The following is a 136,630-nucleotide window of genomic DNA, read 5'->3' on the forward strand; positions in this document are numbered from 1 at the left end:
GAAACACAGCCATTTCTAAAATAAACCCCAAGTCATCAGCTCCACCAACAAAAAAAAAAAATGGGTTACTGCTGAGCCAATAAAAGCAAGGCAGGGGGATTATCCTCACACACACGCACATGCACACACGCTGCGCTGCATCTGGTTGGGGCTGATAAGAGGAATTTTCCTCCCTTCAGGGAATCAAGCAAGAGGAAAACACAACGGAAGGAGATGTGGAGTGAGGGGTCGGCACGTGGAGGAGGAGGAGGAGGAGGATGAGGAGGAGGAGGGGAGCAGTGGGTGGGTGACAATTGAAAGTTGAAGCGTGCACGTGAGTGGTGTCCCCGTCACTGCCTACACTAGGTCAAACATGTTTAGTTTAAAACACCCATGAGTGTGTCAGTGTGTGCATGTGTGTGTGTGTGTGTGTGTGTGTGAGCCCCGCTGCTTCAGGGTGTCTCCATGCTTTACAGGCTGGTTTAGGGAAATGGCAGCTAATCAATAAACAGGATGTATACACACACGTGTACTCACACGCATTACTGCAACCTACAGCTGGTCAGTTTGTTGAGGAGCTGCAACACTACAGTTATCTGCAATGAAAACACTTCTTTTCAGAGCAGTGAGTCTTACTTTGAAAGGGTTGTGTAAGGATCAAATAGACAAAAATGTACAGAAACTTGCACTTAAGTTAACAATTTAATTTTGGGGGAGCATTTCAGACAGTTTTTATTGCCCATGGGAATGAAACAAACAATATTCAGGAAGCTTGTCCTTGATTTGCCCTTCAGAAGCCATGACGCGACTCAAAGCTCGTGCTGCCCATTCGTGTTTTTATCTGAATCATTCGTGGGTTTCTTACGTACGTCTGACGACCGCCAGCCCGGCAACGTCATCTGACAAAACGCCATTCCTCTCAGCCTCCCCTCCACGCTTCCTGTCCATCGATGCAAATTTGGATTTAAGCCCCGAGTCTGCCTCTCTGTCAGGGGCGTAGAGCTCGCGCCAATCAGAGGCAAACCTCTGTGGCAGGAATTTACATAAATCTGCATGGCTAATGTACTGTGCAAATTGAAGGAGTGACACTGTGACTTCACCTTTTCTCAGAGATAATATAATACAACAACTGACCTTAAACCAAAAAAGTAATTGCCTGCTAAATCCATTCATTTGCCTTCCGGTCGGACCGAGTGGAAAACAAACTGCATTTGTTTGTGTAATTGCCCATGAGCAGAGAGAGAGGGAAGGAGAAGGAGGACGAGAGAAAGTGTGTGTGAAGGGAAAACTAGTGAATAAACAGACGAGATGGATGAGTCTATTAAAGCAGAGGCTAATCCAGGCTATTAGGAAGCAGAGTGGAGGAGTGTGGGAGAAGAGGATACATACGTTGGGTTAATGGCTCTAAATACAGACCTTAACGCAGAAGAGGACTCTGAGATTATTGTAAATGGGCCCAGGGGCGTCGCTAGGAATTATGGGCCTTCTGCACTCAAGATTGAATCCAACATGTTCCTCTCTGTTACGAGCTACCGTATGTATGGCAAAGTCTTACACATGACAACCCAAAAACAGCTTCACACACAAACATTTTTTTTCTGAGTTTGTATTATATATATTCTAAATATATTTAAATTCTGGGGTTGAATTTCTTCTCCAAAAACACATAGTGCCCCTTTAACATCTAAAATGAAATGTATTTTATGAGTGTTAAAACCACAGATTTTCTCACCTTTGCCTTACCATCACTGCATTTTATTGCCTCTATGAAAATGTCCACATTTTATTGAGAACAGCTTACAGATAAATCAGTGTCTATCAAAAATGTGTTTATTAGATATACTAAATGGACTATAGAGACATTTTTGAGTTGCAGCCTGTGGCCTTCTCTTGAGGTTTATTGGGAGTTGTGTGGTTTATCTGCGCAGCCTTGTCAATCCATAGACCATCTAGAAACATCTCTTGTATTTCCGGGCTTTTGCCTTCATGATGCTCCTAGTAAATAGCCTGGAGATCCTCCTGATGAATAAAATGTTTTCTTTGTGCTCAATTACAATTGTCAGCTATTCTAAAGGAGACCTGCTTTTTCTTTTTGTTCCTTATTTCAGTGTTTTCTGCACTGTATGTTCTTGTGTATGTAAAAGATTTTGAAAGTTAAAATGGTCAAAGTCCACACCAACACAAGCTCCTCTCTCCCACAGCAAACACTGCTCCTGAAACGCCTCGTCAGTTGTCCCGCCTTTAATTCCGTGACTTTGTGACATCACACTACATCACCGAGTCACACATTTGCATAATTAATGTCTAGTGGCTAATTTGGCACGTAGGAATTGATTTTGATTTCTCCGTTGTTGTTAGTGGTGCTGGATCAGGCATGTCTGAGCTGACCAATCAGAGCAGACTGGGTATTCAGGAGAGGGGGGCCTTAAAGAGACAGGAGCTAAAACCGAGTGTTTCAGACAGAGCGGCAATACAGTGCTGCAGCTCTGGACAGTATGAGAAAACTGATGTGTTTTTGAGCATTTAAGCATGTAAACCTATTCTAGTAGTAACCCAGAATAAAATTATGAACCTGAAAATGCACATTGTATGTATCTTCTTTTGATGCGTTTGTTTCAAAGACCTGAGTGCATGTATATCTGAGGACCGCACAGGGCCTTATAATCAAGACCATATACTTTAGAAAAACCTGAACATATGTGTACATGATATCACCTAGAGGTTTTTGAAATGTCTTTTTCAGGGTTTTTGGAGGTGAACCACCTACATAGAGAACTAAAACACTGTGAGCGGTCTATAGAAACAAGATGTCTCCTACACTGAGTGCACTGGAGGCTTCAAGTTTCCTCATCACTTGTGTAGGTTGCACTTTGGACCGTGATTGGCTCATAACTAGTTGTGATGTCACAAAATCACCATCAATGGGAAAAACTCAGGACATAAATATACATAGATACTGTATAATTTATATTTAACTATGACTTACTAAGATGAATGTAAAAACAGCCCTGACATTAGTAAAGAATAATCTTAGTGGAGGGCTGCATTAAATTTATTTAATTGTATCTTTGTCTCGACTTTTAGGGGTCATCCTCCTTAGGTTAGACCTTGTTGTTCTTCTGTTTTTTTCCCAATGATATTTATGCACACTTTCAGCTAATTGTGCATTAAAACCGCCTGTACGTTTTTTAACTGTCAAAAGCCTTCCAGGTGCCTTCTGCCTATGTGTATCTTATCAGAGTTTTTGGTCTCCTTCCACATTTCAAATCCAGTCCACAGACTCATAACGCCGACCTCACTGTCACATGTCCACTCCCTTTTTTTACTTGGCCACAAGAAAAACTCTTTGTTAAGAGTAGTCCAAGGTGCAGTAAGTCAGCTATTAGTTGAGGGTCAAGGTCAATGTCAAAGGCCTTGGAAAAGTTAAGCTTTCATCCATTTTTAACAATTTCTCCAATTTGACCACTTTAAGAGAATTTTCTATCACTGAACAACCTTCAGCTCTTTGGAGGCCTTGATAAGAGAATCCTGCTGACAGGGCAGTAACCCTCAGGAGGTTGCTTCGTGGACAACCAGGAAGCTCAAACCAAGGTAATCACACACACACAAATAAAGTTGCATATTTCTGCAGGTGTATAGCCGTATAATGCTATGTAACACTCTTATCTCACAGCAGGGAGCTTAACAAGTGGAGTGTGTGTGGATCATGAGGATTTGTGATGACGTCCTCTGAAAATTCCTTATATGGTGTCAGAACCAAAATTCAAAGCTTGGATTTATGGGGATGAACGTGAGTGTAAAAATTTAGGTCTGGAAAAACACTGTTAATTTTGCGTCACTGTGATGTGAGGGTTCTCTATAACTGAGGCTCACCTCTTCATCCAGCCTGGATGCAGATTGGAGGAGCACAGCTGGCGTCGCGCCAATCAGAACGCAGCATGTCGCATTCATTGTCGTAGGGATGAGTCCGCGCTCTTGGAGCTGGAGGGTGTGAGGAGGAGTGAGAGGGGGCATGGTAAACAACTAGGACAGACACACACGCACACACACACACACACACACACACACACACACACACACACACACACACACTAACCATAGTGGACAAGCCTTCGCTTCCCATTAAGTTCAGTGCTGCCCTGAGGATGGGGTAAAAATACTTCACCACAAAGAGAGGGACCAAAACAACAACAGTGTGTGTCTGTGTGTGTGTGTGTGTGTGTGTGGCAGTGTTCATCAGTGTACTCTCTCACCTTGCACTGATTATCCTCTTCAAATAATTATTTTAATTGCAAAACATAATCACTGTGATGCTGATAGTTCCAATAAAAAGCTGTATAAAAAAAGACTAATTTAACCAAGAAATTAAAAATAAATCCACAAAAACTGCAATTAAAACTGTTACCAGTGTGATTGGTGGGAAACCTATGAAAGCACACCGCTTTAGTCATGTAATCTCCTTACAGTACATCAACAGTTACTGCATGTAATTAGGTTTCCCCCCTAAAATGGAGTTAAGTGTATATATTTCTGGGAGGAAAATGGGAGAAAGAAGAAAAGAAGAGACGGTGGTTTCCTCTATCTAGGACATGTGTGGGTGTTTAAACCCCTCAGCATGAAAAGGCAGCTCGTGACTTAAAACACCCCCGTTGACTTCCACAAACGTCATACTGTCAGTGTATTCCTGCTCGTGAGCTTAAAGGACTAGATTTACATTTTGAGATATTTCAGCTTTTTAACTTTCAATCAGATTATGTTTGTATGTTAAATACTAAGTATAAGCCAGCAGCCAATTAGCTTAGCTTAGCTTAGCTAAGCATAAGGACTGGGAGCAGGAGAAAACAGCTAGCCTGCCTCGGTCCGAAGGTAACAAAATCTACCGACCATGCAACTTATTAACATGTTATACAGGGTATAGATATATATATATATAACAGATGTTTTCATGTTTTTTCTATGACGTAAAATGTCAGTTAATACTCAACATTTGAATTATAAAGGGTCCACGTGTCTTAAATAAGTGGCTAAATGAGACAACACAAGTTGTTGGGGACATTTAACATCATCACTCCGAACACGGAAACTCATCTACTCACCAGTCCGTCTTTCAGGGTGCAAACTATTCTGACTCGAACCTTTCAACTCATAGATTGATCCATATATAGTAAAGTTTGTACAGTACAGCGGAGTAAGAAGCGTAGTGTTGGTGATGTGGAAGTCACGCGACCGCGATGTAGGTGGTTTATAGCCTTACATTAGCTTTTTACTTCTGGTGATCACATTTATGCTTCAGAAATCATTAAAGTGCCGTTTGTTTGTAAAGATTATCTTTCTGAGCAAAACGTGTGAGTATCATAAACTTGTTTTTGCCACAGAGACTGTGTTCTGCAATAATTAATTGGCTAAATCCCATTGGCTTTTTGATGAGGGCACCAGGGTGATGCTAACTTCTGGGTTAGCTCACAAACATACGTCGTCCCTGCAGCACTTTATATCTTTATTCAATCTTTACAAAACATTGGCTGTTTGCTTAATATCTGCTGGTACGCAGATTGCTGATAGCTGTTTCCTTGTTTCCAGTCTTTGTGCTAAACCGAATTAGCCAGCTGCTGCCTGAACACTGTAGCTTCATATTCAGCATAAGAAAACAAATGTCCTCCTGCTACTCTCAGCAAGAAAGTGAATATTTCTCAAAATGTCAAACTTGTCCTTCAGGATTCATACAGTTCCAGTTTTGCATATGTATGTGTTGGCTATAGGGGTGTTTCCTACATTAAGTTCAGGGTTATATAACTGCAGACATCCTCCGTTACACATTGTACTGTGTTGTCTTTCCTATTTTCACAGGCTAATGGTTAATTGGTGTGTGTAAGTGGTGTGTGTGTGTGTGTGTGTGTGTGTGTGTGTGTGTGTGTGTGTGTGTGTGTGTGTGTGTGGCACTTGTTACTTGTACAGTTGGCTACATATATAATGTGATAGGGCGGGGGATGCTATTTGATTGTGTAGATGTTTCTGTTTTTTTTACTGTGTTTAATGTATGTTGTATGCTTCATTGATTCAGTTTCTTCTCTGGTACGTACTGTATGTTCTCATGTTTATGCCTATATTTCATCATGCGTCGTTTAATGTAAAGCACATTGAGTTTAGGTGTAACGAAATGTTCGCTATGATTAAAACTGCCAGTGTGACCGTCAGTCACCTTTACTTACTGTCATGTCTGACAGTATCACATACACCCACACACATTTTTTTTCTGCAGAGAGATTTGCTGGTGTAAAGCACCAGTCAAGTGATGCTCAGTGACATTTGTACTTTGTTCCCGCAGTCACTCATGGCGCCCGCAAAACAAGCGCTCCCTATTTAGGTGACACAATAGCAGCACAACGCACTTTGTACCAGTGAGGATGAAGCAATCAGTGCTGAAAATCAGAGTGTGTGGGTGTGTTTTTACATGCTGTGAACACACAAGATGCTGATTTTTGCAGCAGTGATGCAAATGTTCCCATGAAGGCCTCCCTTTAGTAGGCATCACAGCTTTTTCCCACAACAATAAAACAAACATTGCTGTGGACTGTGTGTCTCCAGGCCTGTACATCTCAAGAGTGACTGTGCATACAAGACAAACAAATGACAAATAATGCCATGCACTCTCACTCTTTCCACACAACTGTATTCTCCTTCCTTCTTTTGTACACCACCAAACACAGATATATCCCCTCCTCTTCTACCCCAGGTCTGTTCTCCGGCTCCTTGTGACAAATCACCACATTAAATGGGGCCATTTTTAGGCGCTCCACACTTCCCTCTGCTTATTGGTTTCAGATAAAACTGCAATATTTCCATTCATTTATTTCCGTTTGTCGATTCACGCACACTCACACGTGCGCACAGGAACGTGCACGGTCGCACACACACCTCCTCTCTCTCCTGGGTCGTTAATAATGTACTGATGGCAATACTGAGGTTACTGACCCATAGCCAAGCCATTAATCAAACAATACAACTAGCATCTGATCATAATAAATATGCTGCAGATGAATGTCTTGCAGTCAGAAGAATAGACCCAATGTTTCCCAGAAGGACGAATGTGATAGAAAACAGATAGGATGAAGGTGCGGTATTTACAACAGCATTATATATTCTTCCTTTGAAAATCTGTTTTGATAAGCAGAGAACGCTCAGACAAGCGTGTCGTCCATATTAAATTACAGTCCTCACTATCTGTTGTGTATGCATATTATCATTCAAACATATCTGTGTCTTCTAATTAGCCGTATAGATAGTGTCCTCTCATCAACGAGAGATTGATTGGCCTATTTGTAATATGTAAGTGGTTGGGTCACCATCACAGGAGACTGAGCTGCTAGTTAGTGCTGTCAGTAATAAGTAGGTCTCAGTTGAATGAATATTACAGTGGTGTTGTTCTGACCTCTAGTGGCAGCAGGTTAGAATAACAGTGTCTGTGGATCATCCATATATTCAGAATTTCAAGATTTTTTTTTCATTTATTTGGTCAAATTACACTTTAACACCTCACCGTCTTCAATCATGCTTTTTAGTTCTGTGCCTGAAGCTTAAGAACTGCCTCCCAGAAGACCAAAAAACATCCCATGTCTTCAACAAAACAGTTTAGATTCTATCCCATTAGTGTCCACACTGGGATGCTATAATTTCGTGTAAAGAGCTTAAAGTACTAGCTGAGCAAAGCACAAATCCGTTTGGTTTTATTTTTTAGAATTGGTCAGAATATGAGGCTAAAGTGCAAGTTTTTCTCACCATCCGTCTTTCATTAGTCACAAGGGATCATAAGAACCTGTGTTTCCGTTATGTGTTTATTTTGAAAAATGACAAAATGAGTAACCCCATGTGACTAACGATTAAATATTATGATGTAGAAATGGCTGTATCACTGAAACTACAAGGAGTCGTATCAAATTCTTTGTACCATTAACAAATACCATTAAAAGAAAATCAACTTTGTCTACCAGTTAAGGCATGATGAATACACAGAACATTTTTTTAAAAAGTTGACTTTACTTCAAAAAAATGTCAGGAAACAGATGACCTCAGAATTACCAGGTAACATAGACTATTACATTTAAGTTGTACGAGCTAAAAGGTTTTAACAACTTAATATTATCAGTCTACTTTACTTGGTAATTGTGAAGTAATCAGTTTCCTCATTTTTCAAGTAAGATCACATTGTCAGAGGTTTCCCATAACATGCTTAATATAGTAATTTGTCACTAATGTGATAAAGGTGAGTTTATCACATATTTGACACATCTATTTTGCACTTTGGATTATGTCTCTTCTATTTGGTTTATTTATCTGTTACCTTGGTATTTGCTTTATGTTTGATAATCAGTTTAGGGCCAATGGTCAAAGAGTGTAAGGACCAAAAGATAAGATGTTCGAGGGAGCATTTTAGAAAGATGTTCTCTGCAAAATATAGAGAACACTCAGATTCATTCTGTTTTTCACCGAAATGTTCCAAGATGACAGTTGCTTTGCCATCTTTTACGTCCTGCACGTGATGAATACTGTTCTGTGTTTGCTGTATTTATGGTGGTGGCATGGACTGCGCAGGAAATGAAAAGTTTAGTCATCTTAGGACATACTTTGTGGAGGTGTTTTTCTTGTAAATCTGAATCTTATGTATACTGTATACTGGTAACTGTCTTCCTAGGCACTGATGAATGACCTCAATGTTTCTTTAAGGTACCGATACTTGTTTCTCTACAAGGTATTGCAAAGTACAAGTGATATTACTGTTTCAGTGTTCTGTAAAGCTACATATTCTTAATATTATGTATATTTTTGTTTGAATGCATTATAGTGTTTATAGTATTTATCTGTGTAGTTTATCAGTTTGATTCGATTCAGAAAGACAGGTACTCTATATGGAGATGCACAGCAACCTTGAGATGCATTTAAATAAATAAAGACTTTATGACACAAAAAAAAGTTCTATGTACAATCACACAATTGTGACATTACAGTCCCCATCACACCTTGATCAAAGGTATGGCGACATGGAAATGTGTTGCATGTACTGATATAAATTTGCACACAGTGACATATCATCATCATGTATCATGTTACAGTTGCATGAGGACAAACTGCCAATATAACACACTGACATGATGGCTGTCATGACTTCAACATAATGAACTATTGGCACATGATGTTGCCATTACCACATAATGACATATTGATTCAGTGATAGAGTAAAGATTTGTATTGGCTGACTGAAGAAACAAGTGGTTTGTTGCTAACTGAGTGTAGTTACCATAAGGGGGATGTATAGTTTTCTTTTTAAGGTGTCATTTTACACATTAAAGTGTGTTTACAGGTCTTGAGGAGAACTCCTGCGTATGTGAAACAAGTAGTATAAAGCCTATTGTGGCTCCAGAGGAAGCTGCATGTAATCTGATAAATTGTTTCCAGTTATATCAGTCAGTGGCTAAGTTGCATTGTGGGTAATGTAGGTCACCAGATTTTGGAAAGGAAGAAAAATGTTTGGAATAAAAAGGTGATATCTTCGGTTCTACTGTATTGATTTTGATCATTTGTTTTTAAACTGTCCATAATGAGTCTAACAGTGTTATAGGAGTGCAATGCTGAGCTAGTGGACCGCTATTCAAAACCTGGCAACTACAGTACCCAAAATGCAACTTAGCCACTGAGTGACATCACTTTTGGCATGTATCGAATTACATGCAGCTGCTCTGGAGCCACAAAAGACTTGTTACTACTTTTTTTCACAGCAATACTCCCCAAGACCTGCAAACACACTTTAAAAATTGGTGGAGTTACCCTTTAGGAAGACCTATAACAGAGTTTGGGATCTTTGTAATCATTATGTGGTGGCGACTGAAGACAATCTAGGCTGCTCCTCCAACACATGGTGGTATGAGGGCAATATTTTAAGTGCTTGTCAACAGTTGTTCATTAGACAGTGACCTTAAATGAAATGGGTCAAACATGAAAACGGTCACTTGTACTTGTTAAAGAGTTTCTGGGTTCCTCAGTCCTTTAAGGGCTGGTTGGTAGTCGTCGTCCATGATAAAACAGTAATTTGTTTTACCCATTCCTTTAACCTATGCTGCCTCCATAGAGCCCAGGTTTATCCTAAACACAGAGCCTCTCTGCCTGACCTGATTTCCTCTGCCTCTTCAGCACACAGCAGCATGAAACATGACAACATGACACTGATCATGCACGCACACACAGACATGTGCATGCCTCTCAGTTGTTAGGACAATTCAGCTTGTTGTTCACGTGGACCCCTGGCGGTCATAAATAAAATGCTGACCTCCTTCTGGCATGAATGGCGTTAAGGGTCAATGGCCTCTACATCCTCCCTCACGCTCCTCCTGCCTATTGTGGAGACGGCTGCCGATGACTGAAGCGGAATATGCTCTGAACATGGTACATGCCTGATGCACTCACAATCACATGTGTGCTCCAGATGTTATGTGACTCTGACCTGTCTGCAGAGTGGGATCACTGGGATCACATGTCAAATTATGGAAGCACAGAGTCCTTAAAAGGTAAAAGCTCACTTGCAAAGATGCTATACTATACTATACTAATATACTGTACAAGATACAGTATAATCTATGACCTACAGATATTTTTATAGACTGATCTTTATGTGTTTCTCTAAACGTCTAGTTGAATTTAAGAGACCTAGTAAAAACACAAGCCTACACCAAAGCTTAAAGGTGCAGTTTATAAGAATTGGTAGGTGTTTACACCACACACAGGATGTTTGGACTGGGACAGGCTGTGCTAGCTGGTTAGCCTGCTAACATGATTTGAGACTTAATACATAGACAACGTAACGTTAAAACTGTTATTTCTTCACATTCCTTCGATACTATATTTCTGATGAATAAAAAAGAAAGAGGGAAAAACAGGAGCACTCACTCTGGCCATACATCAGTAAATCACCTTTATATAACATGGGGTAAACTGATTCAACAAAGCTTGACGTGTCTTGTTGTTTGGCTGTGTGTGCCACGTTCATGCTGTGTTGTGATGCGCCATAGTCAGACAGGTAAACTGATTTAAAATCTTTAACACATCATGTCAATTTAAACCAAGACAGTTCAAATTTACAGTTGTGTAGACTTTGTGTCAGGCATCAGATGGATTACTTTAATTAAGCATGCAGCAAACATTTCAAAATAAGACAGTAGTATGACAAAGCCAATAGTTTTGCCTGCCTTTGTTAAACTGGCATGTTGATATGTTGTGTATGTGCAGTGGGACAATAGCGTTTGCACAGGTTCATAGTTTTAGATGATAACAATGACAAATCCAAATGTTTGCAGTTTTTTCTCCAGGATTTTACATGGGTGCAGTCTATACTATAGGCCACACTTGACGTCATATCGTATTTACTGTAAATATGAGTTCACATTAGCCCTCTGTAGCCTTTCTGTTAGCAACATTGGAGGGAGTTGATACCAACACAGAAACACATAACAACAGGGAAATTTCCTATATGGGACATGCATGAAGAAGGCACACATGGGCACATCATGTGGGGCTTTAAAATAGATGCTAGCCTATATTTAATTTTTTCTTTATGAAAATAAATCATAGGTTTTGCATCTGTATTACCAAAACCAATGGAATTACAGAAAAATGTTCAAACTAGATACAACTGAAGGTGACAGTTTGTAATCAAATTATATAAAATGTGCTATAATGGAACAGCAATTAAATAGAAGACAGTAAAGAACAATGATCTTTGTAGTAAAAATGCAAATACAACAGGATCTATCATTAGGATATAGAATCTCCATTTTGTTTCAGGTTATTCATTATTCAGGTTTTATATATTTGTTTGTTTATGTGGTGAGTTCATTTCCATGACTTACAACACTTTAGACCGTTTAGCTAGTGGTTACTGCTTGCATGTAATCCTTGTAATGCGATGCTACTATCCCCCCCAAAAAAAGCTCTAAAATGTGACTTTTTGTTTGAAGTTTGTGGAATTTGACAAACATTGTAATTAAACTGTTTGTGTGAGGGAGACTGCAATCAAAGCAAGCAGCCATGTTGCCTGTCTCATCGTCTCCTGCCTCCTCTCCTGTCCGCTGTCTGGCACGGTCGCCTAGCAACAGGCAGGTGGGCGGGGACAGTGGGGACAGTTGGCCGGTGGAGGGAGCGGTGGGCGGGGCCTCGTCTAAAGCCGGCAGAAGGAGGAGGGGCACGCGGGGCTGCGCTGCTCAAACGCCGGCAGGGATTGAAACGCAGCTGCTGCTTGAGGTATTAGCTGCACACTGTAATATCGTCCCCCCCTGCCGCTTCGCCGGGAGGTTTTTCACTGTGACTCGGTACACGGCTGGAGAAAATGTCCAACGCCAACTGGAAGCCCTTTGTTTTCGGCGGGCTCGCTTCCGTGACGGCGGAGTGCGGTGAGTGATGAGGGGAGAGGCGGGGAGGCCCCGCTGCGTGGATTACAGTTCATTATTTAATTATCCGTGGTGATTTTCAGTCTTACAAAGGTTGTAATCGCACGAATTTGTGTTGCAGGGACCTTCCCCATCGACCTAGCCAAGACTCGTCTTCAAGTTCAAGGCCAAGTGGGCGACAGCAAATACCGAGAGATCCGCTACAGAGGCATGCTCCATGCTATAGTGAGGATAGTAAGAGAGGAGGGGCTCCGGGCACTGTATTCAGGGTCAGTATGTGTGGAGCATCAATATGCATGTTTGTGTGAAATTGTCTCTAAATCTTTGTCTTCCAGACCTTGTATTGACTACATAAATGTAGCCTTTGCTTGTAAAACCAGGGTTACTTCTAAACGTTTACTTCCTCATGGTACACTTCCTGTTTTTGTAGCAGCCGTTGTCCCACATACCTTTACCTCGACCTTGTTGTTACCCCATCTCTCCAAAGAGGGGGCTGTCTTAGATTTGCCTGTCTCAACGTTTTGTGCTGAGATTGTTAGGAGGGGATTTATTTTCCTTGTTTTCTTAAAGAGCTTTGGCAAGAACCAAAGCTGTGGGTCTGTAAAGCCCTCTGAGATGTTTTAATGTGTGATGAAAATAAACCTGACTTTTACAGAATAGCTCCTGCCATGCTGCGCCAGGCCTCCTATGGGACCATAAAAATTGGCACATACCAGACCTTTAAGCGACTGCTGGTTGACAGACCAGAGGGTGAGTCCCAGTTTCTAACTCTCTCTCCAACACACACACTTTTACACACACATTTCGGCAGGCTGTGACCCGCCCCCATCGACACATGCACATTCCTCTTTAAGGGGAGGTGCAGATGTGCCTGTTGACCTACTTAAACATGTCCCATCAATGTGTTATACTAAGAGCTCATTGTGACTGTCTGTTTCTTTCAAACACTGTAATGATAAAATGCAACTGACTGCCTACTGCGTGGTATCAAATGCTGCTTGTTCACAGTTACAGTCTGCCTCCCACTCTTCTCTTCTTACAGATGAGACACTGCTGACTAATGTGATGTGTGGTGTTCTCTCTGGAGTCATCTCCTCCTCCATCGCCAACCCTACTGATGTGCTGAAGGTAGCTTTTTGAAGATTGTGTTGGATCTCCTTGTTGTTGTCTAAATGAAATGGCCGACAGTTATTATCTAAAGCAGCAGAGCAGGTTTGACAGTTTCTTGGAACCACAGCAAGGTGTTGAGTAACCTGAAAAACAAAAGCACTCTCCTTTAATTTTTTTTTTATACATACATACAGCTGTACTTATAATGCAGCCGTGAGTGGGACTGTACTTAGTCTGCTCTTTCTAAGAAAAGTCACAACTCCAGGCTGTAGGTGTGGTCTCTTGATAGCATGCCGAGTGGAGTGAAGGGCATCTCGGTGCCATCAAGACCCCACTTGTTGATTATTTATAGATGGAAGCCTCTAAAGCTTAACATAGTGTTCTGTAAACGATATGAGTGCGTGAATATGATGTGTGTGTGTGTGTGTGTGTGCATATGCTTATCTGCACTCATAATGTTTTGCCCGGCTTCTTCTCGCCACGCACTGTTGGCTGTAATGACCTCCTGTCCACAGTGTGTGTTTTAAGAGTTAACAGTAATAGATGTGGCTGCAGGTTTGGAACATTGCATTTTCATCACGGTATGTTCTCGCTGAGCCCGCCAACTCATCACAGAGCCAGACAGGCCGATCTGTAAACAACAGCCATTATAAATGAAAACAAGTCAAGCAGGGGGCTGGAGAATTCCTGGAAATGAGGAAAGAGAAAATACTTTAGGACATTGCGTTTGCCAAAAATTCCCTACCAACTTTTTGCCTTTGCATTCCGATGGGAGCCCGATTAATACACCCTCGGACTTGGCTTGGTTACCCAGCAGCATTCCACACTGGTTGTGTATGCTTTCATTGTCTCAAGTTCAAGTTTATGGACATTACCTCTATCTGTCCTTCCAGATCCGAATGCAGGCTCAGGGAAATGTGATCCAGGGTAGTATGATGGGCAACTTCATCAACATCTACCAGCAGGAGGGAACAAGAGGACTGTGGAAGGTACAGAAAGCCTGACGCAACTTTGCAGGGGTTTCAGGTAGCACGGACATAGCTGTTTTGACGTTCCCCTCTCTTTCTGCTTCAGGGCGTCTCTCTAACAGCACAACGGGCAGCCATCGTGGTCGGGGTCGAGCTGCCGGTCTATGACATCACCAAGAAACATCTGATCCTGTCAGGTCACATGGGGGACAACGTGTACACACACTTCTTGTAAGTTTGCCATCTCACATGGACATCCTCTCATCTCTCCTGTAATGGTTATCACTGGGAGGAGATTATGTAACAGGGCAAGACAGATTTAAATATCTTAAGGTGGAACTAAGAAATTATACACAGCAGCACAAACACCCCAGCAATAACTGTTTAGTGACAAAGATTCAATCAGGGGTAGTGATTTTAAAGAATCTATTATTGATTATCATTTGAACGTATGTCTCATTGCACCCCAGGTCCAGTTTTGCGTGTGGTCTGGCGGGGGCTTTGGCCTCCAACCCCGTGGACGTAGTCCGGACACGCATGATGAACCAGAGAGGAGGAGCTCTTTACCAGGGAACACTGGACTGTATACTGCAGGTCAGTAATAGTCCACGAATGGAGAAAATCAACATCTCACACCTGCTCAGATTGGGTTTCTAGTAGGGATTTACAGACTGTTTTCCCTTTTTTAAAATGGAAGTTTAAACTTCAGACTAGTCAAATTTAGACTAGTGAACTGCGAGTTGACTAGAAAACAGTGAAAATCAAGCACAATTTAATTTACAAGGTTTAACATTGTCTGAAAAATAGTGCATATATCACATCTTAAACGTGACAGGTGTTAACATTAGTAACAGATGATTGTTTTTTACAAAGAAACATTTGACATTTCAGTGCAAATTATGTCAATATGTAATTGAAATGTGTACATAAGTAAAATATTAATAAGTTTAACCGATGAAGTATTTCTGGTGCCGACTATGCAATATCCAAATTGCAGAAGTTCCAATGTTTTGTTCTGCAGATTTAAGATTTGGCACAGACCCCAACAAATGTCAAATCATCACGATTTTAAAGTTTTTTTGGATGCAAAAATGAACATTCTTGGTAATCATGAATCATTTCTCAATCGTACTATCTGTCAAAATTATCACAATTTGATTGTGTGCAGCTATATCCACAACTTTAAATGTACTACAAGAAACCTTTAGCTGATTATGAAACGGCCTAAATTTAATACAGATGTCTCGTTATGACCTACGTGAGCATGTGAGAGTCAGTGAGAGGTCTGGCCATTTCTATGTACTTAATGCCTGTCTCTGTGTTGGATAAGCCATAAAAGTCATTTTTATTGTGGAGTGCTTGGTGTGAAGTGAGAAGACTCACAGCCTGAGGTAAAAGCTGCTCTGTTGTCTGGTGGTACAGCACTAAAATAAAATGTACTCATCGTGTATCACCATCGTCATCTTTTGTCCAAAGAGGCTGCCAGAATCAACAAGAAATGACAGTTCCTTGTAGTATCTTCAAGTAAAGGCATCTTCATGACTTAAATCTTTAAATGACATACAAGTTTAAAAGTCAAAGTACAAGTGCTTGTTGCCTCCTGTGATGATGAATATTTCAAATAATGGAGTAATGTTAAGTATCTAGATCAAACCTTAATGCCACCAATTTCCGAATCCCAGTTAAAAATCGCCCAGAGAAGACTTGAGATCGCTCATCAGAGGATAAAAAGATAAAATGGGTTTTTACCATGTTTGTTTTCTTTTTCAGACGTGGCGCTCCGAGGGCTTCATGGCCCTCTACAAAGGTTTCTTTCCCAACTGGCTCCGCCTGGGACCGTGGAACATCATTGTATCCTTTAATCATCTCATTAGTGCACCGCTCTGTTTACATATATCGTCTGTGATGCAATAGCTTTTGAGCTGGAGAAATCAGCGGGGAAAAGTTGTAAATTCTGTTATGTATTCAGTTACGTACGGGATTCCAAGCTACACCTCAGTGGAGGAAAGCTTAGTGTAATGCAATCTAACTCCCTTATGTAAGTTTGTGAAACTACTGCCTCAGTAGCCCACTGCCCCTGGTTAGCGAAGGCATTGGGAGGGCCCTCAATTGGGGGTAAGACTAAGAGGGGAAGGGTGGGGAGTGAACTTTATGAAAGGCCAAAGAGTGACATGGAGAAGAGAGAGGGGCTGGCAGGTCCTCATCGGGCTCCAACCAGCCCTGAAAAATGTAATGAGATTATTGAGTTGTTACAGCACAGCCGACTGCGGTAACAAGGAAACGGTAACAAGGGAGGCTTTGAGCTGAAGTACAGAAAGAACCAAAACTCCCACACAACAGAAATATCCACTCCTCTCGCCTGTGTTCCTTTACTCTGTCTCCAGTTCTTCCTCACATACGAGCAGCTGAAGAAGATCAATGTGTGACTGACGTAATGAGATGGAGAAGAAGTATGAGCGCGCTCCAACGAGCTGAGAGGACCAAAAATCAGGAATGGCTGGCTGGGGGTGGATCCTTGATGGAACCACCGAACGGGGGAACACTGTTGATGTAGACCCGCGTATTGGGGGCGGCATGAGAGTTGGCCTGATTCCTGTTTGGGCTACATGTCGCCTAAAGCCTGTGGCAAGTGTGGAAGACATTCGTGCCTGATGTTTTTCGCTCATCCAAATGCTATGTTAAGCTTAACCGCTTGTTTAGATGTGATAATGGCCCCTTATATTCACTGACTGGTAAATTGGGGGAAAAATGTAAGATGCAAAACCAGTGTCAGACTCTTGTGTATGAAGCAATTTGCTGCTTTAAAAATGTCTCTAATGTCAGAAAGAAAACACAGGGTTTTCACCTCTCCACTCATATAGTGGTCTACAAATTGAGTGCCTTCAGTTTGAGATACAGGCCTTCTGCGCCTGAGTTTGTGAGGACTGAGAATGTCAGATAGCTGCTGACAATCGCAGTGATCATTCCCTTTTGAAAACGTTTGTGCGCATGCGTCAACAGACCTGGACTCGGATCAGGTGTTTTTTCTGTTTCTATATTTCTAAATTGGGAGTTGGAGTATTTACAGAGTCATGAGCCAAGAATACATCACTGTGTACTGTAATAAATAACTCATTGTTTATATGACTGGAGACCAGTGTGGATCTCAGACAGGACACACACACATCGCATGCCCATATGTGGCGAGACTAGTGGTCCCTCATGCCAGCGAGTGCAAACAGTAAATATAACCTGGGGCAGCTGGGAGTTGACTCTCCTTGGGTTCTTGCGTTATATATACGTTGCTGTAAAGACTCATTATAGACACAGACGTTGTATAAGCCTGCGTATTGTATTCCACACTGCTTTACATTTAGACCACTGGGTCAGATTAGTTCATCCAAGGTGCGTCATTCGATGACATGTATTGCTTGAAGACACTTAAACCACTGCACATTAAACCCCAGGTATATTTTCATATACTGTATTTGCACGCTGTATGCTTCTGTGATCTTTCATTGTAAAGAATGAATATGTTGCTGGCTGTTGTGTGTGAGCTGCCAAAGTGTAAGCCAGTGGAAATTTGTCATACTTTTGATGTTGATGTAAATGCTGCTTGTATATTTCAAATAAAAAAGAAAAATCCACCGTGTGAGCGTTGTGCTTTGTTGTCGCCACTGAGTGGCGCTGTGGAGCCACACACCGCACCGCACCGCACCGCAGTTCGACCCAGTTGAAGCCAATAGCTGTTTACGAGTCTTCTTAAATCCCCAACCTTCAACTTTGAGGCCACAAATGTAGCACAGTTGTGGTGTTTCTGAGGGATTGCCCGGTTCCCTTCAAACACACGTGTTCACGCAGCATCCCTCAAACAATGACTTATGAATTATTCACAGGAACCTAATATGTGATTGCTCCTTTATTTCTGCGGGTAAATTCCCAGTTTTCCCTCATCAGAGTTGTGTTGAGGAGATGATGGGAGCTCGAGGGAGAGCAGAGGGAAACTTTGCAGTGAACTCACAGTTTCTGTGTATGTGTGTGCCTTGTTCTTTTATTTAGGGAGCGTCACCGTGGGAATTATTACTTTGCGTGAGAACTGTTATTGTTGTATCTGCTTCATCTCAGCCACCAGGAGTTGCACCACCACGTTATTGCAGCTGTGACAAGCATGGCTGCACTGAATAACTCAATTCTGCCACAGAGCGTGAAGGAAGGGGACGAGGGTCTGTCTGTCTTGTGTGCAGTGTACACGTCACAGACCTGAAGGGCACTTTGCTGCACAACAACAGCTGACATCTCTGTCAAATCTAGGCACAAAACATCCCACACTCTCCATAAGGCGAGTTGAATCAGAATAAGAACAATGTGTGTGCCAGGATTTGGCATCTATAAGTTGGCATTATAGGCTGCTGCCTGGCATCACGTCTCTGGCAGAGGCCTCTACAAGCTGGACAACTGCGGCCACGGGGGATTCCCACAGTCACAGACATGCTGCATTATGGGTATTATTTGCTGCCTGGCCCAAGGGTGCAGGGGGCTGGCTCTATTGTGTTCCAGGGATCAGAGTGAGCTTTTGTGTCAGAGGGATAAGGCTCTGCTCTGCTTCAAACACCCCTGCCCCTTTTCACTCCATCTTTTTTTTGTTCTTTCAGTCGTTCCTCAGATGAAAACGCTGCTCGCTGCAACACACGGGTGAATAAATGGATTGATAAATGGACGAGCGGATGGAAATGTAGACAAGGAGACAAATGTATCGTCGTCTGTTGATCCATTTGGAAGGACGAGCGTGCTGCTTCTGGGCTGCACAGTGCTGACAAAGAAAAAAAATCACAGGCCTATTGCCATTTCTTTTCGCTCTATATTGCAGTTGAGATATGGGCTGAAATACAACAGAACAGTTTTTTCTTTCTCAGCTTTTGAAAGATGCTCAGAAAATGCCTGGGTGCTTAGTTTGAGTAAAATGAATGATTTCTCCCTCCTGAACATACATTGTTTACAGGCCATGGATTCTGCATAACATCAAAATACCGTGCTTAGGAAGCCGTCCGAAACGTCTTTCCCACAGAAAAAAAGTGCAGCCTTCTGCAATTTGAAATTGTGCCTGTAGTAAATATTGTGATAAATTGTACAGAAATGTCTGGTCTGTGAACAACAAGCTGACAAAGTGAGGATTTCAAGCAAGGGGAGGCGATAGATCCTCCACAAATGTCAAATGATGCTTTAGGAACCCTGAGAAACATCAGAGGTACTTCTGTAGTAAGTCTGAGAAAGAGAAAAATATCATAGATCATCCCCTCAGAAATATAAAGGAAGTAGAGATGACTGTAAGATAATAAAGAAACATTAAGTACCATGAGATTAATATTAAAGAAATAGTTTGAAATTAAGAGAAATGCTCTTTTGGATGAGAAGATTGATACAACTTCATGTCTGTATGATAAATAAGCAGCCAGTCAGCTTCAATCAGTTGTTTTCCAAAACTGAAACTTAATGGTGGACCACAGGCCAAGAGCAAGCCCCCATTGTACTGCATTGTGTTGTTAAGATGCTAAAGTGTACTGTACGGAAGCCCTGACAGGCAAAATGAGAAAAAATCATGGTGATCCATTTTTTTAAGTCTGATCTAAATCTTTTTTTCTTTCCTGTGTTTATGACTTGGTGAACAGGTTAGCAAATATTTTCCTGGATAATGTTTAAGTTTCTGCCACTCAGGGCTTCTGTATTAATAGGATTAAAAACTGACTGACTTCTGCAAGTGTCACACTGTCTGCTCTGCTCAGATTATGAAAAATAATTAATAATTAGGAATCCTCTATATTTAGTTCCCATGAAGTCAAACTTGCTGTTGAAGTATATGTCTTGCTCCATATCTCACCTATACACCAGTAACAGGCCCAACTTAATTTCCTGGAAAATCATTCAAATGTTGATGACTCATCCTGCACTCGGCGGTGTTATGTTAATTTTTCATCCAATAATGATTTCTTTATTTTATGATGCTGCCATGGATGTTTGAAAACAATGTTGTCAGAGGAGTGTGTTGCTCGGGACCACACCTCACCGATAACTGTAAAAAAACACAACTTTATTCAGTGATTTGGATGAAAGTGGGTCATGTTTTATGGAGTAAATATTGTCTGGTTTTCCCTCAGCTGCTCTGCTTTGAGAAACTCTGGACTCATAGCTTTACTTGTTGCTCAAGCAGGCCGCCTCCGAGAACGACGACGGAGGCCAGTTGGAGTACTAAGGAAGAAGAAGGTGATTTATGGAGTTCCCTGGCAGATACCAGTAGCTTTGCTGCTAAAGCAAATGCTATACTGCAGTTATATGTTTTTAGCTGCCAGTCCATGGACAGTCAGCATCAGTGAGTCAGCGGTGAGGTGGTGGGGTGTAGCGTACAAATGGCTGCTGCCTGTTTTTAAAGGAAACACGTAACTTTGCCGGAGCAACTAGCATTCAATTAGCCGTACAAAAAGTAAAACAGCATAAACAGCGATTCTTATTGTAATGTTTTTAAAAAAATGAATTTAAACTTTTTTTGCTGGAAACATCTGGCAAGCCAAATCAAACCTTATGATGAGCCGACTTTGGCCCAGGGGCAAAACTTTGAGCAGCCCTGATTGGAAACATTTTAATATGCACAAAACCCGGAGTGGAAAAACAACACTTTAATGTTTTATGGGGAATTATGTGGCAGACTATTTTTGGCCAGGAAATATTCCAGTCCATAACTCACTGCAAAAAACAGCAGATTTTCATTTATACAAGTTTTAATGATCAAACAAACAACTTGTGACCTTTAGATATGGATTTTGTTAACTTTGGACCAAACCAGGTCGGCTGTTTATTCCTGTTTCCAGCCGGCATAGCTAAGCTAACTAGCTGCTGGTCATTACTTCATATGTAGACTACAGTCAGGTGAGTAGTGTCAATTTATTAACTACTCCTGTCACTGCAGGGAAACCACAGACACATTTCCATCCAAGCGTATGTTAGAAGAAAAATGTGAATATGAGGATTTAGCTGCATCAAGATAAACACTTGGGGCTGATTCTCCAGTTGGGTGCAAACAGGTCATTGTAGAAGGAGGTGACATAACAAATTGATGAAATTAAGAGTGCCAGGTAGAAAACAACATAAAAAACATGATGGAAAAATTACATTTATGTTTACTGTGTTAATTTGAGGAAGGTCGGCTTCCTCATGTGCACAGATCTCATGTTTTTGTCTCTCTAGTGGCCTTTAAATCACGTGCTTGTCAAAAATGTGCATAAAAACAGGTGGATGAAAACACTTAATAACTACACTGCTCCGTTTTAGCATCTTTACACTGAATTTTGTCAGCTGGCTGTCTAGCATCATTAATAAGAGACATCTCGAGAAAGGTGCCTCTGTTACACCCGTGAACACGCTCAAGTGCCTGAGTCGATAATTCATCTCGACTGAAACTCCTCATCCAAACAAACAACAGGCCCGCTAAATCACAGCGCAGTCGACCTACATTTACACACCACTGGAAGGGGACCGGGACCCCAGGGAGACAGGATCACAAGGATGAGCCGCTGGTAATGCTGCTCCATTGTTCCATTAAGACGGGAACAGGCCAACAGAGTGAATGTTAAAGGAGATAAAGCGAGGGGAGATTTGTTCCACATGTTGGCTTCTTTGACTCCGTGACTCCAAGAGTCGGGGAAAGTTAAGTTGTGTCACTTACGAAGGCGCTTTAATGTTCCTGTGACACCTGAGTTTAAAGGGATAGTTCGGATTTTTTGACATGAAGTTGTATGACATCCTCACCATCAGTGTCGTGCATCAGCAGTGACTTTTCCCCCACTGCATCCTGTGAGCCGAGGTCTGTCCCGCTGTTGTTGCTGAAGAAAGTAGTTACGGCTAGTTTGCGGGGTTACGAAGATAAAGCGTTTTGCTTCAAAAAACAATATCCGTTCAAAAGAGTAAAACATTTGCTTCACAAAATGGTTTACGACAAAAAAGTCAGACCTCAAGATCACCTGGCACTACTTCCCCTCCCTTCGTATCACTGCGCGCTTCCGCCTGTTGACACACGGCACCGCTCCGTCAGCTGTTTCACGGTGTTTACATGCTCGGATTTAAGTGACCTTTTAGTGCCCTTTTGGATCTTTTAAAGAAATAGTTTGAATTGTTCTTCCCTTATTTAAATAAAATATGCTTGTTTCTTACCTGGAGTTAGATGATAAAATTAAAACCACTGTACACTAAGGTTGCATTTGCAGTCACTCCAAGTGACCAGCTGGCACAAACTGTTGGGTCATTTGGAGCAGCGCACTCTCCGATCGTCAGAGCACAATCTAGGCACTGTGTCTGAGGAGACGGAGCAGCAGAGCATCAAGACAAGTCAGTGTTTAGCAAGTCAGTCCTAGCTAAATGTAGCAACTGTGGACTGATGGGGAACCAACCAAAATAATTCAACACCGAAGAGCAGAGAAGAGTGAGGTGTCTGTGTGTGTAATGTTTGCTTGAGACAGCAGCTAGTTAGCTTAGCATAGCAGACAGACTGGAAACAAGGGGAAACAGCCTGAAGTAAATACTGATTGCAGTGTTTATGGCTGTAGAAAAATGAAATTTTCCGCATATAGATTGCCTCCCTACAAGCCATGCTTTCACTATGCTATTCGACCTGTTTTTTTTTGCTTTGGACAGTTGCCAGGCTGCTAGTGGTAGCCATGTTGCTAACGCTGTGTTTGTGACAGCAGCGTCAACAGTAATACTACAGGAAAATCCTAAATTATGACTAATTTGTTTAATTTGTATAAAAACTGTAAAAACGACAACTTGCAGTTTTTACTAAGCTAAGCTAAGTTAAGCTAATTGTCTCCTGGCTGTCGCTTCATATTTAATAGGCATAAATGAACGTTGTGTCAATCTTCCGACCTAAGCATGTTTCCCAAAACTTGGTTATATGCTACAGGGATTCATACTTGTCTCTGGTGTTCAGCATTGACTTTTTAGTAAGCTAACTTAATTGTATTTTATGGTGTTTTTATCTCCGTAACACAGCAACAATTTCTAAAAACTGTCGTAGGACTCCATAGCAGGTTTTCCCTTCTTGTTCTCATGTTTGCCTCTTTACTGTATCTCTAGCTCAGAGGTCTTCAACAGGGGGTTATACAATATATATAGTAGGGGGTCCCTGCTCCATCTCTCCATCAGTTTGGGGGTCCTTGGCTTGAAAAACGTTGAAGACCCCTGCTCTAGAGACTACATTCAAAAACTGGGTCAGAAAATAAAATTACTTGAAGTTGGATCCAGCAGGTAGTTAGGCTAGCTTAGCTTAGCAAAAAGACTGGGAAGACGGGGGAAGAGCTAACGTGGCTCTGTCCAAAGGTGACGCAAATAAGAACGAGCATATAACTAGCTAATTAGTAGTTAAGATCTATTTCATTTCATTTCATTATTTAAAGTACAAAAACTCAAGTGTAAAAACGACAACTTGTGGTTCTGCTAAGCTAAGCTAACTTAAGCTACTTGTCTCCTGGCCGTAGCTTCATATTTAACATCACCTCGTGCTTATCATTGACTTTAACTTAACCGTATCTTATGGTGTTTTTATCTTGGTAACAAAGCAATATTTTCATAGCTCTTTCTAAAAATTGTCACAGGACTCCATGGCAGATTTGCTCTTCTTGTTTTCATGTTTGCCTCCTTATTTCTAGAGACAACATCCACAAACTGGGTCAAGAGAAAAAAAAGAGTTGACTGCAGATGAGCAGGGAATACAGCCATCACAACATCACCGTATCCTTGTTAAACGTGTTCAGTCTTATGTAATTCCAGAGGATAAACACTAGGCAGAGCTCATGTGCTTTCCTCCAGCTAAGACATAAAAACAGAGGCATAAACACACCATCTGCCTGTCCCCCATCAGACTCTGTCTCACTCTCCATAACCCGCTCAGTCACGGCTCCCTCATTAATATCCCGGCTTCTGATAAGGAATAAATATTCAAATATTCAGCTGTATCAGTTTCCTTGGACGCCTGATTTAAAATTCCCTGCCCTCAGGCGCAGCATGCACAATCCATACAAACACGCGCACACACACACACTGGGCCCTGTGATGTGTGTTGGTGGCGTTAGCGGGATTGCTCACTGACACCGGAGCCCTCCCACATACACACTACAGTGTGTAGCTGCTGTACTCCACTTCTGTTTATCTCTAGCTCTCACCCGTTCTTTTAAAAAGAGGGAGAGTGATGGGGGATAAAGTAGGAGGAGGTGGCAAAGAGAGGTGAAAGACTGAGGGATGGAGCGGGGATAAAAATGAGCCGATGGAATGAGATGTTAGGTGGAGTCAAGGCGGAAATATGGAGGAAACTTTATTGGAGCTCGGCTGATGTGGAAGTCGAGGATGAGTGCCCGAAGAAAGAGAATAGAAGATGACAAGACGAGAAGGGATCGGTAGGAGAGAGGAGCGCATGCAACACATGTCCTGACTCTCTGCTGCGCTCCAATTAGCATCCATATGAAGCCTCTAAGACAGTCGTTGTCAACCGCTCTGCCAAGGACTCAAGACACAAATGGGCTGCGAGACAAAGGGTTACTGGTCCTGACATTATCTGACTTGAGGACTGTCTAAGATCTTGGTAAAACTGGAAAGAATTTTATTTTTGTGATGCCAGATGCCAGCAAATTCTAGCCAGTGCAATATTTTCTCTCAGACCAAATCTGAAAATAAAACCATGAGTATGAAATACTTCTATAATTATCTCTGTCAGTTTCGCTTATATGCTGACTTATTCAACTCCAAACCAATTCATTAAAACAAAGTAAAGTAAATTGAAAACAGATAAACTGCCCCTTATTTTACTCGTTGTGAGTGGTCCTACTCAGCCTATGAAAACATTTGAAAACTGCCCGGGTCGAGTTTTGTCAAGTATGAGACAATAACCCCAATTATGTTCTAGTGATGTCATCAGGATAATCTCGGTCAGTCTCATGAACCTGCATACATATAAGGTGACTTTACACTAAATTGCGTACAGTGCAGGTCCAAAACTTGTGGAACAGACGCGGATCCCTCACTGGCCCAATCACCCAGATATAATTTTAGATACATCCAAGTTTGACATTACAAAACATTGCATGTCACATTCACATTATATGCTTATTAGCTGTCCTTCACATGCAGAGGTGGAGGACAGCTAATTCATACTACGTCACCTGACATTTTTTATTCATGGTATTTAGACGTATCTGATCTCCAGTTTAAAAGGAAGGATTGGTATTATTTGTGTGCAGGTTTAAGCAATTTTGCCAAAGATCACAGACTCTGATATAAACTGGGGCTTTAGAGTTTATAAGACACGGGGGTTTCCACATCTAACAAAGAACAGTTGTTATTGCATGATGGGAAGCGTAGGATCAACCACTGACTCTAAAAGTCTGGATATCTCCACCGAGTTAATTCTTGACTGTGGACATAGTAGTTTGCCGAAATAATCCCAACTCAAGGGCCACTTGTAAGCTTCATCCAGAACTTTCAACTGTCACACGGTCCTCATCAATGAACAGCAATGGCGCAGGCATCATGCAGATGGAACTGTTGACATGAAGGCTCAGTAGGCGTTATTATTTAATCCAGAGCGTTTTTAGGACAGAACCAGAACCACACAGTTGAAAAGTCTTGGAAAAGCTAGGAAGTGAGCCTTGTGTTGGGATTGTGTTGCCAAAGCGGGACTGTCACTGTTACCTGAATGTCATAAAACAAGAAAAAAAATGAATAAGATTATAAAAATAATGTGAACCACATGCTTCGGCCTTTGCAGTTGCCAGATCCTAACCCAATTGAACAACCCTGAGTGATTTGGGACAAGCGCTCACCACCACCTTCATCGGAAACACCAAATTAGGAATGTCCTTTGCAAGAATGATGTTCATTCCTCTTGTAGACACTCGTAAGTCTTTATCTGTAGTTTCCCTTTAACTGTCTCAGATAAACTGATGACTGGAAGGAAAATTAACCAAACGTTTACTGATCTAAGTCTGCTGCTGATTGCAAAGACTCGAGCAGCCGTAATATCTGCAGTGAGTCAGATTCGGCACAGTGCTCGCTGCGTTTAAGAACGTCTCGGTGAATCTCTGAGCTCCATGTCACAAATTCTGAGGACTCACCGCCTCTGTGTGCCTAAGCAGCCACCTGCCTGCTGCCAGTCGAGTTAGCGTGCCTCTGGAAAACACTCTTAAATAATGTAGAAGTGGAGAGCATATTCTCAAGGAACATTTTATGCAGAAGTCTCAGTCTTACTGCTAAACTCAGGAGTGCATTTGTGCCACTTTCTCAATTTTCCTGCAGCCGAGGAGAAATTTTCACACTGAGTGGCTTCATAGGTTCGACCATGAGTTCAGCTCACCGTGATAAATTAGCCAAGTAGGCCAGGCACGGTAGGGGTTCACAAATCGATAATAGGACACACACACACTGTGTACACACACTAATGGAGAAAGAGAGATAGACACAGTGTAACTCTTCTCCTATCTCAACCAAATTAGAGTCACATGTCTTCTGAAGGCATGAGGCTTCATATCACACAGTAATCTGCTGAGGGAACAATCGTACCACTGTTGCTGCAGACTGTCAGAGGTGAGAAGCCTATCACATCTCTCTTCCTCTCTCCTCTAAGTCTTAAAAGACACACTCTGCTCCACAGGTGCAGTCTGACACAATCATTGGCAGTGTGGCAGGAAACTCACATTTCAAAGAACACGCCGAAGGGTGATCACCGGCAAACCGTCTTCTGATCCCGTCCCAGATAACCTACTTATTCCACCCGGACGTTGTGCAAAATGGAGACATCTCCGAGAAACTGAAAAAACATTACGAGTGTAAAATTGCGACAATAGAAGAAAAGATCAAATTTGTGTTGATTGAAAGGAAGCATCAAGACCTGATCCTTTCCTGCCTTTTTAAAATGGTGATCTATAAGGGTTGGTAAGACAAAAGACTGTAAGCTTCTTCCCTCAGGACTGTGCAGCTCTGAAAGACTTTATTCATTCAGGCACACACAAACTCTGACAACAATCTCATTTTGTTGACACTCCTTTCCATTAAGGTCGCAACACCAGTTAAAGTCACACAATTATGTCCTTACCGGGCTTAGCCGTTTGACCTCTGCACACACAGAGGGGCCAGTGTGTCAAGACATTGGGTGCTTTCTCCTTTACGGTCTTTACACAAAGATCAATCTGTCATGCACGCTATGTGTGATATGTTAATATTTAAGTGGGCTACTGAAGCCAAATGAAATCTATTTCTGTTATAAGGTAAACAGTTAATCCCCTACGTGTGTGTTTGTGATTGTGAGTGTGAGTGTGTGTGTTTGACAGATTCTCCATTTCAAATCTTAAATTGCTCGATTTGGTCAATTTTTGATTCGCTGGCACTTTCTGTACAAAATAATTATTATTATCAGTCTGAATTGAATTATCTGACTTAGCATGAACTTTTTTTGGATGCAGGGTGTCACAGAAACAATCATCTTGCCCCTCTGAACAGAGTTACAAGGGGTAGTGGTTCAAATCCCTCCTATGAAGTGGGGACAACCCTTCAAGACCCTTGGACGATAGCGTTTATGTAAACAGACCCACCAGAAATTTCCAATATGGCGTCTTCAGCTTTGGTTATTTCTCTTCTGTTACTGTGTCAATCCTGGTATCATCACAATGCTATTACCCATTTATCTGATGATTTAAAAAAAAGCATGGACGCTCACAATTCGTTAACAACTTCACGCGACCAATCAAGATACCAAATGAAAAAGAACACGGCTTCATTACCGGGTCACTGACATTAGGCGTTACAGGCTAACGTTAGCAAACTGTGCTACTACCCTGTCAGGCTGCACTGATATCAGAGGACCGATACAAAGTGCAGCAACTTTGCTGTTGAACTTCAGTTAAAAGGGGGGATGAAACATTGAAATGCGTCAAAATGTGGGACTGTCATGCACAAATCAGTATCAACAATGTAATGTTAATTAGCCACCAAGACATCAGCAAACTAGTAGCTATTGTTTATGCTTGTTATAAAGAAAATTGTGTAATACACTGAAACTAGTTCTCATGACCCTCAGTTTGAAGTGTGCCTTTGGAGGGCCATGCAGCCCCAACACTTTGTCTTACCCCTTTATCCCAACAAGAATCAGGACACCCTACCACTAGATGTGAATGAGCAGAACAAATGGGTAGCACTAAGCAGGAGGGGCAAGGGGTGTACTGGAATTGGGCCCAATATTCACAATTTTTTTTGCTCTGTTTAGGTCTGAGTGTCTGGGACATCCGCTGCTCAGTGCTACACTATGTTCACCAAAAGAGCACATTTTTAGCTACTGCTAAAAATAACACTAATGAGAGCCACGAGACTGAATCAAAACAATTTGCCCACAAGTGACCTTTTTCACATTACGCGTTAAACACATTATATGAAAATATTTAGTACAGCAGCTACAGAATTTTAGCAATATACTTAGCGGGTTTACAATCATAAATCAACTTCATGATATTATGAATACAGAAAGAGACAATAATATGGAATGATACAACAACTTGGATATTGTCCTATGTTCTTTGGCATATGTGTATGAATCCTTGATAATATGTAATGTGTGTGCATGTTCACATGTGTTTGTTTTAAAAATAACGGTCCCCTAAAATCCGTGCAAATAGCCGTAATGTACAGGAAGGAATGCAAACATTAACATGAAGGGAACAGAGGTTAGGGGACTTTTTTGAGTTCAGACAAAAAGTCCTTTAGGGCACGGTCAGCCTTTATTTTGTTTGTTTTCTCCTCCTGCTCCTGGTTTGCCTTCAGCACGCACAGATACAAACAAACGTAGATCTGTAACTAATACTGATGAATACTTCCTCCCTTGCAGTGCACACATGAATATATACTCACCATTTTTTTATATCCTGGAATCAACACACACACACACACACACTCTCGTCGTCGTAGAGAGAGGCTGTAACGGGAGGCATGCATCACCATTCCTGGTATTAAGATCTCATTCCAGCGTTAACCTACTTACAGTGTGTCTGGCTGTCTCTCTCTTGTCCATCACTCTCTCTTTCCAGCCTGACCAGATCAGAGTGACGCTGAACTTGAAGAGTTTTGTCTGGTATGTAGAAAAGCACGGACAGTCAGGAACCGACAGAAAATGATAAGCCTGAGCAGCACCGAGGGCCTGTAATATTCACTAAGAGTAGGCCCAAATGCTTTAGATGTGCTCAGTGTATTGAAACAATTGGTAATTAGCACAGAACACAAAGAATAGCTGAGGTTAACGGGAATGTCATTGTTTTTTGCAGACAATTAGTCATAAAGTGTTGAACAAAGAGAAGTTTTAACCTGATGATGGCACCACATGGAAAGTTGCGGGCTCTTCAAAGTTATTACAGTTCATCCTGAGGGGGACATAAATGTCTATGCAGAATTCCCTGGCAATCCCTCTGATTGTTGTTGAGACATTTTAACCACAAATGTCATCCTCATGTTGAGGATAAGTCATTAGGCTTCATTTTCTTGGAGCCACAACTGTCTGTACATAATACTGCCATTACATCTACGGGATGTTAAGATATTTCGCTGGATGACCACTGGATTAGTGAAAACTTTGTTTTCGACCTGGTTGTAATTAATGAAAAATGAACTCATCCAATAGTTGTTGCGATATGTGACCAAAATGGTGGATTTACCGTAAATACAATATAAAATATATATTGTAGCCTCTTCTGCATGCTTGAACTGAAAAACAAAATAATCTATTTTCCTAAAGCAACCATCTACTCCTGTCTATCTTAATAAAGTGTAAGAGATTACAATGTTACAGGGTTTACATTGAGTATCAGTTCTTTTAACCATTTTAATCGCAGAATGGTGGGCGTGATGCTGACTGAATGTAGCCATCCTGCTACAACCTGTTTGACTTGGATTGACATGTAAACCGCATCATGGTGGCAAAACAACTCCAGTCATTTCAGTGTCATCTGAAACATATTACACTTGTAGTCATTTCCATGAATTGTCAGCCAGTTGAGTACATTCACCACATAACCAAATGTTTCCAGCTGTAACGCTCACTCTGTTATTGACTTACACTGAGCCGACGAAATAATGAAATCACAAATCGGTTTAGATCAACAAAGATAAAAGCAATTTTCCTGTGCTAATTCCACCGCTTAAAATTAAGTCAGTCCCGTGGGAGGAGAGGCAGAAAAAGAAGGATTTGCAAAACAACTGAAATGCATCTGCTCTCGCACGAGCAAATCAATATCAGAAGGATGTTCCTGATACTTTATGCGTTTGTCTTATTAAACTCCCCAAAAGGAATGCAGAAAGTGTACCAACATTTGGTTTGTATTTCTTTAGTCCCACAAGATTACCGTCTGTGGGTTTATCTGTCTCAGTATCTCTTCTCTTCATTCATAGCTTGAAGTTGAAACCAGGACAATAACGGCAGATATGTGTGTGTGTACATATAAACATACATGCACACAATACAATATAAGTACTTTCTAGCGGCAAGAATCTAGGGATGTCATCGTCGCTGTCAGACACTCACTCCGTCCCCTACTACAGCCAGGGGATCAAATGCCTTAAAATGTTGTGCAGACATTCATGATCCTCAGAGGATGAATCCTAGACGATCCACTTACTCACATTCACACACTGAAACAAAATGTAAATCTGTCTAATATTTTGGTTTATGACCAAACACATACAAAACTAATGGCATTCCCATCAGCCTCAGCTGTGCGTCTTTGGAAGTGAATAAGCGTATGTTATCAGGCTTATATGCTGGACTCACATTGTACAAGGTAACAATTCAACCTGCCTAATATCATCAAGCAGCATTGTGCCAAAGTGCAGCCACTAGCATGTGTGTAGAGTCTTAGTCTTGTTTATTGGCTTAAGTTATTCGTTAAAATACAAATACAATCTGGCAATCTGCTGTATTTCTGGCACATCTCTGAGCATAAGCACATATTTAATAATGTGCTTGTTACAGCTTAAGGTGGGTTTCATTTGGGATTAAGAGCAAAGGATGCCAACAAATGCAAACACATTTTTACCGGTTGGTCCACCACTTTGTACAGAGATTCATGGTCACCAGAGGATGAAACCTAATGACTTTTGTGATGCCCTGACTTACCCCCTAGCACCACTGTGAGGTTGACATTTGTGGTTTTGAGGGAATTATCCAGACAACTATGGCTGGATTGCAATGAAATTGAGTAGACATTCGTGTTCCCCTGAGGATGAACTGTAATAACTTTGATCATACCCTTCACTTATAGAGAAGCAGTGGCGTGGTGGGGTCATTTTCTTTATTTGTTCACCACTATGGCCAAAACCAAACATTGAACAGATTTTAAAAATACGGAAAACTAAATAACTTTCATTCTCATTAGCCTCAGGTGAACTTTGTGTTTATTGCTAGTCAGCCAATGTAAGCATGCTAACATGCTAAAATATAGTGAACATTGCTTGCTTATTTGTTTGCGGTGATTCACAGTTTTTGATAAACCTATTCAGTTGTCTGTTCTGTTTTATACCACCATTGACTGCTGACTCCTCACTCCTCTTAACCAATAGGGGCCATGATGGGGCGAGTGATCAGCAACAGCTTCAGTGGAAATCTTTTCTCCACAATGTACGTGGCAGTCACATGACTGTTGGTTGATTCTTTTGTTGGCATTCTCACGTTGAAATTGACATTTTACATTGCCAATGTTTTGGAACTTGCATACTGTCTCCTATTTAAAAGGCCATCGTCTCTACCCTCTGCTCTCTTCCACTACTCTCACGCACTCCCGCTGGACACAGCCTGCTCGTGTACTCGCTGTTCCCCACCAACATGGCCAACACACCTGGCAGACATCTGCACTCTACTGCGTGCGCTTTTCCAGGTAACTGAGGTAACTGGCTTAAAATATACCAGATTCTGACTACCCATTTCTAGCACCGCCAGGCTTGAGTCAATTTTTTTATTATTGAATAAATTTGCTTGTTTTCTCTTTGGGTGACTGAAAACACTAGAAACGTTTGAAAGATCAGGAGAATGGGTCAGTCATGAGATAGAGGGAAAGTTATGAAAAGGAAGGCGATAGGCTGATGACGGACTGCAGAATGTATGAAAGAGAAAGTGACAAAGAGACAGAGAGAGAGAGAGAGAGAGAGAGAGAGAGAGCCTCCTTTGTGGCATATTACATGAGCTAAGCTGCTCGATCACTGCTTACACCATGTGAAGACTATCATGCGTTAAGTGACACTGCTAGGGGGATGAATAGTGTAATAATTATTTTAGACCCGGTTTAATTACTAAAGAAGAAGAGACAGAGAGGGAGAAATTGAATTAGTCTCATTCCCTCACAGTGAATCCTTTGTAAGTCTCTTCCTTACACAAGCTCAAGTCCAGAGGACATGTTGACGCTGAACAAAACTGCTTTTCCACTGTTTTCTCCCAACGGATGAGACTACATTATTGTCTTTCCCAAAGATAAGCACGGCTTTGGTGACCCCGGCCAAGGTGAAAGTGTGTCTTAAATCGATTCACACGCTGGTGGTGCTGTTGTTGTTGCTGTGTGTGTGTGTGTGTGTGTGTGTGTGTGTGTGTGTGTGAGGCCACATGTCAAATAACCGCGGCAGTGTTCTGGGGAGGAGGAAGGAGAGCACAGAGACAGTAAAGATTAATCTTTCCTTTCACAAGGGAGGGAGTGAAGAAGAAATAATGTACGCATAAGGGAGGCAGGCGGTGTGATATGTTTACGGCGAGAGAATCCAAAGGACGGTGGAAGAAATGCGGAAGAGTGCAGGAGTTCATGTGCGGAGGAGACGTCAAACAGCGACAGAAGGAGGATCACTGTGGAGAAAAGTTTTAATGACTGCAGTCAGGTTCTGTTCATACGGTCACATGGACATCTGTTAGAGCACATACAGCATACGCAAGCATACACAACACACATCATGTGAGAGCGAGATAACGTGTTATCATAGCTCTCTGTCTTTTCTGAAGTGAGTCTGAACATGTTCGATTTGTGTGTTTTGCTGCTTCTGTGCAGCCTTTGCAGCAGCTGTGGATGCCAACCAGCTGCCTCCTTTGTGCCATATGTGGAACTTTTTCAGCTTGGCGCCCGAATATCTGCTGGAAAAAATGATATGTATCCAAGCAACAGCACAATCTTTCAGATACAGTACCAGAGAAACTTATGTCAAGTCTTTTCTTCTCTATGTGTGGTACTTGTAAAAAAAAAAAAAAACAGCAGGTTTTCTCCCTGTGTGTTCTGTTACTCATGCATATTTGCTCTTTAGAAAAATTGTGAAGGACCTTCAGAAAGTACACACACACACACACACACACACACACAGAGAGAGAGAGAGAGAGACATAAGAGTGTATTGTGTTGATGTCAAGAAGGGCTCAGTGTTAATGGACCATTATCACAGGAGGACAACCAGCCAGAGATGGAAAGAGAGAGAAGAAACTGGCCTGAGGGGGAGTGAACACACACACGCAGATACAATAACATACGAGCGCATACAGCACTGCATCCTGGGTGCAGGGGTAGCCTGAGGGCTGCAGTTTAGTCATTTCATCGGTGCCTAATGTTGAGGGGTACAAACTCTCCTTTTAGTCTCTGAACAGAGGGGAAAGTCAAACCTCGGAGATGGTTAGAGGGGCTAAACGACACAGATGAGGCCAGTAGAGGAGACGCAGGAGGGAAGAACAGGGAGAGAAAGAGTGCAAAGATTAAAGGGGAGTGAGAGAAGAGGACCAGACGGAGAAAACAGAGGTTTAACAACAGGCTTCTACCTGTGAAACAAGGCTTTTCTGTAACGACACTGTAGCAACAATTAGTCCTATCATTGTGGAAGAACCATGCAATTACATTATGTCTGCTACCCTTTCAAATTAAATCATTTGTCAGTTAGAGGAGAGGACGAGCTCCCACTGTGACTGTGATGCATATGTCAATACACATGGTAAAATGTGCAAAAACTCAGTCGAGCATTAGCATTGAAGTAGTGGGGAAGTTTGTCTTTTCTGGAATTACTGCAACTTTTTCCAAAAGTAAGAGAGAAATCTCACTATTCACACCCACTTCACGGTGGTGAGAAACTAGGCAGGATCTGAAGTTTGCTCTCAAGCTCTCATTTTTCCTTCGTTATACAACAATTTCTCACTTACTTACTTACTTATATCCGAGTGCGACATGAACGCTGGTTAGCAAGCTTGTTAGGTTAGCTAGGTTGACAACAAAACAATAATTTCACAGGGTTTATTCAAAATATGTACAACCTGATTCCGACAAGTTGTGATGCTGTGTAAAATGTAAGTAAAAACAGAATGCAGCTGTTGAAGTTAATTAGGTATGAATTGAATTAAATATATTGTCTTTGTACTGTTTTCACTTGAGTATATGTCATGAAGGATTAGCAAACGATCACATTCAGTTTTATTTATGTTTTACACGGCATCCCAACTTGTTTGGAATCACGGTTTTATTTTATTTGTACCATCGACTCCTGTCTCATAACTGTCTAAGAAACGACTGCTCTTTTGTGGAGCAGTTTTTAGTCGAACATTAAAAATAGTATATTTCCTTGAGATTTTGTTGATGGTGATATTTTAGCTATGAGCATGATTTGTGACATCACAAAAAGTTTGGAAGCCAAGCCCATTATAAGTCCATTATTCAGCAAGTGAGGTGTGGGAACCTGAAGCCTCCAGTGCACAAGGACTGAATGGACTTTACATTGAAGAAGAAAACATCTTGGGTCCAGCAGTTAAACTTGTGAAACGAAAAGTATTTGCATATTCATGTATTATGGAATTGGTAATTAGGAAGAAGGAACAGGTGTCATATTAAGGATTTGAATGTGGTTATTTCCTGCAAAAACCGTGTGAGACACGCATTAGATAACTTTCTTGTATGCCTCAGTAATAAGTAGTAAGTTCTCTCCTTGCCAGCCAATAAAGCGATATGGCCAACGCTACCAAACACCGTTATTTAGTGACTTAAAGCTCTACACAGCCATGAACATGTCAAAGACATGACTGACTAGCATAGCATAGCTAAATCATGTTTATCACAGTGTTACACTTTATCACTCGTGACAAATTTCATCATTGCTGTCCGTCTGTAAGTTGTCTGGACTTCGTTACTGACATGAGGAAATAATCATGTCCTGATGTTTATCTATAAAGCTCTACACAACCACACCATCAATATAGGCTGAGATATCCCATATGTACAGACAGATCTTATCTGAATCAGCTTCAGGTCCTTTGCACCTTTTAACTGAACTGCAAACTGCCCATAAATTGGATTTTCTTAATTCCTCAAGCTTTATTATGGGATGGTTTTATGACTCGTATAATTGTTGTAATTCGCTCATAGTCGATTAATGTTGTCGGGCCCTATTGGTGGTTTTGCATGCTGGTTGTGTGATAATGTATGTTTCTTGTCTTCTTACTTAGACCCTATTCACACGGGACGAATATTACCAGTAGTTCTCATGTGATTTAGAAATTATCACGCCACGTTTGTGTTTCATGTGATGCATTCTCGAGGGATAGGCAAAGTCTGTATTTTACTCGTATTTACTGATATTATCTCCTGGATATGAGGTCAAGGCATCAGTGGAACATCAACTTTCAGAAGTCAAGTGTTTGATCTCATGTAGCCACATTAATGTAGTTCAGAGTTGATTTGCCCACTTTATGCATGAGCATAAATACACATGTGCGGTTCATTTAGATCAGGTAGAACTTATTTTATGGCTGTACACGAATGTACAAAATGACTTTTCCACTTCCATATCCATTTAGCGTTCCATATAGACTGCTGACACAAAAGTAGTTGCAAATAATGGGTTAGTACTGACTATTTAACTACTCATTTTAAATGATAAATCAGCAGTTAATCACACAGAGAAAACTGCTGGTGTACTACTCTCTGTCTCTGATTCAACATCCCAGTTGGAAACACCTTGAGGACATTGAATGAAAAAATTGTCCTTGATATTTTTCAAAGAAAGAATTCTTCTTTTTTTTTGTCAGAATGACTTAACAGCCTTTTGGATTTTACAGATGAAGATAATAGCAAATGAAGTCACTTAGTGATTCAATGAGAGAGTGAAACAAGCTGTAAAACACCCTGTGATGTTTTGATTCTCCCCAAAGTCCATCAGAGGAAAACTGTTTTTTTGTTTTTTTTAAAGTTAAAAAATATGTTTTTTTTCAGAAACAGAAGCTTCTGTCTTAGTGGAAAAACAATATGCAGATATAATTGAATTTGTTGGATGGCATCCAGTGGGAATGAAAGGACAAAGGCACTTGAAGATCGTACAGAGAGTACAAAGCATTGATTGACTAACTCCAGGAGATGCTTCTTTTATAGATCTAATAAAAGTGGCAGCTAATTACTCTCCATTCACCCACCACCCAGTTCACAACAATGCAGGGCAAAGGCCAGTCACCCTGTCCTGACTCTTGGGGACAAGGACACACACTAGATGTATGTATTAACAACACACCGGTGGGCATAATCCAGCTGTAAAGTCAGTATGTCCTTCTTCTAACAGAGTGAACTCTGAGGGGGTATTGTGTGTTGGGTAAGATGCCCTCCTGTTGACACTAAGGGCAATGAATCCCAGCTTGTTCAAAACAAGTCAGCCCTTTGTCCTTGTCAGATCTGGTATATCTGAAGATGATTTTCTGCTTATAAAGAAACAAGCTTTGGGAGATGGGGGGGCTCTCTACACATTAACCATTTAAACCTGTTTATTGGCACATTAGTCACTGTCAGACAAAAGCAGTAAGATCTGTTACTAATATGGGAGATAGTAAAACATGAGTCTGAGTGACGGCTACATTTTAGTGGTATTTAAGCACTCAATAGATTCCTGAGCAGTTCCTTGAATAATAGAATCAATAAAATGACATTACTCCTTTAAAAAGGGATTTCATTTCTTTACCAGTTACTCTACAGCAAAAGTATTTAGTTACATCACTACGTTATTCATTTTCTTTTAACAGCCATTTCCCACCAGTGCGATGCGAAAATGTGGTGCAGCAATAGGGAAAATCCACGTACCATTTTTCCGCACAGAAACTATGCACACCGGTTCCCATGTGAATGATCCGTGGTGTCGTGTTCCATTTTTGCCCCCGTCCCCGTTTGCAGAAACGTTAATGTGACATTTATGTTTCGTGAAAGACGCCCTGTAAGTTCCCTCTGGTCTCCAAAAGCCCCTTTCCGTGACCAACATGTAACGTAATCAAGTCAACATCAGCTACATTACCTTCATTGTATCCCAGCTGCTGGGCGATCTCAGGCCATATTTGTTGCGGTAGTCATTGATGATAAGGTTTTCTCCCATTTTGACCTGAACATCAGCTGAAACAAATGATTTGGTCAAACATATTCTTCTGCAGGTGGAAATCTGATGACATCGAGGTATGTCTGAATAATTTTCTCCCTGCATGGATGTTCCGGAGCCGTGTACACATGTTAGTAAGAATCCATAAAATTAGATTTTATAAATTTCCATATGAATCTTTTGGCCAAAAATCCATGCCTGGTGTGAAAAGGCTTTAAGTCAGTGTTTTGGAACTGAGGACGGTGATTGCTGAAATTCTTTCTCATTCTTGAGTCTCGTGGTGTAAATCACTCATGTTGTGTCCTGTGATGTTGTTATTTTGGAAACGATCCAGTTGTCTTCATAACAGCCACACCACCAATAATACCACCCCTCGGAAACGCTGAGGGCGGGAACGCTGTCTGCTGCCACTTTTAAAAAAAAAAGCTCTTGAGGAGATTTTTATTGCTAGCTATCTTACAGTATTATAAATGCATCAACAGTGGTCACTACTAGGTCTTTGTTCCCATTTTACTCTTAAGTTTGCCCAAACTCCATTAAATCCCTCTCACTTGCAGTATTGAAAATCTTACTTTTGTAATGAGGGATCGGTTGTGTTTATTTTCATCCAAGCTAATGAGTCCCAAGAGAGAACATTTCTTTCTTCATTGCAGTTACTGGGTCATGTAGGGTTTCATTGTTTGATGCTCGTTGCCTCGGGGGCTTGAACCTGCGCCAAAGGACTGTCTCCCCTCTCACAAGGCTCGCCTACTGCTTCTAACATTTGAGGCGTGATATTGTGATAGCGTCGCCGTCACATGGCATGTAGAGCGTTTCAAACATGAACATGGCTGCAAGCAGCGCCAAATGGCAAAAGGGGGGATACATGTCAAAATGGTGATAATGTTGCTGATGGATGAACGAGCGTGAGGGGGAAGTTTGTGATAAGCTGAGTCTGTGGTGAACTTGAAGGATAAATTGTCTGACAATATAATGAATAAGTGCTGGAGTGTGAGTGATAAATCCACATCCAAGAGGCCAAGTTTAGAAAAACAACATCATTCACGTATGACGCTTACATGGCACAAAAAACTAACAAGTGAATCTCCGATGACTCCAGTAACAGCTTATCACTCAGCTCTTTGAAACGTCAGAATATTTTGGCATCCAACATAATCCCTTATCTAAACAAAAATCCAAAATTTACCTTGGAAACAGTAGTTAACAGAGAGAAAAAAAATTGTTAGCACAAGCTTTCAATCACTTCTCTTGGCCTTCATCGGTGTGTGGAGTTTCCAATAACAACAACAAAAACAATACATCAAAATGACATACAGCCTTGCCCCTGCAAGTGTTATAGCTATATACTGTATATCTTATAGTATATTTTAATACATATTAATCACATTCCTCTCGATCTCAGGTCGTCAAATACCTTCATTGTAACTTAATTTGGATGCAGCCAAACTGATAAAGACAGAGGGGAAGACAAAGACTTAAATTCACAAGGGGATGTTTAAATAATAGAACACAGATGAGGAGTGAAAACGGCGGGAAAACAGCCAAATGGAGGAAATGAAAAGCAAAACATGATTCGTGAGGACAGAACTTCAAAATAAAAAAGGAAATAACAAAACCAAACAACTACTAAATATAGGCCTAGCTCTCAAATACATGTAGTGAAAGTAAAAAGTACAAAATGTATCTCTGAATTGTAGTGGAGTAGAGGTGTAAGGTATTATAAAGTGGTATCATAAACTTGAAAAATACGAGTACCTCACATTCGTACAGCACTTCAGTAAATGTACTTAGTTCCATTCCACAGGGGTGTGACAGTGAGGATAAGTAGAGATGAAAATGAGATTTCTTGTAACTAGATTCGTCATCCTTGCCTGTGATTGCACTTTGATGATTTGATATGATATTATAATACCCTTCCTGTTTTCTGTCGCCCTCCGGCCCCCAAACAATTTCCATACACTCCCTAAGTTTATCACATTAGCTGAAGTAGTAACAAGGACAAGAAACAAACTCGAACATGTAACGCGTAAATAGTTAAACGTAAAAGAACAACACACATTCCACTTTTCTGACCACACACACATGATGCTTAATGATGTAATAGTAAAGTACACGGGGTTGTTTTAGTGAGCAGGGCACTACCTCAGCAAAGATAAGCATCTCTTTCTCCTAACTCTTGCTGAAGTACACAGGCAGCAGACAAACAGTAGAAAACCACACAGAGTCGACATAATAGAAGTTCCTACGGCTCCACTGAGATGTTAATCTCAACAGAGACACACATCTGGTGCTGACGGCTGTCTGGCCCGAGTCTAACTCTTCTCAGAAAATCTCACAGGGAGGATCAGGACTGGGCCAGTACAGGTGCGGTCTAGACCATGGCTTAAGGCCAACTTCTATTTTTTTTAAAAAAGCATACTGATGATCATCATGCAACGTTACAGAAAAGGAGAAAAAATAATGTCATGTGACAGGACTTCACCATATACAACACACTGTGCCTTCAGCTCAGCATCACTGCCTACCATTATGAATTGAAATTGAATATATACAGGGTCACATTTGCAACATATCTTCATACCTAAACAACTAAATAGGTCAAAGGTCAGTGACTCCCAAAACAACATGACCAACATATTAGCAATAGGTCAGACGGACCTTCAATGCTCTGTCACATTTTGGTTAGGTTTAGACATTAAAACTACTTAGTTAGGTTTAAAAGAACATTGTGGTTTTGGTTAAAATAACTGTTAGTTATGTAATTTTAGTTACAAATGTACCTACATTACATATATATCTTCAAGGCCATTATTTTACTACTTTAGTAAGTTAAACTAGCTCCCCTGGTTGAAAGTTCCCTGCTTGTTCGACCCCACTGTCCATCCCGACCTCCTCCCAACACATACTTTGCCTGACTTCCTCCTTTGCTGATGCAATAATAACAACCACTAGAGGTCTCCGGCTAACAAGAAAAGTAAATATGGGTCGTAATAAGCTGCTTTCCGTGACCAACATGTAACGTAATCAAGTCAACATCAGCTACATTACCTTCATTGTATCCCAGCTGCTGGGCGATCTCAGGCCATATTTGTTGCGGTAGTCATTGATGATAAGGTTTTCTCCCATTTTGACCTGAACATCAGCTGAAACAAATGATTTGGTCAAACATATTCTTCTGCAGGTGGAAATCTGATGACATCGAGGTATGTCTGAATAATTTTCTCCCTGCACGGATGTTCCGGAGCCGTGTACACATGTTAGTAAGAATCCATAAAATTAGATTTTATAAATTTCCATATGAATCTTTTGGCCAAAAATCCATGCCTGGTGTGAAAAGGCTTTAAGTCAGTGTTTTGGAACTGAGGACGGTGATTGCTGAAATTCTTTCTCATTCTTGAGTCTCGTGGTGTAAATCACTCATGTTGTGTCCTGTGATGTTGTTATTTTGGAAACGATCCAGTTGTCTTCATAACAGCCACACCACCAATAATACCACCCCTCGGAAACGCTGGGGGCGGGAACGCTGTCTTCTGCCACTTTTAAAAAAAAAAAGCTCTTGAGGAGATTTTTATTGCTAGCTGTCTATGGGTCGTAATAAGCTGCTTTCACAGTCAACCAGTATGGTTGTTTGTCTGATGAGGATGGCCTGCACATTTCCTCACCAAACACTTTGAATCTTTCACTGGTGCAGGCTTGTCTCCCAAGTCCCGATCCATTTTGTGTCGTAAGCTAGCCAACAATGCAAAACACTTGTCACTGGTCTCTACCTGATGATGTGTCATAATTGCGGTGGTTTTTCATGCATGTGAAATGTTAAACATATTTAGATATAAAAATAACTAGATGTGTAAATTGGCTAAAAAGCCAAAGAGACATATCGTACCAAGACTCACCAAAAGATTGTCAGCACTTACTGTCATGTAAACTGCATTTTACAGTGTGTCGTCATGTATGACCAGAAAATTCATTCAAGGATGTTTATCCTTGTCAGTAAAGCATGTAGGGTGACACCGGGCTGAAGAGGAGGACAGAAGAACAAGAAACACCCCATGTGTTACAGGAATTAGAAGTTCTTGTGGTTTTATTTTAAGAAGTACTAACAACACCACTGGTTTGAAATAGGTTAGAAGTCTGGTGTCACCTTGACGACTGTCCAGGTTGAGAATTGTACCAGTCTAGTAATTAAATGTGACATGTTCTGAGTACTGAATGTTTCAAATGTGTTCAATTTTTCATTAATGACTTGTGATTCACAGAATAAATACTGGCAGATATAGCAGCTTGGTTCCAGAGATGGCAATGTTGGTCGGTACAAAAATATTTTGGATTGCCAGGAAAGTTTGTACAGACATTCATGGTCTTCAGAGGACATATTTTACTCACTTTGGTCATCCAACAATATGCACCAACGATAACATCTTGCATCTGAGGCTTCGTTACTTCTGCCAATGTACTTGTGCTTTAACCTGTGTCCGTTTGTTTGTCGGCTGGTTGGTTTGTGATCAAGATTACACAAAAACTACCAAACAGATTTCCAGGAAACTTGGATAGAGGATGGGACTCAACCAAGAATAGACCCCATCAACTTTTGGTGCAGATCCTGTTAGCACATTGTACTGCAGGTTAAGTAAATGCTGATAACAAGAACAAGTAAATACTTTAACCAAATCTGTAGCAGGGACTCATGTCTCTTCTGCATCTTTCTACATGTGATTTCTCATTACAATGAGTTACAGCATAGCGAACAGGGTGCACTTATCTACAATTTGACTGCACATTGGCAGCCTGATAAGGTCCAAGTGATAGGACTGCTGTGCATGCAGATTGAATGAGACGGCTCAATATCAAATACTGTTCTTTTTTCCACTGTTTGTCTTGCGAAAGAGAACAATGGGATAAAACTGGAACATTTTAACAGGACAAATAAAAGAGCAACGACCCACTATAGACACTATAGACTCACCACTGAGTACCACACACTATAACTCCTTATGAACTGATTTTACCCAGCTTCCTCTATTAAAATGAGGGCACTTTGATGAACACTACATAACCCCTCCTCTGCATAAGAAGAGGAGGGGTTGGAGGGCAGGGATCAACTCAGCAGACTCTTGAGACTGTGTACACTGAGACTCAGCAGCCAGTACTGGAGAGGGGGGAACCACCAGAGGAGCTGACTGGAGCCTCTAGATCACAGATCTGGAGCTTTTTTAACTTTGACACCAGAGTGGACAGCTGCTGTTGGAGATGACTGGACTGTCATTGCAGGAACAAAAACCTCCACTTTGGGAACTTTCCTCTGTCTTAACCTGAGAGCTTGAGGGTGACTAGGGGAGTTTGATCTTGGACGCGTAAATATTGGAGGATTTGTAGCTCCCTTAGGAGTTAGGTAAGTAATAACTACAATAGCAGTGGCTGGAAAAGAAGAACTGAGTGGCTAAAGGACTGAAAACCCTTAGGGAAGACATTTCAATCAATTCTCTTCATTTTCATGACTAAATAAACAAACTGGCCTTAAAGGACAACTTACTTTGTTCATATGTGGCGGACCCTGCCACCTTTTCTAGCTTCAAACAGTGTTCTGGAGATCTCATTTTCCTCTGAGAACAGCTTTTTTTTTTAGCTCCGGAAAAGATGAATATTTCTAAGTTTGTATTATTACCTCATTAGTATTGTAAATACTAAAATTCTGAGTTTGAATTTATTTTCAGAAACTACATAGCACCCCTTTAAATATCTATATAACTTAAACTGTGTGTCACCATTTAACACATTGATAAAACCTGAAAGTAAGAGCTGTCTTTCTGATGTAACTATTTATGTAACTATTTCATTGCCAACAACAGCTGATCTGATAGAAATAAAAGATCCTTCCCTGCTCACCCCAACAAATCCCACTCACCTTCCAGCCAAAATAAAGATTACAATACTTTACCTCTTTTCTGACCCTCTATCTCGACCTTACAAGTTTATTACGGTCCCTTAATTAAAAACGGATTTATTAAAATATATGAAAATAATGTTTTTGCGGGTTGTGTCTTCCAATCTTAATCCCGAGTTTATTACTGAGTTTATATGGATATGATGGTCGAGTGAGTCAAAGTAAGAAATGTTACCAGAGCCTACTAGACAGTGAGGTTGTTGTCCTATGGCATAATAATACTCCTGTACTCAGATAACAGGCGTGAATACAGTACTTTCTTTTGTTCCAGGCTCTCAAAGAGGATCAATTGGATAAAAGCTATATTCACAACCAAACTGCAGGATGAAGACTCATCTCCTCTGCTTGGAGTTATTCCTCTTGGCCGGTCACACCCTTGTGGCCAGTGGGCAGCAGGACAAGGATGACATGTCCAGGGACTCTCTTACTGTTACCCAGAGACTTGGGCTCGTAGAGAGAGACGTGCAGGGTCCGGTGAGGCCCAACATGTCCTTTCCCCGCCACCGGCTACCTCCCATGTGCACCGGGCCCACGGAAATCCGAGACACCTTCAAGTACATTAATACAGTGGTGTCCTGCCTGGTGTTTGTTGTGGGCATTATTGGTAATTCCACTCTGCTGAGAATCATCTATAAGAATAAGTGCATGCGGAACGGGCCCAACATCCTGATCGCCAGCCTGGCACTCGGAGACCTGCTACACATCATCATCGGCATTCCAATTAATGTTTACAAGGTGAGTCTAGGTGCAAAACATGGCTGACAAAAACGTATATACCATGTACTGTAGGCCTGGCAACAGATGTTTGAGAGATGATTTTCTGCTTAAAAGTATTTTTTGTTTCCAGTCCATTCAAAACTCCCTTAGCTTTTCAACGAATTCTACTTGCGCTCTTGTTATGTCCCCTTAGAGTTTATTCCAATAGCTTTTTAAGGTCATATGCAAATATTTTGTTGCATATTGGACTTTAAACCCCTCACACACCCTTTCATAGCACACACGCACATGTGAGAGCACACATACGCACTCTTGAGAAGGGGCTTCCAAGTATTTTTTGTACGTGTTATTACTTTACTGGATTCTGAGCCCCTCCATATCCCCTTGTGTCTCTGGCATGTTATTATCTGTTCAGCTCATTGTGTGTATGTGTGAGAGAGAGAAAGAGAGAGAGAGAGAGTGTGTGTGTGTGTGTGTGTGTGTGTGTGTGTGCGAAAGACAGAGAAGGCCAAAGTATCTGTATATTTGGGTAAGGGGGCAAGCATGTTAAAACAACTGGACGCAGTTGCATACCAGAGCAGAGACAGGAGAGACAGGGTGGTATGGGGAGAAACGAGGACCACATATGACTCCAATTGATGTACGCTCACATTCCAGTCGCTCATCTAAAGCAGACATACTGTACAGGTTTAGCAGAGTGTTGTTGTTCTCCAAGAGCTACCGTACCTCTCTGGATTACGGTGTCTTGAGGTCAAAGAGAGGCCTTCTTGTTTTCAAAGACAGACCAAAAACAATAAACCTGACTATGAGAAAAAAATGTTGACTGCTCAGGTTCATGCATATCTGATTGACCCTGGATGCCAGAGGCTGGGGAAAACAACGCGGGGCCAAACAATTTGCTTCACTAACTTTCATGGTTTAACTCTCTCAACAACTCTTTCTGTCCGTCTCTCTCTCCAGCTCCTGGCGGAGGACTGGCCTTTTGGGGTGACTCTGTGCAAGCTGGTGCCGTTTGTCCAGAAAGCCTCAGTGGGGATCACAGTGCTGAGTCTGTGTGCTTTAAGTATTGACAGGTAAACCCAGCCACAAGCAATGCACAGCCCAAAACTCACGCTTCCTCTCATGTTAGCTTGTTATCGTCATTTCCCAATGCTACATAACCGGTCAGGGATTACAGAAACATTTCAATGACTTTTGACCTCAACTGTAGTGTGAGCTTGAGATAAGGAGTCTTAACAAGAATTCGTTTTTTTCATAGTCAGAATCTTCAGATGTTACGCCTGCATGCCCCAATTGCACAGGGGCATTAAAATGCCACATCAGGCTACAAAATCTTGCAACTCACTGGTAAAAAGAATTTAAGGTGCCTTGAATTCATACTTTCAACAAATGGGGCAGCATATCACCAGAATAACTGCTAACTTCTGCCAACAGTATTCTGTTTTATACATTTATGACTGTAGCTACTCTTAGCTTGTTAGCTCAGTCAGCCGTCCAGCTAGTCAGACTACCAGGAGAGCGCTGGTGCTAGCACAGGAGCTTTGGACTGCTGGGGGAAAGACGTTTTCAGGCCCGCGGCTAGCTGGTTAGCATGCTAACTTCAATAGATATGTCTTAAACATCGAAACTTTTTATATTTTTAGTTATCGTTTGAATGTTTCAAACAAAAATTCTTACACATTTCACCTTTTAGTATATATTTTTCTTCCGGAGCTGTTGATGGAAGCAGCTAAGGAGTGAGCCATCTTGCTTTCTTCTCCACTCTGCGAGAGTTGCTCATGTGCAGTACCGATCTAGCACTTGGCAGGAGGTAAAAACATTAATGAGCTGAACATTAACCAGCTAGTCCCGGTCTGGCCAGGTCCGAAGCTCCTCTGCCAGAAGGGTAAACACCAAGACTTCCCCGGTGCTCCGAGCTCCCAGTCTGGACTGCTAGCTTTGAGGCAAAAAAGAACTAACGGCAGCTACAGTTTGCAGCAGTTAGCAGTTAACCTGGTAATATGCTGTAATGTATTTCTTTTGAGTGTGAAGTCAACAGTTGCCAAATTCTTACATATTGCACCTTTATTGAGGATTACCTATGACAATTAACATGATTTTTTGTTGTTATTTTATAACCGCTAAGAAATCAAACAACTTGTATAGAGGCAAGTACAATTCTGACCCACAGGTGAAAAAAACCCCATTAATGCTGAATCCTGTAATGTATGTTTAAGTTTTGTCAGTTGGGATGGCACCAGTATACTTAGACCCTGTTAAGGTTTTTGATAGTAACCTTACACTAAAAGATTAAATTATTTAAAAAATAGTGTACACTTTTGGAAAATAAACACATTCAAAACAATGAATCCAAAGCTAGGCTAAGAATGGCAGTGGGATCCATAATAACACCCATGAGATGGTTAGCTTAGCTTAGCTTATCACAAAGACAGGAAGCAGGGTGAAAACAGCTAGCCAGGCACTGTCTCAAGTACAAAATCTGCCTAAAAGCTCTTCTAAAGCTTATTAAATCATACATTATATCTTGTTTGGTTAATCAGTACAAAACCAAAGAATAAAAACAGCACCTTGTAGTTGGGCTGGTTCGCTAGGTTAAGCATTAAATACAAACATTTGAGAGGTATTGATTTTGTCAGCTTGTTTTCAGCAACAAAGTGAATAACTGCATTTTTCCATAAATGTCAAACTCTTATTCATTTATTGGTTAACTGACTGCACATGCTGGATCTTTCAGGTATCGTGCCGTGGCCTCGTGGAGCCGTATCAAAGGGATCGGAGTGCCAAAATGGATGGCTATCGAGATAGCGCTGATCTGGATATTATCCATCATCTTGGCTGTGCCAGAGGCAATAGCCTTCGACATGATCACCATGGACTACAAAGGTGAACACTTGAGGATCTGTTTGCTGCACCCCATGCAGAAAACGAGCTTTATGAGGGTGAGTTGTGACACACAGACCTTTGTAGGTATATAACTGAGTGTGGAGAAAAACAGTGTGTGTGTTGACACAGCTGTGAACACTACAAACCTGCAAATGCACATAAAATACACACTGACACATACAGGCCCATGGAGATGCAGATGTTGGCAGGCATGCTGACTCGTGCATGAATATATGTGCATGCTTATCATAAAGGCATACCCTCTCTGTCATACTGCAGAAGCTTCCTGGGTGGATCAGGGTTAAACGGAGTTTACAGATAATGGAGTGTTGTTTAAAAGAGAAACAGGGTATATTGCAGGAGTTATTAAGCTCTTGGCTAACAGAAAATACCACAGCGTCTGTGTATGTGTGTGTTCACGTGTCTTCGATCAACGTTAAATTGACAACTATGAACAGATTTAATTCCACTGAGGTAGTTTGATAAATTGATTTACAAATGGAAGTCTACAAGTCCCTCACCCCGGTCCTGGCCAGACTGGGGATACGCACCATTAACTTTAAGTCCGACATGTTTCACCTTTCACTTTAAGGTCTATCGTACAGATGTTGTGCATAATCCAGTGCTGTTCCCTCATTCTTCTCTGTGTAGTTTTATAAATCAGCGAAGGACTGGTGGCTGTTCGGTGTATATTTCTGCCTGCCGTTGATCTGCACCGCTATTTTCTACACCCTGATGACCTGTGAGATGCTGAGGAAGAAGAACGGTGTCCAGATCGCTCTCAGTGACCACCTCAAACAGGTCTGATGATGGTGTTAATCTTCATGGGTCATATGTTCACAAGTGTGCTCTATTAAAGCTATAAATAACAAAGTCATGACTTTTTACCACCAAACTTAATCCAGCTGAATTTGAAAGTTCATTGTGATTTGTTTTGATTTATGAAAACAAATCCTTTCAAAAAAAGTTTCGAGCGATATAAATTTCACAAATGTCCTTTCTGGGCCAAAACTGTCAGTGCAATCTGTTACTGCTACGCTGTGATTTATGTGTGTTTGTGTGTATGTGTTCAGCGAAGGGAGGTGGCGAAGACCGTGTTCTGCTTGGTTCTGGTGTTCGCTCTGTGCTGGCTGCCTCTCCACCTCAGCCGTATCCTGAAGCTCACCATCTACGATGAGAAAGATCCAAACCGCTGCGAACTGCTCAGGTATGGGAGAAAATACATGTCAAAACAGAGAGTAGACTAGATAATCTAGTAGAAAAATGAATCACCCTCCAGAAAGGGAACGGTAGAAGACTAATGTGTCTCTGTGACCCCTTTAGTTTCTTTCTGGTGTTGGACTACATCGGCATCAACATGGCATCCGTCAACTCCTGCATCAACCCAATTGCCCTCTACATGGTCAGCAAGCGCTTCAAGAGCTGCTTCAGGGTAAGGTGCAACTTAGTCATGAACATATGCACATGGAGAATGAAAATGTGAAAGAAACATTTTGGAAAATGCGGTTAGATGAGCGGTTTGATACCACTCTAGCAGCTGGTAAGCTTAGCTTAGCATGAACACCAGAGACAAGTAATAAAATCTAAATCTTGCTAATTAATATTTTATATCTCAACCCTGATTCCAAAAGATTTGGGACGCTGTGTAAAACGTAAATAAAAACAGAATGCAATCTGGTAACAATGATAAACATGTGGTTAACTACTTGGTTTGGTTCAGGAAAATATCATGGTTTGGGCTAAAATAAGTATTTTAGTTTTGTCAGTTACATCACCTTTATAAAATTGGTAATACAAGAGTGAGAATTTTATGAACAGCCCTTCTGAGGGTTGGAATAACAGGTTTCGGACAAATTAACTTTCGTTCAATGGGATAAGAAAAAAAGAAAGAAAGAAAAAGAGGGAACCTGCCTCACAATCTCTCTTGTTACATCTCTTGTAGTCCTGCCTGTGCTGCTGGTGCCTACCGGCGGAGATGCTGATGGATGAGAAACAGTCTTGCATGAAGCTGAAGGTCACTGAACGAGCCTCCGACCAGAGCAACTCCCGCATGACCAACAAGTCCACTACAGCCTGAAGAGGGGCCTAACTGTGAGAAAGGTGGAGATATGAGGACAAAAAAAAATTTAAATACTGAAGTATGGGTGCCTGAATGAGGAAAAAGTGTTCAGTCTTGCCACATCAACAACATTATATGAAGGATCCATCAACTTTTAACAGATGTGCCTTTGGAAACCAGCCCCAACTGAGGCGGAATTCCTTTTATCCTAAAACTCTGAACACATGCTATTATGGACCGCTAAACACTCTCCGTGTCCAAGAAGAAATGAGCATCCGTGCTGTCCATAAGCTGTATTCTTGGAAAACAAGCGTGAGATGTGTGAAGCAGGCAAACTAATATCAAATATGGAGAACTGAGCAGGGGCGGAGTTCAGCAAGTGTTACGTAAAAAATTGGGTGTCGTGGGTTGATAAGCAAAGACAGCTCATCAGGCTCGCAGCCTGGATAGTGAATGTGTTTTTTGACGGTATGATTCTTGCAATATGTTCTGCATTGTATGGACTACATTAGAGTGTGACACAGTGTTTGGTGGGGCTAGCAGACACTGCAGAAGCTTGGAAGATATTCATTCATTTTGTCATGTATTTTCATAATGTGTATATATGTGTTGAGCATTTTTGCATACTTTATCACTTGTTACATTAGTGCCTTTAAATGTATTGTCCGTGTGTTATGTTTCCCCAATAGATATTGAACTACTGACATATGATTTCAGCTGGTGGCCTTTGAGCTATTGTATTATACTGTTCAATTTTGGGCCTGTTCTTGAGGCTTTACTCGCTCTACATTATCTCAATCTAACTCCTTTCCTTAGCTGGTTTGAAAAGCGGAATGGGTTTCTTTTTTTTCAATAAATAAAATGATAAATATGAGAATAAAAAGTCAGTTGTGTACTTGTTTTTAAGAAAAGCATCAATTTTCTAGCCGTTATCTGTACAGACACGCGGTCAAAATCATTTAAGGCTGTAAATGTTTAAGCTTTGCCCGTTACTGTGGCCCGACTGTGTGTTGTTGTGTGTGTGAGAGTGTTTGTGTACGTGTGTGTGGGTTTGATTTAAGTGTGACAGCAGGCGGCGTCATGTGATGGTGGATGCTAACACAGAACATTACTGTGATCTTTTTATTTTTCTCCACACTTCTTCACTCCAAAAACACACACACACACACACACACACAAACAGCTCTGACCTGGCAATGTTCCTTCAGGCTAAACCAGTGTCACGCATGTCACATTAGCTGTCAAAGAAGCTCTCTGTCCTCTGATCCCTCACCATCCCTCTCCGGCTCATCTCTTCATCCCCTCTCCATGGCTTCACTCTCTTTTTCCGCCTGTTTTTCCTTGCTTATCACCTCTTTCGTGTCCTTTACCCTTGTTTCCCTTCCCTTTCTCCTTGCATTCCTGTCTCCACCCTTCTCCATAAGGCCTCTGCCTCTGTGCCTCCAATATGGTTTCAAACAATTCAGTGTGGTTTGACATTAAATCAAACCCACCAGTGCTGAAAGCAGCCTTAAGTGAAAGAAATCACATTCAGTGCATTCCTCCCGTGACTCTCCTCTCCCAACACACTGATGTATCTGCTTTTGGATACTGACTCTCTCCTGATGTGATGGATTGTCCTCTATGATCCCTGCTACAAGAAAAAAAAGTTGCAAAGAAAGTTAATGTATTTCAGAGAGCTAATTACTGAACAGTCTATAAATCAAAGTGTAATTAGCTCAGAGTCAATTTAAAATCTCATATTTTGCTCAACAAAACTTGTGTATGAAATTAAAATAGTTTATTGACCCAGGCAGCTTTGATTTATGGTGATTAAGAAGCAGTAAGAACTGTTGTAATCTACAGCGTTTATGCTAACGCATAACAGATTCACATTAAAAGCATGGGTTGACACTGTGAGAAATACAGTCATTGTCTAGCCAAGATTTACATGAGAAGATTGATACCATTCTCATGTATGTACAACAAATACACTGTTGCCAGAAGATGGCTAGCCTAGCTTAGCATTAAGACTGGATAAAGGAGGTTACAGCCACCCTAGCTTTGTCGAAAGCAGATGTGCTGGAGCATTGACATTGTGCTGTTGTGGGAGGCGTGTTCAGTTTTACAAAAGACTCTTCCTAAAGACTTTTTCATTTTGCTTCAGCTTAAAGAGATCACAAACTTTGTACAGTTTCTGTCATTATTTCTGGCCTGCGTCTCCTCTTTGCCACTCGCGACTTTCTCTCTCTCCTTCCATTTTACAATCTGCACCATCCAATCACTTCTTCTTTATGTCGTGTTCACAGCATAAGCACATTTTGCATCAGCTAAAATCATCCATGCGAAACACTGTGTGCTGTATATAGTATATATAACGGATTGAACGAAGGGATGATTTTTAGCAATCAAGTTATGTGTTACTCAAGGAATTGTCTTAAAGCTAATAAATTCTTACCAACATAGCAAATTACCATGTTATGTTTCACATGAAAAAAACTGAAGACAACAAATCACAGTTTTTGAGGGAAGTTACGTTTCGGCCAAGTGCAGTAACTTCTTGTACTTGGCTAAGCTAACAGACTGCTGTCTCCAGCTCCAAGCGCTTAGCAAGAAAGCAAAAAAAGAGCATTTTTCAATTTCAAACTATTTCAAACAATATTTAGGGCAACAAAATAAATGTACCAAGCTGTGAATAATGTTCGTAACTGTGCTCACGTGAGACTGGAAAAGCCAACAGGTTGTGGGTTATATGACCATTTCTTGGACGGGCACAGGAACTTCCTGTGCTAAGATAAGCTAAGGAGCTGTGAATACTGTACGGACTCGAGAAACAGACTAGAAACGGGGAAACAATTAGCCTGACTCTGTCCGAAGGTTTGAAAAATCAGCAAACCAGCACTGAAAATTCACTCGATATCTCAGGTGTTTAGATTCAGGCCGGCTATTTCCCGCTGCTCTCAGTCTTTATGGCTAAGCTAAGCTATCTTGAGTGGTATCAATCTTCGTATCTAATTGTTTACAATAAATAAATAAAACGGATTGCCCAAAATGTGACATTATTCCTTTGAAAGAATAGTTCTACATTTTTAAAGTTAATCCCTACTCTACTCTCATATATATGAGATGTTATATATGTACAAAATTACATTTTTAGTCATTTCTCCTTATCTTTTTTGTGTAGCTGTAACATTCCATCTAAACTTCAACACAGTTAATGGAGGACAACTTAAAGCAGGAAGACACTAACTCATCCACAACTGCAGTCTGATGTAGAGAGTTAATATCACTTTTATTGCTATTACGAGCCAGAAAATAGAGATTTAAACCTGCAGCAGATCGATGCCAGAAGGTTAATGAGAGAAAATGCCTCATTAAGCAATAACAACTACTGTAAATTTGTAATAGACTTATCATGGCGGCTTGGCTGAGAGCTTTTTAACACTCTACAAACACAGCGGACTTTCTTTATTAGATGCATTGAGTGGTACACTGAGGCTACAGTAAGCCCTTCTCAGTGCATACGGACACACACTGTCTCTCCGAACACAAACACACACATACGTTCAGTACATTTTGGCACCACACATGCACAAGCAGACCCAGACATACCAATGTGCACAGTTTGTTTTCTCCTCCCCACAGTTTTAGGATAAAGTGGATTGGAGGGTTGATAGTTCTGGGTTCTGGGTCTCAGGGGTTGGGGTGTGAACAGACATTCTTTTATGTTTTTCTGCCCCAACGATCCACCATTTTACAAATGTACTTGCAGATGTGTGTCAGCAAACTGCATCCAGAAACACATAGCAGCAATTGCATGACCATGATGTTTGATTTAACTTTCAAATATTTGTGAGGCAGCTTTCTTCTCACATTCTTTATTCCTGTGGCACTCACAGCTGCCGTTAGCAAGTCGCTCAGTTAGCTGTGGAGCTAGGTGGCCTGTTAGCTGACAGAAGTCTACCTGCACTACGACCTTGGATCACGGGGAAGTCACCACGGGTAAAAGGGCTCAGCTCAACCAGGCACAGCAGCCTCCCACTGAACACGGCGAGACACACATCCTCCGAGACCAACGAAATTATGACGCTAATAGCTGCCATATATCTGACAGCTTAAACTACTGTGAGTATTAGACTATCGCCTCTTGTGGTATTACAAGACAGGATGGGCCCGGGCTAGCTAGTTAGCATGCTTCAAACATAACTTCAGTAGATATTTCTGCAACACAGTACTTTGATGTAACGCCAACACTGTTGTTTATTCACAAGCTGTTGATAATGTTAGTTCATTACCGACGCCAAGGAGGTTTTGTTTTTCACCCGTGTCCATTTGTTGGTTGGTCAGTTGGTTTGTCAGCAGGATTACATAAAAATTACACAACAGATTTACATGAAAGGGACGGATGCTGGCATTTTTTCTTAATTTTGTTCACATTGCAAGATTTTTTAAGATGTAATGCATGGATCTTGATGAAAAACATCAGGCATATTTTTGGGTGAGAACAATTGGAGGCGGATCCAAATAAAAATCTAGATCTAGCTGATTTGAATATGTTTTGCCCCTTGAAGTACGCAAACACAAACCTTCAACACAAACTGTATAGGTCTCTTCTTCTGCCTTCTTTGGCTCTCACTCTTGTCTTTTGATCTCACCTGGATACACTGTGTCTGACAGAAATGTAATAATTTAAAAGCTTTTGCACAGGTCTTGATGTATAAGACTTGGTGGTATCCTTCTAAGTATTAGAATATTTATTCTGGATCGATAGCACAAGGAGGAGAGCTTTCAGTCCGGCCTGCAGCTTCGACCAACATTTGGAAAGAACAAAGAAAACATGCTTTCCTTATGAGTGTGAATATGTGTGTGTGTGTGTGTGTGTGTGTGTGTGTGTGTGTGAGAGAGAGAGAGAGAGACAGAGAGAGAGAGAGAGAGAGAGAGAGAGAGAGAGAGAGGGAGAGAGTAGTTCAGCAATGGAAGTACTTCAAGGGAAAAATGTTGAACCAAGCTCAAACTCAGATCCTCATGCAACCTATGAGAACATAAAACAAAGGTATGTGAGCTGAAGTGTCTGTATCAGAGGTCTCTTTCTGCAGATTTCTTCCTTGTTTGCTGTTTTTGGTCGCACGTCACTGATTTCACACTTCAAGAAATGTTTGATGAATGACACAAAAACGCAACTCATCACTCACTTTCACAGATGTACAAATGTCACACACTTGAACACATGCATAAACAACACACACACACACACACGTGGCAGCAGTAGATGCAGCATAAGGTGAACAGACGTGGCCAGCAGAAGGCATTCATCAGACTGACGTACCACGGACATGATCGCATTTCTTTCATCTGTTTCCCCCTCAGCTCTACATCAGGGGACGCTCAAACTCTGTGTCACAGTCCCACACTGTTAATGTACCTCCCCATTTTATTGCTTGTCTGACTTTGTGATGACAGATCTATGGAGCCGGAGTATAAAGAAGGATAAAGAATGATTTATCAGCCACAGATACACATATGCTGTTCAGGTCAGTCAGAACAACTGTCAACATGAAGCTTACATCAGGTAAATGTGCAGATGTTTGCAGTTTGTCATTGCCTGTATGACAGGGTTGCAACTAACGATTATTTTAAGTATCACTTGATCTGTCAACTATTTTCACTATTAATATTGCTATCTATAAAAAGACAGAAAAAATGTCTGTCGTAGTCCAAAACACTGTTTTTTAATTGCTTGTTTCATCTGACTGAAATTTGATATTTATTTTACTATCATAAGAAAACAACCGCATATTTACATTTGATAAGCTGGATTCAGCTCATACATCATGGCAATTAAACAGTTGTCATTTACAACACATTTTCTGCCAATCAATTAATCAACTTAGGGACTGTATGAAAATAATTTGGGTGGTGAAAGGTAGCTGAACTTTACCTGTACCTTTGTTTTGTTTGTTTTAAATCAACGTCCTACAGAATTATTGTTTCATCTTAGCCTGACTCTTTGCTTTAAAAAATGAGACTGCAACACGACATGTCAAAACAATACAACAGAGTTAAATTCGTACTTGTCTAATCACACACAACGTTTAATTTCTGCCACTAGTGGTTTCTCAGTCAAAACAAAACAGTGTGGGATCATGGGAGCTGTTGTTGTCTTCATTGTCCAATGTGCATAACTCAACAAAATATATATATAACCTAGTCGTTTTCGCTTTTTAATGCAGGAATGTTAGATGTTACATCTTTAAACCTTAATATCTTAATGAAACCAATGAACACATTAATTAACCATGACACAAGTGAAAGTTGTCTTTTTGATGTAACCATGAACTTTATTTCAAAAAGTAGGATGAAACATTTTGGGTGAGAAAAAAAAAAATAAATCTGACGACCCCACCTTCACCCAGAAGAAAAATTGATGATATCCTCCCCCTTTTCTCAACTCCTCTCTACTTCTAATCATTTCCATACAGTCTCTCATCGTTTCAGCTTTACAATCATACATGTGTGCAAGCTCATCTGACTTATGACTTGTTTGTGATTGCTACGTGATCTGAAAATAATTATTGTTCTTTAACTTGGGGTCCACTGGATAACTGCATCAGTTTCTCAGTAACAACACCGCCACCACCGCCACCACCACCACCACCACCACCGCCCCGACCCCCATCGCCCTCCTCACACAACCAGACACATATTGTTATAATAAATACCCTGCCTCCTGTTACTTTATCAGAACATTATGGGAGTTAACCTTATTTTGAGCCAAACCAGCACATTCTTGAAGCTGCCTGCTGTTGCAGAAGTAGAGGGGAAAAAATGACAAAAAGAAATGAAGGAATGAAGGGGAAGCTTGATTTATTCAGCCTTATCAGTCCAACACCACCCGCTGTTAGGGGATGAATACGGATCAGATGAAAGGAATAATAATTTAAAAAGGCTGCACATATGCTTGCAAATGTTAAAATCATCAAAAACTAATTTTGTAATGAATAAGTGACCATAAAATGTATAAATAAAGCAATTCTGTTCTTTTGTCCTCATCTTTTCTGCAAAAATCCGCCTTCGTTTATAGTCATAGCTCGTCTCACGCTCTTCAGTGCCGCTGAAAATAAAACTCTTGCGGCAGCAAAGAACATCTTTAAGAGTGACTTTCGTCAAAGAACACATGCTTCATGTGGCATTTTTAGCTGTCTTTGTGAACATGTGACGGGTTATGCACAAGAAGCGAGCATCTCTTACGTGAAGTTCCCAGAAAGGGGAGTTATGCAACCATAAGAGCAGTGACAGTATACAGAGACAGTATGTCCGGCTGCAGAGGGACCCGTTCTCATGAGAGTGCTGAAGATTTCCAAGAAACAGTCGTGTCAGCGTTCAAGTAGCCTGTACAACACCCCTGGGTATCATTGAGCCACACTCTGGGATGGATGGCCATATAAGCTCAATTTGTTGTTTTAGCAAAAAAAGAAAAAAGACAGGAAGGAAAACATACAAGGATATCTCACACACATTGATCACAGGGTGTTGGTGCAGAGTTTTGCCACTAGGGAGCATCAGGGACTGGATAATGACAGGCGTCTCTTTTAGTTTACATGTCTGTCTGCCTTTTATGTGCTCACATATTTCAGCCTAAATTTGCCTCTTATGTTAACATTAACCATACGAGGCGGCATCATATAGAACTTTCATATTGAAAAGCCATATTCATGTAGTTGAATCCGACTTAATGATTTTTAATATGACATTCAGTGAGATCATCACATCATCCACTGGCTGCTCACCCTCATATAAACCACTCGGCTGTTTGCAGATCAGTTGCTTGGCTGTCAGCTGCTTTACATTGCAAATACGCCCGTGTTTACATTTGCTCCACACTGACAATGGTCACTATGGGTTACCTTGACTCACAACACAGGTAACCAATCAGAGCTCACAGGGGGGGCAGTTCTCTGGAAAAAAGAGGAAGCAATAACTGAGAAGTGCTGAAGGGAAGAAGAAAAAAAAAGATCAACACGATCGACAGTGATCTAAAGTCAGTGTGGTACTTTCCTTGGTGAGTTGATATTCGCACAACTGATCACAGGTCTGTAAGCAGAAGAAGAAGAAGAAGAAGAAGGGTCTGTGTTTGCCAAAAGGGATGAGAACAATTTCCGTTTCTCTTCTGGATTCTCCGGGCAGCTGCTGCTCTGATACATACAGACACAAGCTATAAATACAAGGTAAGCTCACCGCTTCTTATTCCATACAACAGGCCTACAACTTCCTATCATGACAAATACTTCATACAGAAAAAGAAAATCATGCTAGTAGCTCTTTGGGTGACTGGATGTTGCATGACATGTGCTGAAGGGAAAGTGAAAGTGTTTTTCAGAGAGTGTGTGTGAGTTTCTGAGCGCTGCTGTTTGACGCAGTTTCAACTCCCTGCCAGGGATTTTTGGTAAAAACTCAAAGTTTGAAGTTTAATGATTTACTTTAAATGACGGCGAAACCACACACACAAGGTCGTCAAAACAGAGGTGTGTTGTGAACACCTCCACCATTCCTAGCTTCCCAATCGCCTCCTCTCCAAACACACACACACACACACACACACACACACACATCCACACAGGCGCGCACACGGAGACACACCATTTTTCACTGTGTTCATTTAACAAGGCCCGGTTACCCCAAGCAACAAGAGGGGCTTATCAGCTGCTCCCTCACTTGCCACACTGTTATCAGCCTGGCCTAGTTCACACATACACACTCTCTGCCACTTTCTGTCAAATACACCCGCACTCTCTCTATCTCGGTCTTTGAGTCTCTCTCACACACACGCACGCAAACTGGGGAATGAATGTTATGGGGGCTTATCAGTGTCCTTAGGGGCCTGGCAGCCACTTCACAGACTCAGATCCTAGTGCCGAGGCCACAGAGACAAACCTATGTGACCAGAGTACAGATGAACACAGGCTCTGTACTGTTAAGAGACGCTCTGTATAGAAGTGGCAGGCCGCGGGCCACGCTGACAATGAACATACACACATGGCACAATGGCAGGCAGAGGCGGCTGCCACGCAGAGCAAGAAAGACAACCCCAAATACAGATGTTTTTGTCAGTGAACTCTTATTTTATGAAAACACAAAAGGCTGTCTGCGTTTGTCATGTTTCTACTACGTTCATTGATACTAAAGGATGCGTGGCAGCTTGCCATTATGCACATCCAGAGCCTGATTTTCAGGTTAGGAAGTGGAGGGTGGCTGTTAGTTCTTTATGTTCAACCGGCACAACAACTTCAAGACAGTCAAAGTTAGTGTGTGAAAAAAAATCAGGTCATGTCACTTCATTTAAAAACATACAGTATGTGATTCAGATCAAATATATCTCGCTACTGATTATTTTCTCCTAAAACTGCAAAAAATATACCCATCACATTTCCCCAGAGTTCAAGCTGATGTCTTGAAATGTCTTGCCTTGTCTGCCCGACCATCTAAAATACATAAAATATTCAACTTACTGTCATAGAAGACTGAAAAAACAGCAAATATTCATTCATTCTGCTGGAGGCAGAGAATTCATGATATTTTTGCCTTAAAATTATTCAATTAATTATAACTATAACAGATGCTGTTAAAGGGGCAATATGTAGTTTTGAAGAAGAAATTCAAACTCAGAATTTTAATATTCACAGTATTAATGAGGTAACAAAACAAACTCAGAAATATTTATTTTTTCCATAACTTAATAAACAAGCTGCTCTCAGAGGAAAATAAGGTCCCAGAACACTGTCTGAAGCTAGAAAGGTGGCAGGGTCCGCCACATATAAACAAAGTGAAACAGTATGAAATTGTGTTGTCCTTTAAGGTCAGTTTGTTTATTCAGTTTATTCAGTCATGAGAACAAATTGAGTTTGTTTATTTAGTTTGTATAGGCATTAAAAAACAGCCAGTGAAGATTGTGCACCTTTAATTTTCATCTCTAATATCTCCTGCAATCAAGCTTTGCATACAGAGCATTATTAAAAGGAACAGTTCACCCCATCAAAAAAATAATATTTTGCCGCCTCTCTGTTTTGCTATTTATCCATCTAGCTTGTTTTGGTGTGATTTGCCAAGTTTTGGAGATATCGGCCATCGACCGAATCACAATGTTTGTTTACAATAACTTACAGGTAGAACATTTAACTGTTGTTTTTCATGATGTTCAAAGTGTTTACATCTGATTCATCTAAAATGCATGTTTGTGCTTTTATATCTCAATAATAATATTTTCACCTAATTAAACCTGTTGGGCCACAGATTAAAGGAAATGACAGCTTGAATTTAGCCAGGCTAGCAGTTAGCATGTCACTGTCGTGTAGATGTCAAAGATGCCTGCAAAGCAATATATCGCGTGAAATAAGCACAGCAGACATGTCATATTGGTCGGACCATTGTGTTTTATTAAATATCTTTACACGTTATGGTTACGGCTGAAAATGGCAACACAAATAAATAAGTTTGCTGATTAACTGCCAGTTGTCTACCCTGAAGGGACTGTATTTTTTAAGTGTATTCAGTCTATAGAGATGTCTGCCTTGGTTTGTGGTGCTCAAAGTAGCTGAAAATAAATTTGAAGAACTCAACAGCAATGTCTCTTTCTAGAAATCATGAGCTGGTTACTCAAGATAATCCACAGTTGTTGTGAGCAGTTTCATGCAGGAACTATCACACTCACCAACCGTATCACTGCACAAAGAGAGAGTGCATCTACTCCTGGACGAGACGCTCATGCTCGTGACACATTGGATGTATACATTGACAGCGTCCTCCTCGGGTGAGCTGTAACGTTAGCTTAGTTATCAAGCTGATATCTCCAAAACTCCTGAGAGGAAAAATATGTATTTTTGGTTTTGAGTTGAACTGTCCCTTTAAAAAGGACTATTTGTCCTTACACCCCTTAACTGTGAAAATCCTACACCGTTTTGAAAATTAAGCTATCCTCCATTTTCCCTCATGTCTTCACTGCCGTAAGTCATTGAGCAACAAACAACTGCACACATCAGAGGAAGTCGAAAATGAGAGCGCAATTGCTGGCAGAGATGTTGGCAGCGGTCTGGCACAGGAACTCAGGAAGCGGTGCCTCCTAACTCCTAACTGAGCTGTGCTTCCTGTGTGATAACTGACCCAAACATGTTTTGCCTCTATCAAACACTCGCACACATGAAGACAAAGAAGCGCACTCACATTCCCCCTCTCTGTGGGAGCTGGGGTATTAAAAAAACTCAGGAACTGTGAGACCATCAAGACGGTCTCAACCAAACTGAGGATTAATGGGATTAAAACGTAGGAGCGCTGTGATTATATTTAATTCCTCGGGAGCGTTTTTTTGTTCACAGTGGGAGATGTATTGTGCGCAAATCCTAAACACTGGCGTGATCTTCAACAGAGAGGAGCTGAAGGTGAGTGCAGGTGTGCCAGCAGTGTTTGAGACACATGTGAGGGGGAGGCCGCTATACAGACTGAATTCAATCGCAGTTAACTTTGAAAAATGAAGGGCAGAGGAGCAGGGGGGGGAGAGCAGTGTAGGGGCTGTGCGTTTACGGGGGAGTCGAGGAGAGGAGTCGGTTTTGTTCTGAATGTCCCCCTCACTTCATGTTGTAAAGAATGTGCACGCAACGCCCCTGAAACCTTGAACATTGTGCAAAGACATGATGTTTCAAGTTCAACACCAGCCGCCTCCCCCCCGCTCGTACCACACGCGCACACACACACACACACACACACACACACACACACACACACACACACACACACACACACACACACACACACACACACACACACACACAGCCCAGGCACACATTGCAGTGCAAACGCTTCCTTCCTGTTGCTGGTTTAGCCTCTTTTAGAAGCAAGATAAGACCAACAGAATGAGATATGTGAGAGAGACAAGCAAACTGTGTTGTTTTCTCAGCCTCTCAGATCACAGTGACCGCATTTTTTCTATTTGGACATTTTATTAGAAACGTCTAACCGGTTACCACCTGATATTCACGGCAGGTGTGGTGCTCTAGCTTGTGTGCTTTGCTTGTAACGGCTCTCTCTAACCCCCACCACCGCCAACACCAACACACACATTTGTTCTCGTTTCTCTCTGTTCTTCTCTGGCAGGTTGAGCCAGACCACAGGACAGTTTAGCAGCCCCCACTTCCTCATCGAGAGTCGAGCAGAGCGAGCGAGCATGAGTTTCCTGTGACGCCTCTGTGTCTCTGGTCAATTAGTATACTCACATCACTCTGTTGAGCTGTGCTGCATGGAACGAGACCGACCCTCATCGTATCCTGGGGGAAGCTCTCTGGTAGATCTACACTGACAGATCTTCCGTCTGAAGATTCACTCCAAAACATCTGTGTGGACACAAAAACACATTGGACCTGTGGGGTTATTACTAGTCTTCAGAGGAAAAGCTGTGATGCTGTTTTCACGCAGTTAAAGTCGTGCGTGGGTTTGAGATATTCAGCCATGCTTCAGCAGTCGGAGCTCATCTTTGACTTTGCCAGTGACCATGTCAGCATGTCCCAGGTAAGTAAACGTCAGGCAGCGATGACTTTCTTTGTGTTGAGCTGGTGCGTGAAGCAACACGCAATTCCCAGGAATCTGACAAATTGTAATCTAATCTTATTTTCTGTGTGTGTGTTGCAGCTGGGGGTTTACTCAGATTACCCTGCAGTGATTGTGGAGCAGGTTCCCCATCCACACCTGCTCTCATATACAGGTCTGGCATGTGAACAGACACACACAGAGGAGGATCACCAGCAGCTGCTCAAAGGTCAGTGAGTACAACACACACACACACACACAGCTGCCTGTCTTCACCTGACACATTCACATTTCATGACTAAAGCTCACCGGTCGTACAGTCTTTTACCAAATTAAAAGTCATACCAGGTATTAAAAGAAAACCTCGATCCGCACATGCGCAGTCGCGACCCTCGCACATGGACCTCCCTCCGCCAAAATTCAGGAAGTGAAACAAAACATTCCTGGCTCGTGCCTGGGAAAGACAGTTAATGAATCATATTAGGATGTAGACGTGGTCCATTGGGGCTACAGCACATATGCTATAGCTTGTTCCTCACCAGTGCTGGGAATTAAAAGTAAGTTATATCACTGTATCGGGTTGTTTTTCCGACATTACTCTGGTTGGAGCGAGCAGCTGAAGTAGGGCACGGCGAGGCTCGGGTTACTTAGCTAACGGTGCCTGCAGCAACACTCGCGGATAGTTTTTAGACTATTTGTTTCAGAAGTACCAGCTTTCAGGGACAGTGACTTACCTGCTGTGTTTCTTTAAACGTGGCGCCTTGTTTTGGGGGGTGTTTCGGTGGTTTTCTCGGCGGCAGAGAGTGTTGGAGCCCATGACAAACAGCTGTTAGCTAGCAGATGTTTTGTAGCAGCTCACTGCTTCACTTCACAGCCTGTTTACGTCACATAAATAAATGCGCGCAAAACAATAGAGTCCCTTCTGATGGTGATGTGCCTTAAGTGAGTAGACCTACATGTGGCAAGATGTATGCTGACGTGATACATTACACAAGCCCATAGCCTGCCCTTATTGTGTGTGAGCAGGTAGCAGCACTGTGAGCACTACACCATCATCATCGGGTATTAGTGTATTTATTTAATTGTGCACTGTTACTGAAGTTTTGTGGGTGCAGTATTAAAAAATTGGTGGCTCTTTGCTGTTGGAGACAAATGATTAATAAAACTGCTGCTCAGTCATCAGTTTGTGCCATTAAAGGGTCAGTTCACCTGAAATATAAAAGAACATTTTCTCTCTTAAAACGCTTTTCCACCAAAATTAGCAGGTCTACACAGGTTTTGTAAACGCGGGTCAACCCGCTAAGAATCACCTATTGACCCCATTCCTACTTCCTGCATCCCTGAAGCGTCACGTTGTACATCACTGACGTCATGTTTCACGTCACCAATGCGCCAGAAACAGTTGTAACAGACGAGAAAACAACAATAGACCCATTGTGAAAGAGGCGTCTGTAAGACAGTGGATAAATTCTTTTGAGTGTCACAACCCCTGCAAAATGATTCGTGTCACTATCATAATTTGACTTCTAAACTAACTTCTAAATGAGCTGCACGATTAAATTATTTTATCCCCCCTTAAGTTAGCCAGATGCTACACCAGAAGTTAGCTGGCTTGGTCGGCGATCCAGCTATTTTCACAGCTGGGAAGTCGAGCTTTTTTGGTTTCAAAACACCACTGAGCAGCTTTCATAGGAATGAACAGGGCTCCAACTCCAACACTGTGTCCAGTAATAAAACGTCCTTGGATAGATGGATCCAAATTCTCTCTTTATTTACGCGCTACCACCAGATATTGATAACACATCATCACTCCACACAGTGGCATTTAGTGTGTTCACCCGGGTCTTACGTTTAGATCAAAGCCGAGCCGAGGTGAAAAAAAGCTGTGTCTGTATCTTAGCGGGTTTAAGTGGGATTTTTGACCAGTGGAAAAGGGGTATGTGGCTACATCTTGTGCAGTGATTCCAGCCAGGGAAAGATTGTGGAGTAGCTAGTTTGAGCTATCTTGTATATTTATTGTCAGTAATGTTTCAGCTTCAATAGGCCAAACTGCCTTGCCAGGGCCGTTTGTTATTTGCATTTGTATTTTCATTGTCGATTAATCTGTTGATTATTATGTCAATCAATCAATCAATCAATCAATCAGTTCACCTATAAAATGTCAGAAATTGTGAGAAATGTTGATCAGTGTTTCCAGAAGCACAAAGTGATGTCCTCAAATGTCTTGTTTTGTCCACAACCCAAAGAAATTCAGTTTAGTGTCATAGAGGAGTAAAGAAAAACAAAGACATTCACATTCAATATGCAGGGAAAAAACAAGAATAACTCCCTAACTGATTAATTGATTGAATTTAATGGTTGACAATTTATCAGTTAAACATTTGCAGCTCTAATCCGCAACCTCACATTTTGCAGTTCAGAGTGTGTGAAAACAACGAGCAAGCAGAAAGTTGCAATGGATTAGGGCTGCGTCATATGGTAAAAAAAAAATCATACTGCAATTATGCGTTTATGATGTGATTCATGATCAATGGAGATGATAATCTGGAAAACAAGATGTTGAAAAGCCTAACCCTAAACAGTAACAACAGTTATTGGGTTACTGTATCTTGTATAAATTTCCATGTGCAGCCGCAGGCCCGTCTCAGCTGCAGATCTCTCTGTGGTGAAATACTACTTAACAATTCCAGGAAAGCCCATCCCATTTATCAAGGCGATGAGACAATGAAGGGGTACTTGAACGTATCCGACAGCAGCAGAACCACTGCCCCATGTTTTCTTGAATCTACATGCCATTTCAGAGACGGGTGATCTGTTTTGTGGTTTTCACCAACATCTGTAATTTTATATCACATGAGTATACATCATGATATAACACATTGGCTAGAAAGCAATCAAAAAAATGTTATGGATTAAGAAACCAGACAGGAATGTCTGCTCTTGGGTAGTCTAATCCAGCAAATATATCAAGATGCTTGGTCACATTGACGCACTCCTCCACCCGCAAAAATTTTTTTGTATGTTAATCCCGTCTCTGTGGTCTGTAGTGGAGCCATGCGAGAGTGGAGAGGAGGAGACCATGGAGACACTTGTTGCTGCTGACTCGCTTCTCAGCATGGACTGCCCTGACACCCTGTCTCTGGAGCAACACTACTGTGAGCGCACGCACACACACACACACACACACACACACACACACACACACACACACACACACACACACACACACACACACACACACAGACACCTGAGTTAACACTACTCACATGCACAGTAACGGAGTGAAGATGCCACAGTAAAACCTTGCCGCCTCTCTGTTTTGATATAGGACATGTCTGACTGCGAGATGTTATTTTTAGACCTGGTGGTCACACTGCTGTTCTCTTTCATCAAATCTGTTTATGCCCCCCTGCAGCCCAGACCTTCTTACCATCACTGGGTGATGTCATCACTACTCCTGTCACCCAGGTGACTGTGTCGGCAGAGGGGATTGTGGGAGCAGTTGACCAGCCACAGTGGCACTCGTTGCACACAGAGAAGCCTGCGGCACAGCTGCAGTCCAAGAAGAGAGGTCAGTCACTCTCCGGGTTATCAGCTGATATGAAACTTAATTATGGCTCATGTGATTAAATTAAATATCTCATAAATTGCCTTATTCTCCAAATACTCAGGGAGAAAACCTCGACACAGAAGGGCAGAGTCTCCCACACCGAATATTATAGTGAAGAAGGACAAATACAACAAAGGTATTTCAACACATAACAACATTAATTTAGACCCCTTCAGATGTACCTCTGATGACTTAAATGTGATGTTAATTTTATGTGTTGGTCTCTCATCTAAATAAAAACACCCTTACATAAAAGTCACAACAGCAATCTCGCTATGTCCGACCTGTAACATTCCCATAAGACTTTCAGAACAGCTGAGCAGCTGAATGAAATCTGTCATAGTAACGTTAAGGCTGCAGTGGTGCTCAGACACAAATTAAATGTGTGTCTTGTTCGCCATCTGAAGCAGCTGTAACTAATCACTAACTCAAAATCATTGGCCTCATTACAGAAATATTCCCAACTGCTTGTCATATCTTCAATTCAATTTCAATGAAGCGATTCCTGAACTCATGACTGTGTCCTGTCATTCCCGTCCATGTCCAGGATGTACACAAGACTGTCTTTATGTATGAAGACAGCTGTCTCACTTCACCCGTCACTGGCTAGCTAGCTTATTCTAATGGCCTAGAAAAGACAGGCATTCAGTTTTATCTTTGATTTTTTGTGTCGGTGGAGGAGAGGATATACTGATAATACATGCTCCTGGAAATTTAAAGCTAACAAGCTAATGTCTGTGTTCTCCAACAGGCTAATTAGAGTATTGGCTTCTCCAACAGTCCAACATCCATGCTAGCTTCTCCAACAGGCTAACATTTTTGAACATACAGAGCAACAACAGCGGTGCTGCTATTTTTGACACTTATTTTAAATTTAGGACCGAGTCAATGCCATCCAAACTTAAAATTCCTAACTCAGACAATTCTTTAGTTGGGACGGTTCTGCAGCCAAATTCCTATAAATGATACGATAGGATTATTTTCCTAAATGCAGTTAAGAAACACGTTTCTATAAAACCAAAGATCCTAAATGTCATCTTTAACTGGATTAAGATAAGACTTCAGACATAGGAAGTTTCTGTAATGAGGCCCCAGGTAATCTAATACCTGACAAAGAGTATCCAAAATCCATGAAACATGGTGAATGAGCCAAAGTAAGATATTCTGAAACATTTTTTTTCCTTGCATTGTGTGGGGAAAAAAGGAGGTGAAAAATTATGTTTACGTCAGAATTTATAAGTTAATAAGTCACTAATGCAGCCTGTGAGAGAACAGAGAACACTCTTCTCTTCCTCCTTTTATCATTACTTTTTTATCTTATCTTAGTATCAGTGAGCTCTAGCCAAATACAGAATAAGCACGTGGCTCTTTCTGTCTGAATAAAAACATAAGAAACTAAAAAGCCATTTCTTTAACAGATAGATGAAGACAGCAATGTTTACATATTCCAGGTCTGAAATATGGTCTGGGCCTTGGATGGATAAATCACAGGGATGAGTCACTTTTGCAAAAGTCTTTCCATGACATTTCTTTGTCTTTCCCTTTCCATCACGTTTCCTGTGTTTGTGCTTCAGGAGGAAACACGCTGTACCTGTGGCAGTTCCTGATGGAGTTGTTGCAGGACCGACAGGTCTGCCCCCGATACATTAAATGGACCAATGCCCAAGCAGGAATCTTCAAGTTAGTCAACTCAAAAGCTGTGGCCAGACTCTGGGGCAAACACAAGAACAAGCCAGATATGAATTATGAGACGATGGGCAGAGCACTTAGGTACAAAAAGAGAAAATGTTTACAACTTCATTGTTCATATCTTTACTTTGAGATAGGGGTGTCACAATTCTCCAAATCTTTCATTCAAATTGGCCTTTAGTTTTAAAGTCACAAGGTTATGGCATTGTTAGGCAGTTGAGTCTTGATTTGCAGAAATCAACAGGGGAAAAAAAAATCTTTACAAAGATAGGCTACATGGTATGAAGTGTAACATAACTGTCATGTTTTCTTCAGGAATGTACCATAGTAAGGCCATATGGTTACATTTAAGAATATCAATATTTCACCAGTCAATTGGGAACAAACTCTTAGAACAAACAATAAAAGAGTCACTGGTCAATTTGAGTTGTTTTTCACAGAAGAAGGCAAGAGAGGAGAGGAAAAAAAATCCTGAAAGAATAGTTGATCCTGCTTTTGATTTCAGTCGATGAAATGAAATGTCGTTCCATCGATTTTCAATTTAGAATTGAAATTGTGACACCCTTACTTAGAGGAAAATATATGTGTACGCATGCATGCATGTTTTGCATTGTTAATGCTGAACCTTTATATTTATGTAGGTACTACTACCAGAGAGGCATCCTGAATAAGGTTGAAGGGCAGCGTCTCGTCTACCAGTTCACCTCTCTGCCTGATGACATGATTTATATCACAGACGGAGATGGCACCAAAGAGGAAGACGATTATGACGACAACAGTGGCAATGATGCTGTGAGCGATGACTCTGATGACAGCACAATACCTTCTAGTGACCAGTCGGTGGATGAGGAAGATTTACACCCACCACAGAAGAAATTCTCATCGAGCTCAGTCCGACCCTCGGCTCCCCAGAGGACCAGGCCCGCTCCCAGGCCCTCAAGCCAGCGTGACACCGTCCTGCGACCTCCCAGCACCAGCTTGATCCAGGAGCAGCATTTGCCTATCGTGTCTGCCGAGATGCTGAGGACCTTACAGAACCTACCGAAGGTCCAGTCCCTGCAGCCGGCAGGTCATGCCTCGGTCTTCAAAACGGCTCAGCTGCTGGGGAGTCTGTGTGAGCGACAGGCTGCTGCCGCTGACGTTGCTGTAGACAGTAACGGTGCCCGGGAGACACCTGAAGAAAAGTCACAGCCAGGACAGAAAACTTCACAAGTGGAGACTCCACAGCTGGTGTCCTTAACTAGCTCTGACCAATAGAAACGACCAAGGCTCAAACACACACATGCACACACACTCCACTGACTCAGGACCAGTTACAGAGCTGCACTTTGCTGTGGCATTACACACCAGGTCTATATTTCTCACATGTGTAAGAGCGGGAGTATTGTTCCAGGATTATTTTAGATTATATTATGACTTGTCAACAAAAGTAATTCTAGACCAGTACTTCCTCCACTGATGTCTGAGTTGTCAGGAACCAAAATCTCACAGCACTCAGCAGGTTACTTTCTTAGGTGAGACAGACTTTACAAAGCTTGTGTCCTTTATCTCAGCCTTCTGTCATCCTCTGTAGCGTTAACGACACAAGACACCAAAGACAGACATGCACTGGAATCTACGGCCTCTCTGCAACTTCTGCAGACACACCCTCTGCCTGCACTTCACCTCCAGCATCATGGAGCTAATGAACTGATCAGTACACTGTGCCCTCTTTCTCTGCCTTTACTCTCGCGCTTTACCTTTTTTTTTTATACTCTCACATGCTGAATCATTCCTCTGCCTTAAAAATGGCTTTGCACTAATGTTTACCTCTGCTGTGTGTTTCTTCTCTTAAGTGCCTCCTGTTCAGCCTGTCTCTGCGTCCTCTGCTCCTGGTAATCATGAGGTTATTGAGGGAAAACATTCCATATTATTATTATTTTTTAAGATAACTGAGTTATGTTTATATTGTGAAATGTTGAAAACAAGGGATCACTGTTATTTGTAGAATAGTAATTTAGCACTGCTGCTGTTTAGTTGATGTATCTACACAGTGGACCTTCCTAATGTTGACAATCACCAATGAAATGGTCTAGTAGCCTTTTATTTCGCTACATTTCCTCCTGTAGAGTCATACTGCTACTATTTAGTCTTTCTTCTCTGCACACATTCTTTTTAGTTGTTACACATACTATATAAATGCATATATGGACCTCTAAAGCCTTGATATCTGTATTTGTTGTGAGTTATATACTGTATGTCTGTGAATATGCTTGACTTTGTGCCTTGTTGCCATTTTCTCCCTCAGGTTCATGAAAATTACTTTTACTGCACAGACCGTATACTCCATGCAAGGACTAAAACAGCTGGCCTTTATGATAAAGTAATGCTAAGTTCAGTGTTTTCTATTCAGTTGATCTTAGTTTAGCCTCTCAAAGCCAGACCATAAAGTTCCCCTCACTCCAAATGAAAACTGTGCTTGTAAGATTTAGGCTAGCTTGGTTTAGGAAATGCCTATTACTGTGCCTTTGTCCCCAGGGAAGCCTATGCAAAACTGTTTTCACTTTATTACAGAGTGAACCATTTTATTTGGAATCCCCTCACTTTGCTTTATATCGAGGTCTCTTGATACTGTAAGTTTTACTGGTGTGGATTTGTAAGCTTGTAGCAGAGGGAGAGGTGGATTTTCTGTTGCTTTATTTTTTTGGTGCGTTTGCTTCTGTGCAGTCCGGAGGTGTTGAAAAGATAATGGTCTATTATACGAAATAAACGTAATTTTATCATTGTCCTTTATCCTTACTCATTTATTCACCTACATTTAGTTCACCAGCACCAGAGGTTTAAAATAAATGTACATTCTGTACTTTAGTAAAAAATTTGAGGTAGTTGTTTAGTACTGACTATTTCCATTTTGCACTACTTTATACTTCTACTCCACTACAAGTCAGAGGAAAATGTTGTACTTTTTACTGAATTGCATTTATTTTTTTTATAGCTTTAGTTACTTTGCAGCTTCAGATTAATTATGAAAAGACTATTGTTCCCTGTAGGTAGTCTACATGTTACCCAGCGGTATACTAATTAATTGAAATTAATGTCAACTTTACCAGCTGCAACATAAAAGTGATTGATTAAAGTTGCGTTATGTAACTTTCGGAATACATTTTGTGTTATATAGTCCTATATACGTACACAAAATATAAACATGGCTTAAAATTAATCTAGCACCCATGTTAGCTCATGCAAACAGCTACTCCTTAAATCAAGAGCTACGTCTCTGTTGATAGGCCCGAACAAAAAGTTGCATACTGCCCCTTTAATGTATCCATAATTAAATTCCAATTATACAGTATAATATATATTCTGAAATGATTCATTTGCAAAATGAGGGAGTTACTTTTGGTACTTTAAGTTTATTTTGATTCTAATACATTTGTATTCTTACTTAAAGATCCCCTTCACACATGTATTAAAGAGTAAGTTCCAGTATATGTGAATATTCAAATATTTTTTCATTTTACAAGATTAGCTGCATAAGAAGTCCATTCTTAATGTATGAACACTGGAGGCTTTAAGTTTACACATCACACTCGTGTTTGCTGAATATTGACCAGGCTTGGCTTCCAAACTATTTGTGATGTCACAAATCATGCTCGTAAGCCCGCCTCTTAAAATCAGATTTTCACTGAGCACAAAAAAAATGTACACATCCAGCAAATAATATGAGAACAACCTTCTAGTGTCAAACTTTGCACATACATCATTCTAACATTCAGCCTATAAAATATGACGTTTTGTAATAGATGTTGGATACAAAGTAGGTGGAATTAGCATTTTCTTATCAAAGCTACATTAAAATTATGTTTAGACAATAGTAGAAAAGCTCATACTGTATGTGTAATGATATAATATTATATTATTAGTGTTAATAGTGATATAATTAAATAAGAGAGAGGAATGGCACTCCTTTGACTGTATTTTCCTGTCAGGGTTAAGAAATGCTCTGCAGCCTGCATGTCATGAGTCCTCCCGGCCGGCAGGTGGAGGAGCGGCAGTGTTGAGCGCTGTGCAGGCGGATGTTGACAGGCCTGTTGCTGGGCTCGAGCTGTGGCTGCTGCTGCTATCACGTTTCAGTAGTCTCCACATCTTGCTAGAACTTTCCTGCCACTCTGGAAACACTGCCCACATCCACAACAACCCCCAATGGCAACCGAACGGCAAGTGAAACTTAACATATGAATTAAGTTTTATTATATTTTCGTACATTTGCTTCTACGCAGCTGGTTAACGTTGGTCTCTCCTGTCTCTTTAGCAGCTTCCCCGATAGCTTCATTGACGAAGATCCACAGAAAGCTCTGGAGGTAAACATTAGCGTTAGCTAGCCATAAATACACGGCACAGGTTATCACATTAACCTTAAGTTGTTCTTATCCGCTGTTTTATATAGGAAATTGAGTTTGTTGGTGGTGGTGATAATGTTCTTGTTGTTAGCACTGATTTTGACACTGTAACTTGCTAGCCAGTTTAGCTAACTAACGCTTCCTGTTAGCATCACTTTGCATGAAGAGCAGGGCGTCATTATAACTTTAAGTAACAGTAACATTTCCCTTTTAATGTACTTTAACCTCTATAAATTACGACAAGGTCAGTCATTAATAGTTGTTTCTGGGTGACGTTGTGATAAACAGCCATATTTAAGATATGTCAGACTGTCAGCATGACGAGCACAAAGTGTCATCTGCAACAGATTCAAGTAGAAGACAGTAACGACTGCTTCTTAACTAGTTTATTGACCAGCAGCATTTAAACACTCCGTTATTTGTTGTTCCTTTGTTTCAATTTTAGACTGTTCTGTGAAAACTATCACAGCTACCATTACAGAGCTGAGAGACAGACCTTCAACTACTGTAGTTGCCAAATAGACCCCAGAATTATAAATTGCCTTCAAGAATGGTTGGTGGTGACAGTGTAGCAATCAGATGAGACGTACAAGTGAGCTGTTTAGTGTGACTTTTCCTTCTTTATCTCGACTATTTCTGGTCCTGAGCAGTACTGTAAGCTCTCTCTCTTTTCTTGTAGGCACTAAATGAGGCCTTGCAAGGAGACTCTGACAACGCTGAGTGGTTTTGCCAGCGTGCCTATGCCCACACACTTCTTAAAAACTACAGCTGTAAGTCCACATATATGTATTGACAGACATGTTGATCGTCACACTTTTTTGTTTTAAAGACTTGCTGGATATGAGTATAATTTGGTGTAGTGACTCAAACTAATTAATCATGTGGTACCAGTGTGGTGTCATTAATATCTGTTTTCTGATTGAAACAGCCTGGATGAATGTATATGTATGATAAATATAGTGATGCCTTCTATCTGCAGGTGCTGTTGATGATGCCAAAAAAGCACTGCAGTTACAACCCAGCCTTCCCCTTGCTTTCATGCGAACAGGGTGTGTACTATAATATGAGTTTATGACCTACTAACTGATACCTTTCAACTTAGACTTTGTATGAGTTCAACTCCTAATGTACTAGAATTGCTTTAGTCATTTGACTTATTTAACAAGGCACGGATCAAAACTTTGTGTCAAGATAGGTCACTTTAAGTTCTCCAAGATGATCCGATCTAAGTGTATGTGGCATGTTTTTCTCTCCAAATTGCAGAATAGCAGAGTACCACCTTAACCACTATGAGTCAGCACATGCTGCGTTCACTCAGGGACATCAACTGGATGGTGAGTACAGCTTATTTTGGCCTCCAGTACACGCTTTCCACCATCCCACTCTCTACCAACCACCGTTCGCAGCAGGACCCTGTCTGCTTCAGTCCCCTCATTGAATGCAAAGAGCTAACCCTGTGTCCTGTAACTTTTGGGACAAAGCAGGCAAGGCAACTTTATTTATATCACACGTTTAGTACAGAGAAACAAGTCAAGGTACTCTACGTCATTAAGTTTAAAAAGACACAAATAAGAGAAATAAAAAGACACATTAAAAGGTCTAAAAACAGATAAAAGGCAAAAAGTGCTGTTTCAAGTAAAGGCAGTTATGAACATGAAACAGTTTTTTTAAAATTGTTAAGGTTGTTGCACATTTGAAATACAATACACTATGAATTCTCAACATTCAAATTTTATTTATTGCTGTCACCATGGCTTCACGTTTTAGAGGACTCCTCAAACATAGTTCTTTTCAACAACCACTGTAATAATTCAGTTTCAGTTGGTCTTTGATGTTGTATTTGGGCTGCAGCAAACAATTGTTTTCATTACTGATTAATCTGCTGATTGACATTGATGAATGTTAAATCATGTTGAATGGTGAAACATGCCCCCCTTTATAAAGCCCAACATGTGAGACATCTTCAAACCCTTGTTTATCTGACCCAACACAGTCCAAAACCAAAAGATGTTCAGGTTACCATTACGACAAAGAGCATTTTAGAGAATTTTTGGCATTTTTGATTGAATAATTCCTTTTATTTAATTTTAAGTAATTTGATCAGTTAATTTCCAAATTGGTTGCAGATTAATTTTATGTTGATCAACTAATCAATAAAAACTTTACTAAAATCTAAATGATACATATTGGAGTCGTTTATTGAGGTTTTGTAAAAATGTACAAAACTTTTTATAAAAGCATGATAACAATATATGGACAAGTAAGACTGTAAGAAAATTAGTTAATAGCAGATTGCAGATGTCTTCTAGGATAAGTTCTCGTTGAAAAGCTTTTAAAGGTTGCTTTTTTGTCTGTTTCCTTTTTTTCATTGCGTCTGATCCTTCATTGGGGGTTAACAGTTTGATGGCTTTTTTTTCAATATCAGTTCACATGTTAATAATTTAACAAAAGAGCAGTTGTTTATTTTTAGCTTTAAGATCAAAAATAGCCATAATTGGGTTTGACAGAAGAAATCTGTTCAAGATGTTGGATCAGGACTAAAAGATTTTAAATCAATAGAGTGTAAGAGATCACACAAGCTAGTGAAGACAGCGTCTGTCCACATTGTTCAAAATAGCCACTGGCACCAAGACACTCTGGTCACCATTTTAATTATATAAACTTCAAAGGAAAAATCCAAATCAGTGAGTGGAGAAACTTGGCAAACAGTGGCTCTGTTATGCTGTGGGGGGCTTTTTGCTAACATGGTTTGGATTCACTTGTGGAAGGGTTAGGGTTCGTTGTTCTAAGTGATCAACTTTATCCTTTGATAAAACATTTTTATTATGATGAAGGGGTCAGTAAAGGTTTGAGTATGAAATTGATATGAATCATATGCTATGGCCTTAAACAGAACCAGAACTAAACCCAATTCAACACAAGTGGATTTTGGACTCATGTGTTGGACAGTGCTCTCCCCCACCATCATCAAAACACCAAGTGAGACAATATCTTTTTGGCGGATGGTGTTCATCCCTCCAGTAGAGTTCAGTGACTTGTAGAATCAATAACAAGGTGCATTGTTGCTTTTCTTGCTGCACAAGTGGGTCCAACGCCTTACAAAGATGCTTTATGTTGGTCACCCATCTGTACATACTGTTGTGACCAAAATCTTATACATGTCTCTACTGTAGAGCCCAGAGTGTCTCTAACTCTGTTTGTCAAACTGAAGGTCACACATGGATTCCCGCTTCATTATACAACCGTCATTTCAGGAAGTTTGGACGCACCCATTTGCAAACAAAGTGTTTGCTAAGAATATTTTTACAAAGTGTTCCTGAGCCCATGTAGTAACATCCTTCATACAATCACAAAGTGTTGAACCTTGCTCCATCCTTGCTTGTGAACGACTGAGTCTTTCAAGGATGTCCCTCTCATACCCGATCATGATACTGTTTCCTGTTACCAACGTACCTGTTTACCTGTGGAATGTTCCAGACAGCTGTTTTTGGAGCATTCCAAAACTTTCCCAGTCTTTTGTTGCCTCTGGTCCAACTTGTTGAAACATGTTGCTGGCATCAAATTCAGATTAAGTACATATTTACAAAAATCAATGAAGCTGTATAGATAAAAAAGAAAATGATATTTTGTCTTTGAAACTGTTTTCAGTTGATTATATGTCAGCAGCAATTATCACGTACTGTTTTCTTTATGTTTTACAGCCTCACTACATTTTTAGAATCTGCGTTGGGTTTGACCTTTATTTTCTATTTATCCCTGACCTAGAAACTTGCACTACATTTGTGATGATTTAAGCTGCTTCGTTTAAAAAGGCAGCTGAAGCTGGCCAGCAGAGGGTGAACAAGAAAAATGCAAAAGCGGTGGCAAAAACAGCATCACTGTCATTAAGGCCCTGTCCACACGTACACAGGTATTTCTCAAAACAAAGCTTTTTCTATACGTTTTGGCCTTTGGTACAGACGTAAGCAGTGTTTAAGGTCAGAAAACTCCTTCTAGATGAGGATATTCATGAACTCCATTTCAGTTTACATGTCTGGACGGGCAGAAACAGAAATGTTTTGGAAACGATGATGGAGACACACGTTTACCAGTGTATGTGGCATCATTAGCAAATGTGAACTTGGGAGTGTGATATTTGAGTACTTGAGTTTGTACGGTGACAAAATGGATGTTAGCTATAATGTTTAATGTTTTATTTAGAAAGATACAAATGGGCATTGATTATACGATGCTAGAAAAGAGAGACAAAAACAACTGTCTACAATGTTTTGCTGACAAGTTATCCAGGAAGATTATGTGAAGAGTAGTCACGTTTCCCTGCCTCATTAATAGTATTTTCTATATCTAAGTAACCGGCAAGAGTATACAATCTGCTTCCTGTTCACAAGGCACGGCAAAGCAAAGAGTATGTGAATGGGCATGGGATATGCGTTTTCGGATGCATTAGTATGGATGAAGAGGATTTCTGATACAGTGCTAAAAATGCTCATCTGGACAGAGATACTCTTTTTACAAAAATACCTGTATACATGTGGACAAGGACTACGGCATGAATCCATTTTTAATGGGTGTATTTTTCTAGACACATCATTATAGAACGAACTGGTGGGGTATGGTCACACATACATGAATGCGGTCGTGACCATTGCCTGCCCCTGCTCAATGTGGGCAGTGCAGGATGTGAGGCACTTAGAGCTCAGTTTGCTGTTTTCTAGTCCGTTTTAGGGATCAACCACACACACACACGTCTTTGCTATTGGTTGTGGCTGCAACATTGCCGGTCAAACCTCACCGATGTTGAAGGCAAGATATGAATCTGCTTCACCACCAGAGGCAAATGTTTTATTTGCCCCTTCAATATTCAACACTGTTAATTTTGTGTATGTGTGACCATGCCCTTATGTTAAATAAAAGACACGCCTTGGATCTTTTTTAGAGTGCTCATTCCCTAGGTCTCTAGTGGCAGCGTGACAAGTGGCCCAAGTGGTCCGAATTAAATCAGTGGGATGGTGGAAAGAGATAAAAAAAAAACTTAATTGCTCTGTTTGGTGAATCCATTGTTAGAGTTAAACAAAAAATAGCTGTTAAAATGTGTCTCTCCTCTGCACTGCTGATATAACCCACCATAATGTATTAAACAATATGTGTGCCCATTTTCTTCCAAATTCTTCTTTTATTAAATAAATGCATTTAGCCTTCTCCAGCACTTAGTCAAACCACTTTAGACGTCATTAACACCTCACCGATGCCCTCGAATGTTTTCATTAAATTCTCAAATTGAGTTTTTTTAATCAGCATAAATATATTACCTTGAAGCAGAGCACGACAGTTAATTTCGAATCTTTTTTTTTTGTGGCTTCCACAGTTACTGACCAATCATTTGAGATCTGGATAAAGCGGTGTGAGGAGGTGATGGGAGGTAAGTAGCTGAACTGAGACGTCATCTTTTGTGTAAGGTTAGAGCATTATTTAGAGCTCATAATGATCTTTAATTTTATGTTTATTAGCATATTAAACCATCTTTTTATTTCATAGCAAATTGCTCAAAGGTATCAAACATTAGTACAAAATAATGCCAGTAGTTGTTTTTAAGACGTCAAAATCCCAGTTGCACTCCAACTTCTTTATACTATATAGCCTGTGCTACCAACCACTAAGCTAAATGGCACAGTGAGGGAGCTCATCAGCTCATTTGATCAAACAAATGAGCCCGCACACATCCGTGAATCCACAGTACAGTGTGTTCGCAGTGGTGGAGCGCACAGGCAGAGCTGCTTAATCCAATAAAAGATGCATGCCATGTCTGAGTGGTGTGTTTCTGTTTCTGGTGATGACTGGGCCCTCTGGATCATCTCAAGTAAACAAGAGCACGAGTTTTGACAAACACGCTTCACACCCGCATGCACACGTACTCCCAGGAGCAGTATGATTCATCGGAGTTAACGCTACTGATGTTTGAAAGCCCCCGATGAGACCCAGCCCCTTCATAGGCCTGCTCACAGACAGCGTGTGCACACACACAAACAAATGCACACCAGGGTGTACATCACCCCCCACCTCCCCCACCCCCCCCACCCTGAAACTTGAAAGTACCCTAGTTGCGCTTGCTCGCGTTCACACCAGGAGCAGTCACTGTGTCTTCTGGTGACAGTGTGTTTACCACCAACCAACACCCACATGACACCTGGTTATTCCATCTTATGTGGCACCCTGCTTGTTTAAAAAACCACACACACACACACACACACACACACACACACACACACACACACACACACACACACTCTCTGTATTTTTTCCCCAAACAGTCCCCCTCCTCATTTCAAACGCGACCTCATTAAGACAACATTACCACGCCTCCTATCATCTCATGTCTCTCTTCCCTCTCTGTGCTCACTCTCTCTCTCTCTCTCTGTAATGAAGTCAGTGAATAATGTATGATAGCATGCTGGTAAACGGTGATCAGCTTTGCTTGAGCTCACAGGGCTTTTAATGGGCGTGGATGGACCAGTAAACAAACTGGTGGCACGGATGGGAGCGTCTGTGTGTCTGTGTCTGTGTCTGTCTATGTGGGGGGTATGTCTATCTGTCTGCTATCTCAGGACAAGTGTGCGTTAGCTTTAAAGTTGTGTTCTTAGAGCCTCATCATCAAATTTTAGAGTTGGATGTAGCTTAAAGGGTGTTTCAAATGTTTCCTGCTGCCACACACCTACATTTTTCCTCTCTCTCTTTGCAGAGCAGACAGAGATCGGCAGCAGCAACAGGGTGAGTCTCTCTGAACGGCCACCTGGGGGCACTGTTGCTCTCACCATCAGGAGAGCAGCAGCAAGATGTGTGTATGTTCCTGCTTCAAAGAAGGAAGCCTTACCAAGCTTCTTTTGTTGTTGTTGTGTTTTTCTCATTTTTGTCCCTTTTGTTTCATCCCTCTGCCTCATCACCACATCCTCCTCTGTAATTGTCGTCCCATCTCGGGGGCTGAATGACCCAGCAGACACCGGCAGCTCCGCCTGTGAAGTAAGTGCATTAATGTAAATATGTCTCATCTAGGCATCTGCTTAATGTTTTTAATGTTGATTTTTTTTTTTTTTTTTTTTATTGTATAATAATTGAACAAGCCTTACTGCTTCAAAGCAGCCCCATTCTCTATAACTGGGTGAAAACAGTGTACATAGACAATATATGTTAATGATGAGCTGCTACTATCATTTGAAGTTCTGGTTTAATGAAGTTTATTCTTCTTCTTTCTTGCAGGCATGACTGGTACCAAACAGAATCTCAAGTCATTGTCACAGTCATGGCAAAAAATGTACCCAAAGATGGTGTGTGTGCCAACTTCATGGAAAAAGAGGTATAAGCACACACTTAAATGCAGTCTTGAAGGGAAGAGACTCTGTGTTTTCTCTGTATTTGGGCGTGTGTGTGTGGAGCAAAGATGGGTTAGCTCTCGGGTGTTTCCTCAGGGGGGCCCATTAGATGGGTCTCATACACACATACACTCTGACACACTCACACACTCTCCCCACGGACCCAACTATGCCTCCAGTGGTGCCTTGTTAACATTGCTCCCAAAGTACAGATCTAAGAACAATTTACCCTCCCCAGCTTCTCCAACCTTCTAATTGTCTGTAGATAGAAGGCCTAACTGATCTAGGATCAGCAGCAGAGCCCTCAAGGGACGATCCTCTTTCTTTCTCTTTTTCTCTTTTCCTTTGTCTCTTTCCACCCCTCTTCCCTCCTCTCAGAGGGGTAACTGCAGGGCACCCCAGGGAACGGCTTTGTCTTTCCTAATAGAATAACAAACTGAGTTTACCCCATTTCAAAAGAAATAGTTCACTCGCTCCGAATCACAGTCACTTGTTAAGCTCCCTCTGTGGTGCGAAGCACAGATAAGTTCATATATTTTTTACTAGGTCAGTATATACAAAAGAAATTAAAGATGAAAGGCAGTGGTTCCAGTTATTTTCCCTGGTGACTGTGTGCAGCAGCTGTATACCTACAGACAGCGTAGGACTCCAACTGGAAATGAATATTAAGGCTTTGATAGTTTTGTCGAATTGCCCAAAAGCTACTTTAGCTAACTTTCTAAGCTTTTATCCCCGATGAACTACTTCTAACATACATTTGGTCCCAAATCAGAAAAGTCCACTTTTAGAGAAGTGGTAGGTGGTGAATTACAAGTTGAAGTGATGCACTGTACAGGCGAGTTAGTCCACGAGTGGGCAGATTTTAGTGCTTTTCTATATGAGGGGAGCATTTGCCAAGTGATGAGTCCGTAAGGAGTGTGAGGATTTGGGCCACAGCCGAGGCCATGTCCCTCTAAACCAACAAGCCACCCACCCAGAGAGTGACAGGCTGTTAGGAGCTGTCTGACCCCCCCTCAACACTGGTCACTCAGTGGCTGAAGGGGACAGGGCGAGGATACTCCTGGCCGTCACACCAGCCACATCAGATGATTATTCTCGTGGACAAGCTTGACACCCTCATCCCCCTCACTCTTAACCTTTCTTTTTGGTTGTGTGTTTTCTACAGACTGCAGTTAATAAAATTGAAATTATTAATACCACAGTTTAACACAGGAATTTTACATTTTTAGTCTAGACAAGAATTTATGCCACGCCAGAAAATGGATCAGTTACATGTTACAATGTGAAAAGTTTATTGTACAACCAGATACTTTCATGTTATTATGAAATACAAACATGTCACGTTATAAAAAGAAACTTCCGTTGGTATAAAAATATACTCTTTACATTGTTACATGACATGTAACATGAATCATTTCACATTGTAATGTGATCATTTATTGTTACGACATGAAATGAAATGTTTAATGTTAATAACATCTAAGGTTTCACATACAGACCCAGATTAATTATATTTATTTTTAATTTGTTTAAATCTATTTAAGAAAAGTTTCTGTATGTTGTAGTATTTGAGAATATCTTGTTATAACTTGAAAAACATCTTGTTACAACGATAAACCTTTCACGTTATAACATGATACTGATCCATTATTCCTCTTTGGGCGTGTCAGCCAAAGCTGCATTTGTTTTCCTAGTGGCCGACTGCTAAAATTAAAGGCAGCCAATGTGGAGTTACGGAATCTGATGGTGTCTGTGTGTCTGCAGCTCTCTGCGACAATACAGCTGGCATCAGGGGACAACTTCAACCTCCACCTCGACCTGCTGCACCCCATCGTCCCCCAACAGAGCAACTTCAAGATCCTCAGCACCAAGGTATCACAGTCAGTCATTGTTCAGCTAGTGCTGCTAGTGTGTGGTTAAAACTTCCAAATTAACAGGGAGTCCAACACCACAATGGATGCTTTACATTCTGGCATATATTTATGATGATTTGACAGGTTTTTGACAGGTTTAACAGACATTTTACTGTTGACAGGTGACATGCTCATGAAGCTGAAACAAACTGCATGCTTTTAACACCAGTTGTGTTAAATGGTCCATTACGCACTAAAAGGCACATCAAAGCATTGTGCATTCTCTAATGTCGGAGCACAGAGGACAAAAAACGTACGGCTTTTGTCCTTCCTAGGGTCACAATGACCACGACTGATGGGTGCTCAATAATCTGAGGTGATAAAATGGCATCAAACTAAGCAGATGACGTAGCTGCCAGGATACAGTTGGTCATGGTTGTGATTCTTAGTGGTTGTGATGTTTCTGATCTGATCTGTGAGCTCTCAGAGGTGCAGCCAGGTCAAGGGAAAGTCAGGAAACAAAATACCGCCTCTGTTGGGAGTCATGAAATAACAAGGAATTTCACAAATGGTTTATTTTACAGTTTTTACTGTATGAACCTGTTTTCTCACATACAGTAGTGTTGGATGGTGTTTTTCAGATGTTTTTCTCCACAGCGAGCTCAGCAGTGGTGGAAAATAAAACTGTTTACCACTTTACCACTTTTCTGAGCTGAAAAACATAAACAAACAAGGAAGAATTTTTAGGTCACAGAAACACTCCAGCTAAGTTTTTGAAAGTCAGTGAAAAGTCATTGAATTTCACTCAGAATCAGTGGGAACCCTGTGTGTAGCCTTGCCGCCCGAGCAGTTACTCTCAACAATAAAGGAGCAGGCTATTAAACATGTCAGGGAACATCTTTTATGTCGCTGTAAAGGAAATATGATGCAGTAACGTCACACGCTGGAGAAATGCAGGCACTCCTCCGACTGTGCTTCAAATCTCTGAAGTGTACTTTAGCTGGAAAGAATCAGATCAAATATTTTCTCTGTGTTCAGGCTTTTATTGTCTTAATAGCTGATCATTGATCATTTTTGTGTCTTTTTTAAAAATGTGAAGGAATTCAAGTAACAGTAAAAAAAAAAAAGAAGAAGAAAAAAATCATGCCGATGTGAGTTTGAGCAGCTCTCTGAGATTGTGACTGATCATTAATACTGGGGGTTACCACTCTAAGATTAACATCATAATCTCCTCAATAATTTAAAGCAGTATAAAGTAGCATGTCACTACCTATAATTCCTTAAAGCTGGTAAAGCTTACTGTGGCTTGAGTAGAAATGAGAAAATCCACTCTCGCTGTATACAGTGTGGCTCTCGTGGAGACATTAGTTCATCTGAGCAGCTAACAGGAGATTCACGCATATGCACAAATCCTCACTCCTACACACTACTTGCGGTGAGTTCCTCAGCACTGTTTAAGGTGATTATGGGCCTAATGAGTAGGAAGGGCACTTTTTACTATAGACTAATTAGTGTGTATTCTAGAGGATGTGGGCTAATGAGCGAGCTGGCTGAGTGTGTGCTGATTCAGGCTTTAAACCACTGTCAGGTTGTAGCCTGAGGATCAAAAGGCAGGTTTTTGTGTGAGTTGATTTGATTGTTTTTTTTTAATCGTTAAGGAGGGAGGAATTTGTTTTATTTAGGACATTGATCAATCCGGTCTTGCCAATAGAGTATAACGTATAGCTCTGCTGTTTCTCTTGGGATCTTGTGTATGGTGGATGGATCTCCACAGTGTTTGGACACGTCATCTTTCCAAAGCAGCTTTAGTTGTGTCCATTGATTATATAAGAGATGGACAGAGCTTCTGGGTCTTAAAAGTGAAGTTGAAGCAAAATTGCCTTAAACCTGCATTCTTTCTCATGGCCAGAAAAAGGGGGGTGACTCCACTGCTTGCAAAAAGAAGTCTGCTTGTATAAGCCTATGAGAAATTACTTCTCACTTTTATCATTTATTACCTCAGTAAGCAGTTTATGGTCTTAATCATAAGTTTCAAGTCTGCTTCAACACAGCATGGTGTTCATTTTATAAATAATTGTCCCATTTAGAATAAAATAGACAATAAATCAGGGTGTGCTTTAGGGCGTGGCTACCTTGTGATGGACAAGTTGCTACCACAATGTGTGCTCGGGGATCTCAGTCAGATCCAATCAGGATATCCGCCTTCAAAACCACAGTCCAAAAAACTATGGGTGACATCATGGTGGGTTTACACTTGGTTGTGTCCTATTAAAAGTACTAAACAAAAACTCTTAGATTGTAATTTCTGGTTAGTAAAAGGCTAATTGTCATGTTAACTACTTATTGTCCCTCCACACAGGTGGTCCATATATAACTAATACACTTTTTATGGCTGCATTTGAACCTCAGCACTTTTTGGTACCAACCCGGGAATATTGAATGTCATGGGGTAATCAGGTTTACTCGTTTTTTGATCAGATTCTTTCTAGCAATATCAGTCCATGTTTTACTCAGCAAGTACAAATGTGGACTGCAGTTTTCATTGGATTAGTTGTTGCATCTGCATATTTAACTCCTTATTTACTGAAGCAGCAGCTCATTACGCATTCTGTTCCTGGCCTGATCCTAGGAATGCCCTCCAGATGCAGTTCAGCCATCTGGAGAGCACCAAGTCTAGAAAATGAATATTAATGTACTGATCTTGACTCCACAACATTTACTTTGACCAAAGTTAAACTTCACGAGAGAAGAAAAGTTTATTACTCATAAAATTATAAAGTATAGTCGTGTCTCTTAATAAGCCATTACAAGACAGACGACCTTTATGGGAAATGAAAAAGAGTTGAATAAGACATACAAAATATACACAAGCTACCTACGCAATTATGGAGAGAAGATGATATTAATAAAGCTGATGTTTCAATAGAATACTGAGGTAAATGCTGTCAAATGCTTTATATAATAAAAACCTTATAATATAAATGTCTTATGAAAAGACAGAACAGTGCAGCCTGTAGTAATTTTAAGCAGCCACAAAAGATAAATCCCACATAATCTAATATATAACATTTACATTAATTTGGAGTCGCTTTTCTGTCCACCTGATGAATATAAGCCCAATATTCACTTTCTTTGAGCTCTGTTTTTGGTCTCCACCAACACAGAGATAAATATCTGGCTCGTAACCTGCTAAATTCTCCACCGTGTTCAGCAGGTAGTCGCCAACTGTGTCTGTCTACTGAGCAGGTAGTGTACAGGGGTTAAGAATATTGATCATACCAACTGTTTGGCATCTTTTGTGAAATGAAAAAAATGTTTTTGTTAAAAAAAACAAATCTTTGTATTTGTGTGTTATATTAAAAAAAAAAAACATTTTTGTAAGGGTAAAACTCTGGACTTGTATTAGCACTTATACTGAAACATTTCCAACAAACAATCCCCAGCCTTATATATGTTCCTATGAGACCTATATCTGTGTAGCTTTAAAAAATACGTATAAACAATAACCAAAAGGTTAACACCAAGTGTCTAAATAGACGTGCTACAGTATTAACATTGAAAATCCCCAAAGAAGCTAAGCCACAGAGCCTCTGAAAGCAATGATGATATTTATTCTTAGTTTATTTCACAGCAATGCCACAGGGGGAATGAAAGGGCAGTGTACGATCACAGGTGCTGGAATTACACTCTGTGTGGTGCCACAGCAGCAAAACCATGTTGGGAAATTTGATTAGTAGCGTTATATAACCTGACATCTATATTGTGTTGCAGTATATCCACTGGCTACACAGTGCCGAGTAGAGGCTGACCTGCACAGAAACTGCCCCCTCTCAAAAAAGCACTCACTTTCTCACTTTTCCATGGCAACAGCAGACACTGCATACCAGAGGTGCACGTGGGTTGCAGCTTAAACAAGGGCTCAGTCTTAGAGAGACCACAGCTGAAGATGGTCTTCAACTCTCTCTTATCTCTCTACAGTTTATTCTTTTTCCTCTTTCTACCTCGTTTACTTTGTTTGTCTTTGTGTTGTCCATTTCTACATGACACACACACACACACACACATACTGATGTCTTTCTTTCTGTCTAACGCTCATAAAAACACACACACCTACATCTAGGGTAACGAGAGAGAGTGTGCAAGCCCTCCTCCTCTCCCACAAAGCCCCGACTGTTCCCTGGTCCAGTAGGCTCCTCCGGTACACATGGCACCTACACAAACACACACACACACACACACACACACACACGCACACAGCCCACCAAGCTCATAAGCCCTCATTGGTATCCGTAGGTCAAGGCAGCATAAAAGCACCTAACTCTTCTAAAACTCTACAGGTGAAATGTGTTTGTGCACACATGCACGACAGTTTAAGAGACCCCGACAAACTGAGCAGCTTTCTCAACGCCGTCTCATTTAAATATTTTGGAGCTGTTTCATTTTTCTGAAGCCAAGGAGCCACTGGGGGGAAAAAACATTCAAATGAACAACAGCATCAGCAAATCAAGTTTCTCCAGATTGGCATGCATCCCTAATGAGCGTTTAAAAAAAAAAAGACTGCATTGCCCTCGGAGCTGTTGATTCCAAACCAATGTCGGTCTGTCTGTCTCTGTAATAGGCTGCCCTGCACCCGGCGCTCCACAATGTTTACGCTTCATCTCCTCGCTGTCTTTAAAGACAACTTAGCAGGGGGAGGCTAAGCTGGGCGTGAGTGTGCAAGCACTCACACACACACACACACACACACACACACACACACAAATACAGAGGCCGAACAGTAATCTTTCAGCACACTTGTGCCATTTACACAAAGTATTTGCAGTGTGTGTGTGCGCGTGTCTTCTGTAGCACATTATCGTCAGTGCGACCTCCTCCTGTCCTCCACCACGACAGACATTCCAACCGCAGGGTTCACCGCGACAACGGGGAGCCAATTACACACCAGTGTGTTTGATCAGAACAGACGGTTGACGCACACACACTCAGAGGCGTGCGCGCAAACACACTCAGTGCAGTTTCGAATCCACACGCGCCCCTTCATTCAGCTCCAAACTCATCTCTTTTTGGAAAATAGCTAAAGTGGCGTCTCCGCTCTTTAATTTGCATGCCTGTCAATGTCTAAGAATGTTTATATTTATTTCATTTATGCATCTTTCTAGCCGAGTTTGTTTTGAAATCCGCTGGGATCTGGAGAAAGAGGGAGAAGATGCTGGGTGAGGCGTTGTGGCAGGGAGGAGGAGGGGGGCGATGGTTACAAACACATGTGACAAGCGACACGGGACCCCAGTGCCCCTCTGTAAATAGCATGTGCGTGTGCCCACATGTGTGTCTGTATGTGTGTAGTGCAGGATTGTATAGTCCGGCCCCTGGGGTCCCGTGGGTGGTGGCCCCTGTATGTGGCTCTGCTGTCACATCCCTTTACGAGCCATTGCTTCGCCTGTCACACACACAGAAACGCACACAGAGAGACACACACACGGCGCCTGGCCTGCCATATCCCTTAAAAGCCAGGAAACACAGATGTGGCAGCAGATTAATGTTGTATGGCCCAAGAGCACGCAGAGAAGCACACAAACTTTGACACACACAGCGTCGGCTCGAGTTCTGCTGCACTTCACGCTACACACACATTTAAGACAATTAATGGCACCTGCAAACTGTTGCTGGTAATTTAAAGTTTAAATAACATTTAATTGGATTGGTTTATAATCTTTGGTCCTTTATTTGTTCTTAGACTTTAGACTTTCATGATCATAAGCAATTTGTTTAAAACATAACAGTCAGAAATGCTGATGAGTTTCTGCCTTGTTGAAACTGAAAACTCAACCGTGTTGATAACTGGACTAGATTTATTGTGGACTTAATATCAGAATATGCATCTGTTCACCCACATGGGTAAAAACACTAAATCTGAACGATAATAAAAAAGACATAAGATCTAAAAGCTCCACAGTAACTATTCAGAATTACAAGCGCTGCTACAAAGGCCATATTCGTTTGAACGCCAGTTAGCGGTATTTGTCAGCCATTAGAGTTGGTCTGGGAAATCAGCATTTTGATTCGTACTGAAGTCTTCAAAGCACCATGAGACCCCTCACAGAGCTCAAAGCTCAGATTGCAGGTGCATCTGTCAAAAAAAACAAAAATTATTTAATATACCACGAGGAGCTGTCTCAAAAATCGATTGAAATCCGTTTATCAAACACAAACGGTCACAACTGACGAACAGGGATGAATAAATCAACTTAGAAACTCTGATGCATCCTGAATAATTAAACAACTTAACAACTAACTTTAAGTTTGTTATGGGCTTCATATTTTTTTTTAAATCCTACACTAGAGTTAACCACAGGCCTCTATGGTTTGAAAAGTATAAATATGTTGAACATCAGGCTGAGATTGTCAGGTGTGATCTGTCATACTGTGATTTAGCATGGTGGTTTTTCGATTATGGGTTTTCTAATTTGTCCGTTATAATATCTAACAGTCCGAGATGATGTAGTCCGATTGCTCGTTTTATGCTGAAACAAGAGGATGTTTAGCATTTTTTCCATGAATGGTAACAAAACCGATTAATTGCTAATTAAACTAGTTGCAGATTAATGTTTTGTTGATTGGCTAATTGTTGCAGCTGATACAGATGGTACATTGTTTTCCTCCCTGTATGTACAGTGTGCTTATTGTGACAGCCGGGTTATGCTGGAAAAATTAGGTCGTGCATGTTTATCAGAGAGCTTTTGCCTTTAGAACTTTTCCAAATGGCCATATTTGAAGGCGGGCTGAATTGCATATAATAACACACATTTTCAGGCCGTCCTCCTGGAAAGCATTTGTACTGCTGAACTCTTTCTCAACTCTTCACACCGGGCTGATCATGTCAAGTGAGTGTGAATTGCTGTTTCCGGAGAATAACAGAAATTCTCTGGCACAGACTACGGGTCATCGTGGGGAACCTGGGACCTGACTTGGGTCCCGTTCAGGTTTGGATCCATGTTTTATATAGTCAAGCTTGTTCAGGTCTGGTCCTGGGTTTAACAGTATGTTTAATAGCCCTGGTGGATCTAAGAAGAGCCAGCCATGATCAGGAGGTGGAGGTTCAAACAGCAGACTCGTCTCGGAGAGCACAGATGATAAAAAATTAGCGAGTGCTAGTGTCAGCAGCGGTGGCAACAAACGAGCAGTCGTTATTATAGTTCAACAGGGCAAACCGTCGAGGTTATCTTTATTATGCTAGATGCGCCAAAACGGCAAGGCTGATTCTAAACAGGTCGCGTTTGTCACCCATCAACATGACAGCAAGCGGACTTTTAAGCTGAAATAACTCATGGATAAGTCACAGAAGACCTGGCAAGGAGGATGGACTATACGCATCAGGAGAGAAGGCACTAACGTTGCATTAGGGAGGGCACAAAGTTTTGCTTTGACAACTTGTAATTTCACGTGAACTTGTAATAGCAATCAGCTGTGAAATCGGTTTCGATCGTGTCTGTGTCTCCCAGTCGGGTACGGGTCCGGTATTTCTTGGCTCCAAGTTTTGAAATCATAGATGGCTCCAGTTCAGTTCGGGGTAGTACTTTTTTTTTTTATTTCTGGGTTCGGGCACAAATTTTGGGACACAGACCCAAATCTAATGCCAGAAAGCTGTGGGGGAAATTTAAACTCTCAGAAGCTGATTGTACACTAGAGCTAGGTGATATTTTAGGCTATATCACTGTACACAATATATATCTCTGTATTGAAATCTGCTCAAAAGTAGGTGAGGACAAAAATCAAATATCACAATATAGATATTGCAACATATTTTATTATAGGGACAACTATTGGTACTTTCACAAAATATTATCACAATGAGACTTTTGATTAATAATCATCAGCAATATGGATATAATGACTAGGTGGGAAAAGGCAAGTATGAGAATAAGTAGAAGATTCTGGCATGACATCACTTTACTGTAATGCAGCCAGTCAAACCAGGAATAGACAACACTTTTGTCATATTGTCATATAACAATATAAAAATATCTAGGATTATGTGTAGTCTCATATAACAATATAAGTTTGTACGTGCAAACCTGCGAAAAAGGGTGACGTATTCTTTTGAATTATTTGGGAAGTAGCCTGCATTCTCAGCAGACGTCTTTTCTTTTTTTAGTCTCTCGGCCCTTTGCAGGTGAGCTGAAAAGTTAATTTCGGACACTGCACAGATGCCTCCCCGTGCACGAGGCACTCTGTGGGTCCGAAAGTGCTGACACACACCAAAGTGATCTATCAGCGCGCTGCTACTCGCACTAGCTCGTCTCCTCGGCGGAGAAGGTAGCAGCGATCATACGGTCTCATTTCCCTCAATCTGCTCTCCTCACTCACGCTTCACTCAGTGCAAGTCAGCCGCTCTGCCTCCTCATCGCTAACCTTGTCTACCTCTTGGTTCCCTCTCCTCCTCTGGCACCCTCATAAATGAATCATCACATCGCCCAGCAGAGCAGAAATGTTCCTTAATTGCACCGACATAACCGGCGCTGTCTTTCACGTGCACACATATCAAACACATGCACCGTTAATGGCTGGTAGGGGGTGTGTGCAGGGGAGGGGGGGTTAGCACTGCAGCTCGCGTGTCTCGCTGGTATGTGCCCTGTCAATGCAGCTCAGTGTTAAAAGCATGTGTCCATGTCCTCTCTCCCCTCACTGTTTTCTCCCATGTTCTCCTGGTGTAATGATTTGGATCAGATGCTGCTGTGTGGAATTAGGATCTCTCCCCCACTCTCCCTTCTCTCCCCCTCTCCCTCCCGCTCGCTCCGTCTCTCACACTGGCCCTCTGGCTGACAGGCATCTCGTTAGTGCAGTATGTCTGTCAGTGAGGTTCGAGATTGAGCTGTGCCCCCGCATATCCCTGATGTCTCTCTCTCACACACACACACACACACACACACACACACACACACACACACACACACACACACACACACACACACTTGCAGGCTGATTTGACGACAGCTCAGAACAGACATTCTCTCTGGCCTCAATAATGATCTGATGTCCTGTACTTTTAAGATGTCACTCTAATGGAAGCGTTATTTTTTGCCCCGCGCGACAAAGAAGAGCATTTTGCTAAACATCGTTCTCTCCCGTGTTCCCTCTTCTTCTCCCCCGTCTCTCCTTATCGCCCCTCTCTTCTGTCAGGTGGAGTTCAAGATGAAGAAGACAGATGCCATCAGATGGGAGAAGCTGGAGGGAGAGGGACAGGAGTCCAACATCAAACACTTCAATCCTAGTCAGTCCACAGCTTCTGCATTTACACTCTTTTCACCCAGCCGTCCTCCTGTCTCTGCTCTCATCTGTCCATCTCTCCCTTTCTCCCTTACCCTCTTCTTATTCCTCTCTCTCTCTCTCTCTCTCTCTCTCTCTCTCTCTCTCTCTGCAAAGATCAATATAAGCTTCTGTGTTTGTCTGTTCTGCACTAAAATGAGAGTGGGCAGTCAAGCCCTGCTAGAGTCTTTCATTAGTCTGACGGTGAAAGTAGGCAGGGAGAGGGAAAGGTATGACAGCAAAATATGACTCAGTATTTTAGCCCACACATTCCTATTACTGACAGGATTAATTACTTATGTAAGTGTGTGTGTGTGTGTGTGTGTGTGTGTGTGTGTGTGTGTGTGTGTGTGTGTGTAAGGGGGAGTAAAAGTTAAGTGGGCAGCCAAAACCATCTTTCCCATGCAACCAGCTCAGCCTCCAGGACGCCCTGTTTATAAGTGCCTGCTTATAACTCAGACTGCTGTTCCATTTAAACATGATATTTGACATCTGATTTTATGGGATCACATTGCCGAATGTCCACACTTGGCCTGAATATGTCTACTGTGCGTCTGGTGTTGTATTTATGTAAATCTGTGTCTGGATTACATTTCCCGCTCTCCTTCTTCGTCTCTTGTTGGGATTAAAGTGGGCGTATTTCATCCAGGAGATATAGAAATCAAATCACAATGCGATCCTTCAGCGTCTGAGTAGGATGATTCGGTTGCAAAGCAAAATGATTTCAGTTCATACATCTCGGTGTGATGAGATGATAAACGTCAGGATATTAAACTGCATTCAGCTAGAATCTCAATGAAAAACATTTGCACTGTTTCACAAAACCAATAAGCTGCATGTTCTAGCTACAGAGCTCTCTCTGCCATCTTATCAGACGCCTCTCAGATGCTTTAAAATCTCACTGACTTTAACTGAAACTATATGGACATTTTTAACACCGTTTCCCTTCACCATCAGATGATTACCCGACATCGTCCCAATTCAACCGCAAATGGGACAAGATGGTGGTGGACATCAGCGAGGAGGAGAAAAGTGAGAATCTGGAGGGAGATGCAGCGCTCAACAAGCTCTTCCAGCAGATCTACTGCGATGGCTCAGACGAAGTCAAGCGAGCCATGAACAAGTCTTTTGTAAGTATTATACTTAAACGTACTACAAGGAACCTGAAACTGACTATGAAACGGTCTCAGTTTAGCACTGACGCCTTTGTATGATTTACATAAGCAAACAAGGCCATCAGCTAAAATATATGCTAATTTTATGTAGTTATTATTATTTTCTATCACCGGGTTTTTTGTTTTTTTTTTAAATTGCAGTCGAGTGCTGACGATGAATTGTCTCTCAGCCTGAGGAAGAAGCTGCTCTGTAGTCTGGTGGTACGGGAGCTGAAACTTCTGTACTGCCAGATTGCTGCAGAGCAACTGGCTTTTAACGTAACATTTAATGCTGAACTTGCTACTGAGATATATCTTACTGTTGGCTTATTATTATGAAGATATTACATTGACTTGATATCTTAATCTTTAGCTTAAAGGTGTTATTGATTACATTCAGCCACTAAATGTGTTAGCATTGCTAACTCTAGCTAGAAAACGTTAACGTGTCAAACATGTTAGCTCAGCATCTTAGCATGCTTACGTTTGCTAATTAGCCCTAAACAAAGTACAGTGAGGGATGATGGGCATCTAGTTTTGCAGTTTTTTGGTCAGAAACCAAAGTGTTCAACATATTAATATCTTGACCTGAGTTCATCCTGAGTGGGATCATGATCAGTGAACCATATTTCATGGCAATCCATCCAATTGCTATGCTAAGGCATTTCGCACAAAACTTAAAATTACCAATCTCATGGTGGCGCTAGAGGAAAAGTCAGGAAATCACCAAAGTCAGTAGACATCATCCTCTTGGAACCATGAATGTTTGCACAGTAGTCGTTAATATTTCAGTCTGAACCAAAGCGGTGGACCACTGACATACAGCCATGCTGCCACGAGCTGCTAGCGTTATGATCCTCTTTCCTCCTTTCTGCCTCCATTTTTTGTCGTTTCCCTTCCTTGTTAATGTATTCTCGCGTTCAAATACATACAGCCTACCATCAAAATAACTCATTACAGTCCACTGGATAACCAGACATCACTCTTAGTTTCTCTGAATTTCATTAAAAACTAATAATGTAAACAAGCCAAAAAGTTTTTACTTGCACACACATAATTGTAAGTGAGAGGAGAACGACACACACATTGTTGACTGATGCAGCAATAGCAGATTGTCTAGTTAACGAGCATCCGTAAGGGTGCAGTTATGTATGCAGAAGGATGTGTGTGTGATTGGAGATAACTGTTGATTGGTGATTGGGATGAATCAGCATTCTGTGTTGTGAACAATATGATGCCATGACTCTGAAGCACTGTGATGTCCTCGTCAGTTCTAACATGCAACCTAAAGCTGATGGTGTTTTAATATTCATGTGGAGTACCCACTTCTTCACTTATGCATTTGGAGCAGAAGACCTTTAGGAGAGTAAAGGTCAGCTTATATGGAAATCAGCATTTTGAATTATTTGACTTTTTAGCTTGTTATGAAATCAGAAGAAAATTAAAATTAAAAAGGGAGTTGCTGGTTTAAAAAATCCACCTCGTTCATCAGTACTTATGAACTCAATGATGCTGCAGTGGACTTATCTAAGCCCTAAGCATTCTGAAGCAGAGAGAAGGTGTTGCATAACTCCAGCACTAATGAAATGAGGGATCATTCCACTGAAGTGATTTCTCCTCTGTCTCTCCTCCCTGTGCAGATGGAGTCAGGTGGTACAGTCCTGAGCACCAACTGGAAAGATGTGGGCAAGAGAAAAGTGGAGATGAGCCCACCGGAAGACGTAGAGTTCAAGAAGTTCTGAGCACCTCCCTCTCTCCCTCTCTCTCTCACTCTCGCTTTCTGTTTGACATCATCTTTCTTCACATTTGTCCATCTGAACTCCAGCAGGAGTCCTCGTCTCTCTGCAGTCTCAGCAGCCGTCCTCGTCCTCCTCCTCCTCCCGACCCCTCAGTTGTGCTGTTGCTCTGGTTTTCTCACTAAGTGCAGGGAGCCTCGGCGTTCCCACTCATGGCCTACTCTCTGCAATAACTTACGACCAGATGGGGTCAATTAATTTGAATAATCTGTTGAACGGATTGAGAATCTGATTTTTAAAGGCTCGTGGATTCAAAAGGGATTCAGATGTGACTGATGGACCTGAAATCCTCCAATTTAACTTTCAGATCTGGTTTTTAGCAACTTCTTTTCTCTCCTCTGCCTCTCCTGGTTTTTCTCAAAACGCCTGCAGCCTTTCTATTTGGGAGCCTTTTGTGACTTCCTGTTATCAACACTTGTATAAAAATGTAAAGTTGTTAAAGATAAGAACCGATTGAGATGTTAAAATAACAACTAAACAACTATGATTGCATTTTCTTGTTTCATGCAGTTTTTCTGTACACCCGGTTAAAAGTCAACAGCAATACTCTGGAATCTGTGTGACATGTGAGCCAGTGGCGTAGCACCATGTTGCTCCCTCAGTGTGATTCAAGCTTCGGTGTAAATAAAAGATTTGTTGTTTGGCTCACAAACTTTATCTCGTGTTTTATGGTGCGTTTGTCCCTGGAAACCGTTTGGACAGGTTTGAACCTCTCTGAAGGGATTCATCAGATGCAAAAGCAGCAATATATTATGACAGTGAGCCATGCTGTGTGATTATGTGCTGGGAGGAATGAAATGTGGCATTACTGATAGCAGCGCAGGCGCCTCAGATATGGTTGACGGCTCGAGGATGTGGTTTTACGTATGGCGGTTCGATTGGTATCAACAGCCCAGAGTCATTTGGCCAGCAGGCGAGGACGCAGCCCGGAGGTGAAGTGCTGATTTACAGTGGGAGATGCGGGAGAGTGGGCACCTCCCCTGCTCTCCAACCACATATATGCGGCAGCTGTAACTGTGAGGAGGCGTCCTGCCGCGGCAAGAGAGCATTAATATGGATCAGCCTCCTAACCGCATCATCAAGCCCTCTCACACTGAGTTAAGTGTTAAATTCATCACACATCGTTTCATCTCTCGTGACGATCAAACGCCCGTTTGTGGCTCTGGATGGAACTCTTAGCTTCATAACACACTCTCACACACACTCCTACACTATCCCTGACACACACACACAAACACACCGCCCCCATCCTTACCCCCTACCCCTGCCTGAGGCGGCTCTGTGACATCAAAAGGAGCTAAGCGCTTTGCATCGTGGGTAAGATCTGGGAGCGTGACGGCTACAGAGTCTTTAGTCTCATTAAAGAGTTCTAGAGCTGCAACTCTCAACATTAAAGAACTCTGGAAACTTCTTTCTGCTCATCCCTTTGGAGCAGCTACCAGATGTGACACGTCTCCAAACTGTAAAGTGTCTTTGAGTGTGCACGAGAGGGGGAGAGGGTGTTCCCAAATCAGCCTCACCACAAGCTAGAAGCCATATGCATTTACAAATAGGATATTGAGTCATTCGGTCAATAACAAAAAAATAAGCGGTGACACTTTAGAGTTTACTTAAAAAAGTTTATTCAGTGATATTGCACTTTTGGTAGAGCTTCTTCAATGCAGATGAAATTACATGAGGATGAGTTTGCGTGTACAGTTCTGTGTTTTAATGAGAGCTACTCATGAAGACAAAACAGGAAAAGGAAAGGGTTAAAAACACAGGAGTCAAAAAGATTTCTCAACAAACATTCGCTGCTGTTGAAGCCAGCTGACTGCTGCTGAAATGCTTTGCACCCTATACATTTATTTACATCAAAAAGCAAAAAGAATAAAAGCAAAGCAGTGATTACCAGCTCTATAAACACAAGCTCGCCTGCTTTTCCTCTACATAAATGGGTGCCGTTAAACATATTTCAAATCAATGCAGGCGTCGATGCTTTTTTTATCAATAATTGATGACAGGTCTGTTGGATGTTTCGTATCACAACTCGTGTTATCTCCTGACAGCATGTTGTGCTGTAGTCCAGAAGGATCTGAATCGATAGCAGGTATGTTTATTTAATAAGACAAGCTGTGCAGAGTGCAGCTGCTGCGTTTCTTTACATGTCTGTCCTAGATTCCGTACCGTGGATTTATAATGTGTGAACACGGAGACTGATGCTGATCATTTCCTACGAATCAGGTAACTACAGTAGATGACGACAAGAAACCACCACCTCCCTAAACTTTCCTCTTCATCCACCCTTCCTAGTTTCTCCCCTCCTCTACTCTACCATCTCCTACATTGGCGGGGGTTTCTACACTACCACTGCAATGGTTAATCGACTACTACATTAACCGCCAACTATTTTGCTTATCGATTAATCGAATTGAGAAATTCTGATTCCAGATTCTTAAATGTGAATGTTTTCTGGTTTCTTTACCCCTCTGTGACAGTAAACTGAATATCTTTGAGTTGTGGACAAAAAACAAGATGTCATCTTGGACTTTTCTGACATTTTAACGACCAAACAACAAATTGATTAAAAGAGAAAATAATCAATTGACAATGGTATTAATAGTTGGTCTACACCAGACCCAAGATGCGTGCCACCCACCAGTTGCAGGGCATGATAACTCTGCAGACCACCCTGCAACCTCGGAAGTGGTACGGCCACGGGTGGTACCCTCCCAGCGGCTCGCAGATCCTCTGGCAGTGGGAGTAGCTGCGGCGGCACTCGGTGCAGCACAAGCCCTGGTGGTCCAGCATGGGGTCGATGTTCATGGTGCCCTGCTCGCCCTCGAGGCCTCTCTGAGAGGAGACACACAGGACAGCGGGCATCAGAGTGTGCAAAGTGTGATACTGTACGTCTTTAGTGGCGGCAGATAGTGCTCGTTTCTAACCAATTAAAAATGGATTTCCGACAGGCGGGATGGGGAGGGGGGGGTGTTGTCAGATGTGGGTTTTTGTTGTCAAATATTTTCTTCTTCAGCGCAGTGCTTGCTGTTTACCCCCCGTCTGTGGCTGTCAGGAGTGCGTAGCAGGGGTTGGGGGATGCTTGCAGAGGGATTAGGAAAAAGTGGGGCCCAACAGAAGGGGTGAGGATGGAGGGCATGGGGGGTGTGTATGTATGGGAGTCTGTGTGTGCTCAGCAGGGCAAAGGGGCCACGGCGGAGGAGGGGGTGGTGTTGTGGAATTATTCATACAGCCTCAATGCTGAAAGGAAAGCTTTGGACAGGCTGAGACAGCCTCGCATAGAGAACGCATGCACAGAAAACACACCCACGCATACACTCAGATCTGCAGTGACAATCCGGGCCCCTCCGCCGTGACCCCGGCATCTGCTCCCGCTCGCACAGCTGTGAGAAACCCTCCTCGGCAAAAGCCTTCTCAGGTAGCCCGCAGATGTGAACGGACAGTCGCAGACGCCGCGGCTGGACGTAAACACGACAGAGGAAGAGGAACGTGTGAGTTTGTTTGCATGACTCACCTGGTAGGGGTTCTCCGGGTTGAACTCTGCCTCCACGTCCTCTTCCTCCGCCCCGGCCCCGGCTGCCTGGCGGCGCTGGCGGGGGGCGGCCCTCCTCTTCCTCTGTCCGCCTGCACACATTACAGTCTCAGTATCTGACAGCAGACCAAATTTAGGAGCGGAGTGGCACTAATGTGGCTCAGCTCCTGATTGCGCAGCCGTTTCTCTGGCAGTATTTTTGAAGTCCTCAGATGAAGTAGAATAAAATTGTGTTTTGGGAACTTTTGACCTCCCAGCATGCTGAAAATTGTACACTCGGGAGCTGGGAAACTTCAAAAGGACTTCTGCTTTTCTTTTTTAGCCTGTTTTTTTCTTTCTGTGGCTTTAACAGCCGCGGTGTTAAATGGATATTATGGAGACCGTTTGACCCAGATCCTCTTTGTTTTGTGACAAAACGCACACAGCCTTGAAAAATTGGCTTTCAGTTGTCTTCGGATTTACATTTTCACATCTTTACCCACGAGCTATCTCGATTGCTTACTGGTGGAGTAGGTGGGACGGAGCCAGAAGATTGGCAGGTCTCCGCACAAGTCCTTTATCTTGTTGCTGAGGAAGGCAGAGTCCGAGAGGGGAGTGTCAGCTGCCACCCAGATCAGATCATCCTCAAATTTGGCTGGCATCACCTCGTCCTCCTTCAGGGTGGGGGGAGAGGGTGAGGAGAAGTGAGACAAACATCACAACAAAGCATCTCAAGATGTCTCTGGCTGCTGAAGGCGTAAAATCACACTTGTTTATGGATCTTGTTACTAGCTGTCCCCTTTAAATAGCCCACAGTCTTTGCATCCTGTCCGAGTCTAATCTGCTTTAATGCTGTGCTGTTAATGCTCCTCATAACAACATAAAATCAAGTAGTAAAAAGGAAGCCCTGGAGGCTTTAGTATACAGATTCCCTCTGTGCTAACATTTAGCTGCATACACAGTGTCAGGACTCATCAAGATCTGAGGGGAGGGAGAGAATGGATGGCCTAAATTTGCAGGTTTCTGCAGATAAACTAATGAGGTTTTCAGAGGAGATACTGTGTAAACATACTGACTCTGTATCCACAGCCTGCAGGTAAAAGAGGAATTCTGAGGGGATGAGTTTGCCCACAGGCATCTGTTCCTGCGGGCTGCACTGCACTAGCCACAGACATGTTTAGGGAATGTTATCCTCCAACCTCTCAGAAATGTTTTTTTTTTCTCGCTCTCCAGCTCAAATGATTTGCTGGAGGGACAAATAAAAGCGGGGGTCCTTCTCCACTGCTCGACTGATAAGAGTTTATCTGACCCACTCTCTCCGGATGGCGTCGCACGTGTGTGTGTGTCTGTGTGTGTCTGTGTGCGCTCTTATCTAACCCATATTTGCCATCACTCTAAATTATAGCAAATGACCAGCCTGCAGCAACCATTATAACAACATCTCCCTGTCTCCACACACACTCTCACACTCTCTCTCACACACACACACACACACACACACACACACACACAGGCGAAACCCACAAACGTGAACCAAACGATCATTTATGAGGCAAAGAGAGGCAATAACACAAACACACACAAAAGCAGAAAACGTGAAATAAATGATCTTTTATGAGGCAGAGAGAGGCAATAAGAGCAGCCCTGCGTGATAATTAATTGTGTGCCCTCTTGTGTGTGTGTGTGTGTGTGTGTGTGTGTGTGTGTGTGTGTGTGTGTGTGTGTGTGTGTGTGTGTGTGTGTGTGTGTGTGTGTGCGCGCGCATGATTATGCGCATGTGCGAAGGCAATTCTGGTGATGTGGATTTATGTGGATGTGAGGCTTATGCAGAGCTAAATGATTTTAATTATCAGACAGCCTCAATTGAACAGTCACAGGCTGTGGTGGTGTGTTGTGATAGCATTACACACACACACACACACACACACACACGGTACATTTTAGTGTAGTCCTCTGTTGTGTTTATTGATCTTAATAGAGTCCACCAAGCTGTTAAGTGATGGGAACCCACACATAAAATCAACCATGTGTTCCTGGTAGATCATCGGCTCTGGTGATTCATGCTAATAGCTTCATATCAGCAGTGAGTATATCTCTACAGCTCAGCAAAGCATACACAACACAGTAAGCAGCAGTAAACTGCAACTTTTAGTATGACTAAAGAATACTTTACAAAGGGTTTATAATTTGTAAGCGCTGGCTTTATAAATGGGCTGATTAAATATTTAATATTGCCTCATAAATCATTAAAAAGTCATTTTAAGCAGGTTACCAGGTTTAACCAGGTCCTCTATAACTTGTATTGTCTTTTTAGCCGTCTTGTTATTAGAACGTGACGAACTAATGGTCCTTTATCAGCGACCGCCTGACATCTGTATCTTCAGATTTCATGGCTCATTAGCAAGTAAGGGAAAGGGTGATGAGTTAGAAGACATTACAGTATTGTAATGTCAGTACTGCACTCACAAATGTTAGCCCTTAATGAAAGTTTCTCTGGTTCAAACAATCCATTGTATCTGAAGCTGTAAATGTTAAAAGTTGCATTTGAAGAGCTAAATAACATTTCGTATGAGAAGAGGCACGTGAGAGCGCGCATGAAGTCACGTGGAAAATCCGACCTGAGTCTTTCACAAAGAAATTCACTGTCCAGCAGCGTCAAAACCATCTCAGCGTTTGTTTTGCGTGTTAGCATGCTAACATTTGCTAATTAGCACGAAACACAAAGCTCAACTGAGGACGATTGGAATTAAAGAGCTGCTCAGGCCGCATTTTTATGTATTCCAACAGTTATCATTGTTATAGGGTGTTTGGTGAGTAACCCATGTCTCTCCTCCTCCTGCTCATGCAGTAAAAGAGAAAATACACTTTCTGGTATCCCTGCCCACTTTATCCAATCAGGACAGAGAACTCCATAAAGCGACGAGGCTGTCTGTCAACGCACAGAGAGCAGGATCCTCCTTTTTGCTGCTATATCTGGCGATTACCGCTGCTCATTCATGTGGTGACGTAGAGAGGAGTGAGGGGACAGGAAGTTTCCTAAAACGACGATAACACTTACAGCAGCTTTAATGTCAGCTTAGGCACTGAGTTTGTTTTGCCATGCAGCTGTTACCATGGTTACACTGGCCTGTTTACCCTGATAAGACTTATGTACTGGCTGCCAACGTCAGTGTTTGTAAAATAAACTGGAAACACAAGGAAGAGCTTAGTACCAAAGCCTGACAAGGTAAACCCACTGTTACGTCACCCATTAGTTTGTGGGCTACTGTTTAGGCCTTGAAATTTGGCTCTATGGCCGTCATCATCTTGTTTTTTGGAGCCAGAAGTGACCATATTTGGACTAGAGGTTGGACCTGACTGAGAGCCCAAGGACATGGCGTGGTAGTGACCTGCCAGTCACAAGCTTTATCGTTTGACTTGAAATTACCAATTGAGATCATAAATCCATCAGGAAACTGTTGACTGCGGTAATAAATCAAGTGATAGGTAGAGTCATTTTCTCATAAGCTTACATTGAATCAGTTTTCCTTTTGAAACCAATGGAGTTGCCACCTCCTGGCTATTAGAAAGAATGCAGGTTTAAGACACTTCTGCTTTGGCTTCACTTTTCAGCCCCACAAGATCCATCCAGATTCATAAGGTCAGTGGCTAGTATGTTAATACATGTTGAATGAGGGGACTGATGAAGCTGTCAGTGTCTGTTAAATATACAGAAGTCACTGCAACCAGCTACGATGTAGTTCAGCACATAACTCCCTGTAAAACCACAAATAGCCATTTTTAGAGCTTTAGAGGTGTTGATAGGTGGATTTTTTTACCTTTGAAAAGCAGCTAGCGGTTTTCCCCGTATCCAGTCTTTATGCTAAGCTAAGCTAACTGGCTGGTGCCATACCTTCATACCTTGAATGGTATTGATCTTCTCATCTGATGCTCAGCAAGAGAGCAACCAAGAGTAGCCCCACAAATATCAAACTACTCCTTTAAAAGCTCCGGCAATGGGACGCCTAGGGTTAGAGTTTGTTGAGTTCCTGCAGTAGAAAGGGATTACTGACTAAAAAGCACATTACAGCGTGACGAAAACATGTCTTCTCGGGACATAAAGGACAGACAGGACCAACCCACCAGATCGAACGTCATCGATTCCTTGTTGAGAGCCTCCACATCAGGCAGACGAGCCTTCACTTGGGTCTTGATGTAGCACTTTTCTCCTCCTGAAAACCGGATCCCTGTGATGCCCTGGAGAGATCAGAGAGGAGAGAGGACAAACAAAACGCTGGAAGTAAGAACTGATTACCTCTACAGTGGTTGTGTTGCACTCTGCAGGGACTATAGATCTGTACATCAGACGTAATCACGGATTTTGATCACATTTTGGGGCGATGCTGCGGTGTGGCAGTATGTCCTAGATTAAGAAATCACACTCACGGGGGACACTGTGCTTAAAGGTCAAAATTTAAATAGTTAAAAGGCCAAAACTGCTGCTTCACTTCTCTGATTGGCCTGATTGGGGCACTTTAATTAAAGGTCAAAAACCACCAGTCCGAATTTAATGAAAATTGGAGAGACGATGCTTCTTGACACTGATGTGCCCAAAGGGAGATAACATGTCTACTTGTTCTTAATTTCTCCGCTGCTACGCTGAGCCAGTATCTCACAAGGGTCATTAAAGTTTCAACAAATCTGATCGACTTCTTCTCTGATGATCCAAATTGCCCGGAGAGTGGTGATGAGCGTGTTGATGAGTCTGGTTCTCTGCTTTTTATCTGATTTTTTGGATTATTTCGAGATCCAACTCACAATCTCAAAGTCGTGGACCTCGACGGCCTCGTCCGCCCCGCTGCCGGTGCTGAATCTCTCCATGTTGTTGGCCGTGTCGATCTCCATTGTACCCTCCTCCACTTTGCCATTGATGCTCATGCTGTAGTGGACATTGTAGACCTGCACACACACACACACACACACACACAAGGTTTCAGACTGGCATGTAAGGTATGAGAGCCCTGAGAGTCACCCCACCCCCAGCCCTCTCTCTTTCAACACTCCTCCTCCTCACCCTCTTTCTCCAATCTTACCCCGCGACTTCTCCACACACGTCTCTTTTCTGGATTTCTCTTTCAGGCGACAATTTCTTTCAGACTCGGTCAGGAGAATACAATCTGTGCAGCTCTGGGTGATGATGACCCTTCTACCGAGCCTTTTCATCATGTCTTCATACCTTTTTCTAACTCCATAATGGAAAAAAAAAACACTCAGAAAGCTACATTTTCCTCCTCATCTCTTCCACCTCTTGCCCCTGGAGCATCAGCCGGACCCAAAAAGAGGCCCCCCCACACCCCACCCCACCCCACCCCTCTCCACACAGCCAGGATCCTCCAGCACACACAACGCCTCCATTCACCCAGCAGACTGCACCATGGAACTGGAGTGTTTCATTTACATTTTACTGTTTGCCTACGCTGCAAAAAAGTCCATCTTGGGGGGGAAAAAAAAAAGACTTTCCTCTCAGTCTCCTTCTAATTCAAACTAGTTACAAATTTGACCTCTGACGACTTAATCTCACTTGTTTCCAATTAAAGGCAGCTCATTTCAAGAATTCCTTCAATCAAGTGGCATTATTTTTTATAGGGTTTGAGTATGAGGGCTGTTTTTTTGTCGATGGTAGTTCCACTTATTTTAGAAAAACTTTTGAAAGAGGAGAGAAACTACAATGGAACAAAGGGAAGAATCTAGCAGATCAGACTGCATTTGATTTGACTTTTGATTAAAAGTCCTTAGGGACTGTACAGAAGCGATTGGGATGGCGATGGCGGCCGAACTTCATGTTTCTCTTTGTAGGAAAGAAAACCCTTTTCCCAGGGTTATTAATGTTTTCTTTGAACTTCCTCTTGACTGACAACTGCAACACCCTCCCCACAAAACGTCCAAATAATGTCTTAAATTGGCACCACTTGCATACCTAATATGGTCATGGAACTTCCTATGTGCTGCACCAGTGAACACATTCATAAAAAAAAAGCAGTGAAAGTCCCCAGCTCTCCAAAAACAGACAGACGACTGTAACTTCAGCCAAAAGGACAATTAAAATCGACACCCCCACCCCTCCTTATAATTTTCATTCAGTCCCTTTTAAAAAAACAAATTCTTTGCCGTGCAAGCAAGAGGATAAATAAAATATGACTCTTACGTGTTTTTCATTGTTGTTCCAGAAGTAGAAAGCACCGACTGCCCCCAGTAGCAGTAGGAGGGCCCCTGCGATGAGCACCGCGATGCCGGCCTTCAGGAGGCGGCCGGTGGCGGCGGGCTTCACGGCCACGGCGGAGTAGGCCTACGGCAAAACACACGGACCAAAAAAAAAAAAAATCAACACATGTTCATATATACAACATCATGACCGTGTGTGTAGAACAAGCAGCCTAAACACTGGAGAGATTCAGAGCAGGTTTCACCATATGAGAGGTCAATAACCGAACACCTTGGACTCTGACTGGCCCCCCACGCGTCCAAACACTTTTCTAACATATAGATCTGCTTATCCCGAACACACTGAGCTCTGCTGGCCTGTCTGCAATATCAAACTCAAACTCACCGGAGGCATGAACTGCTGCAGGTCCTCTGGTCCCGCCGAGGCGATCGGTACTTTCTCTGAGTTCCCGGCCATGACTGGAGCCAAACACCTGAGGAGAGCCCAGTCCACTGACTTCTCTCTCTCTCTCTCTCTCTCTCTCTCTCTCTCTCTCTCTCTCTCTCCCCTCTCTCTCAGCCTCTCCCCAAAGTTTTGTAACTTCTTCAAATAAAAAGGTAAAACACAGCCACCTCCAGTCGGTGATAATTGTGAGCAACCACTAATTTAAGCCAAAAGTTCTTTTTTCTTTTTTTCCTTGCTTTCTTTGAGAATTTGAGAAGAGCCTTAATCTTTTTTTCTCTTTGAAGATCATATAGGCGGCTCATGTAACTTACATGACTCTGATTCCTGCTATGATCCTCAGGATTTCATATCATTAAGCTGTATGACAACCTCGGTGGGAAGACCTATTCAGCAATTAAGGCAGATGATGAAGGATGAAGGAAAGGTGAGGCTGTCTCCTCAGATCACCTTTGCGCGCGCGCGCACACACACACACACACACACACACACACACACCTCCCTCCCTCTCCCCCGTCTCTCCCCCTCTCAATGCCTCCACAGACGGTTGCAGGTCAAAGGTGACTCCGGTGGAATGTCGCATGTTTTCTCCACATTGGACACAGTATATTTACACAAAAAAAGGCACTTTGCTGGATAGACTCACATCTTACTCCCCTTACATCTTCTATATGCGAGTCCAGCGCTGCGTTTCTGTTCTGAAAAATGCCCTGAACCCATGAATAATAATGGGGGGGGGGGGGGGGGGGGGGAATTACGTAAGGGGCGCAGCGTGCGCATTTGGCAGATAGACAAAAAAAAACATCCTGACAGGATTGCAGGAGGATTTGCTCACAAGGACTTCATGTTCTTAGACAAAAATCACCTGGATGCGTATCAAACTTATCCTCAGACTTCCTCTCCCCACGTGCCCTTTTTTGTTTTCAGACGCAAAGCACGCGCGCCTTTACGCACAGTCAATCTCATCATGTCTCTCCTGTGCGCGCGTCATTAGGTGGTAATGATTTATATGTGATGTAAATCTGAGCTTATCTGTTCACATGCAGGTTATTTAGTCCAGAGAGTAACTATGAACGCTCTTGATATGCGTGAGGCGACAGAGTGATTTGCTGGAAGAAGAAGAAGAAAAAAAAAACCTTGGCGTCTGTTCTGGCATCTCACCAGCAAATTCACAGAAGAAAAAACTAAACTGACCTTCTTCGGTGGGCTGCAAGGACAGAGGCTCACTGCTGCAATAACAGCGACGCCTGTCGGCTTCCAGTCGTGACTGATGCTCCTGCGAGGCACGCACAAACACCCTGCTCACCTCAACATCATCCACTGCGAAGGAACGAGGAACTCGCAGTCTCAGAACAGTATTTCAAAGTTTATTTTTCCTCTCAGAATATCGTGATGATTAAAAAAAGAAATCTGTACAGTCACTTATTGCATTCAAATAATTTTATACATCGTTATCAACTTGATACATTGTGGGTCACCGGCCCTCAAACTGCACAGTTTCCGGGGCCATTTTTAAATAGTCAGCGTGCGTAAAGATCAATAATTACAATTCATATGTACATCTCTTTGCTTAATTATTACTTTTATAAAAATAAAAATCTCTGTATGTACAAAACTTGCATATGATACACTTCATGTCCAACAAAAGGTGATTGAATGGGCATCAAATGTGGCTCTTACAAGGAAACACAAACATGAAGATATAAACTTATATATTCACAGCAACAAATATCTGCAAAACATTATTCTCATTGTCAAGGAATCATAAATTAAAACTTCTGAATACACTTTACATTTCTTTGAGTGGGAGCTCTGTGCGTGTGCAATGTCTGATTCAGACGTCTTTGTTGGGACAGTGTGTGGGGGTGGGGGTGTAAACAGGGAGGGTGATGTCGCTGATCTCCTGCACCCTCACGGGCCTGGGTGGGGTGACCAGGACGTAGTCGTACTCTTTGTGCAGCACCTTCTCGTACACGCTCTGCAGCCCCACTGTTTTGGGGATGTGGGCCTGGTAGTAGTTGTCCCTGCGGTTGGGGTCCCGGGGCAGGGAGGCTGTCTTGGGGAGGCTGCTGAAGGAGGAGAGGGTCGGGGCCGGGGAGGGCGCTGCGTTGGCTCTTACTGCTGAGGGGCTCCAGCAGCGGTCTGAGTGACCCAGGACCTTACATTCGCTTGTGCACGCCCACAGAGCTAGAAGAGAGGGAGGGAAGAGAGTGGGGTTAGATGTAAAACCAAAACATGACACTCAGTTGAGATCATTTTATGAATACAGCCTTTCTTCTTACCATTTTGGCCGCCCATGGGAGGAACCACTGCCCCATCCTTCTTCAGGCCGGTGTCTCCACTGACATCACTGTCACTGTCATTGAAGTCACTGTCTCCCTTGCCACTGTCTTTGCCACTGAAGGCGGGGTCCCTGGCAGAGATGGTGGTGTAAGAGTTCCCCTTCCAGATAGTGATGGGCCTCACCGCCTCTTTGCCGTTCCCATAGCCGGGCAGAGTGGAGTAGCCCTGCAGGAAGAGAACAAAGGTTAGTGTCTGCTGAGTGTACAACCTGCAGATTGCTCTCACAGCTTTGCGCCACCCCACACCTCCTCCACCTGTCCCAAAGGGGCGTCTCACCTCATGTTTGGTCCCTCGGAGCTTGCTGTTGCTGTCTGAGTCGTACACGCAGGGCACCTCGCTGCCGTCCTCTGAGGCCGAGCACATGTCGCTGCCCCCGGGGTGAGCCGAGGTGAAGCCGCCGGGCTGGCTGCTGTACGAGTGTCCCTCAAAGCCCGCTTCTCCCCCGGCCCCGTGCAGAGGCAGGAGCGGGTTGTCCACCACGTGGCTCCTGCCCCTCTCCAGCGTGCCCTTCTCCCCGTACGAGTCGCTGTCTTCTCCGCTCTTGTCCCGCTTGCGCCGGTTGCAGGTGGTGGCGATGAGGATGATGGCGAGCAGCAGGAGCGTGCAGCTCCCCGCGAGGACAACAATAATCACCACCGACAGGTCCCACTGCGCGTGCACCTCGTCCCCGCCGCCCGGCTGGTACATGGTCCTGTCGCTCGGCGGGGCGCCCGCGATGATGAGGAAGTGGAGCGTGGCGGTGGAGGTGAGCGCGGGCCTCCCGTTGTCACTCACCGTCACGGTCACGCTCAGGGTTTCGTCCACGTCGTGGCTGAGCACCTGGTTGAGGTAGATCTCCCCGGTGGCTTTGTTCACGGAGAACACGGAGGGCTCACCGGTGGCCAGCCCGTAGGACAGCTCTGCGTTCACGCCCTCATCCGCATCCCGCGCCTCCACCCGGGTGATGACGTAGCCGCTCGGTGCGTCCCGGGGCAGGAGGACTTCAGCGGAGCCGTTGTTGAGAGGCGGCTGAGTGATGACCGGCGTGTTGTCGTTCTGGTCCACTATCCTCACATAGACGTTCGCGCTGCCGGACAGCGGCGGGGAGCCGCCGTCGCTGGCTGTGATGCGGAGCTCCAGCTGTTTCGTCACCTCATAGTTGAAGCTCCGGAGCGCGTAAAGCGACCCGCTGGCGGGGTCCAGTGACACGAAGGTGGAGATGGGGGAGCCCATGAAGTACGTGTCCGCCAGTTTGTAGCTGACCTTCCCGTTTGACCCCATGTCCATGTCCCGCGCCACCACCGTGGTGATGTATGCGCCAGGTGCGTTGTTCTCCACCACGGCCACCTCGTACACCGGCTTACTGAACACCGGAGCGTTGTCGTTCTCATCCGTCAGTCTGATGGTGTACTGAGTGATGGTCCTGAAGGGGGGGGAGCCCAGATCCTCCGCCACCACTGTCAGGTTATATTCGGGGATTTTCTCCCGGTCTAACGGGCTGGTGCTCACAATCATGAAGCTGTCCTCGTACGCCTGCTGCAGTCTGAAGTGGTCGTGTCCGTACAGAGTGCAGTGCACCTGTCCGTTAGCGCCGGAGTCTCTGTCCGAGGTGCTGACCAGAGCCACGAAACTCTCCCTGGCCGCCGCCTCGGTGATGTACGCTATCCCCGCCGTGATGGATGTCATGGGGGTGATGGAGATCTCCGGTGCGTTGTCGTTAACGTCCTGCACCTGCACTACGATTTTGCAGATGGCCGGGCTCGGGTTCGGACCCAGGTCGGTAGCCTGGACGTCAAACTCGTACGTGGTCTTACTTTCAAAGTCGATCGGGCTCTCCAAGGTGAGCCGCCCGGTCTTCCTGTCCACTCTGAAGAGTTGTCGTATTTCATTGGGCACCTGGTTGCCGAACCCGTACACCACCTCACCGTTCAGCCCCTCGTCCGGGTCCTCCGCGTTCAGGTCCAGCAGGAGGGAGCCCACCGGCGCGTCCTCGGGCAGGTCCACGGAGAAGCTGTTCCTGTCGAACACCGGACTGTTGTCATTGTAGTCTTTCACCTTGACGTTGATGCGCGTTGTTCCGGTGCGGGACGGGTTGCCACCGTCCATGGCGACCAGCTCCAGCGCGTAAGTCGCCTGCGTCTCCCGGTCCAGCTCCTTCATGAGCACCAGCTCCGCATATTTAACCCCGTCGGCCCTGCTGAGCACGTCAATTGAAAAGTGGCTGTTCACGGAGATCTGGTAGCTTTGGATGTAGTTCACCCCAACATCATCATCCACCGCAAAGTCCAGCGGGATCCGCGTGCCCACCGCTGTGTTCTCGGAGATCTCCAGACTCGACTCTTTCCGGGGGAACTCGGGGGAGTTGTCGTTGATGTCCTTGACCTCCACCTCGACGTGGATGAGTTTGAACTGCTCTTTGGAGAAGCTGACCACGTCGAAAGCGATGAGGCAGTGCAGGGTGTGTTTGCAGATCCGCTCCCTGTCTATCCTCTCTCCTATGGTCAGCTGCCCGTCGCTCTCCCTCAGACGGATGAAAGAGGAGTTGAACTGTTTCATCATCCTGAAATTGGTCCTGGAGCCCCCCGACGAAGAGGCGCTGGAGGAGATGTCCTTGGCCAAGTTTCCAATCACTGTCCCCGGTGCGTCTTCCTCAAATGTCTGATATTTCACAGTCTTTCCTTGTGTGACAGCAGCCAGGCTCGCCAGAGAGACGCACAGTAGCACCGACAGCCCGTTCCACCCTATTCCTCCCATCTTGACACCTTCACTCCAGAATAATCTGAAATTCAGCGAACTGTCCGATTTAAAGTTTCAACAAAACGCCCAAAAAACTCTTCCTTCCCCGCTCTTGTCGACTCTCCGGGTCTGTTTATCTTAATGTATAAAGCCTTTCATAAATATTCCATATGTCTTTCAATGCGCACTGGATGCGCTCCGCTCTTCCTCTCTCTCCCTCTCTCTCTCTCTACTGGAGGTGTGCTGCTCTCTCAGCGCAAGAGGGCTGCAGTGTCTGCAGGAGGGTTTATACGGCGAGGCATGCAAATGAGCCGCACTGTGACCAATCCGAGCTTTGAGAGGGGAAAAAAAGGGGGACTTCTGAAAGACCTCTAAACCCTGTTTAGAGATTCCTGGACTGTGCGGAGAAACTTGGCACCCAATATGTGGGCTAAACGCGAGGCTTGATTTAATACAGCCATAGTTTCCGTTGCTTGTTTATGTTCCTCGGGCTGTTAAATGAGTCTGCGCACCGGCACATGGGGGGGAGCACAGAGATGCGCAGTGTCCCTGAGCTAGAGGACAAAGCATTTGAATAGGAGTATCTGTTCAGGATGCTCTGTAGGCGCACTTTCACTGTGAACAGATTTATGCTTAAAACACCGTCAGGTTGGATCCCCACGCACGTGTCCCGTGCAGCCCGCCAGAGCAAGAAGCAGTCAATGGCAGGAGGAGCTGTCCCAGTGACCTCTCCACCTCCGATAGGAGAATAACTTTACGCACGCCAGAATATGACGTGATTTGTCCTTTTCCTCCAACCTCAGAGCGCCCTGATCCACTCACCCAGACAGATAAGATTTCACATAATGGACTTGTGATAGACCCATAATGCTGAGACAGCTTAACGTGCTGAATAATAGCATCCAGAAGAATGTGGTGTAACTGGTGGTAATGGCATCATTTTACTGCTCATTTTATTCTCATTAATAAATTCCATAAATTTGCTCTGTCTTCTATTATTCATCCCCCCAGTGTGTCGTAATCCAGTAATTGTTTGCCTATCAGATCATATCTGAGACTGGAAAAAGGACTATATCCACTTAAACATTGATTTTATTCTAATTCGGTCTCAGATCAGATCGGCTCACGAGATGTCTTGTGCGCGAGAGAGGGGATTTTTTAATTAAAGCCAGTGTAACGGCCCGGTTTAACATGCGACTCTCCGTGGCCTCGCCTGCCAGAACAGAGAGGCGCAGGTGAAGACTACACGCACACGCACACACACAGGCGGTCACGCACGCACTCACACAGCCTTCTATGAACCCGTTACAAATGGGATTTGGCTGTAAACGCAGGGGGGATTTATCAGGATTTCAATAGTGAGATTATATCAAAGGCGTATGAAGCCCTCGTTAGTAGCGGCGGGATAATGGCATGGCAGGGTCTCCATTTGCAGCCGTCCATGCCGGTATTGTGGCCCCTGAGCTGGTCTGTGGGGACCCTCACCCCCGCTGCCTCCATGCAGCCCTCCGCCTAACTGCAGCATAATGAGGCAGAGCCACATGCAGCCTTTGTACCATCCCTCAATCCTCACTCCCCCCCCCCACCCTACTCCAGACCTGCCCGGGTCCCGGCCACGACTCCTTTCATTACAGGGAGATGGGAGATGAATTGGCCCGGACATCAGGGTCCCTCCTATTAAAATACATTTAGAGAGCGACCGGGGCCCCGTCACGGCTCTTTAAGAGATTTTCTCATTCTTCCCATTGGGCTCAGTCTCTTTTTCTCTTTCCCTCTCTTTCCCTCTTCACCCCACTCACACACACACACACACACACACACACACACACACACACACACACACACACACACGCACGCACGCACGCACGGACGCACGCACACACACACACACACACACACACACACAGAGCTTTTTTTCAACACTTGCCTTGCAGTAGAAGCTAATATCAGTTGGCATGTTCTATAAAGAACCCATCTGCCACAGAAAGTCAAATAGGAGACACCTGAATGGACAACATCTAGTCAAGCAGCTTGCATAGTTAGACACAGTCAGGCCTGTCCCAAACGATAAGGAGACATCACCCTGCCATTAATTAAGGACACCACAGCCAAACTACCAGCCCCTTATAGAAATATTGATGCCACTTCACAGCCCGGCTCCTTGATAAAGACTTTATAAGTTATAATTGAGTTATTAATGATTCATAAACCATCTGCCCTAGCATTATAGATCAGTTATGATCCTTTAATGAGAACAACTTTTGGGTTGCCAGGTTGTAGGAAATTCCTTTGAAGAAGAAGAAGTATATTTTTGGTCTGTATTTTCTTTTCGTCCCAAGTTTACATTTTATATTAGCGTCCTTTACAATAGTTGCATGAATCTGTATTAGGTTTTATTGATGTGTTAATTTGTGTCAAACCTAAGAAGTTAATTGAGATATTAAAGGAAAAGTTCACCTGAAACTGAAACTTTCGTCATTATCTTCTCGGCCACATGCGGATGAAAAGTTTAAAGCTAAAATCTTCACTGTGGTGGCTAAGCTAAAAGTGTTAGCGCACACTCCGTCTGAAATAGGTGCACAGGCTGAACCGTGCAACAAGGGTGAAAAAAATGCCTTTTCAAATCAATTTGGGATCTGAGGGCTTCCAGAGACTTGATTTACAACAGATGGGCTGTATGGAGCCATTTTATAGTTTTATTTTTTGGTTATTTTTTTATGTTTTAAAACAAGTCCCCATCCACTTCAGTTGTGAATGCTTTCCTGCTGTGAAGCTCCAGAAATGTCATGTGGACTACGAAACTTCACCCGTCTCTTCATCTGCATGGGGCCGAGGAGATAATGACGGAATTTTCATTTTTGGGTGAACTTATCCTTTAAGGTTTAGACTGCGTTACACCATTAAACAACTTTTTTTATTCTAATTTTGTTTTTACAAATTTAAAGGTGCACTATGTAGTTTTTGGGCAGGACATGTATTCAGAGGAGAAAGATGTTCATTGACTGATTCTTTTATGCCAAAACAAACTAAATAAACAAATTCCTCCTTTTAATGACTGAATAAACAAACTGACCTTGAAGGACAACAGTTTCATATTGTTTTACTTTGTTCATATGTGGCGGACCCTGCCACCTTTCTAGCTTCAAACAGTGTTCTGGGACCTTATTTTCCTCTGAGAAGAGTTATGGAAAAAACAGATATTTCTGAGTTTGTATTACTACCTCACTGATATTGAAAATATTCAAATTCTAATTTTGAATTTCTCTCCCAAAACTACAGTCCCCCTTTAAACACCCTAATAATTTTTGTACAGTCCCTCAATAAGTTGTTCATAGGCTTTTTGTTTTGTAGACCATCTGGAGAAACATGTATTCATTAACAGCTTATTAAGCTTTTATTAATGCATTGCCAGCCTTCATAACTGCTTTAATACCAAATCCAAAAAAGGATAAACACCAGCCAAAGGCTTTTTTTTCACAGCCTGACCAACCAACCCAGCAAATGTGTTCATATTAACGGTCATAACCAAATACTAATGCTTCATAAAGGGCGCAGAGCAGTGTGCTGAGATCACTGATAACATGAGGAGAACTCGGATGAATGATTTGCTGCAGCAGCTCTGGCTCTGATTGTAAAGCATTGTGACGAGCCCGTTGTTGAAGCTCGGTGATAATGTGCTCACTGTGTGGCCGCGTGAGAATCCTCCTGTTTATTCTCATTTCTTTATGTGTTTGGAGTACACAGCTCTCCTCCGACGGTATTCATCTCTCTCTCTCTCTCTCTCTCTCTCTCTCTCTCTCTCTCTCTCTCTCTCTCTCTCTCTCTCTCACACACACACACACACACACACACACACACACAGAAACAGAGCAATCAAAAGCAAATTACACCAGACTCGCCTCGCGGATTAAACTCCCTGCACGTGCATGTGCGCGCGCATTAGAAAGACAGAGAGACTTTCTTACAATGTTTGACCGTTTTTTTTTGTTGCACCCCCCCCCCCAACGTAAAGCTGTCATCTGAGGGGACACACACCCCCTAGAATAAAATAAAATAATTCTCTCACGTGATCACCGTGTCAATCTCGCCCGTCTGCACGCGAGTTCAACAATAGCAGAATTAGAGAGAGTCTCTAAAATCCCCTCTATTCTTCACGGGACATATTAGCATTTTCTTTAACATATATAAATATATCTTTAGTGCAACCCCCCCTCCTCCACCTCCCTCCCCTCCTTTCTTCCTTTCTTCTGCATTGTGGTCCCATTTGCTCTGCTGATCGCCGGGTATTCGGGGTCTGAAGCCGGTCGCCCGATCCCTGCCTCTTGTTGGGGCTTAACTCATTGAGATGGAAATAGGCGATTTGGTCTCTTTTGTCCACCAGATAAGCGGTGGAAGGAGAAAGTGAGGAGAGGGAGCAGGAGGGTGAGAAAGGACGGTTGTTGTTGTGTGTGTGTGTGTGTGTGAGTGTGTGTGAGTGTGTGTGCGGGGTGTCTGAGATAATCGATCAGCTCGCTCAACCCCCCCTCCACCTCCACCCCCACCCTCTCTCGCTAACCTTTGCTTAACTCGCGTGCCATCACAAGCACAGAGTCCTAATTGGTTCCCAGCACTAATTATCCAATTATCGCCTCTCCACCGGAGAACCGCACTCCAGGGCTCGTCTGGGTAATGGCCTCATCCTCCAACACTATTGATGAAAATGATTAGGAGTGAATGCGCCCATCAGTGCAACACTTGAGAAACTTGTGTCACGGCCCATGTTCAGAGGTCTTTAAGAGAGGAGCAGCTCTTCACTTACACAGGCCTCACGCGCCCATTCAGCCCGTATTATTCCTCAGCTCTTATCGAAAATTGAATACATGGTAAAGTGGTGTGCAGGTTAATTAGGCCCTTTTGTCTGACCCTAAGGTAAAATTTAAGAAAAAAAACAGAGGTTGCTGCTGAGACTCTGCGTCTGGCACTTGTGTTAAGGTCACAACCTTCCACAGTGATTTCCATTGGAAATGAATTGTTTGGTGCAGAAAGTGTTATTTCTTTCAGGCTTAAAGTAACGACTCGTGTAAGAGTTTCTTCAGGGGGCTGCGTTATTAAGGTGGATTTATCATTTCTAGGTATGAAACATTAATCGACTGATCCAATCCAGGCAAAAAAGCCAAATATTTACAGGTTTTAGTTTCTCCAGTGTGATGCTTTTCTTACATGACAGTGAATTATACATGTTTGTTCTGTTGGTCAGACTAAACATGGCATTTGGAGACATAACCTTGCTCACAAAGTCCATTGTTCAATAATAACTGATATTTTATATGACAAATCAATGAATTGGGACGATACTTGACATTCTTAAAATGTTGCAGCATTCTCCTAAACAACTGAAGCAGATGGGGACTTGTCTCTCCAAGTCTCTGGAAACCCTGAGATCCCAAACTGATTTGAAAAGATGCTATAAACACCCTCAACGTGCAGTCAACCTTGTGCACCAGACGGGTTCAAGGTGTTGGCTTTAAAATTGATTTAGATATTGTATCTTCCAATGAATTTGAGATCTTGGGGTTCCATTTTGGATTACGTTGTAAAAGCTCATTGGAGCCATTTTATGTTTTTGTTTGTTTGTTTGTTTTTTGACATTTAAAACAAGTCCCCATCTACTTCAGATATTTAGGAGAATGTTTTTGCTGTGAAGCTCCAGAAATTTTTGCAGACTACGCAAAACTTTCCACCGGCATGAGGTTGAGTAGTTAAAGACTGATTTGTCATTTTTGGGTGAACTTTTCCTTTAAGGTTTAGATCGAGGTACACTGAAAAACAAGTTGTAACAATTCAAAACTGTTATAATGCTTAAACTGTCGGACAATATTCTGGTTTATTAAAAACTCCAACTACAGTCAAAATATAATATAAAACTGTCCCTTATTAGTGACATTGAATTATTAAGTGATTAATAATAATAATAAAACAAACTGTACCAAACTGCAGTGTGAATATGCTTGATTTAAAGGTGCGCTATGTAGTTGTGGGGAAGAACATTTTAACAGAAGAGAAATATCTTTATTGACTGATTCTTTTTTATAAACAAACTAAATAAACAAACTGTTTGTTTTCATTACTGAATAAACAAACTGACCTTAAAGGACAACACAACTTCATACTGTTTTACTTTGTTTATATGTGGCGGACCCTGCCACCTTTCCAGCTTCAAACAGTGTTCTGGGGACCTTAATTTCCTCTGAGAACAGCTTGTTTACTCAGTTATGTGAAAAATTAATATTTCTGTCTTTGTTTGTATTATTGCCTCATTAATATTGTAAATATTAAAACTCTGAGTTTGAATTTCTTCTTAAAAAAACCTACATATTGCCCCTTTAAAGAAAACAACACAATTGACAATGGTAGACCAGATGATGAAGATGTTGGTAGACTATTTTGCATGACAGTCTACATGTAATAGTCTGACAGTCTACATGTGGACCTCAGTGATCCAGCCCTGAATGAAGCAGCAGGCATGGACTGGCACCAGAATGCCACCAGATTGACAACGTCCAGTTACATTAAACCTTTATTCTCTTTTTCTCCATCGCCTTTTCTTTTAGTTAACTTCTGCTCCGATCCGTCACCTTCCATCCCATCTGTCGCTGATAGCTGCAACACTTTGAATAAATTCCTCCCGAGAAACAAAGCGGTTAACACCTCATGAATGCAGCTTTTTACACCCCATACACAGATTGTGGGGAAACTTTAGGGCCAGTGGAGTAACTAGTGCAAAGAAATCTGTCCTGGGACACTCCCTCCGAGCTTCCACTTCATTACCAGCATTGTGCTCGGGAGCGCGCAATCTGTGCGGCCGGCTCCGCCCGGCCCAGCCAGCTTTCTAATGAGTTTCCAATGATGATTTAAAGGCTCGCAGACCCGTTTTTCCCTCCAAACTCCTCCCACCTCCCCTCTCATTCTTCCTTTCACCGCTTCTGCATCTCATTCGCTTTTGTCCGAAGCTGTTTCCATCACTGGCATTCTGGATTCAGGGGAGGTCACGAGGAGCGCACATAAAGATTCACACATCAGGCCTGAATAAAGGGACGATATATGGAGGGAGTCACACGGGGCCCACTTTTGGCCCCTTGCCTCAGTCTAGCAGTGGGAGAATCGGTTGGTAAAAGAGTTAGAGGCTTGTGTCAGGTCTGATGCTGTGCGAATACAAGTTTCATCCAAATGCCTCGTTTCCTCGTTTCAAAGGCAAACCGGAACTAAAAAGTTATAGCGCGTGAGGTGATGAAAGGCTGCGGGGCTGTGTGTGCGCGCACACCTGATGGTTGCAGCGCGCCAGATTGCGCCGTGCTTCGGATGAACAGATGGGGGTGGATGAGTTAAGAGAAGCATGGAGGGAGGGAATGGCAGACGTCTGCATATCACTCATGTGAAGTTATGTCTCCCCTTCTTCTCTCCCCCCTGCATGATCCATGTGCATAAAAAACCAGGCAGATGAGCTCTTTATGTGTGATGTTGATGAAGCCAAAAACAGGTCGGGGGTGTTAATTCATCAATCAATAGGACTGACAATCTGACCCTTATAGGAATCTACAGGGAAGACTTTAACTGGCCAAATGGTTCACTTGAGATGAGATGAGGAATTAGTGATGCTGAAGTCACAGCAGTAACAGAGGCAGAACACACTGCATCACTGCATGGAGGATTCATATGCAGCTTAATTGTGGGTATTCAATCAAAGAGCATTAAAAAAGTAAGACTTTTAGACTTTTTAACAGCTGCTCCAGAGACACATCAGCTCTATCACACGTAGTTATTTAGAGTTGACAAGTGTGACAAAGTTGCTGAAAAATGAACTCTGAAGAAGTTTTGGTAGCTGTTCTTTTTTTTTTAAATTTAAAATCCATTCTAGCAGCATGGCTCTATGACAACGATGTGAGTCTCTCATTCACCACTTCGGTCCTTTGGAATGAAATATCTCAACAACTATGTTACCCAAAGGATGAATCATTAGGGGTTACCTGGATATTTCCTCTTACTTTTCCTCCAGTGCCACCACAAGACTGATATTTGTGGTTAAAGATACAACATGTAATATTTCCACCTGAATATGAGGGGGCAGTATGTCAGTATGTCATTAGCTAGCTAGCTCAGTTAGCCGTGCAGCTAGATGTCCAGACTGGGAGTGAGGCGCATGGGGGAAGTGTTGGTGTTTACACAGCTAGCACAGGACCTTTGGACCAGGACGGTCCGGCGCTAGCTGGTTAGCATGCTAGCCTCAATTGATATCACTGCAACACCTTACACAGATTACACAACCTGTTCTGTTAATAATTTTGGTTAATTTTTGAATGTTTTCAACTAAAATTGCACCTTTAAGTGTATTATTGACCCTTGGCAACAGCATAACAAAAGTCAGTTTAAAGGTCTGATGGGTCTCTCAATGACTTCTGACTGTCAGTCATCACATGAACTAACTGTGGTCTAACTTGAGTTACATGTTGCATGTTTTATGTTCACTCCTTACTGAGCAGCTTACTGTACTTGTGTCTGATCCGTCATTTTAAAGGCTGTGAACTGCTACATTTGTTAAAATACAAGGCACTGCTCGGCTCAACTGTCTTCTTCATTCTGATCAGAGACATAAAATGCTCCTGATGAGATCAAAGATTTCCATCTGCAGCGTAACAAACAACTTTTTATTTTTAATGTGTGGGCTTCAAGGATTTTATCTTTAATGATACATTTCATTATCATAGATAAACTTTGGGACTGACTCCTCTTGCTGCAGAATGATTCCCATCATGAATAAAAACATTTTGAGGCTTATTAGCTCTTTAACTTTAAGCAATAACCCACTAACCTACTTTATGGACTCTATGAGTCACACAAGACAATCACGGAGTGCATTAGCAGCCAAGGTGGAAACGCTTCTTAAACTTGCCTATTTGATAGGCAACAGAACTCCCACTCTCACTTACTTTGTAATTCCTCTCTCTTATCTCCTCTCCCACTCCTCTTCCATCTTACCTTTTCCTATTTCTCTCTCTATCTCTCGACTTCTTCTTGCTGTTTCAAGTCCCCGCAGCGCTATTTAGAGCATGGCACAGGGCTATATTAATGTGACTAAAGAGGATTGTACAGGTAACACAAGTCCAGCTGGCAGTAAACTCAGCGGTGCGGTTCCTCTCGCGCAGAGCATTAAAGCTCCCCTGTTTATGGAGTCACCCTCCATAAACAATACTATATAATTCTCTTTGAACGTTACAGCACATGCCTCATATAAAACCATGCGAAATATGAGGGGACACCATGCACAGCCACACACACACACACACACACACACACACACACACACACAGAAGGTAGGCTACAGCACACACAACCACAGCATTATGCGATCAGTGTGTCCTCTCTGTATTTGCCAGAGAGACTTTGAAGGGGAGGCACTGTTATCCCTTGGGAGTAAACAGCCACCGAAGACAAATAACTATATTCAAGAAATCGTCTATATGCACCAAAACGCCCCACACCAAAAAAACCCCTGAAATATCTCTGCGCTCACAATAGAGCTAATCAATATTTCAGCAGCCCAGCCTTGATTGTTCATGCAGGCCATGAGAGGGCTAATGAGGCGAAGCTGCAAAGACAATGTGCTCACCAAAGTAGGCTATCTACTAGAGGACAAAATTATCTTTCAGATCCCCGGCATCAGTCGTGCTTGGCCCAGGACAAGAGGCTACTGAAGTGAACCACTGGAGACCTTCCGCTGGATGACAGCTTATGAGTAGGCATATCTGTCTGGGAGAGCACAGATGTGGTTCCCTCTGATCTGCTGTGTCAAAGCCCTCCACGCTTCATATGCTGTTTGTTGTCAGCGCACTTTGAATCGCACTTTATGTGGGAAACGTGCCACGCAACTAAATGCCTCTTGATTGGATTGACACCAGATCGGCAGCCTGGATTTAAGAGGTTTTTAATCAAAGTTTAGCTCACCACAAATAGATTTTTGATTGTTGCGATGAATATGTACAGACAAAATGCTCAAACCAAAGTTGCTGAGTGGCTGTGCAAAAATGATGAGGGGTTAAGAAAAAAAAGGGCTGAGGGTCGTTTGTTTTTGTCTAGTTCTAGATGTTTATTTTATTTCTGCCGTCCTTTATTAAATTATATAAATAGTTACATCCCATCAGACATCTTTAACTTGTAGAGAAGACGAGAACAGTTCTGTCACTGTATCAGCCTTTTATTAATGTCCACATTGGTGGCACACATTAGAAGTTACAGTAAAGTAAGTTACAAATACAAATGTAAACATATGGCTTCAAAGTACATTTAAAATGTTAGCTTGGCTTGGCTAAAAAGGCTGTTTCGAAGGTATTTTAATGCTAGTTTGGAGTCAAGCAGATAGCTTTACTTGTTGCTAAAGCAGCTGCTAACAAAGTGATTACTCTGCTCCCCTTCTGTTGATCTGATTGGATGAGGTTAGCCCGTGATAGAAGGTGACAGACAGATAGTTTGTCCAATCACATGCCAAGCCAAACATTTTCATCATGGTTCTGTGCAACCAAACATCCGGTGTGTCAGGTTATACATTACCCACAATGCAACTCAACTGCGGACAGTTTCGGGTTTGTTATGCTAGTAGCGGCTATGAGCGCTCCTCATGTCTGCTAGAGGCTATGTTAGACGCCTGGTAGCTCACTTCTTTCTAACTCCACCCCCCAAGATTTTTAGTCATTTTCAAAGTTATTGACACGTGTCACAGCATCAGTTGACACTTATTTATTTACATTTATCTACCATAATTTATATCAGAAACATTTTGAACAACAGCCCCTAAATGTGATTTTAAATCTGCAAACCCAGATCTGCACTTCACCCCGAAACAACCTTTTGACTTCACACTGGTTTTATGATGTCCTGAAATAAACAGTGTTATGGTTGCAGGACTATAAATTCAAGTAATAAAGTCATGATACACTGCTAGCTCGCTACATTTTGCATCTCCATTGCCATCAAAGAGAAAAAACAAGTTATGTAAACACGGAGATCCTTGCAGGCACACAGCAGGCAACACCCAATTATCTTTGCTCACAATAAATGAGAAATAGTCAAATTAGTATTGGGTCTCGGAAGTATCTTCATAGATTAGAATATAAAAAGTGGAGGAAAACATCCTCACTCACAATTCCTCACAGACCTTCGACACAAAGCCAAATGTAGGCTATTTCATAAAACTACAACCCTGTGTCATCAAAGCGCTCCCTGCGGAGGCGTTATTCTTGATCGCTCCTCCCGTCTAAGCGCCCTATTTCTCCACATAGTCATCTTTGTTTGCAACACTTGTCTCGCGTCACCGAGAGGAAAAAAAGCCCGCGTTCGATTCATCTTAACAGTTTGTGTGTCACTGGGGAAAAAAATGGGTGAAACTTTAAAAAATTCAGGCTTTGTTGCCAGAGAACAGAAGGCTGACAAAGTTTTATAGAGGCAGCCATGAAGTTCTGCCTCATTAGATAGAATAGCTGTTCTATATTCAGGGTCTCTGTGGGGCTAACAAACGCAATGAGTGGGCCAAACTCGGTTCGTTCCGCCAGAGCAAGAGCCCTTTTGTTTGTGTTTGGTGGGTGGGGTTGGCTGGGCTACAGGGGCCAGGCGGGCCCTTCAAAACCTGGATTTCACCACAGCTGAGCAGACTATATTAGTATGAAATGGACTACATAAGAAACCCTGTAGGATTTGAAGTTCCACAGCTTGTCCTTAAATGATTTAATCCAGCTGGTTACATCACTGCAGAGACCCAGATTGATATCTGCCGTGAAGGGAAAAGCACTTCAGGTGTATCAGTCTCCCACACTGGTGCACAGAGGAACCATTATACTTCAGCTGGAGTCAAAAACAGTGACTGAATGACATCTTTGTTAAGTGCTGCGATTTTCACACAACTCACTGCCAGCACAAGATTTGTCACGGTGATATCTCAAAATGCAATTTCAGTTTATTCAATTTGGGTATTTTTGGTGCCTTGGCTGTCGTTTCTATCGGTCATGATAATATAGAACTCAATTATTTGCTGAGATCTGGGAATACAGCAGCATTAGTCCAAAGTGACGAGACATGACATATGGCGAGACATGCTGTCGACAAGCAGTTTACGGTTCAGCCAGATAGCCTGCGCCTCATTACTTAGACGTAAAACACATCTAAAGTTATGATAACAATCCTCACTGGACAAGAAAACTGTGAGCACCCACAACTACAGTAACATCAAGGTTGAGAGTTGGTCTATAATGGATCAAGATCAACCCAATCTCCAAAATAAATGGCACATTTCTGCGAACCACGGACATATATTTAATCTTTATGTTTCTTTAGGTTCAGTTATCTATTTTATGTTGTGTCAAGGCTGTCCGTATGCTCTGGTTGGGTTTAGGCACAAAAACCAGTTGGTTAGCTGACTCTGTCGCAACAAACACAGCTGGAATTTGTCCAGATGTCCCATTACAAATATCCAGTGGTTTCATGTCTACAAATGTTAAAACGGCATCATGATAAGACACAGAAATGTTGATTTGATACACATCGTGGCTTGCAGAAACTTACTAAGCCAACTTTTTTATTCTGGTGACTCAGCTGTGTTTATAAAGGACAGTTCAACGTTTGCCTTCATTCAGATAAATTAGACACCTGAGTTAGTCATGTTTGCTTCTTGCCTCGTCTGACTGACAACTAATGGTCAAATTAATGAACAGTAATAAACTGGAATTTTCCTTTAAAGCTGCTAAAATCAATATTGTTTCCATTAACATCGGATCACAAGACTATTTGTAATGAGAAAGACATTCCTCGTACTGACGCACTGACACTGAAATTATTACATGACTCTGAAGTTCCTCTCAGTGTCTTTCAGCTCAACTTTACTGTTTTGGTTCACTGTCATGCTGTCAGCAGCAGCAGGCAGCTGTTTTCACTACAGACGCTCTGATTCATTGTGAAGAAGTTACAGGAAATACAAAGTGTTTGTCAGCATTTTTCTTTCAGAACAAGTCTAATTAACCAGATGTGGACATATGTCGCGCTATTCGGTCAGCAGTATCGGTTTTAAATATTACAGGGAGAATTAGTATAAACAGTCGCAGTGAGCAGAGAGGACAAATTGCAGAAACAGTTGACTTGTATGTATACATAATATGTTGTTGGTCATTTTCTACGGAAGCCCTTAACAGAATGAGTCAAACAAACTATTGAGAGGGGGCAAGCTTTATTTTCTCATGATAACAGGTTCATTTATCTTGTTATGTTGGGAAAACATCATTTGTTATTCCCTGATAACACGTAAATAACTTGTGATCTCGACTAAACTATAATGGGAAATAATATGTTTGTCCCATCATGACCCTTCTGGGCTTCCGTAATTTTCACCTGCTTGTATGTACATAATACTTTAGTTTAGCTTTAGTAGTTTTGGTTCATAGCTGCATGTCTGTTTCTATCTTCCTGTAAATTATTCCTGGAGCAACTTAAAAGTGAATTTCACACTTACATTGCCAACGCGTCTGACTATCACACCTCCAACATGTCCTGACGTTTAACTAAACTTTACCTCTCTGTGCGGTGCTGTGGGAAAACACTTGCACTGTGCCGGCACCTGTCGACAGCTCGCGGCTGTTCACGACACAGCCCGGCAACACTAACAACAAAACATCTGCTTTGAATGTTTGCCGTCAGACCTCTGCTCTGATTCATCAGAACACTTTTGTTTTGATGATGAGAAGCTGATTACTGTTTTTGTCACATACAGGCCACCGTAGGCTGTCATCTGGGATTATATGTGATGTTCTTTATTTCCAAAGGTCAACGCCCTTTAAAAGCTCCATGATGCTGCAGCTATACTGCAAGTTTGAGACCAACTTACAGAAATAAACCACATGCCATCCCCACACACAGCACACTGTTATCATGACTTGAATTTGAATTATTTTCATCCTTTTGAAATCACGTCTGCGAGGTCACTGGTATCAGCTCAGAGCTGTAACAATGTGATTAGTTGGGTTTAGATGGTGTATATAGAGTGCAGCCAGCGTGTTTACTTTCCTCATGCATTTATATTTTTAAGAGTGGCACTAATACCATAAGTCAGCGGCGCTGAATATTTAAAATTAAAATCCACTGACTGAGTTTAAGGACACATCTCAGAGTTGTCCTCCTAAAAAAGATTAGAGGATTAGGAAACCATCTCGAAGTTGCTGTTTCATGTCTGTGTCCTAGATTCAGCTTGATATCCTTTATTTGCACAAAGAAACACAGGCTGCAGCGCTCTGGGCCAAGATAATGGAGAGAAATTTGCTTTCTGTGTCATTATTTTCATCTCACTCTGTAGCAATCATTTATTATAGGCGGGTTTTCATTGATAACGTAATAGGCTTACTCTCTATTCACGTCGGCTGGCTCATTAGGGGCTGATAATGCAAATGTAATACAGCCTATTAGAGGTGTTTAGCAGGCTTGTGTCTGAAGACGTGGGTATTTGTTGGGCAGATGGACGCAGCTCCGGGGCTGCCCTCACCCCTGACCCCCCACAGATGTCCCCAAACCCAGGCAGAGCTCCGTCACGAAGCAGTGGAAAATCGGTAATACACCGGAACCGACTTGTCAATACGCGGGGACAATTAGGCGCGTTGGAGCGCCGGCTCCGGCTGCGCGGCGGCGCTCGTTGCTGCGTGAAACACGCGGTGATTACAGCGGAGATGAAAGAGGGAAAGAGGCCATGCGGTGCCTTTCTGTGGAGGCCTGTTTGACCGATGGCTCTCGCCTGAATGGGGCTCTGGTGGTCATACATAAATTAAGAGGTTAAGTGAGCCATCAGGAACAAATGTTTGCATTTATTAACCAAGAATAATAGCTCCCAGCAGTGAGCCCGCAGCCTGCCCTGCCTTTGGGTTGAATTCTTAAGTGTAGGCCTGTTTGAAATGACCTTCAGTTAGGCTCGTTTAAGCCACATGCCAGTCTATATCTGGATCAATCAAGTCTGATTAACGCCAATAAACTCTCAGCATCTCATATATGAAAGTGATATAATAGAAAATGCGCACATCCCGCAGCCACCGCGGGGATATTAAACTGTTTGCACACACAGTGGACAGCCAGGATCCACATATACACTGTATATGTATGCAAAACGGTTCAAATCCAATAAAACTGCGACTTCATTAAGACATCAGAGGCTTGAAGTGTTCACGAGGCTCGTTATACAGAACAAACATTCCCATTCACATGTGAGGAGGGATCCCGCAGGAATGCGTGAGGCAGGTGTAAATTTAAACTGTTAATGAGGCGCATCAAAAGCATCAAAGGAGCGTCGTGCTGAGACATTCTACCATTAGTCCAAACGAGACAAAAGCCATCAGAGAGTTTTCCTCGCTAAACGGTGCAGAATGGGTCCGAGCAGCGGGAGTTATATTGTAGCCGCAGACCCCCGCAGACTGCAGCGGGCTAACCAGCCAAGTCTTCTGAGTTTAGACTCTAACGAGACAGATGAAACGTCGACTTTTGGCCGGAGTGAGACGCATGGTCTGCATGAGATCAACGCGGGGATCCATCCAGGGAACATAAATATACATCTGATGAGATTCACAAGTCATGAATGTGAGTCACAGTTACTTGTTTCCCGATTATAACCATATACCAATATGAAGTCATATATATAGAAACAGCTGATGCAAAAAGAAGATGTGGTCATGTCATTAAGATGTGATGGAAATAGGCTTTACTCGCCAACAGTGGCCTGCAGCTCCATGCCCAGATATACTACACATATTATTTCTGAGCGAAGGGAGATCTGCAGATCTTTAACTGAAAATCCAACTGAAGAGTATCTCTGTTTGTATGCAGGATGGATGACAGAGTCCCTCTCAACCCCATATTATGTTACAGTCAGTGTTGGAGGAAGTATTTACTACACTTCCTTCAGTAAAAGTTACAATTCTACACTGCAAAAATATTCCCAAGTAAAAGTCTCATATTGAAAATGTTACTCGAGTAAAAATATGCAAGAATTATTTGAAAAATCACAGAATCAAAAGTATTCAGTGCTGTTAAATGGCCCCTGTGAATGATGTAATGTGATTGCTCTGTATCACTGCTGGAGGCTGAGACAATTTGGAAAATTCATTTATTCGTTTAAATGAGGAGAATGATAGATCCCATTACCAGTCGGCTACAGTAACCATGGAGCTGGTTAGGTTATCTTAGCATAAAGACTAGGAAACATCTAGCATGGTTCTGAGTAAAGGTAACAGAGTCTTCCCTCACCTCTTAAGCTGACTGATTATCACATTGTACTGTATGCCTAAGTTTAAAATTAACTACTCGCGTCTGTGCCGGGGTATCACTTGGGGAGGACCATCTGTCAGGCAACTGCCAGTGACCAACCAAGAAGCAGTCAGGCACACAGCCTGTGTACAAATAGTTATTTTTACATTAGACATTACTTTAGCTTCATACTTCATGAACAGTGGTATCAGTCTTCTCATGAAACTCTCTGCAAGAAAGGAAATAAAGATATTCTCCAAAATATAGCATCAATCTTTTGGATATTCGATGTTCTTTAATTACAGTAATGCAACAAGGCTAATCATATGTTTTTTATGCAAGATCTTGATCTGTGAAATAACTACAGCTGTCAGATAAATGTAGTGGAGTCAAAAGGGCAATATTTCCCTTTGAATGGCAGTAGAAGTATAAAGTGTTGTGAAATGGGAGTAATAACGTAAAGAATCTTAAAGAGGTCATATTATGCTAATTTTCAGGTTCATACTTTTATTTACTGGTCCTAGTAGAATAGGTTTACATACTTTCTCTCATTGTTTTTGCGTTGCTGCAGCGTCCCTTCTCACACTGTGTCTTGAACGCTCCGTTTTAGCTACAGAGTGAGACATGTCGCCTCTGTTCAATCTTGAGAGTTGCACATGCGCATTACTTAACAGGCCGGATGCAGACAATCAGAGGCAGAGTAGAGCGGGTCATGCGAGCAAGGTAGTGTGATCTAAAATAACACCGCTACAGCTGTAGCAACTGTATGTCTGCTGACTGACTGGAGTGTATATAATTTATAATAAATATTTAAAAATATATATTTATATAACGCCTGTTACATAGTGACGCACGTAAATTACGGAAGTAAAGGCTCGAGTCCAACCCAGGGGTTTCAGGCAGTGCCGGAGCAGTGTTTTCTGTGGAAGAGAGTAACTCCCTTTGGCGTGGACTTTGGGCTTTTTCACTTTGCAGACCTTTTACATGCACCAAAATGAGACATAACACAACAAAGCAAAGGCAAAAACCCAAAAAGCAGAAAATGACCTCTTTAAACTTGTACTTAAAGGTCTAGTGTGTAGGAATTAGTGGCATCTAGCAGTGAAGTTGCAGATTGCAACCAACTGAATAGCCCTCCCCTATGCTAGTCTGGGCCACTGTGGAAACATAGCGGTGCAACAAGGCGGACAGCATGGAAGAGGACCCGCTTCATCTGTAGACATAAAGGAATCATTACAAGGTAACAAAAAAACACTGATTTTTAGTTTCAGGTGATTATACACATAATTACGAATATTATGTTCCATGTCTGCCAAAAGATCTGATTAAATCCTACATACTGGACCTTTAAGTGCAGTAAATAAAGAGAAACTTTCCACCACCAGTTCTTTTTATAAAATCCATCTCAAATAGGAACATTTCACCTAAATCCCAGATTCACACTGGCCTTCAGCTCCAATCAATACTGTGTAAATATGAAAAGCTCTCTGCCAAATCCAGACACTAAAGGAAGGTGCAGGAAGTGCAAAATAACAGACCAGCAAACCTCCTGGAGCCACTTCCTTGATAAAGCACAGGAGATAATAGCTTGGCAGAATAATGGAATATCTTTTCATCTGAATGAAATTTAAATCATCTATCACTTGTGAACCAGAAAATACACTGCTATCTGCAGAAAAATCCTCTTTCATATTGCCGGAGTGACCTTTATTCCTGTTTTCAGTGAGAATTCACAGATGCACGGGAGCGGAAAACTTTTCTATCTTGTTTCTGGCGATGGAAACGAGTAGTGAGCGCTCACTAATACACGGCAAATTGTCCTAAGGCGCAGGAATAACATATTTGAATGATGAAATCCAGCACGATTCCCTTTGGCAGGCAAATTCCCTTAAATCCTTGCATCTCAGCGGGCACGTAGCGGTGGGTTTTGGGAAATTAGGTGTATGTGTGTGTGTCTGTGTGTATATCTCCCCGGGGGCTGATGGGAGGCTTGCATGTGTGTGTGCGTGCTTCCTGTAGGTGGTTACATGTGTGCGTGTCGTTCAAATAAAAGGCAGCTTATGTAAATGAGCTCGTGTGACCAACTGGAGGGACGACGGCGGCGCCTCACGCAGTTTTAATGTGCAGCTCTACCAGTGTTTCACCCGAGACCAACAAGGCACGGAGCGCCACTGGGGCTGAGCAGCAGTGTTCATAGCCATTAGACAAGTCAATGGGCCTTATGTGAGTCGACACAGAGGGGCCTGCTCCGCCTGAGGATGAGGTGCACAGGGGGAGAATTAGCAACAGTCAAGTCTGTGGCCCACTTCTGGCCTTTGGAGACTCGATAGGTGACAAGCAGAGTGTGTGACACATTGGCATGGCAGTCTGCTGTTTGTGTGGATTGTCAGGGGGATAACAAACAAGGGTGGGGGGGCCGTCTCCTTCTCCTCTCCTGTCCTCTCCTTGCCTCTCCTCTCTCGGCTTGTCAGTCATTTCTCATCCGTAGGACAGCGAAGGTGGCGCGCCTCCAAAGCGTGGCCTACTTTTCCTGCTCTCACACTGAATGGAAATGAGCTCAACTTATTTCTTTGCGAACGTCTGTCTGATTTTAATTAACATCACAGTGGTTGTGATAAAGCAGCGCTCTGTCTATATCTCACAGCAACGAGATCCCACATCCGCCTTCTGTGTGAGTGTGTGTGAGGGAGTGACAGAGGCAGTGAGCTGAAATCCATAATTTAACCGAATGCCCACAAGCTGCACAGAGCAACACTGATTTCAACACGCTTCTCTTAGGTCTCACATGAACAACGCACACACACACACACACACACACACACACACTCAGCCTCCTACTGTATTTTTAATTGTTGTTCATGTTCTCCCTCCCCCAAACATAAAGCACCACAGAGTTCAGTGTTTTGCAGCATGGCTCTCTCCCTTTCTCTCACTCTGTGTGTTTGTCATACGGCACACAGAGTGTATTTATAGCATATTCTGTCAGACAATGTCGTGCATTTGTGTGTATTCATTTGGAAATAATAACATTGACAACTGCTTGAGAGATGGAGGGGCTGGGAGAGAGAGAAGGACTCATTTTGAGCATGTATCCACTAACGAGCTGTATTGTGCTCCAGGCGATGTGTATGATAGCTTGAAGCCGCTGCGTGTGTGTGTGTGTGTGTTCGCGTGTTAAAGCGAGTGTGTGTGCGCGTGTGCCTACTTATTGGCAGCTGAGGGATCTTTATAGCCTCTCATTTTTTCAAAATTTTATATGCTACTCTTCCTATTTTCTCTCTTCTCGTTTCCTCTCCTCACCTCTACTTCCCCCCAACTTCTATCTCCCTCTCTCATTTACCCTCTTTCTGACTCTTTTTGACTCCTCTCCGTTCCTCACCTCCTTTCTCCTCCTTTCACTATCTCCTCCACTCTCTTCCTCTCGACTCTACTCTCTTCTCCCCTCCTCTCCTCTCTTCCTACATCCTCTCCTCTTTTCCTATCTCCCCTCCTCTCTTCCTATCTCCTCACCTCTCTTCCTATCCCCTCCTCTCTTCCTATCTCTTCTCCTATCTCCTCTCCTCCCATCTCTTCCTATCCCCTCTCCTCTCTTGCTATCTCATCTTTCTTCCTATCTCCTCATCTCTCTTCCTATCTCTTCTCCTCTCTTCCTATCTCCTCTCCACTCTTCCTAACTCCTTTCCTTTCCTCTCCTCTCCTCCCCTCTCCTCACCTCTCTCCCTACCTCCTCTCCTCCTTCATTTTTCACACTCAGAAGTAGGTTTTGTCCTATTACAGCCCAAACTCTCTCTTCCATGCCATTGTTTAGTGTAATGCATTATCCATCTCCATTCCACTTTGTTCACTCCACTTCACTTCAAGTAGCTACAACTTATGAGCAACACACGCTCACACACACATGCACACACACCCTCGTATGCAGGCACGCAGCGCCACGATCCCATTAGCTTTAATATTTCAGCAGCGTCATAGCATCCGCCAGTGGCCTTGTCACCGCCTGCTCCCCAGGGACGCAGATCCTAGATCAGCCCGGCTTGTCCTCACCCTCCAACATCACCACCAGGACGGTGGGGGAAAGCACTCAGCTGACCTCGAAGCTGAGCTCGCGCTGTGCCCAGCATTCCCAGGAGTCCCCCCCACCCCAGTCCTTCGCCTCCCCCCCGTCCCACACCCTCCCGTCAACCCCACCACCACCGCCGCCACTGCCATCTCGAGGGAGGAGCAGGAAGAGGGGAATGGGAGAAGACGAGGGCTCGAAGGAGGGGAGAGTGGAAGAATGCAGAGGCAAGTCCGTGGGAGGGGGAGAGGGACTGAAAATAAGATGAGCAGGAGAGAGAGCGATACAGAGAGAGGTTGTGTGGGTGGGCTATGGGGTGCTGATTAGGCCCTTGGTTTGAAGTGCTCACAGGCTTACCCTTGTGGATGTGCACACACTCACACACACACACACACATGCATGCACACACATTGTTTCACGCTGTCTTTATAACTCATTCAGTGTTACAAAGGCTTTAGAAGTATACGGTGAGGACAGTGTGCCACGTTTATGCATTCTGTTAGAAATTCTCTGCTCTTTGAGGTGGAATATTTCCCTTTTGTTCTGAAATTCATGCCTGTGATCAATTGGATGGAGAGGTCTACTGCATAATAGAGCCATGTGTGTGTGTGTGTGTGCATACGTGTCCGGATATGTGTGCATCTGTGTTTTATCTGCCTGCTTGTGTCTGTCCATCTGTGTGTGAAGAATAGAGCTGAATTTGAAGAATCAGACAGAACTCTCTGATACGCCTGGCAGAAATTTGTCTTTGTGCGCACCTGAGGCATAAAAAAAAAAGCTCATCACAGCGCACAGGGCTCTTTTGTCCTCAAACTACACAATGCTCTGACTGTGCTGTTCATTTCACCAGGGTCGGACCACTCGTTAGCTATAAGGAGGCTGTGGAAGCGTGAGGACACACAAATCCAGCACACACCCAAACAGCATAAGTTATGTCCTGTGAGTTATAACTCATGCATGATCACTAAATGGAAACATTTGTTATCTCCACAACAATACTGCCGGAGGAGCTAAATCTTTTATGGCTCCCCTGACCCCCTCCCCCAAAAGCCCCCCCCTTGCACACACACACTTTAAGACACACTCACATACAAACACACAGATGCCTGCCACACTTTGGAGCTCACAGGTCATCCTCCTGTGAATAAACCCAAAGAGGACGCATCGAGGCATAAACAACCACACAACACCTCCCTCCTCAAACCTTCATCAAACATTAAAACTGGGGCGGGCGTGCACACACCTGCATGCACGCGCGCACACAAACACACTTGGGGGCCTTCACGCCTTGATAAATGTGCAGTTATGAAACATTAACGCGGATATATCCCCATTGTCTTTCTATGAAATATTCAGCCTCTTGTTCAGACTGATACACGCTCTCTGCGCACATGTTCGCATGGACCAAACATTCGCTTTGTGGCAGGGGGCCGGTCTGCCACCTCTGCCCCCATGCTGACTCCCAAACTCTCTGCTGTTAAAAACCCTCAAAGTTTTGACCTACTTTACAGAACCGCAGAGTTGTCCTCTGTCAATTCATGCATTCCAATAATGGGCTGTACCAGTGATTCTGCATCTTTTATTCTGTTCTGTTATGGCATAGACATTTCATTACTGCTGACCATTTTCCAAATGGAGCTTTTCAGATTGATTTTTAAGACTTCCCTGACATAGATAATCCATTGCTATTAAAAATTTCTCTCTCTAACCTTTTGTGAAAGTTACTGTAACATTGCAAAGCATTGGCCACTAGCATAGGCGTAAATCCAAGGGGAGGACAAGGGGGGACGAGACCCATGCATCAATATGTTATACTGCACAAATACAATAAAACACAGTCATAATCCTCACCACTCTTCATCAGCTGCTATATGTTTGCTTAATGTGAATGCAATATGCTTGTTACAATCTTTATAGCAGGTATATTGCTTACCCTCTTCACCATCTTATTTTAACATTAGCATGCTAACATTTTCTATTTAGCACAAAGCACAACAAAGTCAACTTTAATCCTGATGAAGAGTAAAGGGATTCAGCAAAGCTATTACACTCCATCCTGTGGGGGACATCAATATCTGTAACAATACATCCAATATTTCACTCAAAACTGCAAATTAGGGGATCACCAAAGTCAATAAGATACATCCTCTGGGAACCACGAAAGTCTGTATAACTGTGGATGTTGTAGATGTTGACATATTTCACAGAATAAATAAAACTTTGACCTGCTAGGGGCCTTCGAGTAAAAGTCAGAGGGTCACCAGAATCACAAGGAATGATCCTCTGGGGACTATGAATCTGCATCAAGTTACACAATGATCCATCAACTGTGGGGGGATATGAATATCTGTAACAAATGTTTGTGACAATGCATCCAATATTTCTCCACAGTTGATCCAAGGCCAGGTGTCAGAAGACTCTTACATTTCTAATGATGGCGCAACCTTGAGAGAGCCGCAGAGGAAAGTTTTCAAAACTACCCAAAAAAGTAAGGGTGACAAAATGTTCTCTGCGATAACTTACCTAATTCAAGCTGGTAAGCCAATGCAAGCTGAGTTCCATTTGAAACGGAGGGAAAACAACAGCTGTCGGGAAGGTAGGAAATTAAACTCAAATCTTACAGTAAACTTTGGGAAATGATCATCAGGAATACAAAGTGCTGTACACACAAATTTGTGGTTCGTGGGCTTTAGCATTTAAGATGTAATCGTGATTTCCATCTATCAAGACGGGTGACAACGGAGAAATATTTTGTTTTATTCAGACAGACAGACAGACAGACAGATAGACAGACAGACAGACAGATAGACAGACAGACAGATAGATAGATAGATAGATAGATAGATAGATAGATAGATAGATAGATAGATAGATAGATAGATAGATAGATAGATAGATAGATAGATAGATAGATAGAATCCATTGTTGCTAAGTCACATGATACTAGTATCAGTGTTGCAGAGAGAGAGACACTCTTAGAAAGGAAACACAAAAGCAGCACCGTGAAGAAAAGCTAGGCGGAGAGCGAAAAGCGAGGGAGAGAGGTTGAGTGAACCCTTGGACACACACTCACACTCACAAACACACACACACACACAAGCTAAATCATCATTGGAAAATCATTAGAAATCTGGCAAAGTAGAGGGGCACAGATTGAGGGACAAACCCCCCATTCAAGCACACACAAAGACAGGCCTGCACACACACACCAACACACTCACAGAGAGGCAACCGGGTGGAAGGGAAGCGGGGCGGTTCCAACGATACACTGCTGCGCACACACAAACACACATACACACACACACACACACACACACAGCTCCAACCTCACAAACAACCCTCCATACTTCCCAGCCAGCCCGCCCACCTCTGTCGACATTTATTGCTCCTTCTGTGTGAATGTCTCTGAGTTTCATTCACATGTCTGCCATTGTGTGTGTATGTGTGAGTGTGTGTGTGTCAGTGTGTTTATGCACGCATGAGTGTGTGCATGTCACTGTGAATGAGAGCTCCATTAGTGATTCATTTGTGTGTAGTTAACCATTGTGGAGAGAAGGCAACATTTTATTTGTCTGAACCCAACCCTGACCATATGGCTACACCTTCCCCAGCTCACTCTTCTTCCTCCCCTCCACTTCCCTCCCAGCTCTCCTCCTTCTCCGCTTCTCCCTGTGGACTTTGCACTTCTTCTCCTCCCTCTCTCCTTCTCCTTCACCCACAGTTCATCTGTTCGCCCCCTTTCGTCTGCACTTTCCGCTAAGAAAGTTGCCTCCCCGCCGTCTTCCTTTAGCTGACTTTTGGAAAGCTATAGTGCAGCATGTGTGTGTGTGTGTGTGTTGTAGGTCGATGGGGACAGGCCTCTTTGGCTGTCAGCTACAATCAGCCCTCACGTGTGCCAGTAATGTTGTGTATTGTCCGAACACATCACTAGAGGAGCATCTGAGACGTCCATTAAAGTTCAAAGCAATTTATCACTATCTCCCTCCTCCTCCTCCTCCTCCCCCTCTACGTCTCCCATCATCCCTCACTCCCTCCTCCCTTTCTCCCCATGCTGTCACTATCTCCTCCTTCTCTTCTCCTCCCTCCAGTCTCACTCCTCTGTCTCCATCCATCACATCCATCCGCTCTCTCCCTCTCCTCGCTTGAATTAAAATTCAAATAGGATTAATCGGTAGGACTTAAATGTTTTTGGCTCAAGCAGGTTGCACGAGGTGCAAAATGTAAATACTCAAATACAAGATAAAAAATATTGTGAGGACTCTCTCTCTGTCTTGTATGTGTCTGTGTCTCACCCTCTCTCTGCCTGTGTCTGTCACACTCGCTAATGCACGATGCCCTTGACATCTTGAGTGTGATTTGTGACAAGCTGAAGCTCCTGAAGGCTTCGAGCGTGTGTGCGTCCGAGGGTGTGTGCCGGCGCGCTCTTGTGTTTCCTGTGTGACAGGAGCCACCCTGGGGTCTGATAACTTTAGACGGCGAGTTTAAATATTAAAACTGGCCTCAACGACTGACAGCTCTCTAACACCCGTTCAACAGCCGTTCAACATGCATGCGCGAGCTCCGATTCGCAAAAACACTCGCCCACACGTGTTCCAGCTTTGACAGTAAGTAGCTTTCCTCAGCATACATACATGGCTGTGTGCGAGTGCTAATTCTATATGTGCCTCGGTGTGACTGAGTGTGTGCGTGAGTGTGTGCGACACAAGGTTGGATTTGGACTTGTTTTTAATCAGTGGGATTTTGCAAATGGCCTTGGGCTTCTCCCAGGGACTAATTAGTGATGTGACTTCGGCATAATAAATAAACACACACAAACACACACACACGCATACACAGCAATGCAGCATCAAAACACAAAAAAAGAACAGAGCGGAGCGAGTTAGAGGAGAGTCAGGATTTACAGATCGGATGAAGAAAGCGTACATTTACAAGGGAAGTAAACAAATGCGCTGATGCTGCCTGTTCCACACTGTTGCTGCTCTGTCTCGACCCTAATTTCTTCCTTTTCTCTCTTTTTCGCCTTAACAGGGTTTTATTGTCGAGTTTTCACTTTCTATTTCTCTCCCTCTGTCACACACACACACACACACACACACACACACATATACACACACATACAGTAGATTCCACTATTTAATGTGTTGACAGCCTGCGCCCAAGTGAGAGCAGAAGGTTGACGGCCTAAGAGAATTCCTCAGGCTTTTCCACACTGCACCTTAATGCGCACACACACACAGACACACACACAGACACACAGACACACACACACACACATACACACACATTCTGGCTGTGTAAACCAGAGAGATTAGCAGCTCATTACCATACCACAGGGGGGCTACACACAGGGGACTTTTCTGTGTGTGCATGTGTGTGCCAGCGCACCTCAGAGCATTGTCTTCTGGTCATAACAACAACTGTTCCATTATTTGTGTGTGTGTGTGTGTGCCAGAATGAAAGTGTCTTTAATCAGGAGGACAGAAAAACAGAGGCCACAGAGAATTACCGAATATGTTTTCATCGCCGCAACAATTATCAGATTAAACAAATTCCCCTTGTTAAGCAGCTAATCCATCCGTCCAATCAGCAGGCAGGACGGAGGCAGCAACACCTGCTCCCCTGCGGTGACCTCCGACAGATGTGGAGATGTGGAGATGAACCACTTTCACAGTCGCTGCTCAGATTTGTGGGAGGATTGTTTCATCCTTTTGAAGTCTCAGCGTTCTGGCATGAAAAGGAGAATGCAACCCAGTTTACAAATTCTACTTTTCACATTTATTTGTAAAGTTGATCGAGCTTCACTCACTTTCCAAACAAACTTCTGCCTCATTTTCATAAAGTAGATTCACTTTTTGGTGCTGCAGTGAAACCACAGTGAGGGTCACTCGAGTATTTTGCCTGCTGTTGCCAAAAAGATGGACAGTTTTCATTCAAGCTTCCCAAGCCACATTTGTTTGGCCAGGGCGGGGGAATTGAATCAGCAACCATTTGTCTATATGGCCAACTGTCAGACTTTTGAGCTGCGAAAGTCTAAATAAGAGTCTAAAGCCAAACTAGCAGCTCTGTGGGGGTGTACTCGTGCTGCATTCACATGCTCCTCAGAAGGTCCCATTTCGCGAGTTGGGAAATCGTTCTTCCAAATTCGGTGTGTTCATGTCGGAATGTTGGAGCAACATGGACACCAAAAGGAAATGTTATCGCTCAGAGCGCTTGAACAACAGGTTGACAGCTGTTTATCATTATTTGAATGACAAGGACTATAAATGTATGAATTTGGTAAAAGTTTCTTACCGTCAACCCAATGTTTACTTGTTTGTTTTCTCCAACTTTCCGAGTTGTTGTTCCGACTTGAGAGGGCATTCATGTGAATTTTTCCCCATTGGAAAAACATTATTCCAATAATTCTGACAGCACGTGAACGCACAGTGATACAGTGCTAACATCACTACGCTAACATGCTCACATTGACAATGCTAACATTCTGATGCTAAGCAGGCGTAGTGTTTACCATGTTCACCATCTTGATTTAGCATGTAAGCATGCTAACATTTGCTAATTAGCACTTAGCACAAATCCCAACTGAATGAACCAAAGTACTGGACATATCGAAATTTTGACCTGATGATGTTATATGATTTTTTAAATTTTTTATATGCAGTCATATAAAGGTGAACATAAAAACATGGTAATGAATCACATAAAAACTTGAGCATCACACTGACCTATTGTATTTGGGTTTGGTTCATCACGGACATAGGAACAAAATTAACCATAATCTGAATGATATGCAATCACCCTTTTGCATGTTTAACCTCATCTTCCTCATCTTCTTCTTCTGTTGCAAGACTCTGGAGATTAAGTGGGAGGGGGTCAGGAGAGATCTCAATTAGTTTGTCACTGCTCGATGAAAATCCAGTGGAACACCAAAATATCCTGAGGGGAACATGAATGTTGTTCAGACATTTCACTGAAAATGTCAACCTCATGGCGGAGGAAGAGTCAGAGGATCACCAAAGTCAATACAATTCATGCTCTGAGCACCCTGGATATCTGTGCCAAATTTCACGGCAATCCATCAAATAGTTGAGACATTTTGCTAAAAGCCAAAAATGTCAACCAACCAAGCGAGAGACAAAGTCAGAGCTAACTCTAAAGCGAGGAATCTCTGTCTGTCTGTCTGTCTATATGTCCTTTGCATATCTCAAGAACCATCCATCCGATCTATTTCACACTTGGCAGGTTTGTTGTCGAGGACCCACAGAATTGTTGTACAGTGTTGAATTTGGTACAATGGGAGTTGTGACACATTCAACATTGAAATATTTTGAATAAACAGTGAACTCTTCATGGGTCTGCAGGCTGATGCTGGGCTTAAAATAATGCCACATCACACAATACCGATTAAGTTATCGTACCAGTTTGATAGATCCCATTCATGTGCTCTCATGGGGAAGCAGACATAAACAAAATTGAGATTAGCGTGGTGCAACAATTTGCTGGTCAACACAGGTTTTATTTTCTATTCTTCAGCGAGAACTGAAGGTGAGATTTTAACGTTCTGTCAACAGTAGCATGCTAGCTAACGTTAGCCTCATTGGCTGGAATGTTTAGCGTTGCTTGGCAGCACTGTCAGCTGCTCTGGGACACCTCTCTCATTGGTTGTTGTGGTCCAGCTGGGCAAGTACTCAAGTAATCAATCAGATTTTAAATCATAAATATCAAACATGTTTGATATTATGTGGGTGGCCCTGATGAGTCTGTGAGCAGTTCAGGTGGCTTAAGACTGTATCTGTAAACCCCTCACATTACCAGATCATCTGCGCCTAACTGTGCTTTTACTGATCAAGGACTCTGATTCAGGAGAAGTTTGTGTTGATTGTTGACAATTCA

General features: G+C 42.5%; 6 protein-coding genes across 10 annotated transcripts; 4 read left to right on the forward strand and 2 right to left on the reverse strand.

Annotated features, from left to right (window-relative positions):
- Positions 1-12,226: 12,226 nt before the first annotated feature.
- On the forward strand, positions 12,227-18,119 carry LOC141016806 (kidney mitochondrial carrier protein 1). Its single transcript, XM_073491356.1, has 9 exons — positions 12,227-12,413; positions 12,532-12,679; positions 13,066-13,160; positions 13,453-13,538; positions 14,414-14,509; positions 14,595-14,719; positions 14,959-15,082; positions 16,259-16,339; positions 16,873-18,119. The coding sequence occupies exons 1-9, from the start codon at positions 12,350-12,352 to the stop codon at positions 16,912-16,914; spliced, it is 861 nt and encodes a 286-aa protein (XP_073347457.1). The 5' UTR covers positions 12,227-12,349; the 3' UTR covers positions 16,915-18,119.
- A 25,041-nt stretch (positions 18,120-43,160) lies between these two features.
- ednrba (endothelin receptor Ba) lies at positions 43,161-49,533 on the forward strand. The gene is made up of 8 exons (XM_073491513.1): positions 43,161-43,273; positions 44,097-44,560; positions 45,503-45,615; positions 47,277-47,481; positions 48,077-48,226; positions 48,499-48,632; positions 48,749-48,857; positions 49,368-49,533. The coding sequence occupies exons 2-8, from the start codon at positions 44,150-44,152 to the stop codon at positions 49,500-49,502; spliced, it is 1,257 nt and encodes a 418-aa protein (XP_073347614.1). The 5' UTR covers positions 43,161-43,273; positions 44,097-44,149; the 3' UTR covers positions 49,503-49,533.
- A 7,879-nt stretch (positions 49,534-57,412) lies between these two features.
- On the forward strand, positions 57,413-70,097 carry LOC141016878 (ETS-related transcription factor Elf-1-like). Of its 3 annotated transcripts, none has more exons than XM_073491447.1 (8): positions 57,413-57,688; positions 61,605-62,015; positions 62,136-62,262; positions 65,081-65,188; positions 65,449-65,604; positions 65,705-65,779; positions 67,218-67,413; positions 67,974-70,097. In XM_073491447.1, the coding sequence occupies exons 2-8, from the start codon at positions 61,956-61,958 to the stop codon at positions 68,587-68,589; spliced, it is 1,338 nt and encodes a 445-aa protein (XP_073347548.1). In that variant the 5' UTR covers positions 57,413-57,688; positions 61,605-61,955; the 3' UTR covers positions 68,590-70,097. The 3 variants fall into 3 exon arrangements, with proteins under 3 accessions (XP_073347548.1, XP_073347549.1, XP_073347551.1); XM_073491448.1 differs by lacking the exon at positions 57,413-57,688 and adding an exon at positions 60,644-60,892; XM_073491450.1 differs by lacking the exons at positions 57,413-57,688; positions 61,605-62,015; positions 62,136-62,262 and adding an exon at positions 62,503-62,590.
- Positions 70,098-71,407: 1,310 nt separating this feature from the next.
- Positions 71,408-93,838, forward strand: sugt1 (SGT1 homolog, MIS12 kinetochore complex assembly cochaperone). Of its 3 annotated transcripts, none has more exons than XM_073491565.1 (13): positions 71,408-71,528; positions 71,624-71,672; positions 72,391-72,481; positions 72,691-72,760; positions 72,975-73,045; positions 77,077-77,130; positions 78,448-78,476; positions 78,703-78,725; positions 78,963-79,059; positions 80,840-80,947; positions 90,106-90,196; positions 91,189-91,361; positions 93,026-93,838. In XM_073491565.1, the coding sequence occupies exons 1-13, from the start codon at positions 71,515-71,517 to the stop codon at positions 93,125-93,127; spliced, it is 972 nt and encodes a 323-aa protein (XP_073347666.1). In that variant the 5' UTR covers positions 71,408-71,514; the 3' UTR covers positions 93,128-93,838. The 3 variants fall into 3 exon arrangements, with proteins under 3 accessions (XP_073347666.1, XP_073347664.1, XP_073347667.1); XM_073491563.1 differs by having other exon boundaries at positions 71,429-71,528; positions 78,700-78,725; positions 93,026-93,226; XM_073491566.1 differs by having other exon boundaries at positions 71,429-71,528; positions 71,627-71,672; positions 78,700-78,725; positions 93,026-93,226.
- Positions 93,839-94,786: 948 nt separating this feature from the next.
- On the reverse strand, positions 94,787-103,383 carry LOC141016525 (leukocyte cell-derived chemotaxin 1-like). The gene is made up of 7 exons (XM_073490924.1): positions 103,276-103,383; positions 102,874-103,014; positions 101,487-101,627; positions 100,812-100,925; positions 97,213-97,363; positions 96,693-96,802; positions 94,787-96,013 (listed from the first exon to the last, which is right to left on the reverse strand). Exons 1-7 carry the CDS (start codon positions 103,345-103,347, stop codon positions 95,789-95,791), a joined length of 954 nt encoding a protein of 317 aa, XP_073347025.1. The 5' UTR covers positions 103,348-103,383; the 3' UTR covers positions 94,787-95,788.
- A 1,783-nt stretch (positions 103,384-105,166) lies between these two features.
- On the reverse strand, positions 105,167-108,408 carry LOC141017008 (protocadherin-8-like). Its single transcript, XM_073491629.1, has 3 exons — positions 105,952-108,408; positions 105,615-105,840; positions 105,167-105,519 (listed from the first exon to the last, which is right to left on the reverse strand). Exons 1-3 carry the CDS (start codon positions 108,406-108,408, stop codon positions 105,167-105,169), a joined length of 3,036 nt encoding a protein of 1,011 aa, XP_073347730.1.
- Between the last annotated feature and the right edge of the window lie 28,222 nt (positions 108,409-136,630).

The sequence above is a fragment of the Pagrus major genome, chromosome 21 (genome assembly GCF_040436345.1).
Source record: "Pagrus major chromosome 21, Pma_NU_1.0".
NCBI classification, from domain to species: Eukaryota; Metazoa; Chordata; class Actinopteri; order Spariformes; family Sparidae; genus Pagrus; species Pagrus major.

Excerpts from the sequence above, each read along its gene's own strand:
- ednrba (XM_073491513.1), top strand. The coding sequence starts at position 44,150 with ATGAAGACTCATCTCCTCTGCTTGGAGTTATTCCTCTTGGCCGGTCAC. Across the intron at positions 44,561-45,502 it reads TTCCAATTAATGTTTACAAG|CTCCTGGCGGAGGACTGGCC; the intron begins GTGAGTCTAGGT and ends CTCTCTCTCCAG. Across the intron at positions 47,482-48,076 it reads AGAAAACGAGCTTTATGAGG|TTTTATAAATCAGCGAAGGA; the intron begins GTGAGTTGTGAC and ends TTCTCTGTGTAG.
- LOC141017008 (XM_073491629.1), bottom strand. The coding sequence starts at position 108,408 with ATGGGAGGAATAGGGTGGAACGGGCTGTCGGTGCTACTGTGCGTCTCT. Across the intron at positions 105,841-105,951 it reads TCCGAGGGACCAAACATGAG|GGCTACTCCACTCTGCCCGG; the intron begins GTGAGACGCCCC and ends CTCTTCCTGCAG. Across the intron at positions 105,520-105,614 it reads TCCCATGGGCGGCCAAAATG|CTCTGTGGGCGTGCACAAGC; the intron begins GTAAGAAGAAAG and ends CCTCTCTTCTAG.
- LOC141016806 (XM_073491356.1), top strand. The coding sequence starts at position 12,350 with ATGTCCAACGCCAACTGGAAGCCCTTTGTTTTCGGCGGGCTCGCTTCC. Across the intron at positions 12,680-13,065 it reads CTCCGGGCACTGTATTCAGG|AATAGCTCCTGCCATGCTGC; the intron begins GTCAGTATGTGT and ends TGACTTTTACAG. Across the intron at positions 13,161-13,452 it reads GCTGGTTGACAGACCAGAGG|ATGAGACACTGCTGACTAAT; the intron begins GTGAGTCCCAGT and ends CTCTTCTTACAG.
- LOC141016525 (XM_073490924.1), bottom strand. The coding sequence starts at position 103,347 with ATGGCCGGGAACTCAGAGAAAGTACCGATCGCCTCGGCGGGACCAGAG. Across the intron at positions 101,628-102,873 it reads GGAACAACAATGAAAAACAC|GTCTACAATGTCCACTACAG; the intron begins GTAAGAGTCATA and ends GTGTGTGTGCAG. Across the intron at positions 96,014-96,692 it reads ACCCGGAGAACCCCTACCAG|AGAGGCCTCGAGGGCGAGCA; the intron begins GTGAGTCATGCA and ends GTCTCCTCTCAG.
- LOC141016878 (XM_073491447.1), top strand. The coding sequence starts at position 61,956 with ATGCTTCAGCAGTCGGAGCTCATCTTTGACTTTGCCAGTGACCATGTC. Across the intron at positions 62,016-62,135 it reads ACCATGTCAGCATGTCCCAG|CTGGGGGTTTACTCAGATTA; the intron begins GTAAGTAAACGT and ends TGTGTGTTGCAG. Across the intron at positions 62,263-65,080 it reads TCACCAGCAGCTGCTCAAAG|TGGAGCCATGCGAGAGTGGA; the intron begins GTCAGTGAGTAC and ends TGTGGTCTGTAG.
- sugt1 (XM_073491563.1), top strand. Across the intron at positions 78,477-78,699 it reads AGATCGGCAGCAGCAACAGG|CAGACACCGGCAGCTCCGCC; the intron begins GTGAGTCTCTCT and ends TGAATGACCCAG. Across the intron at positions 91,362-93,025 it reads GAGCCATGAACAAGTCTTTT|ATGGAGTCAGGTGGTACAGT; the intron begins GTAAGTATTATA and ends CTCCCTGTGCAG.